Genomic DNA, 144,179 nt, shown 5'->3' with positions numbered 1-144,179 from the left:
TTTAAGTCTGTAATTTAGGGGCATTAAGTCCATTGTTGTGCAACCACCATCCATCTCCAGAACTCTTCATCTTGAGGAGCTAAAGTGTAAACTCATTAAATGATAACTTCCCACTCCCTTCTCCGCTAGCTCCTGGCAGCCACCATTCCACTTTCTGTGTCTTTGAATTTCACTACTTCTGAGACCCCACATAAGTGGAATAATACAGTATTTTTAATGTTGTATCTGGCTTATTTTACTTAGCACAATGTCCTCAAAGTTCATGTTGGAAGATGTGTCATAATTCCTTTAAATTTTTTTTAAATTTTTATTTATTTGAGAGAAAGAGAGAGCAGGAGCAGAGGCGAATAGCAGAGGGAGAAGCAGAGTCCCTGCTGAGCAGGAAGCAGGATGAGGGGCTTGATCCCAGGACCCTGAGATCATGACCCAAGCTGAAGGCTGATGCTTAACTGATTGAGCCACCCAGGCACCATAATTCCCTTTCTTTTTAAGGCTGATAATATTCCATTACATCTATGTACCACATTTTGCTTATCCATTCATCTTTCAATGGATAATTGGGTAACTTCCAAGTTTTAGTTATTGTGAATAGTGCTGCTATGAACATAGGTGTGTAAGTATCTGTTTGATTCCATGATTTCAATAATCTGGGGTATATACCTAGATGTGGAACTGTTAGATAATATGATAATTCAATGTTTAATTTTTTTGAAGAATCTCCATACTGTTTTCCACAGAGGATGCTTTATTTTACATTCCCACCAACAGTACACAAGGCTTCCAGTTTCTCCACACTCTCACCAAAACTTATTATTTTCTGATTTGCAAATAGTAGTCATTCTGATGGGTGTAAGCTGATAACTCATTGTGGTTTTGATCTCTCTATAGGTATAGAATGATCTTTGGATCAGAAATTACCTTTTTCATTTTTAAGAATATCATTTTGTTGAAAATTGTTATCAGAAGTTCTTTCTGTCTTGTGTTTTTTAATTTGTTCCTTTTTACGTATAGGAAGCCTGCAGATTTTTGTGCATACATTTTATCAATGGATCTCTAAAGTAAATAAATAAATCTTAAAAAAAAAGAATCAATGAGATACACGTGACATTAACATTAGTTGGACATAAGTGGGTCAAAGCCAGACTTAGCCATGCATTCTACAAAATAATTCTAAAGCCATTTTAACAATTTCCTATTGTTATATATTTGACTAAAGAACTTAGATAAATAATTAAGTTATTTAGTGACTTAATTTTTAAATTTTAGCAAAATATTTTAGTAATGTAAGAGAAATTAAATGCCACACTCCCCAGATTTAATTATCATCTATACGTACAATCCCAACAGTTTTTCTGGTGTACATGTTTGAATTTTGGATAAGCTATAACAGGAAGAAATTGAAGAAATGTTTGCAGTTATTAAACATGTACTTATGAAAGATTATCTTCAATCAAATAAATCACTATATGATGTAATGTTGAAAACTCATAGACATCAGTAAAGCACTAGTAACAGTCCGTTTTATATGTTAATTTAATTTTTAATATTTATTATATTTATACTATATGTGAATAAAATGTTTAGTGTTTGGGAATAATGTTGGTAATTATATCCTCTTCACATTTTTGTTTGGTTAATACAATCTCTAACATAATTTGAAATGGTTATTTTCCATTATAGGTAAAAGCTACTTGAGGGAACGAAATACCACTCCTTCAAAACACCGATTTCCACTCATTTTCTACATTTCTCTGCCTGTGCTCATCATTACTGCCATTGTTTTAATAAAGCAGAATACAATAAGAGATTTGTGCTACAGAGAGGAAACTTAAAGTGAGAGGTAGATATATGTTTACTCTTACTAAATTCAGTGAGTCAAGGGGTGCCCGGGTGACTCAATCATTAAGCGTCTGCCTTCAGCTCAGTTGTGATCCCAGGGTCCTGGGATCAAGTCCCATATCAGGCTCCCTGCTCAGCGGGGAGCCTTCTTCTCCCTCTCCCACTCCCCTTGCTTGTGTTCCCTCTCTCGCTGTCTCTCTCTGTCAAATAAAATCTTAAAAAAAATAAATTCAGGGGAAAAGTACTCATGTTTCATCAGGAATAATCTAAGATTGTAGGTAGAACAATATAAGGAGAGGTCTACTGATACATTTCAAGCCAGTTTGATGTCTTCCTTTTTTTTTTTCTTCTAGTTTTACTCATTACTAAAACCATTTGTTTTACCATTAGAATCACTAGGAGATATGACTGCCAAGAGTATAGTGGCAGCCTCTTAGTCTGCCAACACTGTCTAAATAGTCTTATTAATAGTCTATCGTCCAAAGGCTTCTGAGAGTATATAACACTGCATTTCAAGGGAACTTTCAAAAGATAAATTTTTTAGATACAGACTGTCAGACAACTTTATTAGAACAGCTATCACAACTGAAAATGATATTTATGAACCTGCTTCCAAAATATTTTCTAAGTATTGATGCTTCTAGTTTGTAAAGTCATTTCTTAACCAGAAATTACATGTCCAGTTCAAAACACAGTCTAGGAGAGAGGAGGCAGCATCAGGAAATGGGAAAGAGGGGCGCCTGGGTGGCTTAGTCATTAAGAGTCTGCCTTCGGCTCAGGGCGTGATCCCAGTGCTCTGGGATCGAGCCCCGCTTCAGGCTCCTCTGCTGGAAGCCGGCTTCTTCCTCTCCCACTACCCCTGCTTGTGTTCCCTCTCTCGCTGGCTGTCTCTATCTCTGTCAAATAAATAAAAACTCTTAAAAAAAAAGGAAATGGGAAAGAAATTATATTTAGCCTCAGAACACCTAGTTTTAACTCCTAAATCTTGCATGCAGAAACTTTGATACCTAGAGCAAGTTATTTAAGTTCTATTGTTCTTAAAATTATTCTCTATAACTCTATAAAATGGGAGATAATAATACCTTTGCAATGTATCATAAATTTTTGGGTATACCAAATCAGTAAGCAAAATCACCACATTATCTTTAATCAGTCACATACATATTTAGACATAGTTATTAAGCCCCTTATTAATAGTTTACGGTATTTTTCCACAGACGTATTTACCTCTAGTTTTAAGTTCCAGGAAATGACAGCAAGAGAAGACACAAATATGTGTTATGAGAGAAATAAAAAAAATAGAAATCTATAGAAAAATTAACTTAAATTTTTGACTGTTACTTTAAGGTTTTGGCTTAATTTGACCTGAGGAGTTAGGGGTATCATAGAATCAGAGGGCATGTCTATACAAATGTGGGCCTATAAGTAATTGTATAAATGTGAAATGAAGATGAGAGCAGTTAATCAACAAAGCAAGGTGGATGATGGCATTTCTTCTCATATTAAGCATCCACCTTTAGATGAATGGATAAAGAAGGTGTGGTATATATACACAATGGAATATTACTCAACCATAAAAAGAATGAGATCTTGCCATTTGCAACAACATGAATGAACCTAGAGGGTATAATACTAAGTGAAATAAATCAATCAGAGAAAGACAAATACCATATGATTTGACTCATATGTGGAATTTAAGAAATAAAACAAAGGAACAAACAATTTTAAAAAAGAAAAACAAAAAAGCAGACTCTTAAATACAGAAATGAAATTGGTTGCCAGAGGGGTGGTTGGTGAGGGGGACAGGTGAAAGAGATGAAGGGGATTAAGAGTACACGTACCTTGATGAGCATTGAGTAATGTATAGAATGGTTGAACCATTATATTGTACACCTGAAACTAATATAACACTGTATGTTAATCTACCTCAAGAAAGAAAAGAAAAAACAGTATCAAAATGTTGGAAAGAGATAATTTATTTAATGAATCACTGTTTATTTGAAAAATCCTCTTCCTTCAAACTGTCACTTAGTTGTTCAAGATTTTAAAATTTCTCCACTTAAGATAAATTTTGTCAATTTCACAGATCTGCATCAGAAGAAAGCAGCAGTAGCAGCAAGTTATCCCCCAGTGTAAGGTGAGTGTAGAACAATGTGTTCAGCCATTGTGCATTGTAATTTTTTTTTCTGGTGCATTGCATGTTTTGATCATTGTTTAGGAGCACTGCAAAATTGCTAATTTGAAACTAAAACATTTGTTCATAATATTCTTTATGGTTTTCACTGTTATTTAGTGTTATAATAATAAACAATGAAACTTGCTTTCATGATCTCTCAACCTCTCCTCCCCAACCTACACTAAAGGAGTGATGTAAGCACATATTTTGTGGGATTTTTCTTTTGACCATTGGTAAAGAGCACTTGTATTTTAATGAAATTTCACTGCCAAGTACAAAGAGGACCAATATTATAAGGGATATCTTTTATGCTTATAGTTGCACTATTATCTCAGAAAAAAATTACTGTTAGTAAGATAAAGCCTTGGAGTATTCACTCATTTTACTGTCTTAACTCATCTGGGAAAGTAAATTTAGATCAGACTATGGAGTAATCAAACAGAAAATTTAATAAAGCTATATATTCCTCCTTTATTATCAGTAATTAAAAGCTTCCCTTACCACATAATGGATAGAATATAAAAGCAGATAATATTTTATATAGCATCCCAGATTATTTTTCAAGTTATATCTTCATCCTTGCAGTACAAAGTTGCATGGTATGATATTCATGAAACAAATGTTGAAACAAATGTCTGAGCTGAGGACATTCCTAATTTTAAGAGAAGCACTATAAATAAAATAAGTTAAAAACATAGAGGGAGGCAAACCATAAGAGCCTCTTAACCATAGGGAAAAAAGTGAGGGTTAATGGATGGGAGGTGGGTATGGGATTGAGTAAATGGGTGATGGGTATTAAGGAGGGCCCTTGATATAATGAGCACTGGGTGTTATATGCAACTAATGAATCACTAAATTCTACCCCTGAAACTAATAATACACTGTATGTTAACTAAATTGAACTTAAGTAAAAAAAAATTTTTAAAAAATAAAAGAGGCCCTATTAAGTAGGGACAATCACCTTCCTAATCTTATTGTTAAGGCAGACTGTTTTAGGTTCCACAAAAATTAGTCATATTGCTACTCTCAAGGCAAGACAATACTTCAATCCCTTTAATGACAATGAAATGCATATTACAGGACAGAGAACAATCAAATGGGTTTTTTTCTTTTTAATCTCTATCAAAAAAGATAGAATAAGAAGAAATAATTGCACTTGAAGACAGTGGATGGGAAGAATAATTAAGGAATGAGCAGAAATAAATGAACAGGAAAATAAACAGAAAAATAACAGAAACAATGAGCAAAAAGAGATGCTGATTTTTGAAAAGATTAATGCATACAATTAACTAAAACTACACTGTATAAACCTTCTTTCAGGTACCATCATTTTCATTAAGATAAAAGCGTATGTAAACTTAGGTTTAGAAAGATATGAGAATAGCTCTGTGCTTAACTCATTGGTATGTGTATAATGTATCCTTCCATAACATCTTTCATTAAGACGAGCATTTGTAAACATTATCTGTTGAATATTTTGGGAACAGAATAAAAAAGTTATTCAGTAGTTCAAAATATTTAAAAGAGTAAAGTTATAAAACACCAATATCAGGTAATAAAATTACACATTTTTTAATCTTTTGGACATTAGAAGAGAATACTGGTAATAACTTAAAATCAATAAATTTAAATTTTTAGATTTAATATATGCATTCTCCCAAAAACACATCTTTCCATCTCTCCCAAAATAGAATAGAGAGAAACTGAAAATATGAATAAGTCTTCCATTAAAGATCTGGAAACTGTCATTTAAAACTTTCTCACCAATTTAATACTTGGACATTTTGTTTTCATGGCATACATAAGGAACAAAAGAGCCAAGACCAATTAAGCCAGCACTTGCTCAATCACATCATCTTATATTGCATCTTATATTGCAAGACCATAAGTAGGAGTGAAGAAAAGAGAAAGCTCAAAAGCAGTGAAAATATGTATATCTGTAAAAATCAGTCAAGGCACTCACAAAATAAAAGGAGGTAAAGTGTGACAACATATTCCTAAGATGTGGAGGAGAGGAGGAAAGAATCCGTTCAAACTTAAGTGACTATCAACATAATGTAGACTGCTATATGTAGACGATGCTATATACCAACCTCATGGTAATCACAAATCAAAGACCAGTAATGAATGTAATCCCTTACAATTAAGCTTTCTTTGGTTGGAAAATTCTTTGCATAAAAGTTTATTTTCTTCTATTTTTCTGATTTACTTCTGTTTGTACATTGCCATTGAATGATCCATTCAAACTTCAAATTGCCTGTCAAAAAGTATATGGCTCATTTATGGAACATAAGAAGTAGGAAGATCGGTAGAAGAAGAAAGGGAAGAAGAAAGGGGGGGTAAACAGAAGGGGGAATGAAACATGAGAGACTATGGACTCTGGGAAACAAACTGAGGGCTTCAGAGGGGAGGGATAGAGCCTATCCCTATTCCATGGGATAGGCTGGTGATGGGTATTAAGGAGGGCACATATTGCATGGTGCACTGGGTGTTATAGGCAAATAATGAATCATGGAACATTACAACAAAAACTAAGGATATACTGTATGGTGACTAACATAACAAAATAAAAATTATTATAAGAAAAAAAGAAAATGACAATTGAAAAATATCACTGTGTGTGTGTGAGAGAGAGAGAGACAGACAGACAGAGAAACATATTGGTTTCGGGAGTAGAATTAGGTGATTCATCACTTGCATATAACAACCGCTGCTCATCATAACAAGTGCTCTCCTTAATATCCATCGCCCATTTAGCCCATTCCCCATCCACCTGCCTCCATCAACCCTCAGTTTGTTCTCTATCTTTTAGAGTCTCTTATGGGGGTGTCTGGGTGTCTCAGTTGGTTAAGTGCCTGCCTTCATCTGGGATCATGACCTCAGGTTCCTGGACCAAGTCCCGCATCAGGCTCCCTGCGCAGTGGGGAGTCTGCTTCTCCCTCTCCTTCTGCCCCTCCTCCCGCTTGTGCTTTCTCTCTCTATCTCTCTCTCTCTTTCAAATAAATAAATAAAATATTTAAAACAAAAAAAGAACCTCTTAGGTTTTGTTTCCCTCTTTCCTTTTCCCCCTTCCCAAATATTCATCTGTTTTGCTTCTTGAATTCTGCATGTGAGTAAAATCATATGGTATTAGGCTTTTTCTGACTGACTTATTTTGCTTAGCATAATACACTCCAGCTCCATCAACCTCATTGCCAATGACAAGATTTCATTCCTTTTTTATGGCTGAGTAATATTCCATTGAATATATATACTACATCTTTATCCATTTATCAGTTGATGGACACTTGGGCTCTTTCTGTAGTTTGGCTATTGTTGATAATGCTGCTATGAACATCAAGGTGCATGTACCCCTTCAAATCTGTATTTTTGTATCCTTTGGGAAAATACCAAGTAGTGCAAAAGCTGGGTCATAGGGTAGTTCTATTTTTACTTTTTGAGGAACCTCTATACTGTTTTCCAGAGTGGCTGCACCAGTACATTACTTTTAACCCATGTCTTCATTTCAAGGAAAGGACAGTTCTTTACATTGAATACTTTTAGCTTTATTTTTAAAAAGATTTTATTTATTTGAGAGAGAGAGAGACAGAGACAGAGAGAAAGACAGAGAGAGAGAGAGAATGAGCCAGGGGGAGGAGCAAAGGGGGAGGGAGAAGCAGACTCCCCACTGAGCAGGGAGCCCAATGTGGGGCTCAATCCCAGGACTCCGAAATCATGACCTGAGCTGAAGGCAGACACTTAACCAACTGAGCCACCCAGGCACCTCTCTTTTGTGTTTTCTAAATGGAGTATCATGTCATCAGCAAATAATGAACGTTTGACTTCTTCCTTGCCAATTTGGATACCTTATATTTCTTTTCTCTTGTCTGATTGCTGAGGCTAAGACTTCCAGTACTATGTTAAATAGTAATGATGAGAGTGGACATCCCTGTCTTGTTCCTGATGGTAGAGGAAAAGCTGTCAGTTTTTCCTCATTGAGGATGATATTAGCTGCGGGTCTTTCATATATGGCCTTTATGATGTTGAGGTATGTTCCCTCTCTACCTACTTTGTTGAAGATTTTTATCAAGAATGGATGTTGTATTTTGTTAAATGATTTTTTTGCGTCTATTGAGAGGATCATATTGTTCTTATCCTTTCTTTTATTAATGCGGTGCAGTATATCATGTTGATTGATTTGCAAATATTAAATCAGCCCTGCAGCCCAAGAGTAAGTGCCACTTGATCGTGATGATTAATTCTTTTAATGTACTGTTGGAGTTGATTTGCTAGTATCTTGTTGAGAATTTTTGCATCCTTGTTCATCAGGGATATTGGCCAGGGATAGTCTCCTTTTTTTTTGGGGGGGGGTCTTTGTCTGGTTTTGGAAGCAAGGTAATCCTGACTTGTAGAATGAGTTTGGAAGTTTTCCTTCCATTTCTATTTTTTGGAACATTTTGAGAAATATATGTATTAACTCTGGTAGAATTCTCCGTGAAGCCTCTGGCCCTGGACTTCTATTTGCTGGGAGATATTTGAATACTGATTCAATTTCTTAAGCCAAGGTTTTTCAGAGTCAATGCACACATACAAATTAACCATATCAGAAAAGATTGATACATTGTCTTCACTAAAATTAAGAAGTTTTAGAGTGAGGTCAGTCAGATAGCAGAAGAGGGAACCCTGGGCTCTCTTTACTCCACAGGGACACCAATTCAACAATTCATGTACAAATTCCCTCTGTAAGAAATTCAGAAACTAGGTAAGGAGTTCTTGAATCCCAAATGAGTGCAAAAGTACTGATATCAGAGGCAGTATGGAAATTCAAGACACCTTTCCATAATCCCAGCCCCTCACATAGTGACATATGACCAGGAGGTAACCTCCCAGCTCCTAGCTTTCTGGGAAGGGAAAGAGGTAGATCAGTATATCCAATGCCCAAACTTTTCCAGGGGCTACCCACAGGACTGGCTTCCATCTGTCTTGTCTTGGAGTTCTCTTGGGACCTGACCTAATATAGGTGCTTGGAGCCAGTGAGAAAGAGATGATGGTTTGGGCTAGCAGTTTTCACAGCCCCATAGCTTCTCTTCCAGGCTCAGTACAGAATGAGTGGACAAAAAAATCCCAGCTTTTCCCTGGATAGGGTAAGCGATCTACCATGCCTCTAACACCCAAATTTTTCTGAAGGCTGCACAGAGGACTGACTTCAGTCTAACTTGTCCTGGAGTGCTGATAGGACCTGGTACTGATTGGCCATCGGAAGGCCAATGAGAATAGAGATGTCAGTTTGATCTACCATTCAACTAGTCACTATAGTTGGGTAGAGGTACACTGGAAAAATAGACATTAAGTCAAAACCCGTCATAAGAAACAAAATCATATACATTATTTACATTATATGATGACAAAAAGGATTAATTCACCAAAATTATATAATAATTATAAGCATATATGCACCCAACATCAGAGCACCTAAATATATAAAGCAAATATTGACAGAACTGAGTGGAGAAAGCAATAGACAGGAATACAATAAAAGTAGGAGACTGCAGTACCTCACTTTTTTTTTTAACTAACAGACAATATATTATTTGTTTCAGGGGTAGATGTCTGTGATTCATCAGTCTTTCACAATTCACAGTGCTCACCATAGCACATACCCTCCCCAATGTCCATCACCCAGCCACCCCATCCCTCCCACCCCCCTCCATTCCAGCACCCTTCAGTTTGTTTCCTGAGATTAAGTGTCTCTTATGGTTTGTCATCCTCTCTGGTTCATCTTGTTTCATTTTTTCCTCTCTTCCCCTATGATCCTCTGCCTTGTTTCTCAAATTCCACACATCAGTGAGATCATGTGATAAGTGTCTTTCTCTGATTGACTTACATCGTTTAGAATAATACCCTCTAGTTCCACCCATGTAATTGCAAATGGCAATATTTCATTTTCTGATGGCTGCATAATATTCCATTGTACATATATACCACATCTTCTTTACCCATTCATCTGTCGATGGACATCTAGGCTCTTTCCATAGTCTGGCTATTGTGGACATTGCTGCTATAAACATTGGGGTGCAGGTGCCCCTTCGGATGACTACATTTGTATCTTTGGGGAAAATATCTAGTAGTGCGATTGCTGAGTCTTAAGGCGGCTCTATTTTCAACTTTTTGAGGAATCTCTATACTGTTTTCCAGAGTGGCTGCACCAGCTTGCATTCCCACCAACAGTGTAAGAGAGTTTCCCTTTCTCTGCATCCTCACCAACATCTGTCATTTCCTGACTTGTTAATTTTAGCCATTCTGACTGGTGTGGGGTGGTATCTCTTTGTGGTTTGGATTTGTATTTCCCTGATGCCGAGTGATGTTGAGCACTTTTTCATGTGTCTGTTGGCCATTTGGATGTCTTCTTTGCAGAAATGTCTGTTCATGTCTTCTGCCCATTTCTTGATTGAATTATTTGTTCCTTGGATGTTGAGTTTGATAAGTTCTTTATAGATTTTGGATACTAGCCCTTTCTCTGATATGCCATTTGCAAATATCTTCTCCCATTCTGTCAGTTGTCTTTTGGTTTTGCTGACTGTTTCCTTTGCTGTGCAAAAGCTTTTTATCTTAATGAAGTCCCAAGAGTTCATTTTTGCCCTTTCTTCCCTTGCCTTTGGTGATGTGTCTAGGAAGAAGTTGCTACAGCTGGGGTCAAAGAGGTTGCTAACTGTGTTCTCCTCAAGGATTTTGATGGATTCGTGTCTCACATGTAGGTCTTTCATCCATTTTGAGTCTATTTTTGTGTATAAGACAATGGTCCGGTTTCATTCTTCTGCATGTGGTTGTCCAATTTTCCCAACACCACTTGTTGAAGAGACTGTCTTTTTTCCATTGGACATTCTTTTCTGCTTTGTCAAAGATTAGTTGACCATAGAGTTGAGGATCCATTTCTGGGCTCTCTATTCTGTTCCATTGATCTATGTGTCTGTTTTTGTGCCAGTACCATACTGTCTTGATGATTACAGCTTTGTAATAGAGATTGAAGCCCAGAAATGTGATGCCATTCTTTTTCTTGCTTTTCTTTTTCAACATTCCTCTGGCTATTTGGGGTCATTTGTAGTTCCATACAAATTTTAGGATTATTTGTTCCATTTCTATGAAAAAAGTTGGTGGTATTTTGATAGGGATCATATTCAATGTATAGATTGCTCTAGGTAACATAGACATTTTCACAATATTTGTTCTTCCAATCCATGAGCATGGAATGTTTTTCCATTTTCTTGTGTCTTCCTCAATTTCTTTCATGAGTATTCTATAGTTTTCTGTGTACATATCCTTTGCCTCTTTGGTTAGATTTATTCCTAGGTATCTCATGGTTTTGGGTGCAGTTGTAGATGGGTTCGACTCCTTAATTTCCCTTTCTTCTGTGTTGTTGGTTATAGAAATGCAACTGATTTTTGTGCATTAATTTTTATATCCTGCCACTTTACTGAATTCCTGTATGAGTTCTAGCAGTTTTGGGGTGGAGTCTTCTGGGTTTTCCACATCAAATTTCATATCATCTGCAAAAAGTGAGAGAATGACTTCTCCTTTGCTGATTAGATGCCTTTTATTTCTTTTTGTTGTCTGATTGCTGAGGCTAGGACTTCTAGTACTATGTTTAATAGCAGTGGAGATAGTGGACATCCCTGCTGTGTTCCTGACCTTAGGGGAAAAGTTCTTAGTTTTTCCCCATTGAGACTGATATTCTCTGTGGGTTTTTCATAGATGGATTTTATGATATTGAGGTATGTACTTTCTATCCCTCCACTGAAGGGTTTTAATCAAGAAAGAGTGCCATGCTTTGTCAAATGCTTTTTCTGCATCTATTGAGAGTATCATATGGTTCCTCTTCTTTCTTTCATTAATGTAATGTATCGCATAGATTAATTTGTGGATGTTGAACAAACCTTGCAGCAGGAATAAATCCCACTTGGTCATGGTGACTCATCCTTTTAATGTACTGTTTGATCCTATTGGCTAGTATTTTGTTGAGAATTTTTGCATCCATGTTCATCAGGGATATTGGTCTGCAATTCCCTTTTTTGATGGGGTCTTTGCCTGGTTTTGAGATCAAGGTAACGCTGGCCTCATAGAATGAGTTTGGAAGTTTTCCTTCCATTTCTGTTTTTTGGAACAGTTTCAGAAGAATGGCTATTAATTCTTTAGATCTTTGGTACAAATCCCCTGGGAAGCCATCTGGCTCTAGGCTCATGTTTCTTGGGAGATTTTTGATTACTCCTCCAATTTCCTTGATGGTTATGGGTCTGTTCAGGTTTTCCATTTCTTCATGGTTCAGTTTTGGTAGTTTATACATCTCTAGAAATGCATCCATTTCTTCCAGATTGCCTAATTTTTTGGCATATAGTTGCTCATAATATGTTCTTATAATTGTTTGTATTTCTTTGTTGCTGGTTGTGATCTCTCCCCTTTTACTTATGATTTTACTTGTTTGGGTCCTTTCTCTTTTCTTTTTGATAAGTCTGGCCAAGGGCTTATCAATTTTATTAATTCTTTAAAAAAACCAACTCCTAGCTTCTTCAATCTGTTCCGCTGTTCTTTTGGTTTCTATTTCATTGTATTCTGCTCTGATATTTATTATTTCTCTTCTCCTGCTGGGCTTAGGCTTTATTTGCTGTTCTTTCTCCAGCTCTTTTAGGTGTCGGGTTAGGTTGTGTATTTGAGACCTGTCTTGTTTATTGAGAAAGGCTTGTATTGCTAGAGACTTTCCTCTAAGGATTGCCTTTTCTGTGTCCCAAAGATTTTAAATGGTTGTGTTTTCATTTTCATTTGTTTTCATGAATTCTTAAATTCTTCTTTAACTTCCTGGTTGACCCATTAGATGCTCTTTAGCCTCCATGTATTGGAGTTCTTTCCAACTTTCTTCTTGTGATTGGGTTTGAACTTCAAGGCATTGTGGTCTGAAAATATGCAGGGAATGATCCCAATCTTTTGGTACTGGTTGAGACCTGATTTGTGACCCAGGATGTGATCTATTCTGGGGAATATTCCATGTATACTAGAGAAGAATGTGTATTCTGTTGCTCTGGGATGGAATGTTCTGAGTATATCTGTGAAGTTCATCTGGTCCAGTGCATCATTAAAGCCTTTATTTCCTTTTTGATCTTTTCCTTAGATGATCTGTCCATTTCAGTGAGGGGGGTGTTGAAGTCCCGTACTATTATTGTATCATTGTTGATCTTTTTATTTTGTTATTAATTGGCTTATATAATTAGCTGCTCCCATGCTAGGGGCATAAATATTTACAATTGTTAAATCATCTTGTTGTTAGACCCTTTAAGTGTGATATAGTGTCCTTCCTCATCTCTTATTATAGTGTTTGGTTTAAAATCTAATTTGTCTGATATAAGGATTGCCACTCAGCTTTCTTTTGATGTCCATTAGCATAGTAAATGGTTTTCCACCCCCTCACTTTTAATCTGGAGGTGTCTTTGGGTCTAAAATGAGTCTTTTGCAGATAGCATATCAATTCGTCTTGTTTTTTTACCCTGTGTCTTTCAGTTGGGGCATTTAGCCCATTTACATTCAGGGTAACTATTGAAAGATATGAATTTAGTGCCATTGTATTGCCTGTAAGGTGACTGTTACTGTATATTGTCTCTGTTCTTTTCTGGTCTATGTTAGTTTTAGGCTCTCTCTTTGCTTAGAGGACCCCTTTCAATAATTCTTGTAGGGCTGATTTGGTGATCACAAATTCTTTTAGTTTCTGTTTGTCCTGGAAGCTTTTTATCTCTCCTTCTATTTTCAATGACAGCCTAATTGCATATTTTTCTCATTTAGTGCCCTGAATATATCGTGCCAGTCCTTTCTGTCCTGCCAGGTCTCTGTGGATAGGTCTGCTGCCAATCTAATGTTTCTACCATTGTAGGTGACAGACCTCTTGTCCTGAGCCGCTTTCAGGATTTTCTCTTTGTCTCTGAGATTTGTAAATTTTGCTATTAGATGTCAAGGTATTGACCTATTTTATTGATTTTGAGGAGGGTTCTCTGTGCCTCCTGCATTTTGTTGCCTGTTTCCTTCCCCAATTAGGGTGTTCTCTGCTATAATTTGCTCCAATATACCTTCTGTCCCTCTTTCTCTTTCCTGGGCTCACTCTTTGAAGCCAGCTTCCACGTTCTGATACCTGGGAGCTTTGCCACACTCAGGCACCCTCAGTCTTTCTGTGACCCCAAAGGTCCTGAGATCACACTCTCCCATAGAGGGTTCCACCCCCACCCCCCCAGACTTAGCCACAACAGCAATGTCCCTAACTGGAGCAGACTTCTAAAAGTTCTGATTTGTGCTCTGCTGCTCTACCTCTTGCTGGTAGCCAGCTGACAGAGGCTCCCTCCCCATATATTTCCTATCTTCCCGTATATTGCCTATCTTCCCATATATTGCCCCAGATTCACTTATCCACACATCCCACCTCCCAGAAAGTGGTTGCTTTCCTGTTCATAGAGTTGCTGCTATTCTTTCTTCAATCTCCTGTTGAGTTCGTAGGTGTCCAGAATGGTTTGATAACTATCTAGCTGAGTTCCTGGGACCAGATGAATTTTAGGTCTCCTACTCCTCCTCCATCTTGCTCTAGTCAGTACCTCACTTTCAATGATAGAACATCCACACAGAAAATCAATTAAAAACAACAGACTTGAGCAACACTATAGACCAAAGGGACATAGCAGACATATACGGAACAGTCTACCCAACAGCAACAGAATATACATTCTTAAGTTCTCATGAAATATTCTTCAGGATAGATGATGTATTAGTTCAGAAGTTGTAACAAATTTAAAGAAGATTTATACTATACCAGGTATCTTTTCTGACCACAATGGAATGAAACTAGGAATCAGTAGCAGAAGGAAAACTGGGATATTTACAAAATGTAGAAATTAAAATCAGCAAAAGTAAGGACTGTTTTTTTTTTTTTTTGAAAATTAGTAAACCCTTAGCTAGAGTAATACAAAGAGAAAAAAGACTGATATGAATAAAATCAGAAATGAGAGGGAAGACATTACAACTGATGCTACAAGATAAAAAGGATCATGAAATATTATTATGAACAATTACATGCCAACAAACTGGAAACCCTAAAAGAAATGAATAGATTTCCAAAAGTATACAGCTTACCAAGGCTAACTTATGAAGAAATAGAAAGTGAACAGATTAAAAAGCAAAAGGAAGATTGAAACAGTAATAAAAAATCTCCCAACAAAAAAAGCCCAGGACATATCAGCTTTACTGGTGAATTCTACCAAACATTTAAGGAAAAATTAATACCAATCTTCCTCCAACTCTGTCAAGAAATTGAAGAAAAGGGAAAACACTGAATCTCATTTTATTAATCAGCATTACCCTGAAACCAAAACCATAATGGACAGAAGGAAAAAAAAAAACTACAGGCTAACATCTGTGACAGATATAGATGAAGAAGTCCTCAACAAAATACTGGGAAACAAAGTTCAGTAGCACATTAAAAGGATCATCCTCATGACAAAGTGATGGTTCAACATACAAAAAGTGATCAGTGTGTTACACTACATTAACAGAATGAAGAATAAAAATGGCAAGATCATCTTAGTATGTACAGAAATGGCATTTGACAAAATCAATATATGATATAAACTTTTGACAAATCAGGAGTGGAAGGAGACTACTTCAATATAATAAAGTCTGTATATGAAGTGCTCACAGCTAATATCATGATCAACAGTGAAAAACTTAAAGTGAAACACTCTAACATCGGGAACAAGGTAAGTATGCTCATTATCACCACATCTTCTAATACTGGAAGTTCTAGCCAGGGCAATTAAGCAACAAAAAGAAAAGCCATTTAAATCAGAAAGGAAGAAGTAAAATGGTTCCTGTTTGCAGATGACATGATCATATGTATCAAAATGCTAAAAATTCAATAGGATCCCCACAAATAAAATATTTAGGAGTAGACTTAAATAAGATAATGAAAAACTTGAGTACTGATAACTACAAGACATTGATGAAAGACATTAAACAACACAGAAACAAATGGGAAGACATTCTGCATTCTTGATTGAAAGTATTCACATTGTTAAAATGTCCATATTGCCCAAAGTTATCTACAAATTCAATGAAATTCCTATCAAAATTCCAATGGCATTTTTCACAGAAATAGAAAAAAAATTCATGTGGAACCACAAAGGACCTTGAATAGCTAAAACATCTTGAGAAAGAAGAACAAAAGCTGGGGGCATCACACTTCGTGATCTCAAAATATGCAATTAACCTCTGAACAACATAAGTTTGAATTGTGTGGGTTCACTTATACCCATTTTTTAAATAAATATGGTATAGTGCTGTAAACGTAGTTTCTCTTCTTTATAATTTTCTTAATGATAATCTTCTCTACTGTGTAAGAATACAGTACATAATATATATACAAAATATTTTTAATTGACTGTTTATATTATCAATAAGGCTTGCAGTCAACAGCATGCTATTAAGTTTTAGGGAAGTCAAAAGTTATACACAGATTTTCAACTGCTTGGGGGGGGTTGGTGCCCCTAACCCCTCTATTGTTCAAGGGTCAAGTGTATTGCAAAGCTACTCTAATGAAGACAGTATGATGCTGGTAGAGAGGCAGATACAGACAGATCAATGGAATGGAATAGAGGGTGAAGAAATCAACTCCTATGTATATGGTCAACTCATCTTTGAAAAAAATTCCAAGAATACACAGTGGGGTAAATAGTCTTTTTGAGAAATGGTGCTGGGAAAACTGGATATCCACATGCAAAAGAATGAAATTTGACCCTTACCTTACACCACACACAAAAACAATTCAAAATGGATTAAACTCACAAATGTAAGACAGAGAACTATAAAACTCCTAGAGAAACCATAGGGGAAAAGCTTCATGACATTAGCCTTGGCAGTGATTGCTGGGATTAACATCGAAGTTACAGGGAACAAAACCAAAAAATAGACAAGTGGAATGACATCAAACTAAAAAGCTTCAACACAACAAGGGAAATGCTCAACAGTGAAAGGACAACCTACAGAATAGGAAAAAAATATTTGTGAACCATGTATTAGGTAGAGGGTTAATTGATAGGAACTCCTACTATCAATACCAAAACCAAAACCAAAACCAAAATCAAAGCAAAACAAAACCCCCCCTAATAACCCGATTTAAAAGTGAGCTAAAAACTTCAATAGACTGTCCTCCTAAAATGCCATACTAATGGACCACATGTATATAAAAAGATGGTCAACATCACTCACCATGGGGTGCTTGGGTGACTTGGTTGGTTGGGTGTCTGCCTTTGGCTCAGGTCATGGTCCTGGGATCCTGGGATCCAGCCCCACATAGAGCTCCCTGCATAGTGGGGAGTCTGCTTCTCTCTCATCCTCTTCCTCTGTCCCTCACCTCCAGCTCATGCTCTCTCATGCGTGCTCGCTCGCTCTCAAATAAATAAAATCTTAAAGAAATATCACGAATCATCAGGAAAATGCAAATCAAAACCACAATGGGGTGTCACCTGTTAGAATGGCTAGTATAAAGAAAAATAAGTCAACAAGTGTTGGTAAGGTTGTAGAGAAATCGTACACTTGGTGAGAATGCAAAGTACTGCACCCACTGTACAAAACTGCTGATAATTGCTCAAAAAAATTAAAATAGAACTTCAATATGATCCAATAATCCTACTTCTGGGTATTTTCCCCCAAAGCATTGAGATCAGGATCTCAAAGTGATGTTAGCATTCTCATGTTCACTGCAATATTATTTACAATAGTTAAGATGTGGATACAAACCAAATGTCCATAAATGGATGAATGGATACAGAAAATGTGGTATAGACACAAAATAGAATGTTGTTAAGCCATAAAAACGAAGGAAATCCTGCATACGTGACAACATAGATGAACCTTGAGCACATTATACTAAGTGAAATAAGCTAGTCACAGAAGCACAAATAATTTCATGATTCCACTTATATGAAGTATCTAAAATAGTGAAACTCATAGGAACAGAGAGTAGAAGGGTGGTTGCCTCAGTCTGGGAGGAGGGCAAATTGGATGTGGCTAATTGGGAAGAATAAAGTCACAGTCATGCATGATGAATAAGTTCTAGAGATCTGCTGTATAACATTGTCCCTATTGTTAAGAGTACTTGAAAGTTTGTTAAGAGATCTTCTTTAAGCATTTTAACCACAATACAATAAAATTTCTATAAATTTAAGATGTTCTGCTACCCAAAAGACTTATGAAAGGGAAAAGGGAAGCTACAATGTAGGAGAAGATTTTTGTGATACATATTTCCAATGAAGGACTTATATTCAGAATATATACAAATTCCTTACAGATCAAAAACAGAATGTGGAAGAGCCTAACAGGCAAATAATTTCTTGCCTAATAGGTAAGAGGCTTCCCAAAAGAGGATAATGAAGGGGTCCAAAACATGAAGAATTCTCAACATCATTACCAGAAAAAGACAAATTAAAAGAAATGAGAGCCTCCTAAACCCTTATAAAAGGGCTAAAATTAAAAGAATTGACAGCATCAAAGGCTATTGAAATTATCAAGCAATTAGGACTCTGACACATTGTACGTAGGACTATATATTGGTACAGCACACTTTTTATCACTGTTGAGCCATCTAGCATCTATTAGATTTCAATTAAAAATTTTTTATTGAAATGTGCTTTTAAAGATTAATTTATTTACTTTGGGGGGGAGGGGCAAGGGAAAGGGAGAAAATTCAAAGCAGACTCCCCACTGAGCATGGAGCTGATTCAGGGCTCAATCTCACCACCCTGAGTTCATGACCTGAGTCAAAACCAAGAATCAGCCATTCAACTGAATGAGCCACCCAGGAACCCCAGTTTCAATTATATTTATAAATCTTATTTTCTTAAAACTGTGTTTATCATACTTAAGTTTTATATTTACTTTATATTATAATGAACTTGATATTTATTTCCAGAATTTTGACAAATATAATTCCACATGAATTTTCAGTCTAATTAGTAAAAATATTTTTCTTTCCTTATCCAATTACCTTGAAGCTGAATGTCCTTACTTCTCCCTTTGCTACACTGTTAACTTTATTTTTTTATTAATATTTTTTATTATATTATGTTAGTCACCATACAGTACACCCCTAGTTTTTTTTTTTAAGACACCCCTAGTTTTTGATGTAAAGTTCCATGATTCATTACTTGCATATAACAACCAGTGCACCAGGCAATATGTGCCCTCCTTAATTCCCATCACCAGCCTATTCCATTCCCCCACCCCCCTCGCCTCAGAGGCCCTCAGAGTGTTTCCCAGAGTCCATAGTCTCTCACAGTTCATTCCCCCTTCTGTTTACCCCCCCTTTCTTCATTCCTTTCTTCTTCTACCGATCTTCCTACTTTTTATGTTCCATAAATGAGTGAAACTATATGATAATTGTCTTTCTCTGCTTGACTTATTTCGCTTAGCATTATCTCCTCCAGTCCCATCCATGTTGTTGCAAATGTTGAGAAATCGTTCTTTTTGATGGATGAGTAATATTCCATTGTATATATGGACCACATCTTCTGAATCCAGTCATCTGTTGTAGGGCATCTCATCTCCTTCCACACTTTAGCTATTGTGGACAATGCTGCTATGAACATTGGGGTTCATATGGCCCTTTTCTTCAGTACGTCTGTATCTTTGAGGTAAATACCCAGTAGTGCAATTGCTGGATCATATGGTAGCTCTATTTTTAAATTTTGAGGGACATCCACACTGTTTTCCAAAGTGGCTGTACCAACTTGCATTCCTACCAGCAGTGTATGAGGGATCCCCTTTCTCCACATCCTCTCCAACATTTGTTGTTTCCTGCCTTGTCAATTTTCGCCTTTCTAACTGGTGTAAGGTGGTATCTCAAAGTGGTTTTGATTTGAATTTCCCTGATGGCTAATGATTTTGAACATTTTTTCATGTGTCTGTTAGCCATTTGTATGCCTTCATTGGAAAAGTGTCTGTTCATATCTTCTGCCCATTTTTGATTTATTTGTTTCTTGTGTATTGAGTTTGAGAAGTTCTTTGTAGATCTTGGATACCAGTCTTTTATCTGTAGTGTCATTTGCAAATATCTTCTCCCATTCTGTGGGCTGCCTCTTAGTTTTTTTGACTGTTTCCTTGGCTGTGCAGAAGCTTTGATCTTGATGAAGTCCCACAAGTTCATTTTTTCTTTTGTTTCTCTTGCCTTTGCAGATGTGTCATGAAAAAAGTTCTATGGCCGATGTCAAAGAGGTTGCTGCCTATCTTCTCCTCTAGGATTTTGATGGATTCCTGTCTCACATCAAGGTCTTTCATCCATTTGGAGCTTATCTTTGTGTATGGTGTGAGAGAGTGGTCAAGTTTCATTCTTTTGCATGTACCTGTCCAATTTTCCCAGTAGCATTTATTGAAGGCTGTTTTTTTTTTCCCCACTGGATGTTTTACCTTGCTTTGTCAAAGATAGTTGCCCAAAGAGCTGAGGATCCATTTCTGGGTTCTCTATTCTGTTCCGTTGGTGTATGTTGGCTGTTTTTGTGCCAGTACCATGCTGTCTTTGTGATCGCAGCTTTGTAGTATAGTTTGAAATACGGCAACGTGATGCCCCCAGCTTTGTTTTTCCTTTTCAACAATTCCTTGGTGATTCAGGGCCTTTTCTGGTTCCACACAAATTTAAGGGCTGTTTATTCCAGTTATTTGAAAAATGTCTGGTATTTGGATAGGGATGGCATTGAAAGTGTAGATTGCTCTTGGTAACATAGACATTTTAACTATATTAATTCTTCTGATCCATGAGCATGGAATATTTTTCCATCTTTTTGTGTCTTCTTCAATGTCTTTCAAGAGTGATTTGTAGTTTCTTTGGGGCGCCTGGGTGGCACAGCGGTTAAGCGCCTGCCTTCGGCTCAGGGCGTGATCCCGGTGTTATGGGATCGAGCCCCACATCAGGCTCTTCAGCTATGAGCCTGCTTCTTCCTCTCCCGCTCCCCCTGCTTGTGTTCCCTCTCTCGCTGGCTGTCTCTATCTTTGTCAAATAAATAAATAAAATCTTTAAAAAAAAAAGAGTGATTTGTAGTTTCTAGAAAATGGATCCTTTACGTCTCTGGTTAAGTTAATTTCAAGATAACGTATGATTTTTGGTGCTATTGTAAATGGAATGGGTTCCCTAATTTCTCTTTCTTCAGTCTCACTGTTTGTGTATAGAAATGCAACTGATTTCTGAGCATTGATTTTGTATCCCGCCACATTACTGAATTGTTCCATAACTTCTAGTAGTTTGGGAGTGGATTCTTTTGGGTTTCCCATATAGAGTATCATGTCATCTGCGAAGAGAGACCGTTTGAGTTCTTTCTTGCTGATTTGGATAGCTTTTATCCCTTTTTGTTGTCTGATTGCTGTTGCAAGGACTTCTAGTACTATGTTGAATAATCATGCGTGAGTGGGCATCCTTGTTGTGACAAAATACAGCATCCTTTCCTGATTAAAACCCTTCAGAGTGTAGGGATAGAGGATACATTCTTCAATATCATAAAAACCATCTATGAAAAGCCTACAGCAAATATCATTCTCAATGGGGAAAAGCTGGAAGCCTTTCCCTTATGATGAGGAACACAACAAGGATGTACACTTTTAACTTAAAATCAACCTTCTCTTCCACCTCAGTAATCTATGTGTATATAGGTTTCTGTATATTTAACATAAACTCAATCAAAATATTTTTTGAATACATGGATACGGAGAATTGAGAAAAAGATTCTGAAATTCATATGATAAGAGAATAACAGTATCCAGGTAAACTTTAGTACTAACGAACGATGAATGAAATATAGAGCTTTTTATTTTCAAAAAACATCTTTCCGATTTTTGATGTAGTACCAAATATTAATTAGAATATCTCAGATACTTTGGTAGATATACATATTTAGAAGTTTCTTGTAATCACAATACCCAAAGAAAATTTCCATTAACAATATAGATGCATATCTTCTTAAATGTTTTTCTAAGTGAAACATAAAAATACTTATACTTTTTTTTTTTACTAAGAGTATTAGCCACAACTTTGTGTATCTTAAAATGTAGGCGTATGTCATCATCACTTTGTGGCATATCAGATTCAATTTATTTATTTATTTATTTATTTATTTATTTTTAGTATTCGATTTAAAAATGAAAAATAATTCATTTTAAAAATCCATTATGAATATTTAGACTACTTCCAGTTTTTCATTGTTGCAAACAACCAGTAGTAGACATTATTATATACATACCCATTTTAGAGCAATTGTCCAACTATAGTCTCAGGTTAAATCCCAGAAGAGAAATTGCCCAAATCTGGCCTTGATTGTCCTTTCTTAATTCATTCAATAGATTGTATGTGCATGTGAATGTGTGAATCATTCTGCATCTTTTTACAATTATAACAAGAAATAAACATTCATTTTTAAAATATACGTATGCAAAAGAATGAAATAATCATTAATCTTAGCACCGAGGATGATCATTGTTAAAATATGTTAATATATAAATGTACACACATGAGTGTGTGCATGTATATTGGTGTTTTTATATTTTACTTAGAATTATCACATTTTTGAAAATTCTAAATTAAAATTAGTTCATATACTTAGAATGGAAATTGCCAGCACTTTTTACAATTAACCTAAATAGTTGCTAAATGCAGACAAATGAACGGGTTAGGGAATTTTAGGAAGCCACTTCTATTATAAAACTAAGAGTGTTTGCAGTTGAGGTAACAGATAATTGTTTTTTCTGGAATTCGAATTCATTTTTGTTTTCCTGATCCTTTCCCTCCAGTTAACCATGCCCTTTAAATCACTTATATTAGTGCTCAAAACAAAACAAAACAAAAAAAACAACACTGGCACTTTGTGTTGTGTTTTATTTTGTTTTCTCTTACAGCAACAGTCTCTAACAACCTTGGCCTAGAAGAAGGACAATACCAAATAAATCATCAGAAACGGACCTAAACCAAGAAGGGAAAAATAATTTCACCCTCATCTCTGTTGTCACTGCTGAGGGTTTAAAATATGAAATAATAAATCATCTGTACTTGAATCACCTAAATTATGTCTGATGTTTTCTCTGTATTTTCAGTCTCAACTTCTACCCTTTCTACTGCAACTTGAATCCAGAAGAGGCTTTGAATCAGGTGAAAGCAGCTTATCTCATGATGCCAAGAGGGGCTGCTAGTTCAGTCTCATGACCCAAGGATAGTGTGCCGCATTTTCCCTTATGCTCCTTAAGTTCACCTGAATCTTCTTCCCTCAGTCCAACCTTCCTCCTTCTCTTCAGAGCACCTAGCTTTCAGCTAGTCTGTGATTTGCCCCAGTGGTACTTACTCAATCTCCTCTTGTTACTGTTTCTCCTCTTTGAAAGCTGTATATCCACTGTAGCCTGTTGAGACACCTGTTTACCAAGAGTAGATTTATCATGGAGCTAAGGAAGCGAAAACATCAGGGCCACTTACTTGACTAGGGCTCTTTGTTCCAAGTCAGGACCTTACATTTTGTATTCTTCTTCTCAGGGAGAGTTCATCAAATTTTATATAGTTTGGAACCTACAGAACCTGGATCTTCCTCTTCATCAGCAAACTTGGCAGTGGTGTGCTGGAGCCAGTTCATACCAGCTGGCAAGAAATTTGCTCTCATAAAAAAAAATAGACAAGTTTTGTGATGGTGTGGAGAAATTAGAACTGTTGCACACTGTTGATGGGAATGTAAAATGGTAAAGCTGTTATAGAAAAAAATTATGATAGTTCCTCAAAAAATTAGAACTTGAACTACAATATGATCCAGCAAAGATAGAGTAGAAATGTCTTAGAGAAAATTATTTTGCTTTTGGATTTGGAAAGGAGATGGATGCTGCAGCTAGGAGGATGCTGCTGAAAAAAAATGTTTTGTCTCCTGGAGAAAACTTCTCTATTACTCATAATTCCATACAAATTGTGTGAAAGGCCAGTGAAAATCTGGAAATCATGCAATCGTGTAATACTTTGAGGATATTTATTCCTATTTAGGAAACACAGGGCTTAGTAATTCTCTCTCAGTCAAAATATGTGCTGTTATGCTGATATACTGTTGTGTGAACTCTTCACTTAGTAATAAATTCTCAGAAAGCAAAATGCAACACCATTTCCTTATTGTTTGAAGTCTAATGCATTTTCCTTTTGATATCCAACATTTTTCTGGAATTACTCTGGAAAAATGATCAGTTACCTCTACAGTGTTAAATTCTATGAATTCATTTCGGTCCTCTTTTTCTGTTTTTGTTTGTTTGTTTGTTAGTTTGTCTATATTTGATATTTAAACTTTGGACCTTCTTCCATTTCTGAAACATTTCCTTCTCTTCTAATACCTAGTTGTGTATCCATCTCTGACCATTTTTTCTCAATGTACTTTGTTACCATCCATTTATTTGTCCTTAAATATTGGTGTTATTTACACTTGACTTCCATTTCTTTTTGTTGTATACCAGTAGTTCATAACTAACTGTGTGCATCATTTTACTTGGGGAGATTTTGCAAAATACTTATTCTGAAACATCCACCCTTGAAATATGTATTCAGTAGGATATTTCTCTGATAACGTTGGTTATTCTTCTCATATAAAATACTCTTCATTGTTGCTAACTCAGACACACACACATACACACACACACACAAACACACACACACACAGATCAGTATTTTATCTGAGTTCATATGTTTACCTAAATTCCTACTAGCCTCATGATGAACTAGACACAGATTATCAAAATAATTCTTGGTGGTGGTTGTACCTCTCCCTAATTGTGTTATGCAAGGTCATTTTTTGAATTCCTGGGTAAAAGAAGAGCCCAGCTTAAACAGGTAGAGTTCAGGACACACAGAGTACTCACATGTGGATCACCAAAGGAAAATATACAGAGCTTGGCTGACTCTCCAAAATTACAGTTAGAGACCAGGACACGATCCCAAGGAGAATGATCTCATCTATGAAACCTGAGATGACATCAGAAACTAATGATGTGCTGAACATAATAAAAAAAATAAAGAAACCTGAGATGACCCTTACTAACAGTTTCCTCTTTGACTCATAGCTTTAGCTGAACACAACTTAGATGGATTCTAATGGATGATTTATGTCATCTTGTGCAGCTACAGTACTTTTTCTGGGCAGCAGAGTCTGTCCTCTATTTGATGACTAGCCCTCCAGGCTTCTTCAGTCTTGCAGCTCTGTATTCTCAACACATGACTCCATAATTTCCAACAAAACTGAAGAAAGTGTGAAAATATGTTCCCTGTCCACTAACCATTTTTAACTGGCAGTGACACAAATAATTTATTCTTATGGTGCCTTGGCTCAATCGAGTTGCATAACCTTAGCTTCGAAGGAGGCTGGAAAACATCAGGAGAACTTATGGAATATTTGGTGAGCTTTAATGTCCCTACCACGTGCGAAATGGAAAAAAACTAAGGTTGTGACGTCCGTGAATCCATTCAAGCCCGCCACGGTTCCCATGACGGAAGACCTGCTAAAGCACCCAATGACAAGGCCATGGTCATTGATTTGGCTAAGGCTTCCCTCTGCTCCCTTCACTCTCAAGTCCCTAGAGAATCAGTTTGCTAGTTTCTGAGTTGGATGCTAAACAAATTTCTGAGGTACAGGGACACTGGAAAAGTGCCATTGCTGCATTGACAAGGCCTATAGCCATTTTTAAAAGTTGGACATCCTGGGTGCACATAAGTATGTGCATAAACGGAGTGTCAGGAGTGATAGCCACAAGAATCTTCCTTGCAGTCCTCTTACTACAAGGAGCATGAGTGGTAAAGGGTCTGAGCTGCTGCACATTGTTGGCGAGGCCACCCTGCCCATGATTCCAACCAATGGTAGAATCTTGATAGAGATACGAAGACAGGCAGTCCTGGATGACTCAGGACTCCTCTGACAGCTGCCTCTGGCTTGAGAACTCCCCAACAGACCCACTGACACTTCCCTACTTTGAACAGACCCTCCATAGGTGGTGTGAATCCTAGGCTGCTGCTATTCAATTTTCTCTCCCTCTCTCCTTCCCTTGGGGTTGGACTTCACTGTCTGCTGGCTTTCTTAGGCTTTTCATCTTTCTCCCCATTTTTCACAGTGGTTTTCCTCCTAATAAAATCAATGCGCATTTAGTCCTGTCCTGGCATCTGCTTCTCAGAAGATCCAGATTAAAACAAGTAATACTGAAGGTGTTATCGGTAAATTGGTAGTAAGATGCGGATTTGGTTTGGAAGCAAGGACAGGTTCCTCTTGGGGAAAAAAGGACGCAGATAGTTCCGACCACAAGGTGGCAGTACGATTCGAAAATTTTCATGGGGAGGAGGGAAAATAGCCCACTAGAGGAGACTGGTGGTAGAGATGCAATAAAGCAGGCATTTCAAGTCAGTGGAGTTAGCTGATTACTGCTGTAGAAGGATGATAAGAGATCCAAGGCTGTTGCCAAGCAGTTACTGCCTGTGCCTGCGAGCCACAGAGTCTCAGCAGTACTTACAAAGAGGCCTTTATCAGCCATTGTTGCGTGTCAGATACAGGTGAAAGGCAGGCAAAAAATCTGTTTGTTACACTTGCAAGTTCCAGAGACATCTGAATAATCAGCCAAAGGAGTTCTGTTAGGCTGTCAGGGTGCTGTGGGAAAAACCTGAGATCCCAAAAACAGGAAGGAGGACTTCTGAATGTATGCCACTGAAGATGTTGATTCTCTTAAGCCCACCTCCTCTGCCCAGTGATTGGAAGCCACTGTGCTTGAAGATGCTGCAGGAATTTCTTCCCTGCAAGGGAATGGCCCGCAGGAGTTTCCCATCTCTTCTTCTGACTCCTAGGCCACTAATTAGGATTAAATCCTATTGTAACAGAGGTGGTGATGTGCTGGCCAGGGGGTAATGCTTAGCTGGCAGAATCCAAGAGGCCATAATTACCACTGTGATCAGTATGGGTGGAGGAGCAGCCAATGGAACTTGACTCACAGGTAGTTGTGCAGATAGTAAATAGAGGATTGAGGCTTTTTAGATGCAAAATAGACTGGCAGCCAACTAGGGAGTCCCTTACATCAATAATGAAGAGAAAGCAAGAATAGCAGGAGACCAAGGGTTGTCTCTCCAGGAAAAATCAGAATCCCCGAGTTTCAGTTCCCTGACCTCAACCAATTTTTAGATCTGAAACCCATCGACTGAGAATGTGGCTTGATTTCTTGTTGGAAAGACCCTCTAACTCCATGGAAAGTATAAACTATCATGATTCTCCCGTCTTTCCCTAAAGGAAGCTATAGCCAGTTCACTCAAGTGTCTGTACACTGGCAGAAGGGAACTGACAATATATTTTGAGGACAATTGACACAAATTCTGGGTTGATTTTGATACTCATCAGCACTCTTGTTGGATTTGAGCCTAGGAGAACCAGGTAATAAATTGGTTCTTGGCTAAAGTTTGGCTCACAGTTGCCTACTGAGTCTATAGATACCTCCAGTGATCATTTCCCCAGTCTCTACTGAATACCTGGAATTGATACACAGTTGGAGTAATCCCACATTGAGTCCTGACCTGTGGAGTAAAAGCTATCCTAGTAGAAAAAAACAAAAGTAAACCCCTGCCTGACACCATTTCACCCACTGGCCAAGACAGTAAATCAAAACCACCATGTACAGTGACAGATGGTAGCCACACTTGTGTGAGCATAGCACGACACATAGGGTTGTTGAATCGCGGTGTTGTACACCTGTAACTAATATAATATTCTCTTGTCAAATATACTCAAAAACAAAAAAACAAACATAGCTTGGGGAAAGGAGATAGTGGAAATTATTACCACTATTAAAATGCAGGGGTGGTGGTCTCTATCATATTTTTGTTTAATTTGTCAGTCTGGTCCCTGCAGAAACCAGATGGAACCTGATAAATGATCAGACTAATGCTGCCTTATCTAACAATACAGTTCACCCTTGAAGAGCATGGGGGTGAGGGATGCTGAACCCCCCTTCATGGTTAAAAATCCACGTATTTTGTATGTTATATGTGTTACATACTGTATTCTTCCAATAAAGTAAGCTAGAGAAAAAAAATTAAGAAAAATCACAAGAAAGAGAAGATACATTTACACTACTGTACATATATTGATTGAAAAAATCTGCATTATCGGTGGTCCTGAGAAGTTCAAACTTATGTTGTTCAAGGGTCAACTCTATACCTAATTCAAATCAATGTGTCAGATGTAGTATCATTGATGGAAGTGATTACTAAAATCTCAAGCACATGGTATGTGGCCACTGATTTGAGGAATATAATATTTTCCATTTACATCAGTAATAGTTTTTGTCCATGTTCACATTCCCTGACACTGCTAATTCCCTGTGCAGTAGGAATAGGCAAAAGTAAAACACAATACACTCCAGAGGAATCTCTTCTTTCCTCAAAGTGCCTCTTGCTGTCTTCTAATGGCAAAATTTAGCATCACTCTCACTTGTAATAGATAAAATATTTAGAATTCAATCCATTATTGCAGAACAGGTATTGAATAGTGAATTCAAATCTGAGAGGCAATAAATAACCTGGCCTTCTGGCCTTCTGGTTTTGGGCCTGAAAAGTACTGAAGCATTGGAGAAAAGGAGGTCTGGGGTAGAGGCATGTGGGTACTCCCACATATGGGAGTAGGTACGAAGTGTTAATATTTTTGTATCACATATTCATACCACTAGAAAACATTCATTACAAGAAAGGCACTAAAAACCAAGTTGTCCCAGGAGTGTCGTGATGGGCATATAAATGACATGGCCATGGTAGCTATGTATAGGCCTAATACGTACATTTCCACTTACTGAAGCAAATAGTTACTGCTGCCTCTAAATGTCAAACTTGTCAAAGGCAGAGACCAGTATTAAGCTCCAATTTAGCACTTTTTTTTTTTTTTTTTAGGAAATCAACTTGGTCACAAGTTGATCGTGTCAGAACTTCTTCCATCCTGGAAAGACCAGAGGTTTGTTCTGTTAATTTTGTTCAATTATTTGTTCACCTTTCCTACCAGCAGAGCCTTAGCTGGCATGACTGTATATGGGATTACTGATATAACCAGTAATATAATGGAATCCATAGGCACAGACTCCCACATTCATAGCATCTGACCAAGGCAACCACTTCATAGTGAAAAAGGTGTGCTTGATTTCCAATGATTGTTTCTCATAACGTGTCACTTAGCCTCATAGAACTCTTGAACAGCTTTCTAAACGTGAAACTGAATCACCAGATTGAAGGAGGTATTCTAAAGTAATGCGACAATTCTGTGATGATTAATTTTATGTCTCAACTGACTGACCTATAAGATACCCATAGGTTGTAAAACATTATTCCTAGGTATCTGAATAGAACAAAAATGCTGAGGAATGGTGAATTTGCTCTCTGCCTGAGCTGAACACACCCATCTTTTCCTGCCTTTGGATATCAGTAATCCTTGTTCTTAAGGACTCAGATAAAGGGCTTACAAAATCAGCACCTGATTCTCAGGTCTTTAGACTCATCAGACACTGATTGTACCACCAGCTTTCCTGGTTCTCCAGCTTGCAGATGGCTGACCATGGAACTTCTTGGCCCCCATAACCACATGGGGCAATTCTAAAATAGAGCTCATATGTATCTCAGGGCGCCTGGGTGGCTTAGTCGTGTAACCGTCTGCGTTCAGCTTAGGTCATGATCCCAGAGTCCTGGGTTTGAGCCCCATTTGGGCTCCCGGCTCAGCAGGAAGCCTCTTCTCCCTCTCTGCTGTTTCCCCTGCTTGTGCTCTCTGTCAAATAAATAAATAAAATCTTTAAAAAATTTCATATGTATGTATATGTATATATCTTATTGGTTTGGTTTCTGTGGAGAACCTTGACAAATACAACATCGTTAGAATGAAATATGCTTTTTAATCCAGAATTCCTAATGTGTCACTAATAGTAAGGACAATAGAATGGGAATATAGGGGTGGAAGTAGGAGTGGCCATGCTGACCTTTTCTCCCAATGCCCAACTGAGGGACTTCTTGGCTTCCAACTCACATTCTGGGATCTTTGGATAGGAGGTCATGCATGGTTCCCAAAGGAGGCAGCTCTTCTCAGAAGAAACAGCGAATTTCTAACTTTCTAACTAAAATACAAGGACAGCTGCTACCAGGACACTTTTAACTTTCTGTATCCGGTGACAAATCAACAACAACAACAACAACAACAAAAGGGTCACTATGTACTCTGATTAGCAGGAAGAATTGGGAGTGTTTTTACCCAAGGGAGGCAGGGGGGAATATGGTTGGAACACACGTCATATACACTTGAGTGTGTCCCATTGTAACTGTGAATGGACATGTCCAACAATGCTGGAATAAGAAAAGTTTGATTATTAAGGGTTCTGGCACTTCAGGATAAAGTTTTGGTCACACCATCACGAAGCCATGGAGACCGTCCAGGTAATAGCTGAATAGGAGGGGGATTTAGAATAAACAATAGGTATCAAGGGTTAGGACTTCAACATATTTTCCTCTTATTGTGGTAAAAACCACAAAAGCTAAAATCTGGCCTCTCAACAAATTCTTAGTAGACAGTATTGTTAACCAGAAGCACCATGTTATATATAGATCTCCAGAGCATTTTTATTTTGCATGACTGAAATTCTATATCCACTGAGCAGCCATTCATTTAACCCTGCCCCCAGCCCCTGGCAACCACCACCATTCTACTTTATGCTTCTGAGTTTGACTATTGTTGAAACCTGATATATAACTGGAGTCATGTAGTATACGTCCTCTGTGACTTGCTCATTTCAGTCAGCATAATGTGCTCAAGGTTGATCCATGTTTAGCATGAGACAGGATTTCTTCCTATTTTATGGCTGAATAATACTCCATTATATGTATATACCACATTTTTAATCCATTAATCTGTTGACAGACATGTAGGTTGTATCACTTTACTCTTACGAATGTTGCTGCAATGAAAATGAAATGCAAATATCTATTTGAGATCCTGATTTCAATTATTTTGAATAAATACTTGGAAAGGGGATGGCTGGACCATATAGTTGTTCAGTTTTTAATCTGAGGAAATCCCACAGTTTTCCACAGCAGCTGCACCACTTTACATTCCTACCAACAGTGTAATGGGGTTCAAATTTCTCCACATCCTCATCACCACTAGCTATTTTCCAGGGTTTTTTGTTTTGTTTTGTTTTGTTTTTTGTTTTTTTGCCATCCAAACACATGTAAAGTAATGTGGTTTTGATTTACGTTTCTCTGATGATTACTGATGTTGAACATCACCATTTTGCTACTGAGTTACAGGAGATTCTTATCTAAAATTGATAAGATATCAATCCTTTATCCGAATCATAGTTGACAAATATTTTCTCTCACTTTGTAGGTCACTTTTTCTCTCTCTCTTTCTTTCTTCTTTCTTTTCTTTCTTTCTTTCTTTCTTTCTTTCTTTCTTTCTTTCTTTCTTTCTTTCTTTTTTTCTTTCTTTCTTCTTTCTCTTTCTTTCTCTTTTCTTATTTCTTTCTTTCTGGGTTGTTTTTTTTTTTTTTTTTTTTTTTCTGTGCAGAAGCTTGTGAATTTAATATAGTCCCACTTGTTTCTTTTTGCTTTGGTTGACTGGGCTTTTGGTGTCATAGCCATGACTGCTATTATGAAGTTTTTCCTTATGTTAGGAGGCTGCAATTTCAAGTCTTGCAATTAAGTATTTGTGGATATCCAGTTTTCCAAACACTATTTGTTGATGACACTACCTTTACAACAATGGGTGTTCTTGGCTCCTTTTCCAAAGATTAGTTGACCGTATAAATGTGAGATGACTTCTGGGCTTTCTCTTCTGTATTGTTGTTTTATGTGTCTGTCTTTATGCCAGTACCATGCCATTCAAATACTGGAGCTTTTTAGTGTTTTCAAATCAGGAAGCATGAGGCCTCCTGCTTTGTTCCTATTTCTCAAGATTGTTTTGGATCCTAAAGGTCATTTTTGGTTCCATATGAATTTTAGGATTGTTTTTTCTATTGTAAAAAAAATAGCATTAGAATTTTGATAGGAATTGTGTTGACTCTAGATCACTTTGGGTAGTATGGATATTTTAACAATATTAAAATTTCAAAACCATGAGCATGAAATGTCTTTCCATTTATTTTTGCCTTCACTTCTTTCAGCAATGTTTTCTAGTTTAAGTGTGCAAGTCTGTCACCTTATTGCTTAAGCTTATTCCTAAGTATTTCATTCTTTTTGATGCCATTGTAAATGAGATTTTTTCTTATTTTCCTTTTTTGATTGTTGATTGTATGTAAAAAGACAGCTGGTTTTTGTATGTTGATTTTGTATCCTACAACTTGGATGCATATGCTTATTAGTTCTGCCAGGTTTTTTGTTTTTTTTTTTTTTTTTACCCTCAAAGAGGTTTTCTGTATATAAGATCATATTATCTGTAAACAGAAACAATTTTACTTCTTCCTTTCTGATTTTTATGCTTTCTATTTCTTTTCCTTGCCTAATTTCTCTGGTTAGGAATTCCAGTACCAGGTTGGATATAATTGGCAAGAATGGGCATCCTTATCTGATTTCTGATCTCAGAGGAAAAGTTTTCAACTTTTCACTTATAGGTATGATGTTAGGTGTGGGCTTGTCATATATGGCCTTTATTAGTTGAGGTATGTTCTCTCTATACCCACTTTGTTGAGTTTTTATATAAAATGGCTTTTGAATTTTGTCAAGTGTTTTTTCTGTCTCTATTGAGATCGTCATATGATTTTTATTATTCATTTTGTTAATGTGGTGTATGGCATTGATTGATTTGTGGATGTTGAACATCCTTACATCCCTGGAATAAATTCCACTTGATCATAGTGTATGATCCTTTTAATGTATTGTTGAATTTGGTTTGATAATATTTTGTTGAGGGTTTTTGCATCTATATCCGGGATATTGACCTGTAATTTTATTTTCTTGGGGTGTTCTCATCTGATTTTGTTATTAGGATAATGTGGGTCTCATAAAATGCATTTGGAAATGTTTTGTCCCCTTCTATTTTTTGGAAGAGTTTGAGAAATATAGTTTTTAATTGTTCTTTGAATGATTAGTAGAACTCATCAGAAAAGCCATCTGTCCTGGACCTTTGCTGGGAGGATTTTAATACTGATTCAATCTCCTTAGTAGTATTTGGTGCATTCAGGTTTTTTGTTTCTTCATGATTCAGTCTTGGAAGTTTGTAGCTTCTAGGAACTTATCCATTTCTTCTACGTTGTTCAATTTTTGGCATATAATTGTTTATTGTAGTCTCTTATGATCCTTTGTATTATTGTGATACCAGTTTGAACCTCTCCTCTTTCCTTTATGATCTTATTTATTTGAGTTCTATTTTTCTCGGAAAGTCTTGCAAAAGCTTTGTCTGTAAACTCTTTTCAAAGAACCAGCTCTTGCATTCATTGATCTTTTCTACTCCCTTTTTAGTCTCTACATCATTTTTTCCTACTCTGATCTTTATTACTTACTTCCTTCTACTAACTTTGGGCTTAATTTTTCCTTTATTTCCTTTATGTTATGTTAGGTTGCTTACTCGATATTTTTCTTGTTTCTTGAGGTAGGCATTTATTGCTATGAACTTCCCCCTTATAACTGCTTTTGCTGCATCCATAAGTTTTGAACTGTTGTAGTTCCCTCTTCATTTGTTTTGCAATATTTTTTTTATTTCACTTTTGATTTCTTTGGTGACTTATTTGAGGTTCTTTTATACTCTAGATAAGTGTCCTATGTCAGATATTCAGTCTGAAACTCTTTTCTCCCAGTCTGAATTTTAATTTTTTTAGTCCTCTCAACAGGGTTTCTCACAAAGTGTGTGTTTTAAAATTTAATAAAGTCAAATCTATTTTCCCTCTTATGTGTTGTGGTTTTGGTGTTAAAACTAAGAACTTTTTGACTAGTCCTAGATCACAAATATTTTCTCCTAAGTTTTTCTTCAGAAATTTTCTAGTTGTACATTTTACAGTTAACTCTTGGGTCAAATTTTATCTAATTTTGTATAATGTATGAGATATCAGTCCAGGTTCATTCTTTGCCTATGAATGTTTAACTGCAGTGGCACCATTTATTTAAAAGGTTACAATTTTTTCCGTTCAATTGCTTTAGAATCATTGTTAAAAACCAATCAGGCATATTCATGTAGATTTATTTCTAAGTTCTCTACTCCATTCAACTGTTCTAGTAGCTATCCCCCAGCCAGTATTATACTGTCTTGATAACTGTAGTTATGTAGGAAGACAATATCAAGTACAATGTTCACTTTACTCATCTTTTTCAAGATTGTTTTCACTATTCTCCATCCTTGGCATTTTCACATACATTTTATAATTAGCTTGTCTATGTCTACAAAAACAGTTGCTGCAATTTTAATAAGAATCGTGTCAAACCTGCAAAAAATTTGCCTCTTTACTATGTTAAATGTTCCAACTCACGAGCACATCTGTCCATTTATTTAGTTTTCTTTTATTTATTTAAATAGTATTTTTAAATTTTCTGGATATAGATGCCAAAGAGTATATTAATTTTCCTAGAAATTATAAACTGAAATTCATTTTAATACCTATTTTCATACATTTGTTGGTAGTAAAAATGCAATTAACTTTGTGTGTTGATCTCTTATTAATGCAACCTTTCTGAACTTGTTACTTTAAACAGATTTTGAGGGGGAAATGTCCAAACTTAAGGGAAATAAAAAGGAGAAAACCTTTGGGATAAAGAACTTTGTGAAGATCTCCTTATCTAACACCATAAACTCAACACATACAAAAATAATAAATTACATTTCATCCAAATTTAAAAGTCTTATTTTGTGGAAGATCGTAATAGGAAGATAAACACACACACACACACACACACACACACACACACGTACAGATCTTCTTCTACTTGCTATCAGAAAGAGAAACTAAGAAAACAATTCCATTACAATGGTATCACTAGAATACAATACCCAGGAACACATTTAACCAAGGAGTTTACCAGACCTATACTCTGAAAACCAGAAGACATTAATGAAAGAAATTAAGGAGAACACACACAAAAAAAAGGAAAAGACACAAAAGACACATCCTTTGTTTCCTTTTTATTCTCTTTCTTTCTTCCCCAGTAATTTGATGATTTCTTGTAGTGATCTGTTTCAACTACTTTCTCTAAACCAACCCTACAAGAAATATTATAGGTAAGTCTTTCAGTGGAAAGGAGAGACCAAAGTGACAAAGACAAGAAAATCTCCAGAAATAATGACAAAACAAGAATGAAATGGCAACAAATACCTATCTATTAATAGTTACTTTGAATGTAAATAGACTAAACTCTCCAATCAGAAGATATAGGGTGTCAGGATGGATTAAAAAACAAGACCCATCTATTTGCTATCTCAAAGAGATTCATTTTTGACTTAAGGACACCTAAAGATTGAAAGTAAGAGGGTGGAGAAACATTTATCACACAAATTAATGTCAAAACAAAAGTCTATACTTATATAGACTTTAAAACAAACACAGTAACAAGAGACAAAGAAGGGCACTATATAATCATAAAGCGGATAATCCAACATGAAGATAGAACAATTGTATGTATTTATGCCCCCAACATGGGAGCACACCCAAATATATAAAACAACTAAGAACAAACACAAAGGAACTCATTGAATAGAGTACAATAACAGTAGGGGACTTTAACACCCCACTTACATCAATGGACAGATCATCTAAGCAGAAAATAAACAATGGCTTTAAATTACACACTGGAAAAATGGACTTAACAGATATATTCAGAACATTCCACCCTAAAACAGAAGAATATACCTTCTTTTCAAGTGCACATGGAGCATTCTCCACAACACATCACATATTAAGTCATGGAACAGGTCTCAACAAATGCAAAAAGATTGGAGTCATACCATGCACCTTTTCTGACTACAATGGTATGAAACTAGTAGCCAACCAAAGAAAAAATTTGGAAAGACTACAAATACATGGAGGTTAAACAACATACTACGAAACAATGAACAACAACAACAAAAAATACATGGAAACAAATGAAAATGAAAACACCATTGTCCAAAACCTTGAGATGCAGCAAAATGGTCCTAAGAAGGATAGCAATACAGGCCTACCTCAAAAGGCAAGAAAAATCTCAAATTAACAACCTAGCCTTACACTTAAAGGAGCTAGCCTAAAGCCAGCAGAAGGAAGAAAATAGTAATTAGAACAGAAAAAAATGATATAGAAACTAAAGAAAACAATAGAACAGTTCAATGAAACATGAAGGTGGTCTTTGGAAAAAAATTAATACAATTGATATACCCCTTACCAGGCTTATCAAAAAGAAAAGATGGGTGCCTGGGTGACTCAGGCAGTTAAGCATCTGACTCTTGGTTTTAGCTCAGGTCATGATCTCAGGAGCAAGAGTAAGCCCTGCATTGGGCTCCACACTCAGTGTGGAGTCTGCTTGGGACTTTTTCTCTCTCCTCTGCCCCTCCTCACCCTGTGTTCTCTCTCTCTCTCTCTCTCCAACAAATAAAATCTTTTAAAAAAAGAAAGAAAAGAGAAAGACCCCAAATATATAAAATCACAAATGAGAGAAGAGAAATAACAACCAAACCACAGAAATACAAAGATAAGAGAATATTTTTTAAAAGAGTTTTAGTTCTTTATTTTGGAGAGAGAGAGTGTATGAACTGGGGAATGGGTAGAGAGAGAGGGAAAGAATCTCAAGCAGACTCCATCCTGAACACAGAACCTGACAAGGTGCTCAATCTCACTACCCTGAGATCATGACCTGAGCTAAAACCAAGAGTCAGACACTTAACAGACTGAGCCACCCAGGTGCCCCCAATTACAAGAGAATATTATAAAAAACTATATGTCAACAAATTGGACAACCTGGAGGAAATGGATGAATTCCTAGAAACATATAAACTAACAAAAATGAAAAAGGAAGAGATAGAAAACTTGAACAGACCAATAACTAGCAAAAAAATTGAATCGGTAATTGAAAAATCTCCCAACAAATAAAAGTCTAGGGCCAGACAGATTCACAGGGGAATTCCACCACAAATTTAAAGGAGAGTTGATGTCTATTCTTCTCAAACAATTCCAAAAAATAGAAGAGGAAAGAAAACTTCCCACTTCCTATTATGAGGCTAGCAGAATGCCCTGATTCCTAAACCAGACGAAGACTCCACTAAAAAAGAGAACTACATGCCAAGAACCCTGATGAAAATGGATGCAAAAACAATACATTAAAAAACCATTCACCATGATTGAGTAGGACTTATTCCTGGGCTGTAAGGGTGGTTTAATATTCACAAATCAATTAATGTGAAATACCACATTAATAAAAGAAAGACCAAAAACCATATGATCCTCTCAATACATACAGAAAAAGCATTTGACACAGTACAATATCCATGCATGAAAAAAATCCTCAACAAAGTAGGTTTAGAGGGAACATACCTCAACACAATAAAGGCCATCTATGAAAAACCCACAGCTAATATTATCCTTAATGAGATATTAAAAAACCGAGAGCTTTTCCTCTATAGTCAGGAACAAGACAAGAATGTCCTCTCTACCACTATTCTTTAACATAGAACTGGAAGTCCTGGCCTCAGCAATCAAAAATCAAAAAGAAATAAAGGCATCCAAGTCAGCAGGGAAGAAGTAAAACTCTCAGTATTCCCAGATGACATGATACTATATGTAGAGAATCCTAAAGAATGCATCAAAAATTGCTAGAACTGATAAACGAATTCCGTAAAGTTGTAAAATACAAAATCAACATACAGAAATTGGTTGCATTTCTATACATCAATAATGAAGAAGCAGAAAAAGAAAATAAAGAATTAGTTCCATTCACAATTGGACCAAGAACCATAAGATAACTAGGAATAAACCTAACCAAAGAGGTGAAAGACCTATACTCTTAAAACTATAAAACACTGATGAAAGAAATTGAAAATGTCACAAAGGAATGGGAAGACATTCCTTGTTCATGGACTGAAAGAACAAATATTATTAAAATGTCTATATTACCCAAAGCAACCTACACATTTATTGCAATACAAACAGCATTTTTCACAGAGCTAGAACAAACAATCCTGAAATTTATATGGAACTACAAAAGCCCCTGAATAGCCAAAGCAATACTGAAAAAGAAAAACAAAACTGGAGGTATCACAATTCTGGACTTCAAGTTATATCACAAATCTGTAGTCATCAAGAGGGTGTGGTACTTGCACAGAAATAGACACATAGATCAATGACAGAATAGAAAACCGAGAAATTAAACCACAACTATATGGTCAATTCATCTTCAACCAAGCAAGAAAGAACATCTAGTGGAAAAAGACAGCCTCTTCAACAAATGCTATTGGGAAAACAGGACAGCAACATGCAAAAGAATGAAACGGGACTACTTTCTTATACCACACACAAAAATAAATTCAAAATGGACTAAGGACCTAAATGAGAGACAGGAAACCATTAAAATCCTAGAGAAGAACACAGACAGTCACTTCTTTGACATTGGGCATAGCAACATCTTTCTAGATATGTTTCCTGAGGCAAGGGAAACAAAAACAAAAATAAACTAAAGGGACTACATCAAAATAAAAAGCTTCTGCACAGTGAAAGAAACAACCAACAAAACTAAAAGGCAACCTATGGAATGGGAGAAGATATTTGCTAATGACACAGCTGATAAAGGATTAGTATCCAAATATGTAAATTATACAACTCAAGACCCCAAAAATGAAGGATCCAATTAAAAAATGGGCAGAAGACATGAATAGACATTTTTCCAAAGAAGACATACAGATGGCCAACAGACACATGAGAAGATGCTCAACATCAGAGATCATTAGGGAAATGCAAAGCCAAACTACAATGAGAGAGTGCCTCACACCAGTCAGAACGGCAAAAATCAACAGTACAAGAAACAATAGGTGTTTCCTATGCAAGATTGTGAAGAAAGTGGAGCAAGGGTGCGGAGAAAGTAAACCTTCTTGCACTGCTGGTTGGATTGCAAACTGGTGCAGCCACTGTGGAAAACAGTATGGAGGTTCCTCAAAAAGTTAAAAATAGAAGTACCTCATGATCCAGCAATTACATACTAGGTATTTACCCAAAGAATACAAAAATACGAATTCAAAGGAATTCATGCACCTTAATGTTATAGCAGCATTATTTACAATAGCCAAACTATGGAAACAGCTCGTGTCCATTGACTGATGAATAATAAAGAAGAAATAGTCTATATATACAATGGAATATTACTCAGTCGTAAAAAAGAATGAAATCTTGTCATTTGCAATGACATGGATGGAGGTAGAGAGTATAATGCTAGGTGACATAAGTCAGTCTGAGGAAGAGAAATACCATATGATTTCACCCATATGTGGAATTTAAGAAACAAAACAAATGAGCAGGGGGTGGGGGAGGCAAACCAAGAAAGAGACAAGGATGTTGTCACACATATTTTGATATCTGTCTGGTTTCGGGCTTATACTATGCATGTAAAAAATAATTGTTGAATTAAATTCAAATGATGTGAATGCCTGTAAATTATCCCCAGAAAGAAAAAAAAAAAGCAGTCAACAGTGGAAATACAGTAATGAATTTAGATAATAAATATGTATTTTCCCTTTTGGTTACGTGACTGAACAACGGAGATTTTTAGTAGAACTAGGAACAATCTTTTAATCCTTATCATTCCCTTCAATAACATATATATAAGACTTCAAAAGTTTGATCAGGTTATAGACAACCAGGAAGAAAGTTTAAGAGTAACATAATTTTTATATGTTAATCCCATCAATTTTCATATAATTTGGCAAAAAAGATAAAAATAAAAAATACTAACTTTAAATTAGAAATCCAGCAGTAGATATGGTTAAAATAGGCAATTGTATGTTACTAAACACACGGCTCCATTTTCTGTTTTCCTTCCGGCCATTGTGCCAGAAAAATACAACCAGGACTATTAACACTGCCAAGCGCTTCACCAGCAAATGGAGCATTTCCAGAGGAGAAAATGCACTTTATGACCCTTACGTCATTCCTGGATTCGTTTCCAACGTCCGCGTTTTGGAAAGTTAAGCCCAAACCCACGAGGGCACCAGGACAGGCTGGCCTGTGCCTCTGGCCCGCAGTGGGCGGTGGGTGGGTCCGCGGGGACTGCGACTGCGGCTGCGCGCGTGGGTCCGCAGAGGGGGCGGGGTGGGAGGAGCAGCCACGCCGGGGTGGGAGGAGCAGCCACGCCCCCCTCCCCGCCTCCTGGCCCCCGGCGCAGACCCCCACCCCACTGGCCGGGATAGCAGGTCCAGCGCGAGCCGCCGCGGTTGGGCAGCCAACAGCCATCACCGTGGCAAGGCCGGCAGGCCCCGCAATGCTGTCTCTCCTGCTGATCCTCTCAGGCCTGGGCCGGCTGACCTCCGCGGGCCCTCGTGAGTGAAGGACCCTGCTCCATAGAGGGCCACTTGTCCCAGAGCCTCTGGGCGTGGCGGGCCCCAGAACCTCGCTCCAGAACCCTGGGTCTGGTTGGGGAGAGCCCAGCGTCTTGTCAGAGCCCGCCTAGAGTCAGATCCTCCTGGGCCTGCTGCTTGGAGGGCTCAGAGCGGGACTGGGACAGTTGCCTCTCACTTGCCTGACTCTGCACTTGGAGGAGAGGGCGCACATCTTCTGGGAGGTGGGGCCTCCAGAGCAGCACTTCTTCGCCTGCTGGGGCTGAGGTCAACATGTCTCAAAAGGCTCTGGATGGTGGAGGGTCACGCTCCAAAGTGTATGGTTGGTGGAGGGAGCCTCTTCCTGGAATGTGCAAAGTCTGATTTCGTGGCAGGTGTGTGTGTGGGGGGGGGGGCGGGGGCTTGGAAGTTGGAAGAGTGACCTGATGTGAGAGGACAAGTGAAGAATAAGGATGCTGCCAGGCACTGGGGAATGCTCACACATGTTTTCCTTGCTGTAGGTCCTGAAACATCACTTCTACAAATTACAGTGCCGCGGAAGATTGGGACAAACAGCAGCGACGGTGAAGTTTCAGAAACGCATGTAATTAAGAAATCCGTTTTTTAAGTTGTGCTTTTATACTTATTTTTGTGACAGAGTGTGCGAGTTAAGGGGGAGGGACAGAGGCAGAGGAAAAGAATCTTAAGCATGCTCCCCACTGAGGGCCTAGGTTGATGGGGGGCTACATGCAAAAGAATGAAACTTGACCACTCGCTCACAAAAAGATAAACTCCAAATGGATGAAAGACCTTGATGTGAGACAGGAATCCATCAGAATCCTAGAGGAGAACATAGGCTGTAACCTCTTTGACATAGGCCACCGCAACTTTTTTCATGAAACATCTCCAAAGGCAAGAGAAACAAAAGAAAAAACTTGTGGGACTTCATCAAGATAAAAAGCTTCTGCACAGCCAAGGAAACAGTCAAAAAAACTAAGAGGCAGCCCACGGAATGGGAGAAGATATTTGCAAATGACACTACAGATAAAAGACTGGTATCCAAGATCTACAAAGAATTTCTCAAACTCAATACACAAGAAACAAATAAATCAAAAAATGGGCAGAAGATATGAACAGACACTTTTCCAATGAAGACATACAAATGGCCAACAGACACATGAAAAAATGTTCAAAATCATTAGCCATCAGGGAAATTCAAATCAAAACCACATTGACATACCACCTTATGCCAGTTAGAATGGCAAAAATTGACAAGGCAGGAAACAACAAATGTTGGAGAGGATGTGGAGAAAGGGGATCCCTCTTACATTGTTGGTGGGAAGGCAAGTTGGTACAGCCACTTTGGAAAACAGTGTGGAGGTCCCTCAAAAAGTTGGAAATAGAGCTACCCTATGACCCAGCCATTGCACTACTGGGAATTTACCCCAAAGATACAGACGTAGTGAAGAGAAGGGCCATACGCACCCCAATGTCCATAGCAGCATTGTCCACAATAGCTAAATCGTGGAAGGGGCCGAGATACCCTTCAACAGATGAATGGATAAAGAAGATGTGGTCCATATATACAATGGAATATTACTCAGCTATCAGAAAGAACAATTACCCAACTTTTGCAGCACTTGGACGGGACTGGAGGAAACTATGCTAAGTGAAATAAGTCAAGTAGAGAAAGACAATTATCATATGGTTTCACTCATTTATGGAACATAAGGAATAGCAGGGAGATCAGTAGGAGAAGGAAGGGAAAAATGAAGGAGGGGGAAATAGAAGGGGGAATGAACCATGAGAGACTATGGACTCTGGGAAACAAACTGGGCTTCAGAGGGGAGGGGTTGGGGAATTGGGATAGGACAGTGATGGGTATTAAGGAGGGCACATATTGCATGAAGCACTGGGTGTTATACGCAAACAATGAATCATGGAACACCACATCAAAAACTAAGGATGTACTGTATGGTTACTAACATAACATAATAAAGTATTATTTTAAAATACAGATATATTTAAAATGAAAGAAATTATATGCGTTATCATGAATAAAATATGGATATATAACCAAAAAAATAAAAAAAAATTAAAATGACTTATGCAGAAAATTATACCCAATGACAGAATTTAAATTCTTTGCAAATGCAAAAATTGTACCCACATTGACCATGTGCTACACCATGAAGAACGTGTACGTTTTATGATGATGTCACAGATAAGGGTTCTTGGGGATGTAGTCTTTGAGAAGATTCCTGGGAAGGCAGTTTTTTTTAGGGTATGCTCTTGTGATGAGCCCCTGTGGAAGGGGAGGGGAGGAAGTGAGAAGGGGGAGACAGAAACTCAGTCAAGTCTCAACAAAGTGTGAAGCTAGCATGGCCCATCAGTATCTGGAGTTGAGGTGAGGGAACTTGTCATTAAATGTGGGCTGTCTCAGAAAGTTGTGACTTGGTGTGAGGTGACCGTCTGTAGCTGAGGCAATTCCTAAAGGGAACAGGGAGATGAAGAGTAGGGGACACTTCCTTTAATCTTAAAAGGGAACCTGTGTTGTATCTTTAATTTTTCAATATATTTGGGCTAGAAATTGCAAAGTAGAAAAAAGATAATACAATTCAAGTTTCTTCAAAGATTACTCAACATTTCTAAATGTAACCATTTTAAATTAAAATTTCATTGTGAAATTTTATGGTTAGTACTCTTAGTTTTGAAATAGATAGAGACTCTTTGATTTTATTTAAATTTAATTATGATTAATTCTCTCATACATTCCAAGATTGAAGGAAGATTACAATTATATGTCTATATTATATATGTCTATATTATTTTGAGACGTGTGTTATGATATATGTCTAATCGAAAGAGTAAATACATTTTAAGAAGTTATGACTTTTGTTTTTTAAGAATTCAGAATTTCTAATAATTATGTTCTTCTTGAATACTTTGCTGTAGGTCACTTATGCCATCAAAATTGACCAGAAAATATATACTCTCCATCTTGAAAAACAGTAAGTGGCCATTCTTCTTTTCATACAGTTGTTTTAGTTTCTGAAATTTTTATAGTCACTATCCTAAAGTTGAGCCTAAACAAGAGCATGACTATTATATTTAATATGTTACATCTTTGTAATTCGAGTCAGACTAGAATTCCAAGTCTTCACCTTGAGATTTTAAATCTAATGTTCGAGCCAAATATTAATTTCATGATGCAAAATTAATGTATGCCAGATAAATGAAAATTAGTCTATGTAACTCTTCAAAATATAGCCACAACTGTAACAATTAATTTTGTTCATCATGTCATTTTATACATTTATATGATTTTAAGCATTTTCCTTGATATTCCACCAATGTTTTTTAATATCTTCAACTTTTACTCTGTGAGGAAACCAATATTAATACCCTTGTATCTATCTTGCCATCATTTTCTATTCCACATTTCACCTTTCCTTTAAATGAAATATGTAGAAACCTACCAAAAAGGTTTGTTTTTAGAGAAATGGAAATACTGTTTTGCAATCGGCAGGTCTTATTTAATAATGGTGTTCATTTTCTTCCTCTATGTATATATCTTCCTCATTCTTTAACAGGTAACGGTCTGTAGTATGGCATGTTGGTAGGGAATGAGGTGATTTCCAAGGATTGTCACTATGGAGTCCTGCAATAAACATCCTTATATGTATATTCTGATGCAGTAGATATTTTGTTTTGTGGGCTTAATACCAAGAGATGGGTTTCTGGATCAAGAAGTGTGAATAATAGTAATAATAGTGATAATAGTGATAATAGTGACAAGAACAAAAACAACAAAAGTAACTGGCATTCATGGAGCACGTAGCAATTGCCAGGCATATTTCTAAGCAATCTGCGTGTAGTAACTGATGTAAATTTCACAGCAACCTTCCTTGTTACTCACATTTTGTATTAGAATTTTGAGAGATATTGTGTTTCTGAGAAGACAGTTGCAGTTTAGATTTTCAAAAGCATGCAGATGTGCTAAAATATTACAGTGCATCTTTGTGTCAATTTATATTTATTCAGTTGTTCTCACAATTGAATAAACCCCTAAATTTTTCATTTTGGTTTTAAATCACTACACATTCTTAGAAATTTTATGGAAATCTGTGGTTTCCTATTGGGTCTTATGGATCTGCCCTCTATAGTGTAGTTTTTCCTCCAACTACTTTTAAATCTTTCTTTTGGCTGTGTTTCTTATTAGCAAAATGTGTTCTCTTTATTAGCTAGGACTCTATTTCTGTTCTTAGCAAACAAATTCTCTGACACATTTATTGAATTATTATTTTCCATCTGTCATCATTTTAGTTTCAGAGTGTCTTCTTTCTACTTGAAATGATCTGCTCTGAAAGCTTATTAACTTTTTTAACTTTTCTTGAAATAATGATTATTTTCTTTAACCAAATTCTTCATTCAACTTCGTTAGGAACTTGCTTTTATGTTTTGCCTTCCACCCTTCTGTTGTTCATTTTCCTTACACTGGATGTTGTTTTCCAGTGAGTGGTCATGGGTATTTCTATTAATTCACTGATCAAGGCAGATCTTTTTGTTGTTTTTTGTAGAAGCAAAAGTATACTTTTGAGGATCCAGGTCGAATGAACTTGCAAACTAAAGTTTTATCCTTTTAATTATGCTTGTCAGAAATCTGTTGAATTTCCTTTTCCTGTGGATGCTTCTGGATCCCCATTTCCACCACCTCCATTGACATGCTTGTTACTAAAATGTGGCTCTGCCCTTGTGCTAGAATTCATGTTCCAGGTGCTTGCACCTAAAGCTACCCAGGCCATTTGGCATTTGCCCTTGAATGTAGGTGGAATATGAGCTGTTAAACACCAGTTTTGTTTTGTCTGGGAAGATCTCTAGTTTTGTTATTTGAATCGAGGAAAAGGAAGAGCTGTCAGGAATGAGAGAAGGTGAAGCAGGTCTGGAAAGAGAAGTAGTGGTGAATGTGCACCCTCCGTGAATGCTCTAGGTCCTCTGATTCTGGCCTTGGACTGTCCCTTAGTGTTTGGATTCCTTGAGAAAGCCTGGTCTCCTGGCACTAAATACTGGTGTCAGATTGTTCTGTAATAATCGCAATCTTCTCTGTGAGAAGATTACACTTCAGTACCATGTATATGAGTCTTATCTATAGAATTCATTTAGCTTATGAAATTTGAGCAAAGCACTAGCCTCCTGCTTCTAAACGAAGGCTTTAAGAACTATTGTATGCTTCTACAATTTCTTTTCTCCTTCTGCTACAAGAAAGGCATGTTCCAAATGGTAGGAGGTATGTCTTCTCCCAGGTTCCAGAAGGAAGGCAGTGTGGAGCAGAACGTGCAGTAAAGTTGGGAAGAACATTCATTGTTGTTTTGAGGCATTGAGAGTTTGGGGGTTGTTCTCACCACAGTATAATTTCATGAAAACTAATGGGAAAAGGACATATTTTTTGTTTATCAATCTTTGGCTACTTGTTAGCAAATGTTAACAAATTAACAAATATTTTCCTATGAGATTTATTGATTGTTGAACCTAATGAAAACTTTGCTATGGGAATCCAGAAGTCCTGGTTTCTAGCATATGTAAATTTATTTCATTTTGGTGTTCCTACTGCTATCGGTTATACTGCTTAGTATTTTTTCTTATACAAAATATGCTATCAGAAAGCAAATGAGATAATGGAGAGATGAGTCCATTTAATTTTTGAATATTTGAGTTTGTAAAATTGAAAGTGAATTTTAATGTCATGATTCTGTTTTTGTTAATGTTACTTTTGCAATGAAGTGTCATTACTTTGGTTGAATTAGGTCATTTTTAGACCCTCATTTCCTGGTGTATGCATACAACAAATCAGGAACATTGTATCCAGATTCTTCATTTATAAAGGTAAGTTTTCCTTTATGCTCTGTAGATTTACGTTTTCTGTATCATTAAGGTGCCATTGGCAGGAAGCAAAAGGATGCTTTCTACCACCCAGAATTATCGGGCAAACAGATCAGAAGCCCAAATATAATGCGGCAGTCACGATGAAGGTAGTTTGAACAGAACAACTACTTTTCAAATTGGAGCTCCAGAATCTCTTATCCAAAAAGGTTGTTTAAACTACCAGAAGCATTAGCAGGGGTCTGAGAGAGAAAGTAAGTGGGTTAAGGAGCCAAGAATAAGAGGCCCCTAAATACAGGGTCATTTTAATTGAGATGTCATAGGACAGAGGAAGTGGTGGAAATTACAATGATCATATGGTTTCCATCATAAGTGGAACATAAGGAATAGTGCAGAGGACAATAGTAGAAGGGAGGTAAAACTGCAGGGGAAGAAATCAGAGAGGGAGACAAACTATATGACACTCTTGACTCCGGGAAACAGAAGGTTGTGGAAAGGGAGGTGGGTAAGGGGATTGGGTAATTGGGTGAGGGGCATTATGGAGGGCCCGTGATATGGTGAGCAACTAATGAATGCTTGAAGATTATATCAAAGGTAATGATGTACTATATGTTGGTTAATTGAATTGAAATAAAAAAATATGCATAAAAAAGATTAAATTTCTAAACAATCACATTCCCACAAAGAAACATCAGGTCCACATGTTCTCACACTTTACCTTTTCCAATCCTTAACTATTTAAGGTAATATTTCTATGAACATTCATGTGCAATTTGTTGTGTGGACACATTTTTATTTCTCTGGGATACATGCCCAGGAATATGATTGCCAGGTCATATGGTAAGTATATGTTTATTTTTTAAAAGAAATTATTAGCTATTTTCCAGTGTCTGTACCATTTTACACTTCCACTGGCAATAGAGGAATGATAGAGTGTCTGCCTGTTTGCCACCATTTGATCAGTATTTAAAATCTTTTTAAATTTCTGTCATTTTGATAGATGTATAGTGATAGCTCATGTAATTTTTAATTTGCATTTCCCTAATAAATCCAGTGATGTTGAGTATATTTTCATGAAATGAAATGTCTATTAATGTCCTTTATCCATCCTTTCTAATTGGATTGGTTGGTTTTTTATTGTCGATTTTTAAGCAGTTTATGTATTCTAAATACAAGTCCTTTGCCAGATAATGTGTTTTGCCCATATTTATATTCCCAGTCTGTAATTTGTCTTTTCATCTTGTTCATAAGGACTTTCATTGAATAGAAATTTTTAATTTTGATGAGAGTTAATTTATCAACTTTTCCTTTTATGAATGGAGGTTTCAGTATCAAACTTAAGAACTCCATTTATCCCTAGCTCCTGAAGATTCTATGTTTTTTTCCCCTAAAAGTTTTACAGCCTTATTTACATTTAATTGTATGTCCACTTTGAGATAATTGTGTGTAAGGTGGGAGATTTGGATCAAGGTTTATTCTTCTGGCTGAGGATTTGCATTCATATGTTTCAGCATCACTGATAGAAAAGGCTGTCCTGCATTGACTTGCTCTTGCATCTTTGTCAAAAAGTCAGTGGGGCATATTTTTGTGGGTATATTTTTGGGTTCTTCATTCTGTTCAGTTTTTTTACGTGTCTATTCTTCTGCCACTACCATGCTGTCCTCTTTAGTTAACATGTAAATTAAGCATTTATATAGACCACAGTGATTCCTCCTACCTTATTCTTTCTCAAGATTTTTAGACCATCATAGGTATTTTGTTTTTTCATATAAATTTCAGATTAAATTACTTCATGGATACAGACAAACTTGCTGGGATTGTGATAGACATTGTGTTGGCCCTGTAGCTCAATTTGGGGAGAATTGAACTTTTCGCCGTGTTGAGTCTTCTAATCTGCGAATGCAGTGAGACTCTCCGTTTATTTGAATTTTTGTTTTTCCTTGTGTCTTTCAATAACAGTTTGTAATTTTAGCATGCATATCCTGTACATAGTTTTTTAGGTTTATACCGAAGCATTTCATTTTCTTTGGGTCAACTGTAAATGGTATTGTATTTTAATTTCAATTTCCATATATTGTTATCTAGAAATGCAATGGATTTGTATTAATCTGGTATCCTACAACCTTGCTGAAGTCACGTAATCTATGTTTTTTTATTTTTAGATAATTGCCTTGAGATTTTTTACATAGATGTGTCTTTTATAAATACAGACATTTTTCTTTCTTCCTTTTCGTCTCTATGCTTTTTATCTCTCTGCTTTGTCATGCTGTGCTTGTTATAACTTCCAGTACTGTGCTGAATTACAATAGTGATTTACCTTGTTCCCCATCTTAGGGATAAAATATTCATTCTTTCCACATTGAGGATAATGTTAGCTGTAGGTTTTTTTTATTCATATATTCCTTACAAATTTTAGGAAATTTTCTATTTCTAGATTGCTAAGCGTTCCCCCCGCCATCAAGGGGTATGTGTTTAATTGTATCAGATGACTTTTCTGTATCAATTGATATGATTGTATGACTTTTCTTTTTTAGCCTCTTGATATGATGGATTGCACTGATTGATTTTCAGACATTAAAACAGTAGTGCATATCTAGAAAAGCTACAACTTGGTCCTGGTGGGTAATACTTTTTATCCATGACTGGGTTTGATTTGCTAGTAATTTCTTGAGGATTTTTTTTTCTGTCAAAATTCATGAGAAATATTGGTCTGTGGTTTTCTTTTTTTGTACTGATTTTGTCTAATTTTTGTAGTAGAGTAATACTGGTCTCATAAAATAAATTTGGTAGTGTTAATTCTTATTTTATTTTCTGGAAGATGTATAAAGAACATGCTAATTTTTAAGCTGTTTGGTAAAATTCTTCAGTGTCTTCACTAGGCCTGTGGATTTGTGTGTGTGTGTGTGTGTGTGTGTGTGTGTGTGTGATTTTATTTACTGACTCGGGTTACTTAATAGTTATAGGAGTATCTCGTTTATCTGTGTCATATGTATTGTTTTGGTGGTTTGTGGTTTTTAAAGAATTGGTCCATTCCATCTCAGGTGTGGAATTTAGGGGTGTAATTTTGTCACAGTGATTTGTCACAAATGACTGCAGGAGTGTTTTGTTTCTGACATCAATGACTGCTGTCTTCTCTCCTCTTTGTCAGTCCAGCTGGAGATTTTTCAATTTACTGAATTTATCAAAGAGCCAGGTTTTTCTTGCTTTTTCCGTACTGTTGTCTTATTTTCAATGTCATGGCAAATAGCACTTATGTTTATTATTGTCTCCCTTATACCTTTCTTTGAGTTTCTTTTTTCTAGTTTGTTGAGGGAAAAACGTATTATCAATTTGTGACTTTTCCTCTTTTCTGTTGTAAGCATTTTGTTACTAAAATTTCCTGCTCAGCACTGTTCAAGGTGCAGCCTACATTTTAACACAGTTATATGTATTTTTAAAATTTCCTTTGAGGCTTCTTGTTTGACCTGTGGAGTTTTAAAAAGTGTGTCGTTTAATTTCCAAATGTGTGGAGATTTTTCCTGTTGTCTGCTGATTTCTAGTTTGATTTCATTATGGTTAGAAAATATATCCTGTATGATTTCAATTCTTTTAAATTGGTGAAGGTTTGGGTAAGATCCAGTATACTCTATGTGTTGGTGAGTGCTCTTGGATAGTTGAAAAGTGTGCGTACTCTGCTGTTGGGCTGGAGTCTTCCATAAACATCATGTAGATCATATTGACTGATGTTCACTTCTGTGTTTTTACTGATTTTCTGTCTAATACTATCAATAACTGTATGCTACATATTGAATTCATCATTTATTATTGGGTTTTTTGTTTTGTTTTGTTTTGTTTTTTGCTTTGTCTTTTTCAGTTGTATCAGTGTTTGCTTCACGTATTTTGAAGCTCTGTTTTTTGATGCCTAGTACATTTAGGATTGCCGTGTGTTCTGGATGGATTGATGCTGTTATGATTAGGTAATGACTCTTTGTCCGAAGTAGATTTTTTTACTAGTAAGTCCACTCTGTCTGATATTAATAAAGCCACTTTGTTTTATTTTTATGAATACTCACATGATATATATTTGTCCATTCTTTGAATTCCAGTCTCCCTATGTTATGTTTGAAATGAGTTTCTTTTTTTTCTTTTTTAAGATTTTATTTATTTATGTGACAGAGAGACAGCCAACGAGAGAAGAAGCACAGCAGGGGGTGTGGGAGAGGAAGAAGCAGGCTCCCAGCGGAGGAGCCCGATGTGGGACTCGATCCCGGAACACCGGGATCACGCCCTGAGCCGAAGGCAGACGCTTAACGACTGCGCTACCCAGGCGCCCCTGAAATGAGTTTCTTTAAGAGTATTTAGCTGAGCCATAGTGTGTTTTTTTTTCTCCCATTTACTCTGGCGCATAGTATTTTATTTGGTATTTTTAGACTATTGACATTTAAAGTAATTATCGATATATTAGGGTTTTTGTTTACCATAACCCTAATGGCTTGTTTCTTTTTTTCTATATTTCTCATTCTTTTGTTCTCCTCTTCTTGCCTTTTTCTGGGTATTTGGACATTTTTTTTAGGATTCCATTGTGATTTATTTATGGTGTTTTAAAATATTTTCCTTACTATAGTTTTCTTAGTGTTTGCTGTAGGTATTAAAATATAACATATATAACGTACAATATAGCCTACTATTATGTGGAATTTTTACTATTTCAGTAGAGTATTGAAACCGCACTCTCTTTGGGTTTCTTTATCCTCTGCACTTTTACAACACAATTGTTTAAAAATTCCTTTACATATATTGAGCATCGGATGATATTGTATGATTTTTGTTTCAACCACCAAATGTGATTTAAGAAACTCATGAGGGAAAAGATTGCCTGTTATATTTACCACTATTTCAATCCATTCTGTTTTTCCCAGTTCCTTAGGATGCTCCAGGCCTTCATGTGATGTTACTACCTTGTTTTTTGGAATTTCTTTTCGACATTTTTAGGGGTATGTGTGCTAATGATAAAATCTAGTTTTCCTTTTTTGAGAAAGTCTCTTTTTTCCCTCCATTCTTAAAGGGTGAATTTGCCAGATATAGAGTTTGTGTTTCCTTATACTTTTCTTTCAGCAGTTGAAAACTGCTGTGATGTTTCCTCTTAGCCTTCATGACTTCAGATGTGAGATCTGCTGTCATGCAGGTTGGTGTTCCCCTATAGCTTATGTGACATTGCCTTCTGGTTACTTTGAAGGTATTTTTATTGCTTTCATATTGCTTTCATTTTAATTATGATAACCCATTTCTTGTGAGTTACTTTGGGTCCATTCTCTTTGCAGTTTGCTTAGCTTCTGGAATCTAAACGTTTATATGTCATCCATCAGTGTTGTGAAGTTTTCAGTCTTATTTCTTTTTTCTTATCTTTAATTTATATTTTATTTTCTAGTGGTAAGACTTAAATGTGAATTTTACAATCAAGAAATTTTACGTATTCTTTTTTGTTGATTATGGTGTGATGTTTCACAGAAGATCCTAGAGCTTATTCACCTTGCTTGACTGAAATGTTGTGCCCATTAGTTAGTACTCCCCATTCCTCCCTCTCCCTGGCCCGTGGCAACCACCATTCCACTCTCTGATGGTATGAATCTATTCTAGATGTCTCATATAAATGGAATCGTGCAGTATTTGTCTTTCCGTGACTGACTTCTGTGCCTGGAATCACTTAGCATGATGTCCTCAGGGTTCATCCATGTTATCACATATTGCAGAATTTGCTTCTTTTTAAGACTGTATAGTATTCCATTGAATGTGCTCCACATTTTCTTTCTTTCTTTTTTTTTTGTGGACAACTTTTCTTTTCTTATCTTTTCTTTTCTTTTATTATTTTTTAATGATTTTTTATTATATTATGTTAGTCACCATACAGTACATCCCCGGTTTCTGATGTAAGGCTCGATGATTCATTAGTTGCGTATAACACCCAGTGTACCATGCAATACGTGCCCTCCTTACAACCCATCACTGGTCTATCCCATTCCCCCACCCCCCTCCCCTCTGAGGCCCTCAGTTTGTTTCTCATAGTCCATAGTCTCTCATGCTTCATTCCCCCTTCTGATTACCCCCCCTTTCTTTATCCCTTTCTTCCCCTACCGATCATCCTAGTTCCTATGTTCCATAGATGAGAGAAATCATATGATAGTTGTCTTTGTCTGCTTGACTTATTTCACTTAGCATTATCTCCTCCAGTGCCGTCCATGTTGCAGCAAATGTTGAGAATTCGTTCTTTCTGATAGCTGAGTAATATTCCATTGTATATATGGACCACAGCTTCTTAATCCAGTCATCTGTTGAAGGGCATCTCGGCTCCTTCCATGATTTAGCTATTGCTGACATTGCTGCTATGAACATTGGGGTGCATATGGCCCTTCTCTTCACTACGTCTGTATCTTTGGGGTAAACACTCAGTAGTGCAATGGCTGGTTCATAGGGTAGCTCAATTTTTAACTTTTTAAGAGACCTCCACACTGTTTTCCAGAGTGGCTGTACCAACTTGCATTCCCACCAACAATGTAGGAGGATTCCCTTTCTCCACATCCTCTCCAACAATTGTTGTCTCTTGCCTTGTCTATTTTTGCCATTCTAACTGGCGTAAGGTGGTATCTCAGTGTGGTTTTGATTTGAATTTCCCTGATGGCTAATGATTTTGAACATTTTTTCATGTGCTTTTAGCCATTTGTATGTCTTCATTGGAAAAGTGTCTGTTCTTATCTTCTGCCCATTTTTTGATTTGTTTATTTGTTTCTCGTGTATTGAGTTTGAGAAGTTCTTTGTAGATCTTGGATACCAGTCCTTTATCTGTAGTGTCATTTGCAAATATATTCTCCCATTCCGTGGGCTGCCTCTTAGTTTTTTTGACTGTTTCCTTGGCTGTGCAGAAGCTTTTTATCTTGATGAAGTCCCATAAGTTCATTTAATCTTTTGTTTCTCTTGCCTTTGGGGATGTGTCATGAAAAAGGTTGCTTTGGCTGATGTCGTAGAGGTTGCTGCCTATGTTCTCCTCTAGAATTTTGATGGATTCCTGTCTCACATCGAGGTCTTTCATCCATTTGGAGTTTATTTTTGTGTATGGTGTGAGAGAGTGGTCAAGTTTCATTCTTTTGCATGTAGCTGTCCAATTTTCCCAGCACCATTTATTGAAGAGACTGTCTTTTTTCCACTGGATGTTTTTTCCTGCTTTATCAAAGATTAGTTGCCCAAAGAGCCGAGGGTCCATTTCTGGGTTCTCTATTCTGTTCCATTGGTCTATGTGTCTGTTTTTGTGCCAGTACCATGCTGTCTTTGTGATCACAGCTTTGTAGTACAGCTCAAAATCCAGCATTGTGATGCCTCCAGCTTTGTTTTTCCTTTTCAACAGTTCCTTGGTGATTCGGGGCCTTTTCTGTCTCCATACAAATTTAAGGATTATTTGTTCCAGTTCTTTGAAAAATGTCCTTGGTATTTTGATCGAGATAGCATTGAAAGTGTAGATTGCTCTGGGTAGCATGGACATTTTAACTATGTTAATTCTTCCGATCCATGAGCATGGAATATTTTTCCATCTTTTTATGTCTTCCTCAATGTCTTTCAAGAGTGATTTATAGTTTCTAGAATATAGGTCCTTTACGTCTCTGGTTAAGTTAATTCCAAGGTAACGTCTGGTTTTTGGTGCTATTGTAAATGGGGTGGATTCCCTAATTTCTCTTTCTCGGTCTCGTTATTCGTGTATAGAAATGCAACTGATTTCTGAGCATTGATTTTGTATCCCGCCACATTACTGAATTGCTTATAACTTCTAATAGTTTGGGAGTGGATTCTTTTGGGTTTTCCATATAGAGTATCATGTCATCTGCGAAGAGAGACATTTTGACTTCTTCTTTGCCGATTTGAATACCTTTGATGCCTTTTTGTCGTCTGATTGCTGTTGCGAGGACTTCTAATACTATGTTGAATAATAGTGGCGAGAGTGGGCATCCTTGTCATGTTCCTGATCTTAAGGGAAAGGCTTCCAGCTTTTCCCCATTGAGAATAATATTTGCAGTAGGCTTTTCATAGATGGCTTTTATGAGATTGAGAAATGTACCCTCTATTCCTACATTCTGAAGGTTTTTAATCAGGAAAGGCTGCTGTATTTTGTCAAATGCTTTTTCTGCATCAATTGAGAGGATCATATGGTTCCTGAGTCTTTTCTTGTTGATATGATGTATCACGCTGTTTGATTTGCGAATATTGAACCACGCTTGCATCCCAGGTATGAATCCCACTTAGTCATGATGGATAATCCTTTTAATGTACTGTTGGATTCTATTAGCAAGTATCTTGTTGAGGATTTTGGCGTCCATATTCATTAGGGAAATCGGTCTGTAATTCTCCTTTTTGAGGGGGTCTTTGCCTGGTTTGGGGATCAAGGTCATATTGGCCTCATAGAATGAGTTTGGTAGCTTTCCTTCTGTTTTTTTTTTTTTTTTTTGAAATAGTTTTAGGAGAATAGGTATTATTTCTTCCTTGAAAATTTGGTAGAATTCCCCAGGAAAACCATCCGGGCCTGGAGTTTTGTTATTTGGAAGGTTGTTTATCACTGACTCAATTTCTTCATAATTAATTGGCCTGTTTAAGAAATCAATTTCTTCCGGTTTCAATCTTGGTAGTTTATAGGTTTCCAGGAAGGATTCCATCTCTTCCAGATTGCTTCATTTATTGGCATATAGCTGTTGATAAAAATTTCTAATAATCCTTCCAATTTCAATGGTGTTCATCGTGACCTCTCCTTTTTCATTCATAATTTTAATAATTTGGGTCCTTTCTCTTTTCTTTTGGATAAGTGTTGCCAGTGGTCTGTCTATTTTATTGATTCTCTCCAAGAACCAGCTTCTAGTCCTGTTGATCTGCTCTACTGTACTTCTGGTTTCTGATTGATTGATTTCTGCTCTAATTTTGGTCAACTGCTTCCTCGTGCGTGGATTAGGCCTGTCCCTCTGTTGCTGTTCCAGCTTCTTGAGGAGAGAATATAAAAACTGCATTTTAGATTTTTCTATTCTTTTGAGTGAGGCTTGGATGGCTGTGTATTTCCCCCTTAGGACTGCCTTTGCAGTATCCCATAGGTTTTGGACTGTTGTATTTTCATTCTCATTGGTCTCCATAAATTGTTTAATTTGATTTTTGATTTCCTGGTTTATCGAGTCATTCCTGAGCAGGATATTTCTTAGTCTCCAAGTGTTTGAGTTTCTTCCAAATTTTTCCTTGTGGTTGAGTTCCAATTTCAGAGCGTTATGGTCAGAGAATATGCAGGGGATAATTTCAATCTTTTGGTATCGGTTGAGACTTGTTTTGTGTCCCAGAACATGGTCTATTATTGAGAATGTTCCATGGGCATTAGAATAGAATGAGTATTCTTTGGTTCTGGGGTGTAGCGTTCTATATATATCTATGAGGTCCAACTCGTCAAGTATGGCATTCAAACCCTTGGATTCTTTGCTTAGTTTTTGCCGGGGTGTTCTGTCTATTTCTGATAGTGGAGTGTTGAGGTCCCCTACTATTAATGTATTTTTATCTATATGTCTCTTTATTCTGGTTAAGAGTTGGCTTGTGTATCTTGCTGCTCCCTGTTGGGGGCATATATATTTATAATTGTCATATCCACTTGTTGAATACTTCCTTTAAGAATAATATAGTGCCTTCTGCGTCTCTAACTATAGTCTCTAGTTTAAAATCCAAACTATCTGATATGAGAATTGCTACCCCAGCTCTCTTTTGAGGTCCATTTGCATGAAATATGGTATTCCATCCCTTTACTTTCAGTCTGGATGTATCTTTAGGTTCAAAATGAGTCTCTTGTAGACAGGAAATGGATGGGTCATGTCTTTTTATCCAATCTGCAACCCTGTGGTGTTTTATGGGAGCGTTCAAACCATTTACATTGGCACTAAGAACTGAGAGATAGAATTTTAATGATGCCATGTTGCCAGTAAAGTCTTTGTATTAGTTGTGACTTTATTTTCTGTATCACTCTTGGGGCATTTTTACCTTTATAGAACCCCCCTTAATATCTCCTGTAGGGCTGGTTTCGTGGTTACGAAATTGGTTAATTACTGGCAATTCTGAAAGGTCTTTATTTCTCCATCAATTCTGAATGACAGCCTTGCTGGATAAAGGATCCTTGGCTGCATGTTTTTCTCTGAAAAGGCTTTAAAAATGCTCCCCTAACCCTTTCTCTCATTCCAGGTCTGTGTAGACAGGTCTGATGTAATTCTGATGCCTTTGCCTTGGTATGTGAGAAATTTCTTTGCCCTGGCCGCTTTCAATACTCTATCCTTGGATCTAATATTTGCGAATTGCCGTGACGTGGCGTAGGTTTGTTGTGGTTGAGCCTGGGAGGGGTCCTCTCTGCCTCTTGGACACGGATGTTTGTTTCCCTTGCTAGATTAGGGAAGTTTTCAGCTACAATTTGTTCAAATATCTCTTCTAGACCTCTGTTTTTCTCCACCCCCTCGGGGATGCCGATGATTCTGACATTGGATCGTATCATTGAGTCACTAATCTCCCGTAACCTACATTCGTGGGCGTCGATTTTTTTAAGACCAGCTTCTCGCATGAAGATCGAGCTCTTTGCGGTTGTTTTGGTAAAAAAAAAAAAAAAAAAAAAAAAAAGACCAGCTTCTATTTTCATTTTTTCCTCTATTAACCCATCCTCCAATTCACTAATATGCTCCTCTGTTTCGGTGACCCTGGCCATCAGAGCCTCTAGTTTTGCCTGCATTTGGCTCATAGAATTTTTAATTTCTGTCAGATTCGCTCTCAATTCTGACCCTAGGGATTCTATATTCTCAGTAACCTTTTCGTTATAACTTTTTTCATTTCTACTCATCATTTTGACCATCGTTACTCTGAATTCCATCTCTGATAATTTGGTTACCTCGATATCCATTATTTCTGTGGCAGAGGCCACAGACTCACTGTCTTTTCTTTGCTGGGGGGGGCTTCTCCTTCTTGTCATTCTGATGAGGAGAGGTTGCGGGGTTGTCCAGAGCCCAAATTATTGACTGGGTCCCAGGCCGTGCCTCTTGTTTTATAGGGATCTTGGGGATGTGGGCTTCTTCTTTAAAGATTTTATTTATTTATATGGGGCAGAGAGCCAACCAGCGAAAGAGGGAACACAAGCAGGAGAGTGGGAGAGGAGGAAGCAGGCTCCCAGCGGAGGAGCCTGATGAGGGACTCCTTTCCGGAACACCGGGATCACGCCCTAAGCCGAAGACAGGCGCTCAATGACTGCGCCACCCAGGTGCCCCGGGTTGTGGGCTTCTTGATTTTTCAGCCTGCCTTCTGTGTTTTGGGGGAGGGGCCTGCCGCACCAATACTCAGGCAACCCTGTTTGGGTAGAGTCTCCGTGTCCCCTGCGAGGGGGGATGGGGATGGGTATGCTGTGAGCCGGTACTTCCAGGCTTTTGTTCTCTGGTGGCTTTCCCTGGTGGTTTGTTGTGCCTCTTCTGAGAGTCAGGGCAGCAGAGGCTGAATTTCAGCTTCTGTCACAGAACAGAGGGATCCCGGACCGTTCTCCACTGATGTTCTGGCCAGTTTAACTCTGTTACTGTTGGTGCTGCTCAACCCTGCAGCATCCCGGGATGTGCGCCCCACACCCGGCGTCCCAGCCCTCACTTCCAGGTCCAACGCGTCTCTGTCCTTTGTGTTTCTAAGGCCGACAGGCGCCCCCGTGCGCTCCCCAATCTCCAGGTCTCAGTCTATTTCTGGTGAGCACACCGGGATTCCAGAGTTCCGTGAGAAGCCTTGTGGCGCGTGCTCCAGAGTCAGGGTCTCAGTCTGCTGTTTCGCGGGTGCCGTCCACGAGTCTGCCTGCCCCCCCCCCCCCCCCCACCGTGCAGGTGGTCTGCCAGCAGCCAGCCGCCCCCGTGCGCGCTCCAGGAGCTCCCGGTCTCAGTCTGGATCCAGTGAGCACACCGGGATTCCGGAGTTCCGCGAGATGCCTGGTGGTGCGCGCTCCCGGGTCACTGGTCTTAGTCTGTTCTCTGGAGGGTGCCCTCCACGACCTGCCCACTCCCCTGTGCAGGTGGCCACCACTTCCCGGCGCCTGAATGCTGCGGTTCCCTCCCCCTTCCGTTTATCTTCCAATATCTGTGCACGGTTTCACGGCTCCCCACTTCGTACCTCAATACTCAGTGCTGGAGATGTTCATTTGTAGAGATCCAGATGTATCTTCCTGTGTCTCAGGCTGCTTCCGTGGTTGTTTAAGCTGGTCTGGTACCTATCCAGCTCGACTCAGGGGACCGGCTGAAAAAGGGGTCCCCTACTCCTCCGCCATCTTAACTCCGGGTCCTGCTCCACATTTTCTTTATCCACTCATCTGCTGATGTCTGGTTAGTTTATTCCCACATCTTGGCTATTATGGGTAATGTTGCAGTGAACATAGGAGATCCAGTATCTCCTTGCGGTCCTCACTCCCATCCTTTTGGCAACTACCCAGAAGTGACATTTCAAGATCATATGGTAGTTCTATTTTTAGTTTTTAGAGGAATCTCCATACTGCTTTCATTAGCAACTGCATCATGTTGTATTTCCAACAACAGTGTGCAATGTTTCTACTTTCTCCACATCCTCACTAACACTTGTTGTTATTTGTTGATATGATAATAGTCATCCTAAGTGGTGGGAGGTGATTTCTTATTGGCAAATTGACACTTTGATCATTATAAAATGTCCTTATTTGATTCTTGTGATGGTTTTGACATAATGCCTATTTTGTCTGATATAAGTATAGCTCCCTCTGCTCCATTTTGGTTGTCATTTGTTTGGGATGTCTTTTTTTATGCCTTCACTTTCAGCCTATCTATGCCCTTAAATCTGAAATGAGTTTCTTTCAGACAGTGTAATGTTGGATATTGCCTTTTTTCCCCATTCAACACTCTTATTATGTGTTTTGTTTTTGTAGTTTAACCCATTTACAAAGTTATTATTGATAGGGAGGTTATTTACTATTGTCCCTTGTTAATTGTTTTGTGTTCTTTTTCGTAGTTATTTTGTCTGCCTTTTCTTCTCTGACTCTCTTCTATTGTGTTTCTTTGATTTTTAAAAAAATGTTTGATATTTTGGTCTTTTTCTTTTGTGTAACTTGTATTGGTATTTTCATTTTCGTTACCATGTGGCTTACATGAAATGTATAGCTATAACATTGTATTTTAAGCTGATAAGAACTTCAACCACATAAAAAAATCTGCAATTTTCTTACTCCCTCTCGCATTCATTTTGTGTTATTGATGCCACAATTTACATAATTTCATATTGTGTATCTTTTAACATATTTTTATTTATAGTTATTTTTAATATTTTGCCTTTTAACTTTTACACTAGAATTAAGAGTGATTTACCCACTCTCATTATATTAATTTAGTATTCATCATTTTCTATATATTTAATTTTACCTAGTGATTTTCATTCTTTTTTTTTACTTATTTATAACTTTATTAAAATGTACTATGGTAAGCAATGTGTACGTATTATTGTGTCTAATTATAAAACAACCAGTGAAATAAGTAAAATGATTCTCATTGTACCATAAAGGAACTGAAACATACAGAGGCTTAAAAATTACTTCAAGGTCATATAGCTAACAAGTGTCAGGTAGGGTGACCAACTATCCCAGTTTGCTCAGAGCTGAGCGGTTTCATGAGGGATATGGGACTTCCAGTAATAACACTGGAAAAGCCCTGGGTTAATAGAGAGGAGTTGACCATCATGGTGGCAGAGTGTAGTTTTATTATTTTTTATTTTTTAAAAATAATATTTCTTTATTATATTATGTTAGTCACCATGCAGTACATCCCTGGATTTTGATGTAAAGTTCGATGATTCATTAGTTGTGTATAACACCCAGTGCACCATGCAATATGTGCCCTCCTTACTACCCATCACCAGCCTATCACATTCCCCCACCCCCCGTCCCTCTGAAGCCCTCAGTGTGTTTCTCAGAGACCATAGTCTCTCATGCTTCATTCCCCCTTCTGATTACCCCCCTTTCTTTATCCCTTTCTTCTCCTACCGATCTTCCTAGTTCTTATGTTCCATAGATGAGAGAAACCATATGATAATTGTCTTTCTCTGCCTGACTTATTTCACTTAGCATTATCTCCTCCAGTGCCATCAATGTTGCAGCAAATGTTGAGAAATCATTCTTTTTGATGGCTGAGTAATATTCCATTGTATATATAGACCATGTCTTCTTAATCCAGTCATCTGTTGAAGGGCATCTCGGTTCCTTCCACCATTTAGCTATTGTGGACAATGCTGCTATGAACATTGGGTGCATATGGCCCTTCTCTTCACTACGTCTGTATCTTTGGGGTAAATACCCAGTAGTGCAATTGCTGGATCATAGGGTAGCTCTATTTTAAACTTTTTAAGGGACCTCCACACTGTTTTCCAGAGCGGCGTACCAACTTGCATTCCCACCAATAATGTAGGAGGGATCCCCTTTCTCCACATCCTCTCCAGCAATTGTTGTTTCATGCCTTCTCAATTTTTGCCATTTTAACTGGTGTAAGGTGGTATCTCAGTGTGGTTTTGATTTGAATTTCCCTGATGGCTAATGATTTTGAACATTTTTTCATGTGTCTGTTAGCCATTTGTATGCCTTCATTGGAAAAGTGTCTGTTCATATCTTCTGCCCATTTTTTGATTTATTTGTTTCTTGTGTATTGAGTTTGAGAAGTTCTTTGTAGATCTTGGATACCAGTCTTTTATCTGTAGTGTCATTTGCAAATATCTTCTCCCATTCCGTGGGCTGCCTCTTAGTTTTTTTGACTGTTTCCTTGGCTGTGCAGAAGCTTTTGATCTTGATGAAGTCCCACAGTTCATTTTTTCTTTTGTTTCTCTTGCCTTTGGAGATGTTTCATGAAAAAATTTGCTGTGGCTGATGTCTTAGAGGTTCCTGCCTATGTTCTCCTCTAGGATTTTGATGGATTTGTGTCTCACATCGAGTTCTCTCGTCCATTTGGAGTTTATCTTTGTGTATGGTGTGAGAGAGTGGTCAAATTTCATTCTTTTGCATGTAGCTGTCCAATTTTCCCAGCACCATTTATTGAAGAGACTGTCTTTTTTCCACTGGATGTTTTTTCCTGCTTTATCAAAGATTATTTACCTGAAGAGCTGAGGGTCCATTTCTGGGTTCCCTCTTCTTTTTTTTTTTTTTTTAAAGATTTTATTTATTTATTCGACAGAGATAAAGACAGCCAGCGAGAGAGGGAGCACAAGCAGGGGGAGTGGGAGAGGAAGAAGCAGGCTCATAGCGGAAGAGCCTGATGTGGGGCTCCATCCCAGAACGCCGGGATCACGCCCTGAGCCGAAGGCAAATGCTTAACCGCTATGCCACCCAGGCGCCCCTGGGTTCTCTCTTCTGTTCCATTGGTCTATGTGTCTGTTTTTGTGCCAGTACCATGCTGTCTTTGTGATCACAGCTTTGTAGTACACCTTGAAATCCGGCATTGTAATGCCCCCAGCTCTGTTTTTCCTTTTGAACAATTCCTTGGCGATTCAGCGCCTTTTCTGGTTTCACACAAATTTAAGGGCTGTTTGTCCAGTTCTTTGAAAAATGTCGTTGGTATTTTGATCTGGATGGCACTAAAAGTATAGATTGCTCTGGATAGCATAGACATTTTAACTATGTTAATTCTTCTAATCCATGAGCATGGAATATTTTTCCATATTTTTGTGTCTTCTTCAATGTTTTTTAAGAGTGATTTGTAGTTTCTAGAATATAGATCCTTTACGACTCTGGTTAAGTTAATTCCAAGATAACATATGATTTTTGGCGCTATTGTAAATGGAATGGATTCCCTAATTTCTCTTTCTTCAGTGTCATTGTTCGTGTATAGAAATGCAGCTGGTTTCTGAGCATTGATTTTGTATCCCGCCACATTACTGAATTGCTCTATAACTTCTAGTAGTTTGGGAGTGGCTTCTTTTGGGTTTTCCATATAGAGTATCATGTCATCTGCAAAGAGAGCCAGTTTGACTTCTTCTTTGCCGATTTGGATAGCTTTTTCTCTTTTTGTTGTCTGATTGCTGTTGCAAGGACTTCCAGTACTATGTTGAATAATAATGGCGAGAGTGGGCATCCTTGTCATGTTCCTTATCTTAATGGAAAGGCTTCCAGCTTTTCCCCATCGAGAATGATATTTGCTGTAGGCTTTTCATAAATGGTTTTTATGAGATTGAGGAATGTACCCTCTATCCCTACACTCTGAAGGGTTTGAATCAGGAAAGGATGCTGTGAAATGCTTTTTCTGCATCTATTGAGAGGATCATATTTTTTTGGCTTTTTTCTTGTTGATATGATCTATCACACTGGTAGATTTGCAAATATTGAACTACCCCTTACATCCCAGGGATGAATCCTATTTGGTCATGATGGATAATCCTTTTAATGTACTGTTGGATTCTGTTAGCAAGGATCTTATTGAGAATTTTGGCATTCATATTCATCAGGGAAATTGGTTTGTAATTCTCCTTTTTGATGGGGTCTTTGCCTAGTTTGGGGATCAAGGTAATATTGGCCTCAGAGAATGTGTTTGGTAGCTTTCCTTCTGTTTCTATTTTTTGAAATAGCTTTGGGAGAATAGGTATTATTTTTTCTTTGAATGTTTGGTAGAATTCCTTGGGAAATCCATCAGGCTGTGGCGTTTTGTTTTTTGGAAGGTTTTTAATCACTGTTTCAATCTCTTCATAATTAATTGGTCTGTTTAAAAAATCAATTTCTTCCTTTTTCAGTCTTGGTGGTTTATAGGTTTCCAGGAAGGCCTCCATCTCTTCCAGATTGCTTAATTTATTGGCATAAAGCTGGTGATAAAAGTTTCTAATAATCCTTCCAATTTCATTGGTGTTGGTTGTGACCTCTCCCTTTTCATTCATAATTTTAATAATTTGGGTCCTTTCTCTATTTTTTTGGATAAGTCTTGCCAGTGGTTTGTCAATTTTATTTATTCTTTCAAAGAACCAGCTTCTAGTTCTGTTGATCTGCTCTACTGTGCTCCTGGTTTTTAATTCATTGATCTCTGCTCTAATCTTGATCAACTGCTTTCTCGTGCGTGGATTAGGCCTCTTTCTCTGTTGCTGTTGCAGCTCCTTGAGATGAGAATATAAAAAATGCATTTTAGATTATTCTATTCTTTTGAGTGAGGCTTGGATGGATATGTATTTCCCCCTTAGGACTGCCTTTGCAGTGTCCCATAGGTTTTGGATCATTGTGTTTTCATTCTCGTTGGTCTCCATAAATCGTTTAAATTGATTTTTGATTTCCTGATTTATCGAATCATTCTTGAGCAGGATAGTTCCTAGTCTCCAAGTGTTTCAGTTTCTTCCAAATTTTTCCTTGTAGTTGAGTTCCAATTTCAAAGAATTGTGGTCTGAGAATATGCAGGGAATAATTTCAGTCTTTTGGTATTGGTTGAAACCTGTTTTGTGACTGAGAACATGGTCTATTCTTGAGAATGTTCCATGTGCATTTGAATAGAATGAGTATTCTTTTGTTCTGGGGTGTAGTGTTCTATATATATCTATGAGGTTCAACTCGTCTAGTATGGCATTCAAAGCTTTTGTTTCTTTGTTGATTTTCTGCTTAGGTGAACTATATATTACTGATAGTGGAGTTTTGAGGTCCCCTATTAACGTATTTTTATCTATATGTTCCTTTATTCTGGATAAGAGTTGGCTTGTGTATCTTGCTGCTCCCCTGTTGGGGGCATAGATATTTATAATTATCATATTCACTTGTTGGATACATCCTTTAAGAATAATATAGTGCCCTTCTGTATCTCTAACTATAGCATTTAGTTTAAAATCCAAACTATCTGATATGAGAATTGCTACCCCAGCTCTCTTTTGAGGTCCATTGGCATGAAATATGGTATTCCATCCCTTTACTTTCAGTCTGGATGTATCTTTAGGTTCAAAATGAGTCTCTTGTAGACAGCAAATGGATGGGTCATGTTTTTTTATCCAATCTGCAGCCCTGTGGCTTTTTATGGGAGCATTTAGGCCTTTTACATTGAGACTGATTATTGAGAGATATGTTTTTAATGATGCCATGTTGCCTGTAAAGTCTTTGTTTCTATGGATTGTGATTTTCTGTTCTGTATCACTTTTGGGGCCTTTTTACTTTTATAGAACCCCCCTTAATATCTCCTGTAGGGCTGGTTTTGTGGTTATAAAATTGGTCAGTGACTGGTGATTCTGGAAGGTCTTTATCTCTCCATCAATTCTGAATGACAGCCTTGCTGGATAAAGGATCCTTGGCTGCATGTTTTTCTCTGAAGGAGCTTTAAAAATGCCCCCCCCCAACCCTTTCTCTCATTCCAGGTCTGTGTAGACAGGTCTGACATAATTCTGATACCTTTGCCTTGGTACGTGAGAAATTTCTTTGCCCTGGCCTCTTTCAATTCTGTATCCTTGGATCTAATATTTGCAAAATGCACTATGCTGTGACGTGGCGTAGGTTTGTCGTGGTTGAGCTTGGGAGAGGTCCTCTATGCCTCTTGGACATGAATGCTTGCTTACTTTGCTAGATTAAGGAATTTTTCAGCTACAATTTGTTCAAATATCTCTTCTAGACCTCTGTTTTTCTCTACCCCCTCGGGGATGCCAATGATTCTGACATTGAAACGTTTAATTGATTCAGTAATCTCCCGCAACCTACATTCTTGATATTGGATTTTTTTGAGCCAAGTTTCTATTTTAGCTTTCTCTTTTACTAACCCATCCTCCAATTCTCCGATACGTTCTTCTGCCTCATTCACCCTCGCCATCAGAGCATCTAGTTTTGACTGCATTTGATTCAAAGCATTTTTAATTTCTGCCTGATTTGCTCTCATTTCCACCCTTAGAGATTCTATATTCTCGTTGATATTTTCATTAATTTTTTTTCAAGTCTACACATCATCTTGACCATTGTTACTCTGAACTCCATTTCTGATAATTTGGTTATATCCATATCCATTAGTTCTGTGGCAGAGGCCACAGACTCATTGTCTTCTTTGCTGGGTGGGGGGGCGGTATTTCTCCTTCTCGTCATTCTGATGAGGAGAGGTTGCGGGGTTGTCCAGAACCCTCAGGACCCAGGCAGTGGGCACTTGTTTTATAGGGACCTTATGGATGTGAGCTTCTTGACTTTTCAGCCTGCCTTCTGGGGGAGGGGCCTGCTGCACTGATACTCAGGCAACCCTGTTTAGGTAGAGTCTCCCTGTCCCCTGCGAGGGGGGATGGGGATGGGTACACTGTGAGCCAGTACTTCCAGGCTTTTTTTCTCTGGCGGCTTTCCCTGGTGGTTTGCTGTGCCTCTTCTGAGAGTCAGAGCAGCAGTAGCTGAATCCAGGCCTCTGTCTCAGAACAGAGGGATCGCAGACCATTCTCCACTTGGCCCCTCTGGCCACTTTAACTCTGTTTCTGTTGGTGCTGCTCAACCCTGCAGCGTCCCGGGATGTGTTCCCCACACCCGGTGTCACAGCCCTCACTTCTAGGGCTGGCACGTCTCTGTCCTTTGTGTTTCTAACACCACCAGCCACCAGCTACCCCCACGCACTCCAGAGCTCCGTTTCAGTGTGGTTCGTGCACTCCGGAGCTCTGTTTTTCAGACTGGTTGCGCGCGTTCCCCGACTCACGGTCTCAGTCTGCTGTCTTGCGGGTGCTGCGAGTCAGTGCGCTCCCCAGTGCAGGTGGTTACCGCTTCCTGGTGCCCAAAGATGGTGGCTCCCTCCCCCTTCCGTTTATCTTCCGATATCTGTGCGTGGCTTCACGGCTCCCCGCTTCGTACCTCAATACTCAGCACTGGAGATGTTCATTTGTAGAGATCCAGATGTATCTTCCTGCATCTCAGGCTGATTCCGTGGGTGATCAGGATGGTCTGGTACCTATCAACTTTGACTCAGGGGACTGGCTGAAAAAGGGTTCCCCTACTCCTCTGCCATCTTAACTCCAGTCAATGTTCTAATTTTTTTAATTTAAAATTTTTTTTAGCTTTTTGAGGTATAATTTACAAATAAAATTGTGTGTATCTAAAATGTACAAATATGATTGATTCATGTACATATACCTTATAAAATGGTTACTACAATCAGGTTAATCAACACATCCATCACACCTCCAGTAGTTTTTTTTTTTTGTGTGTGTGTGTGTGTGTGTGTGTGCGTGTTTGTGTGTATGTGTCTTGAGAAAACTTAAGGTTTACTTTCAGCCAATTTCAAATATATAACACAGCACCATTAACTGTAGTTACCATGCTGTGCATTAGATCCCCAGAGCTTATTTATGTTATAACTGAAGGCTTATACCCTTGACTAACATTTCTCCATTTCTCGCAATCCCCACCACCTGGTAACCACCATTCTACTCTGTTTTGATGAGTTCAACTTTTTGTCTTTAGATTCCACACCTAAGTGAGATCGATCATATAGCATTTGTATTTCTCTGGCTAATTTCACTTCACATAATGTCCTCTAGGTCCATCCATGTTGTTGCAAATGGGAGGATTTCCTTCTCTCTCATGGATGAATAATATTGGTGTGTGTGTGTGTGTGTGTGTGTGTGTGTGTGTGTGTGTGTGTCACATTTTCTATACCCAGTCATCCATCTGTGGACACTTAAGTTGTTTGCATATATTGGGTATTGTGAATAATCCTGCAATGAATATATGAGTGCAGATATCTCTTTGAGAAACTGATTTCCTTTCTTCTAGATCCAGAAGTGGGATTGCTGAATCATATTTCAGTTTTATTTTTAATTTTTTGAGGGATCTCCATATCATTTTCCAAAAAAAAGAAAACTCAGTAAAATCCGTAATGTTTGAGGAAACAAAATCAACATGTAAAAATCGGTTGTGATTCTATACAATAACTATCAGAGAAATTAAGAAAGCAATCCCATTTACAACGGCAGCCAAAAGAATATAATAGGAATAAATTTAACGAAGGAGGTGAAAAACCTATACAATAAAAGCTATAATACACTGATGAAAGAAATTGATGAAGACTCAATGGTAAGATATCCTGCATTCGGAGATTGGAAAAATTAATATTACGTGTCCATGCTACCTAAAGCAATCTACAAATCCGGTGCAACCCCTAATTCACTGACATTTCTCACAGAACCAGAAAAAAATAATCTTAAAATTCTTATGGTGTCACAAAAGACCCCAAATAACCAAAGCAATCTGCAGAAAGCTGAGGTATCGCAATTCCTGATTTCAAACTCTAAGACAAATTTATAGTAATCAGAAAAGTATGATATCAGCTTAAAAACCATCAGAGAGACCAAGAGAACAGAATCAAGAGCCTAGATATATACTTACACATATAACATCATCTAATCTTTCACAAGGGTGCCAAAAATACATAATGGGGAAAGATAGTCTCTTTAATAAATGGTGCTGGAAAAACTAAATATCCACATGCAAAATAACACCACTTGAAAAAATTACCTTGAAATGGAGTAAAGACTTAAATATAAGATGTGAAACCATAAAACTATAAGAAACATAGGAAAACCCTCCTTGATGTTGGTCTTGGAAATCATTTTTTGGATTTGAGGATTTGACACCAAAAGCAAAAATTTAAAAATGGAACTGCATCAAGCTAAAAAGCTTCTGCACAGCAAAGGAAGCAATCAATGCAATGAAAAGGCAATCTATGTAACAGGAGAAAATATGTGCAAATCACTTTTTAAATAAGGGGTTAATTTCTCTGATAGTTATTTAATAAAATCACAACTGATTTTTACATGCTGATTTTGCTTCCTAAGACATTATGGATTTTATGGATTTTTCTTTTTTAACCTGTTGCTGTGACTGCTTACATTACTTCATTTTTGAAATGTTGAACCAGCTTTGCATACTTTAGATAAATCCAAGTTGTTTCCTAGAGTCCATAGTCTCTCATGGTTCATTCCCCCTTCTGTTTACCCCCCCCCCCTTCTCCTTCCCTTTCTTCCAAACTGAAGGCTTCAGAGGGGAGAGGGGTGGGAGAATGCAATAGGCTGGTGATGGGTAGTAAGGAGGGCACGTATTGCATGGCACACTGGGTGTTATATGCAAGTAATGAATCATGGAACTTTACATCAAAAATTAGGGATGTACTGTGTGGTGACTAACATAATATAATAAAAAAATTATTTTAAAAAATCCAAGTTGGTTGTGGTTTATAATTCTTTTTATTCATTGTTGGATTTGATGTGCTAATTTTGTTGGGCATTGTGCATATATATTCATGAGAGATATTGGTCTGAAGTTTTCTTTTAACATTTTTGTCGGTTTTAGTATTAGGGTAATACTGTTCCCAGACAATGGGTTAGAATGGGTTGAAATTATAGACTGCTTCTATATTCTGAAAGAGCGTGTAAAGAATTGGTATAATTTCTTCCTTAAATGCTTGGAAGAATTCAACAATGAACCCATCTGGTCCTTCTGTTGTCTGTTTTGGAAGATTGTTAATTTTTTATTTGATTTCTCTAATAAATATAGACCCATTCAGATTGCGTGTTTCCCTTTTTTTAGAAGATTTTATTTATTTATTTATTTATTTATTTATTTATTTATTTATTTGAGAGAAAGAGAGAGGGAGAAGCAGACTCCCCGCTGAGCAGAGAGCCCGATGTGGGACTTGATCCCAGGACCCTGGGATCATGACCTGAGCTGAAGGCAGATGTGTACCCGACTGACCCACCCGGGCACCCCCAGATTGTATATTTCATCTTGTGCGAGGGTTGACAAATTGTGTCCTTAAAAGAATTGGTCCATTTCATCTACATTTTCAAATTTGTGGGTGTGGAGTTGTTCATCATATTCCTTTATTATCTTTTTAATATTTATGGGATCTGTAGTTATGCCACCTTTTTAACTCTGATATTAGTAATTATTGTTCTTTCATTTTTACTTAGTTTGCCTGGCTAGAGGCATGTTGATTTTATGGATATTTTCGAAGAACTAGCTTTTGGTTTCATTCATTTTCTCTATTGATTTCGTGTTTTCAGTGTCATTGATTTCTACTCTAATTCTTAAAATTTCTTTTCTTCAGTTTACTTTGTATTTAATTTGCTCCTTTTTTTAAAAGTTATGTAACATGGAAACTTAGATTGTTGATTTTAGGTCTTTCTTCTTTTTTAATATATGCATTGAATGCACTATAAACCTCCTCCTAAGCACTATTTTTGCTGCATCTCACACAATTTGAAAAGCTGTGCTTTATTTCCATTTAGGTACAAAAATTTTAAAACTTCTTTTGAGATTTCTTTTTGATCTATGTGTCCTTTAGAAGCATGTCTTTAATCTCATGTGTTTGGGATTTTCCAGCTATCTTCTTATTGATTCATAGTTTAATTCCACTGTGGTCTGAGAGCAGACATTGTATGATTTCTAGTCTTTGAAATTCGTTAAGGTATTTTTTATGGCTCAGAATGTCTGTCATGGTGAATGTTCCATATGGGCTTGAGAAGAATGTGTATTCTGCTATTTTTGGATGAGTTAGTCTGTAGATGTCAATTATATCCAGTTGATTGATGATGTGGCTGAGTTCAACTATGTCCACTTTCAAGTAACACTACAGCATATCACAGGTAGTGTGAATCCTTTACAATAAAAAATAATCCTAGTTCTTTCCTCCCATCCCTTGTATCATTGCTGCCATTCATTTTGCTTATATATAAGCAGATATATATATCAATGAAATCTGTAATATAAAATGTGTATCTTTTGTATATGGTATCTGTATAAGCATATGTAGTTAAATACATTTTTGGTATTATTTGAGCAATTGTTATATCAGTTAAGCATAAGAAAAATAAAAGTTTTTATTTTACTGTCATATTCCTTCTTCAGTAGTCTGCCTTTATGGAGACTCCAGTTTCTGACCTATATCATTTAACTTTTCTATGTAGAATTTTTTCAAAATTTTTCTTGTAAACAAATCTACTAGCAATAAATTCCCTCAATTTTTATCTCATAAAATCTTTACTTCTTCCCTTTTGAAGGATAATTTTGCAGGGTATAGAATTTTAGGTTTGTGGGGTTCCCCCCCCCCACCCCACGCTTTAAATATTTCCCTCCAGTCCCTACTTGTATGCATGATTTATGAAGAGAAATCTTATGTGATTCTTACTGTTGTTCCTCCGTAGGCAAGGCTTTTTTCCCCTCTGGCTTCTTTTAGGATTTTTTTATCTCTGATTTCCTATAATTTGAAAATGATATGCCAAAGTGTGTGTGTGTGTGTGTGTGTGTGTGTGTGTGTGTGTGTGTGTGTTAAACATATTCTGTTCTGTGTTCTCTGAGCTTTCTGGATCTGTGATTTGGTGTCTGACATTAATTTGGGGAAGTTGTCAGTTACTATTGCTTCAGATATTTCTTATGTTCCTTTCCCTTTTTCTTTCTTCTCTTTCTGATATTCCCATCATGTGTATGTTACAACGTTTGAAGTTGTCCCATAGTCTGTGAATATATTCTTCCATTTTATTCTCTTTGTTTTCTTGCTTTTTAGATTTTGAAGTTTCTGTTGATGTATCCTCAAGTTCAGAGATTCTTTTCTCAGCCACTTCCATCTACCAGACCATCAAAGGCACTCTGCATTTCTGTTACAGTTTTTTTTTTTTTTAAACTCTAGTATTTATTTTGGATTCTTTCTCCGGATATCTATCCCTATGATTACATTGCTCATCCATTCTTGCATGGTGGCTAATTTATCCAGTAGCGCCCTTAGCATAACAATAATTAATGGTTGTTTTAAATTCTCAATCTGATAATTCCAACATTCCTGCCATGTCTCATTCTGGTGCTTGCTCTGTTTTTTAAAATTGTGTTTTTTGCTTTTGGCATTTTTTTGGATAGCTGGAAATGATGCACCAGGTAAAGGGAACTGCTATAATGTAGTGTGTTGAGGTATGGGGAGAGGGGAAGTGTTCTGCATTCATGTGATTAAGCCTCAGTTTTTTGCTTGGCCTATGCCTCTGGACTGTGCACAACAGAAGTCTTTCTCAGTTTTTTTCCCCTTCCCCTTTGGGTGGGACAGAATGGCCTGAGTCGGCTGGAGTTAGGTATTTCCCTTCCCCATGTCAGTTAGGCTTTGATAATTTCCCATCAAATTCATCTTTAGTTAAATGGTTCCACTGAAATCAGGCCTTGCTAAGAACAGAATGCTCTGATGTATTTCAAAATGGTCCCTTTTCTCATCCCCTTATTGAAAGCATAAGGGATTTTTCTCTGATATTTACTAAGGCATGTTGGTCAAGCTTCTGGATGTAAATGTCACTACACTGTGGGGACCTCATTAGAGTTCTCTGGAATTTTTACTTCTCAGAGTTGTCCACACTGATTGTCTAGCATTTCATCAATTACTGTGAGGATTAAATACCTGAGCACTATTCCAGCAGCCCTTTTTACTACTTCTGCTTCAGTAAGCTGTAGCTCCCTGTGTTCCCCTGTCTACCTCCCCACTCTTGGGGTCTATGGTTTGCTCTGTGTCCTCACCTCTCTCCCAGATGTAAGAAATGTTGATTTTTCAGTCTGTTAATCTTTTTACCTATAGTTAGCATGGAGTGGTAACTTCCATATACATATAAGTTCCTCACATGTATAACTAGAAACCAGTCTCTTCATTTATTTAGTTTTGCAGGACATAATACTTTTGGTTGACTTTTTTTTTCTCTCTGTCAGCACTTTGAGTATATCCTCTCACTTCCTTCTGCCTTGCCAGGTCTCTGCTGAAATATCCATGGAAACTCATAAGGCTGTTCCGTCATATGTCAGAAATCACTTTCTCCTGATGCTGTCAAAATTCTTTATTTACATTTATTTGACTTTTAGCAATTAGATTATGTTATATCTGAGCGTGGATTTCTTTAGGACCATTTTATTTGCTGTTTTGAGCTTTTTGGATGTAGATATCCATTTCTTGCTATAGGTTTGGGATGTTTTAGCCATTATTTATTTGAACAAGCTTTCTGTTTTTTAATTGAGTATATGCAACTATAATATTGTATAACGTTAAGGTGTGCAGTGTGTTGATTTGATGCATTCATATGTTGCAATATGATTACCACATTAGTGTTAGCTAACACCTCTATTATGTCATATAATTATTCCTTTCTTTCTCCCTCTTTTCCTTCTGAGACTTCCATAATGTGGATAGAGTTCTTCCTGGTAGTGTTCCAAGTCTTTTAACCTTTTTTTTCACTTTTTCAGTCTCTTTTCTTTTTGGTCCTCAGACTTGTCTTTGAGTTCAGTTATTTTTTCTTATGCTTGTTCTCATCTGCTGTTGAAATTTTCCAGTGAATTTTTCTATCTCTTTTTTAAATTCTCACTTAGTTTGTGCATTGTTTTCTTGACCTCAGTGAGTATCTTTATGAGAGTTCTTTTTTTACTGAGGTATAATTGACATTAACATTATATTCATTTCAGATGTTCAACACAATTCAATATCTGTATATATTGTGAAATGATCACCACCGTTAGTCTAGTTAACATCTCTCACCATACAGTTACTGAATTTTATAGTCCCTTAGCAACTTTCAAATATGCAATGCAGTATTATTAACTGTCGTCACTGTGCTGTGCATTACATCCCATTACTTACCATCTTATAGTAGCAAGTTTGTATATGAGAGTTATTTTTACTCCTCTGTACAGTAAATCATTTAAGTTCATTTCAATAGGTTCAATTTCTGGAGATTTATCTTGTTCCTTTGTTTAAAACATCTTTTCCTGATTCTTCATTTTACTTGACTCATTATTTTGTTGTTGGCTCATAGTCAAAGCAGTCAATTCTCCCAGTCTTCACCAACTGGCCTTGTGCAGAAGTAGATTCCCAGATCAGCCTTGCCATTGATTGTGGGGGCCTCTACTAACTTTATATCTGTTTAGGAAGAAGCAGGCACCTGTGTTTTTGTCCTGCTTTCTCTGTGCTAGACAGGAGGGAGGATCAATGGTATGTACTGTCCCAAGCTGATGCCTTGGTCTCTTGCAGGCAACTAGATTCTGCCAGATCTATCAGTGCTCCAGGATTCATGGGACAGATGCTAATTCCATGGGCAGTTTTGGTGAAGTGGAGGCACTACATGTGTGGATCAACTTTTTCCTTTTCCAGTGAGAAGCAGAAAGCTAGGGTTTTTCATTCAGTCTCTGTGCTGAGTTGTGGGGGTTACAAATCAAAGTTTTGTACTAACCTGAGTCACTACCTCTATTTTGCCTGGGTGGTTAAGACTGTGCTGAGCTTATCAGGACTGCTAAGACTGGCGATATGGATACTAGTTCTCTGGGTTGCCCCCTCAGAACAATTGGGGCACTTGACCTGTGAACAAACCCCTTTCCTTCTCTGGTCAAGCTGGGAGCCAGAGAGTCTCTTTGGGATCATATGGTAGTGCTCTGCGTGTGACCCTGGTGAAAGGTATACCAAATCTTTATATTGACTTTGGTGAGTTTGATTTTGCATTCTCCTAGAAATTAAAATAATTTCTGATCAATCGTAAAGGAAATTTGTCCATGAATTGTTGCTGAATTGGTGTATTTGTTCCATGATGGAAGGCCCGGGGCTTCTTACTCCACTCTTCCTGACCAGAAAATCAGCCTTTATTTCTTTTTCCTTTTTTAAGATTTTGTTTATTTATTTGAGAGAGAGGGACAACGCGCATGAGCTGGGGGTGGGGTGAGGGTGGGGGAGTGGCAGTGGGAGAGGGAGAAGCAGATGCCCCGCCTGCTGAGCCTGATCCCAGGACCCCGAGATCATGACCTGAGCAGAAGGCAGATGCTTAACTGATGAGGTACCCAGGCACCCCTCAGCCTTTGTTTCTTTGAGTGCTTTTCAACTCCACATTCTTGCTGTTTTCTTTCTTGGATTCTGATATGTATTTTAGATCTGGTATTGTTCCACAGGTTATTGAGGCTCTATGCACTTTCTTAGCTCATTTTTCTCTGTCTTACATACTCGATAAATTCTACTGATCTGTCCTCAAGTTAACTGATTCCATGCCTTGTCACCTCCAGTCTACTTTTGAGCCCATCCAGACGTTTATTTTATGTGTATGTCTTTTTTTGTTCTGGCTTTTATTTCTATTCTGTCATTTGTGTCAAGGTAATTTGTAATTGTTCACTGAAGCAATTTTCCATGGCTACTTTAAAATCCTTGATAGTTCCAACATGTGGCTTATCTCAATACTGGCATCAGTTGGTTGTCTTTTCTCATTTTTGTTGTGATTTTTTTTTTTTTGGTACTTGGTATACTGGGTGATTTTCTATTGTATCCTTGATGTTTAAATCTTCTGTTTTTGAAGCAGTCACCCAGTTTAAGTTTAGATTTAGTGTGGTGTGTTGTTCCAATGACGGTTTAGCTTTCTTATAGCTTTCAATGTTATTCTGTTGAGGTTTGTTCTTCTGGCTCTGTTGGACTTCTGCTATTGCAGCCTGTGGTGGTAAGAGGTACTTACCTGGGCCACCTTGTACTGCTTGGTGGGGTCTGATGATGAAGGATCAATGGGATGGACAGCATTTCTTCTGGCTGTACTCCAGCCACCGGATGTCAGTGTGTCTCTCACTCTATTTTTACTAGTCCCCCTTCAGTGAGGAAAGTTCATATCTGGAACTGATGGAAATAATATGTATCACAGCTAATAACATATAATAATAACATAGAAACAAATCTATATGAACAAATGTGATGATACTAAAGTTTTCATAACACAGCATTAGCAAAGGAACAGGACTGACTGCAGATATCACTAGACTTTGAAGGGAAGAGAAGGGAATATTCACTGAAAAAGATTATTAGGGGAGAACCTGGGAAGATTAATACTGTGAAAGTCCATGGAGAGGAGAGCTGGAACTATGGATGATCAACTTGGTGAGATATTAAGGAGAAAAAAAATGAAGAAATTCCAGTTAAGATACTTTGGGTAACTTAAAAAAAAAGTGAAAACTTCACATTTGAAATCAAATTAATGCTGTGAATTACATCAAGTTAGTAGTTATAAACTAAACATTTAAGAAATGTGGCTAAGAGAGAAAAGATGCAGATAAGAAAATTGTTCATCAAATATTTAGAATTAAAGCAAGAATTGTTTTGGGAAAGATAGGAGTCATGACTATTCTTAGGGGAAAGTGTTAAAAGGAAGAGATTGCAGATAATGAGATAGCTGGTAGGTAATATTATGGTAATGGCTAAGTCTAAATGTTTAATGATATCTAGGAAGCAAGGATAAACCCAAAACTTTATTTACAAATCATTCATGCACTTGACGTGATGAGTACCAGGTGTTGTACGGAAGTGTTGAATGATGTGTTGTTGTGCACCTGAAGCTAATATTTCACTGTGTGCTGTACTAACTGGAATTTAAATAAAAACATTAAAAAACCCAGATTATTCATGAATGTATCTTTGTATACTCCTGTTTAGCGCCATTGCCTTTATCAAGGATATGCCGCAGAGGTTCCAAAATCAGTTGTGACCCTTAGCACCTGTTCTGGACTCAGGTAATGGCATATTCCAGAGATGTACGTGATTGGAAATCTTATGTGACCCTTTAATTTTTAGAAACATCTTGAAGGATAGAGTGAAGAGAAAGGAAATAGAGATTTTGATTGTGTTTCTTCTCACATACTTTCCTTTCCTCCTCCTCATCTTATCATTTTTTCTCTTCTCTTTGTCTCTATCCCAGGCTGGCAGTCACAAAACTTATGCAGGAAAAGCTTCCATTGGTATGAAGAGTGTTCCATGTCTTAGCCACACTAGCACCACAATGACTTGTAAATGTCATAATAGAGAGAGGAAGCTGTAAAATTGTGTTAGAAAGTTTACCCAAGGAGGAAGAGATGATTCTTAGATATTAGGCCACAAAGACTACTGTTAAATTTCTATAAATTTTTTTTATTTAAGGTTGATTTACATTTCTCAGTGGGTAGTCTGTATTAATTATCTTTTTATTTCTTTTTTATGTGTTTAAATACCTAGGGGATTATTGCTGTTGCAGAACGTCAGTTATGGCATTGAGCCATTGGAATCTGCTGCTGCATATGAGCATATGCTTTATCAAACAAAGAATAATAAAATTGATTTTTCCCCTGTACAAGAAAATTATCCTACGCCCCAACAGGTAGATCAGTCCTACAGGATTCTTGTGAAATCGGAAGTAAGTAACCACTTCTATGTTATCTTCACTTATGCTACCTTTGATAAATTTATTCACATTGGAATTGTTACATTTGGAAAACAAATTTAAGTGATATTATATTAAACTCATATTAAAACCTGTTGCAAGATATTTATTTTAAATACATTTTTATGTTTAGTCATATGATATAAGAAAATGTAATAGATATAAACACACAATAAAAAAATAAAAATTCTCTCATTTTCCTAATTGCAAGTATGTTGATGCATATATACATATTTGCACTGTTTTTCAATTAACATTCTACTAATATAAAGTTACACAAGTTCTTGTGGCTAAAACTTCGGCGAGTAACATAACTTTTCTGTGTGAAAAATTTTTTACTTCTAAAAAATAATAAAAATAATACCTAACTCATACAGTTATTTCAAAGATTAAATACGTTCATAAATGGACATTACTTAACATAGTATGTAGACAAATAAAAAGTGATAAGTAAAAATCGCTGTTATTATTTGCTTACCATATTTTCTAATGTAGTGGATCAAAGGAATTGGAAGTCATTATGGAAGGTTGGGTACAAAACAAAATGAAGTAATGAAGTAAAATCGAAACAAAAGTTTCAGAACCAAAGAAGAAACCAGGGATATCATTGCAGTAATGGGGATAAGTCAGTATTGATATATATTTCTGAATTTTATTTTATGAAGTAATTTGAAAATTGCTTTTCATCCTGAATTTGATAGGCTTAGGTCTCTAGGTTTAGTTAAACATGTTGTCACATGACTAGTGCTTTTACGAACATGAATAAAGAGAATGAGTATCTTCAATATATCAGATTTTTAGAAAGAACAGAAAAAATAACATAAAGACTTATATTTTAGGCATATTCTTACATTCATGAAAGTAAACACAAAGAAACTTATAAACTAGGTGAACACCTTCATTATAATTCAGAGTTGAAAAGTAGAACAGAAACCAAACAAAATATTGTAAAGGGCTTATCTACTAAAAGCATATTAAACACATGCATTTTTATCCCTCTTGTCCCTTTTTAAAAACTCACTAAATGAAAAGGGATTCTTAAAATGGCATAAACACACAAACACGAACAGAACAGGAGAGGAGAAACAACAACGGACATTAAATATCAGATAGCTGATTTAGCCCCCAAAAAGCAGAATCCTGACCTGGTAATGTTAGGAGTTAGTTGGACAATTAGGCAGTCAGGGCCAGGGTCCCCAACAAGAAAACAGGGATCCAGGACAGCCAAGACAAAACTGGACTACCATCCCATTTTATACCTTAGACAAGACTGCAATAGCATCCCATTTTGCACTTCTGTAAAAGTGACTTTGGCAAAATATCCTGAGATGCAACAATTGACCATAAAACATTTGTCACTATCATGGGCTGAGGCAGTTAAGACGTGAGTCTTCAGATGTCAGCCCCAAAAGACCATCAGCATGTAAACATTAACCTGATATGTAGATAGGGGCATGATCGAAACCCTGATTGGCATGACTTAACAGTCAATCTGCGGAGGATCCACACTCTGGTTACCTAAAATAGTTCTGCAAAAGAGCTTATAAAAACCCCTCGATTTGAACACCAAAATGGCAACCCTCTCGGGTCCCCTTCCTGTTTGGGAGCATTGTACTGTTGCTCAGTAAACTTTGCTTTGCTGCCCATCACTCTTCATCTGGTCTACCTCTTCATTCTTTGAAGTGGCGTGGCCAAGAATCCCAGGCACTAAAGGAAAAGAAATCCTGGAACAGTAATTGGAATAGGCTCTGGGAAACTTGACATGTACTGCAGTACTATTCAGATGTTTCTTGAATTGCAATAGGAAGTGATTTTAAAGGTGGACTTAAGATAATTGGTTGAAAGAAGTTGTGTAAGTATTTAGCAATCCTGTTTTTCTGTCCTAATGAATTGTTTCTGTTGTAGACTGACAGATCATTGAAGGCTGTTTTCTTTGGGGAGTCTATGAAATGGGGACACCAGTCACAGATGTTCTATTGTATTTCCCAATAGAAGAGGAATACCATACTGAAACTAGTGTGTTTAATTTACAGTTGGCACATTGCATACTGGGAACCAGACTTACACATTCTAGGAAGTGTATTGAAAGACCCCTCTTCAGGAAGGAATTAAACCAGCCGAAAGAATAAAAACTATTCATGTTGACAGCGTTTTCCCAAACAACAACCCAGACACATTGCTTTCTCTGAAGACAATAGTCCATAAACATATGTGGCCATAGAGATGTTGGAATAAGTTGTTAAATGTTTGATTGTTAATATGAAGGCGCACTAGACATAGGATGAAACAATTTAATATGGAAGATAGAGACATGAAAAAATCCAATTTTTAAAGTGTGAGGTACCAAAGAATACAGAGGGCAAAGAAAACAAAATGGCAATATCCTCCAAGGAGTAAGAGAAAATATTTCATCCACAAGTTTAAGAATGGAGTGCTATTTAAAAAATAACACTCAGCAGGTAAGTAGTAGTTCTTAGACATTTAAAAGTATGATAATAAAAATGAAAAAAAAAAGAAATTCCAGAAATCACACAAAAAGTAAAGTACAATGACAAATGATAGGGAAATTTGAGAGATAAGAAAGTTAAATTAAAATAAGAATTTGGGTAATACAATAGGAGATCCCAGTATGAACAAACAGGAAATTGAATTGAATGAATCACAAAATAATCCAAGAAAAATTCTCAGAATTATTTAAGGTGAGTTTCTGAACTGATATTTTAAAAATCTGGTTTCTTATATATGGTCAAGATGCAGAATAGCATGAAATTTCCCAGCAGCAACAGTGGAAGTTGAAAGGCAATACCACAATTACTTAAAGTGAGGCAAAGTAATTCCAGTCTGTAATTCTGTACGAAGCCAGAGCTACATAACTGAGATTTTTTAATTAATTTTTAAAATTTCTTTTCCACCTAATGTGAAATGTTCTTGCTCCCAAATAAAACAAACAACAAACAGAAAAAAACAGACTCTACTCACATCCTGATTGAAGATAGTAGCCAGATGCAGTCACAACCAAATTCACAAACAATAGCTGCCAAATATCGTGAACTTTCAACCAAATGAAAAGATGGAAGAACTGTGCAAACAGCTGTCCTCAATCTGTATTTTTCATGACAATCACTATTAGGTCAACTTCCACCACATATTGAAGCAAACAATTCCAGCTGTCAGTGGCTTAACAGTTTTATGTCTTGCTCATGAAAATACCAAAGTGGATGAAACTCTCCTGGTTGATTCCCTTCTTAGCTCTGACTCAGGGACTGCAAGAGTCCCCTACTAGATTATTTGAATTTAGTCAGAGTAAGGGGAAAAGTGTGTGTGCATCCCCACCTCAATACAGCTGAGCCTAGATAGGTGTCTCACTGACATCTTTTCTCTTGGAGAAGGGAACAGACTTATTTTTAGATAATTGACCATTTCTTATAATAAAACAAAAGTGTAATAAAAGTCACTAATCCCCACCCATTGTTCAAGAACGGTTTGACTTGAAAGTCTACGTGTATTCTAAAATAATAATACTTGGAAATGAATAAACATGGATTATAAGAAATATAAATATAAAATGTAAGATAGAAAAACACAAAATCCAAAGGGAATAAAAAAACTTGTATATTCATGTAGTGTCTCACAGGAGCTACATATTGTTCTAAGAGGTTTACATGTCTCCTATCTTTACAATTTTTCAAGCAATTCTAAAAGTTAGTATAGTTGTCCCCTTTTCAGATCAGGAAAGAGATTTAAGGAGTTTGAATTATTATCTTGGGGTGCCTGGGTCGTTCAGTCGGTGAGGTGTCTGCCCTTGGCTCAGATCATGATCCCAAGGTCCTGGGATCAAGCACCACATTGGGCTCCCTGCTTGGCGGGAGGCTGCTGCTCATTCTCCCTCTGCCTGCTGCTCCTCCTGATTTGTGCTCCCTCTCTCTCTCTCTGTCAAATGAATGGATAAAAAATTTTAAATAAATAAATAAATAAATAAATAAATAAATAAATAAATAAAATATCCTGGGAAATTCTCTGTTAAGGTGTAGCATTAAAAGTCAAATCCAGGTAATCTGACCCCAGAGATATGTTCTGTAGCAGTCTAATGATCTGTTTAAAAGGTCCTTGGAAGAGCTCAGGAAATAAATGTAGGAGAAAAATAAAGCTATTTTAAAAATGAAAGCTATTGATAAAAAGACTAATGAATAACAGAATAGACACTGTGGTAAACCCCAATATGTGATATCATAGATTCAAGAATATAAAGCAATTATATAAAAATGATGGTAGAGAAAAACCTAAGAATGTGTGATAGTGAATTTTTTGTCACTTTGGCTGGGGCATATTACTCAGATAGTTGGTCAAATTTTGTGGGTGTTTGTACAAGGTGTCTTTAAATGAGATTAACATCTAAATCAGTGGACTTTGAATATAGCAGAAATGTCCTCCATAATGTGGATGGACTTCATCCAATGAGTTGATGTCCTAAATAGGACAAAAGGATGGAACTTCCCACAGAATTGTCCAGCCAACTACCTTCAGACTGGAAATGTAGCATAAGCTCTCTCTGGGTTTCCAGCCTACTGGCCCATTCTGTAGATTTTGGACTTGCCAGCCTCTATAATTATGCGAGCCAATTCCTTATAATAAATCTAGTTGTAACAAATTATAATAAATGTTCTATTTTTCTGGGGAATCCTGACTAATGGAGTGTGAGAGACTGATAAGAGAAATTCAAGATGATTGAAATTGCCATTCATGAGTAAAATAGCACCCCAAATATTCCAGGTTATTAAAGAATAAATCTTTGTTGAATAAAAGAGTCCTGAATTTGAAAATTTTTGCATGATATCCTGATAAAAACTAGGAACACCAAGATATAATGTGGTTAATATGCTGGACTTCATAAATAATGAATAATTCTATAGGAAATTTGGCATCAAAGAAAGTCAACCTCAAAGGTGGAAAAATTCAGACTGGCTTTAGCCTTTGCCAAAATGAAGTGCTTATAAGATAGTCAAGAATGTCTGTCTAGAGGATGTAGAGAATGGCTTCTTTGGGGAGTATACAATATCCTAACATTTTTTTTTTTTTACCCAGTCCAGTTGCCATTATGGTATAAAAATATTCTTTTTCAAGAATTCTGACTATGGGAATTTGAGGCATTATTACTTAAATCAGTACAAGAAAAGAGGAATTAAATAAAACAATTTAACATGTTTATGTAGAAAGCCATAAGATTTGATCAGTAATTCCAGGAATTTCATTTGGCAAAATTTGATACACATTTGTGATAAAACCTAGGGTTAGGAAACTTCTTTGATCTAATGAACATCTATAAGTATCTACAGCTAACATAATGAATGTAAGTGACTGAATGTTTTGGCCCTGTTATGGACCACATGCTGTGTTCCCCAAATTCGTATGTTAAAACTCTAACCCCCAGTAGGATGGCATAAGGAGGCCTTTGAAAAATAGAGTTAAATTAGGTCATTTGTGAGCATAGGGCCCTCCTGATGGGATTAATGCTTTTATTTAAAAAAGGAAGAGACAGGGATCTCTCTCTCTCTCTCTCTCTCTCTTTCTCTGCTTTGTCCTGTGAGCATACAAAAGGAAGATGGCCATTTGCAAACTAGGAAGATTGCACTCACCAAACACCACATCTGCTGATGCCTCGATTTTGAACTTCCCAGGGCCCAGAACTGTGAGAAATAAGTGTTTGTTGTTTAAGCCACCTAGTCTATGGTATATTTGTTATAGCCTGAACTGACTAAAACATACCCTAAATTAGGAATAATTCAAGGTGTCTGCCCTCACTATTTCCAGTCAGCGTTTTACTCGAGTTTCTGGATAGTACAATAGGAAAAAGAATAATAATAAATGGCATACATTTTGTAAAGGAAAAAAAAAAACAACATTATGTTTTTAGTGACCTAACTCTGTGTGTACATCACAAAGACTCTTCCAAAGGTATCAGGACTATAAGAGTGTCTCACAAAGTTGCAGGAAACAGAGATATTGACATGGTTAAGATGTTCATTTTCCCCAGTTGATCTGTAGGTTCCGTGTAATCCCAATTTTCATAATTCCAGGAAACATTTTCATAGATATTGTTTCTCAAATTCATAAGGAAATGTAAAGATCTTAGAATAGTCAAACAGTTTTTAAGAGAACAAATGGAGGACTTACATTACTTTTCTTTAAAGGGCCAGATAGTATATATTTTAGGCTTGTGAGGTATATGATCTGTTGCAACCACTACCTCTACCTTTGTAGCATGAAAGCAGCATCAACAATACATAAACAACTAGGCGTGGCTTTGTTCCAGTAAAAGATTTCTTACAAACAGGTGGCCATACCTTGGATCATTGTTTGCTGACCTCTGCTGTAGAGATATATACTGTGTTATTGGTGTAAGTATAGACATGTACATCGGTGGAACAGAATAGATCAGAAGGGGACCCACATGATATTGGCGGATTGATTTTCCACAAAGGTGCGAGGGACTTTAAAAGGCCAAAGAATAATATCTTTAAGAAATGTTGTTGGAAGACTGGATGTCTGTAGGGAATAAAATGAATCTTGACCCTTATTCACAAAATTGAATTAGAGCATAGACTTAAATGTCAAATCTAAACATAAAAGTTCTAGTAGGGAACTTAGGAGAAACCAAAACAATGAGCCATAAGCATGTGAAAACCTGTTCCACATTAATCATCAGGGAACTGATAATTAAAACCTCAGTAAGATATCAGCACCGACCAACAAGAATGGAAACGATGGAAAAGACAAACCAAATATAGGCAAAAATGCAGGACTGTTGGCACTCATTAATTCTTGGTGACAATGCAGAATAATCAAACTACTTTAGAAAGCCATCTGGTACTTTTGTATTACTTTACACACCCACAATTATCATACGACTCAGAGATTCTAAATATTTCTCAAGAACAATGAATGTAACTGCACAAAGTTCTGTACATGGGTATTCATAGCAGCTTTGTTTATGAGAGCTAAGATGTCCAAATAATGCAGAATATTGTTGTTGACAGAAAAAAGCTGAAATAAAACAAAAGCATTTATTGGTGTCTCAGAATTACAATTCATTGAGCACAGATTTCATAGCAACCCAATTGTGTCCCCCTAGGGAACAAAAGTGAGGGTTTTCTTTTAAAGACAAAAGGGGATGCTTGCATATGTTGTTAACAAAGATTTTGATTGTTGTTGGCAGACAAGTAAATTAAGTTAAACATAATTGATTCCTAAGGCTGTCACGAAACAAAAATTTGTTACTATACAAGTTGCAGGTAAGTTTGTGCAGAGTCCTAGGAATATTTAAGGTTGGGCCCAGTTCTGAAGTTCCTGGTTCTACCCAGTGAGGATTTCTAAATGGCCTACTTTACTTAATGGCCTCCCAGTTCCATTTTAAAACCCCTTGACGTAAGTGACCCCATTTTAGTCCACCTTTCACATCATTGACAGGTGAATGTAGGAACAAAATCTGGTATTTCTAGAATGGCACACTACTTAGCAATAAAAACTAATGAATTACTAATAACCACAACAACATGGGGGAATGTGAGTGAAGAAAGTCAGGTATAAAAGAGTACACACTATATGATTCCAGAAGAAGGTTTTGAGAGGAAGGAAACATGGGTTCTCCCTCCAGTAACTTTTTGAGGATTCTATATCAGGAATATAGGTAAAATCTTCTGATTTGTTCCTAAAATTTGTATTTGGAATCTGCTTATTTATTCAGTGGGCATTGATTCTCTTATTTTCTTATTATCTATATCTTGATGAACCTGTATTTTTTTTTATGTATACCTTTCTTTGGGTATGTATGTATATATGTGTATATATACATATATATATATATACACACACACGTACATAAAGTTCATGATAATTACAATTTAAGAATTTAAAAAATGTTTTATTTCACTCATGTCCTCTGTTTCACAGGAAAAGTCAGATGTTGCACTATTGAAAAGAGTTCTGAAAATACAAATTGTTATGGATAAAGCCTTGGTATGTATTATTGATATATGCCATCATATCTTTGTGTTAAAGTTCAAAGAGAATATGAAAAAACTTGCCTTGTTTGTAATATAGATATTTCCCTCTGTTCACAATATGTATTTCAGGATAGCAAGACATAAAAAAATGTTATCAGTTGCTTTTACATTGACATACAGGGACCAAGAGAATCCTTGCAATAATGTTTAACTCTGTATGTATGCAATTTCTACTACACTATAATCTTTGGATTACAAATAGCTATAGATATTTCTGAATCCACTCCATATCATGGTGAACTCTTTTCTTTAAATGGATTTCCATTTTATTTTTTTATTTTATTTATTAACTTTTTAATAATTTTTATTTTGTTATATTAGTCACCATACAGTACATCCCCAGTTTTTGATGCAATGTTCCATGATTCCTTACTTGCGTATAACACCCAGTGCTCCATGTAATATGTGCCCTCCTTAATATTCATCACCGGCTTATCCCAATCCCCCACCCCCCTCCCCTCTGAAGCTCTCAGTTTGTTTCCCAGAGTCCAGAGTCTCTCATGGTTCATTCCCCCTTCTGTTTACCACCCCCTTCCTTCTTCCCTTCCTTCTCCTACCGATCTTCCTATTTCTTATGTTCCATAAATGAGTGAAACCATATGATAATTGTCTTTCTCTGCTTGACTTATTTCACTTAGCATAATCTCCTCCAGTGCCATTCATGTTGCTGCAAATGTTGGGAAATTGTTCTTTCTGATGGCTGAGTAATATTCCATTGTATATATGGACCACATCTTCTTTTTTGTTGTTGTTGTTTTTTAATAATATTTATTTTGTTATATTAGTTGCCATACAGTACATCCCCAGTTCTTGATGCAATGTTCCATGATTCATTACTTGCATATAACACCCAGTGCACCATGCAATATGTGCCCTCCTTAATACACATCACCAGCCTATCCCAATCCCACCCCCCACCCCCGAAGCCCTTAGTTTCTTTCCCAGAGCCCACAGTCTCTCATGGTTCATTCCCCCTTCTGTTTACCCCCCACTTCATTCTTCCTTTCCTTCTCCTACCAATCTTCCTATTTCTTATGTTCCATAAATGAGTGAAACCATATGATAATTGTCTTTCTCTGCTTGACTTATTTCACTCAGCATAATCTCCTCCAGTCCTGTCCATGTTGCTGCAAATGTAGGGTAATTGTTCTTTCTGATGGCTGAGTAATATTCCATTGTATATATGGACCACATCTTCTTAATCTAGTCATCTGTTGAAGGGCATCTCGGCTCCTTCGATGATTTAGCTATTGTGGACAATGCTGCTATGAACATTGGGGTGCATATGGCCCTTCTCTTCACTACATCTGTATCTTTGGGGTAAATACCCAGTAGTGCAATTGCTGGATCATAGGGTAGCTCTATTTTAAACTTTTTGAGGGACCTCCACACTGTTTTCCAGAGGGGCTGTACCAACTTGCATTCCCACCAGCAGTGTAAGAGGGATCCCCTTTCTCCACATCCTCTCCAACATTTGTTGTTTCCTGCCTTGTCAATTTTTGCCATTCTAACTGGTGTAAGGTGGTATCTCAAAGTGGTTTTGATTTGAATTTCCCTGATGGCTAATGATTTTGAACATTTTTTCAAGTGTCTGTTAGCCATTTGTAGGCCTTCGTTGGAAAAGTGTTCATATCTTCTGCCCATTTTTTGATTTGTTTATTTGTTTCTTGTGTATTGAGTGTGAGAAATTCTTTGTAGATCTTGGATACCAGTCTTTTATCTGTAGTGTCATTTGCAAATATCTTCTCCCATTCTGTGGGCTGCCTCTTAGTTTTTTTGACTGTTTCCTTGGCTGTGCAGAAGCTTTTGATCTTGATGAAGTCCCACAAGTTCATTTTTTCTTTTGTTTCTCTTGCCTTTGGAGATGTGTCATGAAAAAAGATGCTGTGGCCGATGTCAAAGAGGTTACAGCCTCTGTTCTCCTCTAGGATTTTGATGGATTCCTGTCTCACATGGAGGTCTTTCATCCATTTGGAGTTTATCTTTATGTGTGGTGTGAGAGAGTGGTCAAGTTTCATTCTTTTGCATGTAGCTGTCCAATTTTCCCAGCACCATTTATTGAAGAGACTGTCTTTTTTCAACTTGGTGTTTTTTCCTGCTTTGTCAAAGATTAGTTGCCCAAAGAGCCGAGGGTACATTTCTGGGTTCTCTCTTCTGTTCCATTGGTCTATGTGTCTGTTTTTGTGCCAGTACCATGCTGTCTTTGTGATCACAGCTTTGTAGTATAGCTTGAAATCTGGCAACGTGATGCTCCCAGCTTTGTTTTTCCTTTTCCACAATTCCTTGGAGATTCGGGGACTTTTCTGGTTCCACAAAATTTAAGGGCTGTTTGTTCCAATCTTTGAAAAATGTCTTTGGTATTTTGATTGGGATGGATTTCCATTTTAAAACAAGCTATTTTGTTTATACTCAATTGGAGATCCTTGTTGTTAAATATTATCTTTTATGTGATGATTTTATGCTGTATAATTGCTTGAGTTCTCTAGTGGAAGTTCTGTATTTCAAAAATGAGAGTTATTCATTGGAAAGTCCATTTAATTATGGAAATTCTTGTTTGTACGGTCAGTTTGAGCAAAGTCATATGAGTAGCAAGTTAAACAATCAGATTTGTCCTTTATCACTGATATTTTGGCATAAACTGTGTCAATGATTAATAATAATGTCATGATTTTGTTCATAAAAGGAAATATTTTTAAAAATAAAAGGAAATATTTAGATCTTTAAGTAATTAAAAAAATCAGTAACAGTAAAGAATAGATAGATAAAAAAATAATAAAGAAAACACACATAGTTTTATAATCAGTGAAAAATTATATGCAGAACTGTCCTGTTTTTTAATGTATACATGTGTATATTCATATGACTTTGTTTTATATATGCTATTTTATAAGTTATTTTATAATGTTTTCCCACATATGAATGAAATATATTATTTCAATTTAATTTTGAAGTTCACATAGTGTCCAATTAATATATTTAAAATAATTTAATCTAATTTACTAGCTAATTTACTAGCTCTCTCTGTGTTCCTTTCTAGTCTTTGCTGCTTTTGGTCTTTTTTTCCCCACTCAAAAAGTCCCCCTTAGTATTTCTTGCCGGGCTAGTTAAGTGGTTATGAACTCCTTTAGTTTTTATGTGTCTCGGGAACTCTTTATCTCTCCTATTCTGAATGACAGCCTTGCTGAATAAAGTATTCTTGGCTGCATATTTTTCCCATTCAGCACATTGAATATATCCTGCCCTATGCATCTGGCCTGCCAGATTTCTGTGGACAAATGTGCTGTGAACCTGATCTGTCTTCCCATGTAGATTAAGGACTTTTTTACCCCTTGATCCTTTCAGGATACTTTCTCCATCCCCTCACTTTTGATCTGCAGGTTTCTTTAGGTTTAAAATGAGTCTCCTGTAGGCAACACAGAGATGTGTCTTGTTTTTTAATCCATTCTGACACTCTATGTCTTTTGATTGGAGCATTTATTCCATTTACATTCAGAGTGATTATTGATAGGAATTTAATGCCATTGTATTACCTTTTAAGTCATTGTTTCTGGAGATTTTCTCTGTTCCTTTCTAGTCTTTGTCACTTTTGGTCTTTTCCTCCCACTCTTAGAGTCTCCTTTAATATTTCTCGTAGGGCTGGTTTCATGGTCATGCACTCCTTTAGTTTTTGGTTGTCTGGGAAACTCTTTATCTCTTCTTCTATTCAGAATGATAACCTTACTGGATAGAGTAGTCTTTGCTGCATATTTTCCCCATTCATCACATTGAATATATCATGCCACTGTCTGCTGGCTTGCCAAGTTTCTGTGGCAAGATCTGCTGCTAGCCTTACTGGTCTTACCTTGCAAGTTAGGGATGTCTTTTTCCTTGCTGCTTTTAGGATTTTTTCCCTACCTCTATATTTTATAATTTTACTACAGTACATCTCGGTGTTGGCCTGCTTTTGTTGATTTTGATGGGAGTTCTTTGTGCCTCTTGGATTTGGATCTCTGTTTCCTTCCCCAGATTAGGGAAGTTTAGCTATTATTTCCTCAAATAAACTTTCTGTCCCTTTCCCCTCTCTTCTTCTTCTTGTACTTGTATGATATGAATGCTATTACACTTTATAGAGTCGCTGAGTTCCCTAAGTCCACATTCATGATCCAATATTTTTCTTTCCCTCTTCTTTTCAGTGTCATTATTTTCCATTATTCTAGCTTCTGTATCACTTCTTCATTCTTCTGCTTTCTCCATCCTTGTGGTCATTACATCCAGTTGATTTTGCATTTAGGTTATAGCAATTTTTTTTCAGCCTGACTTATTTTTAAGTCTTTTATCTTTGTGGAAAGGTACTCCCTGGTGTCTTCTATGCTTTCCTCAAGCCCAACTAATATCCTTATGATTGTTGCTTTAAGTTCTGGGCCAGGCATATTACTTATATCTGTTTTGATTAGATCCCATGGCCTTTTCTTGTTTTTTTCTTTTGGGATGAAAGAAATCTTGGTATTTTGTCTAGGTGTCTGTCTTTTTCTCTGGGTTAGGAAAGCCTGTTATATTTCCTGCTTTTGGGAGTAATGGTTTTGTTAAGAAGACGTCATATACTGTTCCTGGCCTGGTGCTTCAGGAAGTATCTCTAGTATATGCTGTGTGCACTCTGCTGCTATATTTTGGCTGTCTTTTCCTCATGTCAGTCCTCTGCAGTTTCTCCTTGCCTACAGTGGGGAGTGTTTGGACCTTGTCCAGAATATGACCAGTTTTAACTGGGTGTGCTTTGGTGTTCCTGTTAAAAGAGGCCTGACAATATTTCCACTAGAGTTGAATCTTTACAGCACTATGACCAGAAGAATTTGTGCATATTGAGGTTTTTGCTCATCTTCTGGGGTAGGGGACCTCTGCTGTCAGGCACACTTGCCCTAGTTAAGAAGCACCTGCAGAATGTAAGCAGGCATGCCTTGTTGTAATCGGCTCAGGCGTCCATTGTTGATGGGGCTATGCTGCTTACTGAAGTCAGTCTCCGCTGATGGGTATGGGAAAAAAAGTGGCGCTGACCCTCTCCCTTGTCTCCAGAGAGGTGAATTCTCACCCACTGCCATCCAGGAAGCCTTCACAGAGGAGCAAAGTCTTCTCTTGTGTATCGGAGGCATCCCTCAGATCCCTGCCTTCTCCCTGTCTGTATCTGGGTTATCTGCCTGCCAGGCAGTGCAGTGCACCTGTGTTTTATCTCAGACACACTGGGTGAGTTTCAAATTCCAAATCTCAGGAACCTGTTGTGGTACAGACCTGTGCTGGTCCTCTGGGAGAGAGCCTCACTAGGCTGGGGCTTGTGCCAGTTTGTCCCAAAGGGGCAGTCACACCAATGCATAGGAACTGGGAGTTTAGAGTAACACACAGCAAAAAGCCTGAGTCCAGGTTAGCCACCCCTGGCAGTGTCTGTGCGCCATGCTTAAGGGGCAGGGGGGAGCACAATGGCATCCATCAGCTCTTTTGACTCTGACAGGCAAAGCCACCTCTCCCAGATACACTCCAAAAAGGGGGAACGTCTCTCCCAGTGTATCCCTGGGGATCTTCTGATTGCAGCATCAGCTCTTGGCATCTAACCTCCTTCTCCACAGGAGCACTGCAGCAACCACTGGGCTCCACAGGACCCACAGCACAGAGCTATAAAACTCCAATCTTTGAACTCTGCTGGTTGTAAACACTTAGCATAATCAGCCTCTCTTCTTTTCCCAGTCCATGACTTTGGGGAAGAGTTTTCCTTCTGTAATCCCCTGTGGACCTCTCTCTCTCCCACTCTCTCTCTGCCTGTTTGTCTGTCCATCTTTCTCTCTCTTTCCTCTCTCCACAGTCAGGGCTCCCTTCCCTCTGCAGCACCCATGATTCTTTTCTCCCCAAAATCATGTCTCCACACCTCCGACTCTCCATGATGTGACCTCTTCTCTCCCTCCAGTCGTGTAGTTTGTTCTGTCAGTCCTCAGATCCATTTCTTGGATGTTCAGAATGATCCAATATTTATTCAGCTGTGTTCAGAAATGAGGCAAATATAGGGTCCTCCTACTACTCTGCCATCTTAACTGACCCCGGGAGCATTTAGATTTCGACTTTTGTTGTTACAGGAGGAATAATACTATTTGGCCTAAAACTGAGATCACAAGTAGTGGAATTATGCTTTGCCACAGCCACTCCCATGAGCTTGCTGACATTAAATCTAGACAGCTTATTTTCCTCTCCCCACTTAGCTGGATACCTTCTTAACCATTCCAATAACAACAGAAGGCATTTTCAATGCAAATGATATCATGTGAAACAAAAGAAAACAAAACAAAGAAACCCAAAACAATGACAAAAAACTCCAGGAGTTCCTTAAAATATGCCATGATTAGTATTTCTTCTCTTATGTTTAGTTTATCTGTCTTCAATTTTAAAGTGTGGTTCTGTAAACAAATATTAATGGGCCTTTTTTTCTCTGAAATTCAGTCAGATAATCTCTGTCTTTCCTTAGAACATTCAGTTGAATTGTGTACACCAAAATTACTGGTAACAATGGATGTAGGCTAAGTGCTGCTGTCCTATTAGTGTTCTATTTGTGCCACCTGTGATTTACTCCTCTGTTCCTCCTTTGTTACCCTTGGATTAGTGGGTTATTTTCAGCATTTGTTTTTATCTGCTATATTGTTTTTTTCTGCTATGCCCCTTTATCCCCTACCTCTTACCCCAGTGGCTTCTCTAGGGGTTCCAATGAACATTCCTAACTTGTTACAGTCTAGAATTAATGTTATACCACTTCACATACAATGCAAGAGCCTTACAACAGTAAAATTCCATAGAACTCCTTCGTGATGTTAGTGTGATATATTTTTACTTCTTCATATGTTATAAACCACAAGATGAATTATTTTAAGATATTCAATTGTTTAAAGAAATTAAGGAAAGGAAAAAAGCATTTCATTCGCCCCCCCCCCACATTTTAACATTTCCCAAATTCTTCATTCCTTCTTGTAAGTCTGTGTTTCTGATATTTTTGTTTAGCCTGTTGATGAAGTCTCTTCAGCTTTTGTTCATATGAGATTATCTTCATTTTATTTTCATTTTTTAAAAGATTTTGTTCATTTGAGAGAGAGAACGCACAACCAGGGGGACAGGCAGAGGGAGAGGGAGAAGCAGACTCTCCACTGATCAGGGAAGCCCAATGAGGAGCTTGATCCCAGGATCCTGAGATCATGACCTGAGCTGAAGGCAGAGTGCCTAACTGACTGAGCCATCCAGGCACCCTTTATCTTCATTTTTTAAACGTCTTATTTGGAAATATTTTCTTTCATGAAAGTTGTAAGAATAAGAATAAGGAAAGAACACCTATATTCTCTTTTCTTAGATTTACTGTTTAACATTAATCCTATTATCATGTGTGTTCTCTATTTGAAAGCAAGTTGTAAATTGTATCATGGAGCTTTTATAGAGTTATCCATGTAAGTAAAAATAACATCATTAAAATACTTTTTATCAAGTATTACTGTAAGTATTTTTATCAAATAACACTAAGTATTACTATATCTGAATTTCATTGTGGTTGGACAATGTGATCTAAGTGACACCTATGTTTTATAGTCAAAAAACTGTTTTATGGCCTAATATGTCAATTTATATAAAACCTCCATGGATATTTGAAAAAAGTTGTCTCGTTTTATATAAGCTTTTATATGTACATAGTATATCTAAAGTTTTCTTTAATTTGAATACTCTTGAATTTATTGTTAACCTGTCTGCTTGATCTATTAAAGATTAAGAGACCTATGTAAAAAGCCCTCACTATGACAGTCAATTTCTACTTACAATTTTGTTAAATTTTGTTTTATACATTTTGTTGCTCTGCTATTAGTTATAGTCAAGTTTAGAATACTTCCATCTTTCTTGATAATTCAATATTTTATTAATGTACTGTGATAATTATTATGTGCACTTTTTGATTTTAAGCCTTTTTCATATTAATGTAATGATCATATAACATATGCTTTTTGTCTATTATTTTCCTGGTATATATTTTCATGCTTTGACTCAATATCTCTATGTACTCATAATTTAGAAGTTTTTAATTTAATTTGCATATAGTGGATTTTTAAAAAAAGTTTCTGCCCTTTACCTAGTATTTGGTCTGTTGATAATTTGTGATTATTGACATATATGGGTTTATTTCCATAGTCGTATATTTATATTCTTTTGTCTTGCTTTTCATGTGTTCAGTTTTGCAAAGGATCACCTTCATTCATATCACCCATGCTGCATCGTGTAAATATATAATATAGTTTATTGGGAAGGGTTACCTACAGAGAAATAACAAAGTATAGGAAGTCTGTAAGGACCTAAGAGAATAGCATCTCTTTTGTCCAAATCAGAAAACCTTATCCATTACATTTTATTTTCTGTTAGTAGTTTTGGCAGACTTGCTGAAGATTACTGAAGATAAAATTTGCCACTTTTTATGTTTTTTGCTAACACTTAGAAATGTGTACATACACATAATTAGAAATTTTTAGAGAAAATATTATGACTTCTGTTCCTTTGAATGAAGACATATTCTTGAAATTACTCGCTGTAACGGTCCTCAGAGCTCTGTGTTTAGAAAGTACACTGCTTATCCAGGATATATAGTCATCTCTTAGTGGGATGAAGACAAATGATGGCAGCATACTATAGGAGAAAAAAAAAAGACATAATAGTTTAGTTTGTTGGGCCTTGAGTTCTGGTTTTTACTCTCAGTAGTTCTGCAATCTTGTAAACTTAAGTTTTGACTCTTAATTTCTGTATGTGTGAAGAGGAAGCTAATCACAACCTTCTTATTTTGAGATTATTGATTAATATATAAATTCTCTAGATTTATATCGGAAACTTGCTAATACTAGGTAAATCTTAACTTTTTTCTCCTTTGGGTTGAGCACTCCATTAACATTTTATATCCATTTAAAGTGTGATAGTTCAATAATTTTCACTAGCGATTAAGAAACAAAATTTGTCTTTCAGTTTGATTATATGGGCTCAGAAGTGGCAGTTGCAGCTGAGAAAGTTGTCCATATCTTTGGTCTAATCAACACGGTAAGTGTTTACGTTTCATTTAAAGAAACTTTTCCTATTAATGCAGTAATATTGTTTGTATAAATAGCATATCCAGTTTTTAAAAAATGTAATCCTACCAACTGGTTTCATCATCAATGAATGAATTTCATCTCCAAAAGAGAGTAAATTGAATGTATTAGCATTATGTATAGAGATGTAATGTTATATTTATGATTACCTAAAAACTATATATTACGTATCTTCTATTTGCAGATGTTTTCCCAGCTCAACATGACAATTATACTAACTTCTTTGGAGCTCTGGTCAGATCAAAATAAGATTTCACTTAGCGGGGATGCAAATGAAGTACTACAAAGATTTGTGTCATGGAAAGAACAATTTTTGTTTCAAAGGTCCCATGATATGGCATACTTATTAATGTAAGTACTGTATTTGTATTGACATAGGGTTTGTCAAATTATTTCATATGTTAGCTATCAAGATTATATACAAATTGTGTTATATGTAATGACAAGACACTTCAAAAAAGGATTACATGCATTCTGTGTTGACAAAATGCAAAATATAAAATTCTGAAAACAATGTAAGACACTAAGTCGCAGTAAGTCATAATTCTCCACTAGCCTTTTTATCTATGGAAATGTAAGAAACTTGAAAATTTGGAAAGCCTTGAGATAAACAGGGGAACCCAGTGGTTTTAAGGATTTTCTCAGAGGTAAATAATTGAAACTATCATTTGAACTTTATTTTTTTTTTATTTATTTATTCGACAGAGATAGAGACAGCTAGCGAGAGAGGTAACACAAGCAGGGGAAGTGGGAGAGGAAGAAGCAGGTTCATAGCGGAAGAGCCTGATGTGGGGCTCGATCCCAGAACGCCGGGATCACGCCCTGAGCCGAAGGCAGACGCTTAACCGCTGTGCCACCCAGGCGCCCCTCATTTGAACTTTAAATACAATGTACATTAGTTAACAGAGTGCAATAATTGCATATAATGCTGGTTAAAATACAATATATCAAATTAGTAATGTGGTTACGGTCGGTATAGGTATACTGACACGAGGTGTAGCTATTTAACTACTTGCACTATTTTTTTTCCCCGAGTCTTTATATAGGTTTCTGTTGATAGTTTGATTGTTGAGATGGAAATAATAAGAATTCTGAAGATCTGAAGAATATGCAATAGATTTATAAATCTATTGGTGTTTCCTGTGGAATTTAGGGTCAGTTCTGGGGACTCAGGGGCTGCAATAACTAAGGACTGAAATGTATGAGGACACTTGTTGCGTTCTAGCACTTTTTTTCTTGAGGAGTCTACTGAGTATTCTGTCTCTTTGTATTCCTGTCCTCCAATCCAGCATTTTTTACATGCATTAGGGATTCACTATGAGCAAATCATGGCAATAAGCTATCCTGACTTGTACATCTTCAAATTATATCTATCCAGTGGTGACAACAGTGGTGATTGTTTTGGAGTGATTAGGCACTGCCGGATTTTGGGCTGTGTATCATATAATGTTAAAGTAGACTTTAGAACTTAACTTTTCAGGAACTGTGGGAGATTACCCAAATACGAAATGATTGAAAGCATGAGATGTATATGTAATATTTGTATTTTAAAAAATGTAGCTTTATTGAGAAATCCAATTCTTACAATGTCATTAAGTTAGTAATAATTTAAAATGCATTTATTCAAAAGAAAAATTTTATTATTTAGTTACAGGGACCATCTTAATTATGTGGGAGCAACATATCATGGAATGGCATGCAATCCAAAGTTTGCTGCAGGAATTGCTCTGGTATGCATTTTATTCCCATCTATTCAGTAATTAATATCATGTTTTGAAACAGCCACTTCAAAGAAGAAAGTATGTAAAGTATATCTGCCATGATGTTTTGACAAATTTTTCTAAGAGTATCCTTTTTTTTAAGACTTTGAAACTCAAATGTTATAATTTTAAAGGTGTTTTGCTATCATGCTAAAATGCAAATAACATACAATTTACCATTTTTACCAGTTTTAAGTGTACAATTCAATAGTGCCAAGTATGTTCACATTGTTGTGAAACAGATCTCCAGAACTTTTCATCTTGCATAAATGAATATTTGTACTTTTTGACCAACTTGCCCCATTTTCCAGACAATCTAGCCCCTGGAATCCACCATTCTATTGTCTGTGTCTGTGAGTATGATATTTTTAAATTCCACAAATAAGAGAAATCATATAATAGTTGCCTTTTTCTGTCTGTCTTGTTTTACTTAGCATGATTTCATCCAGGTTCATCCAGGTTCATCTATGTTGTTGCAAATGGCAGGATTTCATTCTTTTTTATGACTGAATAATATTCATCTATATGTGAATTTAATATATATGTGAATATTCATATATGTGTGTGTATATATGTGCGTGTGTGTGTGTGTATATATATATATATATATATATATATATATATATATATATATGACATTTTTAATCCATTTATCAGTCAGTGAACATAGGTTATCTCCATACCTTGGCTTTTGTGAGTAATGTTGCAATGAACATGGGAGTGTGAATAGCTCTTCAAGATACTGATTTCAATTATTTTGGATATAGACCAGAAGTAGGTATTTGCAGGATCATGTGGTAGTTCTGTTTTTAATATTATGAGGAACCATCATACTTATTCTCAGGGTGTTTGGACCATTTTATAATCCCACCAGCAGTTTACATTTTATATTCATCACATCTTTACCAACACATTGTTTTCTGTTCTTGTTGTTGTTTTTAATAGCAGCCATCCTTAGTGGTATGAGGTGATAGTCGTTGTGGTTTTGATTTGCACTTCTATGATTACTAGTGATAGTGAACATCTTTTCATATGCTTTTTGCTTTTGTATATTATCTCTGGAAAAAATATCTATTCAAGTTCATAGTCTTTTTTTTTTTCCATATTATCCTGCAGTTGTCCTCCTTGGCATTTTCCAAATGAGTTGAATACTTATATCCACGCAAAAACCTACACATGAATGTTTATAGCAGTTTTATTCATAATTGCTAAAGATTGGGAGCAACCAAGATGTCCTTTAACAGAGGAATGGTTAAGCAAACTAGAGTAAATTGATATAAAGGAATACTATCCAATGATTTTTTTTTAAGTGAAGCGTCAAACCATGAAAAGACATGGAAAAAACTTGAGTGCATAGAGGTTAGTGAGAAAAGCCAATCTGAAAAGACTACATACTGTATGAGTCCAACTACATGACCTTCTGAAAAAAGAACAACTATGGAGATAGTAAAAAGATTATAGGTTGCCAGGGGTTAGTGTCTTGCTGCCAGCGTTACTTCCCAAGTTTTTTGTTTGTTGTTTGTTTGTTTGGTTTTTGAAGACAAAAATGCTACTTACAAAGTGTTATAGTATTCTGCCTTTAAAAAAAATAATTCGACTCTCTACCAAAACTATTTCTGAAGTAAAAACTGACTGCAAATTCAACCCTTAAGAATTTGTATATTTTTAAGTGTTCATTAAAAAATAATATAGTTACTGAAACATGCATATTCTCAAAAAACTTTTAAAGCTTATTGGAATTTAATACATAATAAAAGCATATGACAGCATTAATCTTATTTTGTTATGTCAGTGCCATTTGGATTAGAAATACAATAACTCAAAGAGATAAACAAAATTTACCTATTTTTTTCTTATTTTCCATATCCCTAAAAAAATAATGAGCTTTGGCATAGTAGTAGTTTCTTAAATTTGCATTTTCATTTAGGTATTATGGCCAAAAAGAAAAGATCAAGGAGGTGAAGAAATAACTTAGGCAATAATTCCGTTTTGCTTTGTTTTGTTTTTTGCATTTAGTATCCACAGATGATAACTTTAGATGCATTTTCAGTTGTTATGGTGCAGTTGATTGGAATTAATCTGGGATTCACATATGATAATATCTACAATTGTTACTGTCCAGGAATTACATGCATAATGAATTCTGAAGCAATGTAAGATTTTATTTTTATCAAATCTATATCTTCTTCTGGGAAAAGTTTGTAGCAGTCACTGTTATATAATATCTTGCAACGCAACTTGAGTAAGAATATTTTTATTAAATACATAATGTACTTGTTTAAACTTATTTATTTAATTTTTTATTTAAATTCAATTTAGTTAACATATACTGTATTATTAGTTTCAAGGGTAGAATTTAGTGATTCATCAGCTGCATATAATAGCCAGTGCTCATTATATCAAGTGCCCTCCTTAGTGCCCATCACCCAGTCACCTCATCCCCTGACCCACCTCCCCCTCAGCAATCCTCAGTTTGTTTCCTAGAGTTGAGTCTCTTGCGGTTTGCCTCCCTCTCTGTTTTTATCTTATTTAAAGAGGAGTATTTGATATTGTAGAAAATGTGCTTAGTATTTCTACATTCAATGTTACAGAGGAAGTGAATATTGCTGATGACTTTCTGAGGGTTTACTAGAGTCTTGAGATGAAATTCATTCAAAGAATATGTAATAGACATCTACTGTATTGCAGGATTGTGTTAGTCTTATATATGGCTAGCAAGATAGATATGTCATAAATATCTTAACCTCTCAGGGTCTGAAAATTTAAAAGTAGACCTAAGAATAAACAAAGTATGAACAGCTTACGATAGGTGTCAGGAAGGCAATAAATAGGGAATACATGGGGAGAAGAAACTTTCTGTTAAAGAAAAGTTTTCTGGGGAAATAGTTATGAGGGATATGAATATGGTCATGTAACGAGCTTGTTGAAAACTTTTCAGCCAACAATGAAGTGATACTTGAATAGCAAGAAACTTGAGAAGCTCAAAAACAAGAATAAGGATATTGAGAGAAGGATAAAAATGAAAAAAAATAGCTGGGACTGTAAGGAAGAATGTTTTGACATAGGGAAAAGAAAATAAAATACAAAGAGGCTAAAACATAAGGGGAAGAAGGCCAGGTGGTTCAGGAATGTGTATGAAAGAGTCTGATTGTGTAATCATGATGCAAGAGTTAGGGGTTTGTGATAAATGTATATCAAATACATTTTAAGTTGATTTATCCAGTATGGATAGTACAAATTATCTTCAAATGAATGTAAAATCTATCAGAAGGAACAATAATATAGTAATATTTTGGAAATGATTCTCATTATAATCTATACCAGTTTATTAAGATTAAGAGAGAAAAGGAGATGTGAAGAATTATTTGTAGAAGTTTTGATATCATAATTACTAACAGATATTGAGAAAGGCAAATATTTTAGGAAAGCAGAAAAATGAGAAGTCTTGAGGGCAGTTTATGTTAATTTGGAGATTCTGAATCATCCATTAGAATTAAATGCACAGTTACATAGGTCCTGATCTGAGGACAAAGAATTTAAAATGTGTGAACCATCACTTTATTGGTGGAAGTTAGAACCATGAATAGGTCATTTAGAAAGAAGTTGAAAGAGTGATAAAGGTACTTCTCATATTTATAGGCTGAGTAATTGAGGAGAAACTAGTGACATGCAGTGAGAAGAAACAGGGAGGAAGAAAATATTAGAAACAAGGACCAAAATAGGATGGAGTCTTACCTAGGGAAGAATATGTTTTAAGAATAAGGGAGAGGATGAAAATCAAATGGTGAAAGTATCAGCATGATATTCCAGCCTCCCCCAGTTCTCTCACAAAATACAGAGTGAAACTAGGAAAACAAACAAAAAAGCAAAAGCGTATCCCACAATTTTCCCAAACTGAAATGCACCAAAAATACCAGCAGGTGGGACCAATCCACTAATAAAGAGCTAAGTAGCATGAAGTAAGTAGCTTTGTAGCAGGAAATAAAATAGGAGGACAATAGAAACTCTAAAAATCTTACTGACCTGGGAACTTAGAAATCATTGGCTAAGCCATAGCATAAGAAGTTGCCCTTACTGAGACTGAAATATTACTAAGCTCATGCCATTGCAGGAGCCCCAACTGGTGAGGATATAGCAAATTGTAGGTAAGAGCAAAGGGACTGTGAACATTTCTTAAGATGCTAGCATGGCCTTGATGTCTGTTCTTAAAAAAAAAATCTAATAACAATAGCACATGTTTCACCCAGATCATGTTTTAAAAATACTAATCCTTGCTAAAAAGAACTGGCATTTTGAAGGAATGACTGATTCCAGATCTAAAGCAAAGAAAATAAAAATGAGTTTGGAACATGTTGCATGAGAAAATTAGGAGGTGTTCAAGGAATTATGGAGATTTATCAAAGGGACACAAATGTAGTTCCCAACAGTCAGATCTGTGGGAATCTGAATGTTATAAATGATAGTGACAGTAACGGATTATAACCCATTTAACATGATAGGAAAACATGATTTCATATTCATATAAATACATGAATGAATAAATTGAAAACATAATGAAGGAATGGGATATTAACATAAAACCAAAGTATTTCTCTCCAAATAATTTTTAACTAATAATAAGAAGAAAATAATTTTAGAGTGAAAATACCTTAATCAACTAATCAAAATGACTATCACCAGTAATAGAACAAATTGAAATCCTGAGCCATTTGTTAGGATGCAATGAAGCAGACTCAGCAACACTCCTATGGTACTGTTGCCAAGATGCGTACATAACCTCTGTTTAATTATAAGGCAACATTTTATAATCCTAAACGGAGGGACAGTCTACCAAATAATCAGTCTGCAATCAGAAAACTTTCCATGATCGTGTAATCCAACAACAACAACAACAAAATGTAGGTAACTAAACTTAGGAGATATGAGAATTAAATGCAATGTTTGAGGAGCTAAAATGGCAGTATACTAGGAGGACCGTAGGCTTGTCTAGTCCCTGGAACACAAGCAGGTACTATCAAATCATTCTGAACACCCAAGAAATCAACCTGACAACTGACAGAACAAATTGCCCAACTACAGGGAGAGAAGAGGCCACATGGAGGATGGTAGGAGGTATGGAGACATGGATTGGGGGAGAACAGGATTCCAGGGTGTGGAGAGGGGAGGGAGCCATGGTAGCAGGTAAAGGAGGGGGTGGGGAACATACAGGGAAACAAAGAGAGAGAACCCTTCCCCAAAACCATTGGCTGAGAAAACCAGAGGGGCTAATTTTTGTGAGGTTTTGCAATCAGCAGCGTTCAAAGACGAATTTTAGAGGATGGCCAGCATAGCTGGGATAGATCCCTGAGGGTGCTGCCCTACTCCTGGGGAAAAGGCAGGCAAGCACCCTGGAGACAGACAGCAAGTGATTGGAAGGATCACCCAAAGGTGCACAAGGGAGAGACTGTTCGCTCTTCTTGGAGCTCATCTGTGAGAGGTGGTGGTCACAGAGATGACCCTTTGGGGGCAAAAGAGCAGGCAGGCACCATTTCCCAGCTCAACCCCAACACCCCCATGCCCCCATCCCCCTACCAGTGCATAGGCACAGAGACACCTGCTGGGGGAGGCTAACCCAGATGGATACTGGCTGTTTAGCCTGCTTGCTCCAAATCCCATGTCCCTGCACTCTGGTGCGGCTGCCCTTCTCAGTCAAACGTACATCCATCCCAGCAGGGTCAGCACAGGCCACCACCATAGCACATCCCTAAAGTTTGGAGTTTTACAAGTCAGTAGGCTTCACTGTGATAGAGCCCAAAGTGCACTGTGCTGCTCCAGGCAGACAAGCAACCCAAAGACAGTGTGAAAAGAGCAGTCTGAAAAACACCCAGCACTTGAGAGGGGAGATTATTTGCTCTTCTGGGAGTGCTTCCCTAAGAGCAAGCATGGAGACTCTCTCTGGGGACAAAGGAGCTAGCTGGTGCCATTTCCCTCCGTAGCCCCACAGCATAAACCAGCTTCAGGAAACTGCACAGCACTGATACTGGCTGCCTAACCTGCTCACACCAAGTCCCACCCACCTGCGCTCTGCTTGTACTGCTTTTCTCAGGCAAGTGTGCCTAAGTCCCAGCCCAGTGGGCCCCTTCCCCAGAAAACCAGCAGCATCCCCTGCATGCACCACGTCTCCCGAACAGAGCTCTGAAAGGCTTTGGTCCTAGTGGAAGTAGCATCAGGTCATATTTAACAAGCAGACCAGAACACACCTAGTTAAAACTTGTCGCACTCTGGGCAAGGGCCAAAGACTGCCCACTCCCACCAAGGACAGCTTCTGCAGATGACTTCCTGGAAGGATAGAGCAGCCAAAACACAGCAGCAGAGTATATGCAGCACACACCAGGGACACTTTTTGAAGCACCACGCCCTGGACACTATATGACATCTTCTTCATAAGGCCATTACTCTCAGGAGCAGGAAACGTAACAGGCTTCTGTAATGCACAGAAGAAAAGAGACTTAGACAAAATGCCAAGACAGAAGAGGAATTCATCTCATAAGAAAGAATAAGAAAAGGTCACAGGCAGATATCTAAGTGAAACAGATATAAGTAATATCCCTAATGGAGAATTTAAAGAACAATCAATCATAAGGATACTTGCTGGTCTTGAGAAAAGAATGGAAGATTTTATGGAGGCCCTCACCACAGAGATAAAAGCATTTAAAAACAATCAGAAATGAAAAATGCAATAACCAAGATTCAAAACAAACTGGATGTAAGGACCACAAACATGGAAGAAGCAGAGGAATGAATAAGTGATACCAAAGAGAGAATAATGGGGAAAAAAATGAAGCTGAACAAGACAGAAAGGATAATTATGGATCATGAGATAGACTTAGGGAAATCAGTGACTCCACCAAATGTAATAACATTCATATCAGAGGAGTCCCAGAAAAAGAGCTTACAGAAAAGGGGGCAGAAGGCTTATTTGAGGAAATAATAGCTGAAAACTTCCCTAATCTGGGGAAGGAAACTTCCCTAATCTGGAATCCAAATCCAGGATGCACAGAGAACTCCCATAAAATCAACAAAAGCAGGCCAATGCTGGGACATACTGTAGTTAAATTTGCAAAATATAGTGATTAAAAAAAAAATCCTAAAGCAGCAGGACAAAAGAAGTCCCTAACCTACAAGGGAAGACCCGCAGCACTAGCTGCAAATCTCTCCACAGGAATGCGGCAAGCTAGACGGAAAAGGCATGATATCTTCAACATGCTGAATGGGAAAAATCTGTAGACACAAATCCTCTATTCAGCAAGGCTATCATTCAGAATAGAAATAGAGATAGAGTTTCCCAGAGAAACAAAAACTAAAGGAGTTCTTGACCACTAAAGTAGCCCTGCAAAAAATATTAAAGGGGACTCTTTGAGTAGGATGGAAAGACCAAAAGTGACAAAGACTAGAAAGGAAGAGAGAAAATCTCCAGAAGCAATGATAAAACTAAATGCATATCTATCAATAATACTTTGAATGTAAATGGATTAAACAGTGCAATCACAAGGCAGGGTGTTAGAATGGATAAAAAACAAGACCCATCTATATGCTCCCTACAAGAGACTCATTTTTAACCTAAAGACAACTGCAGATTGTGAGGGGATGGCAAACCATTTATCATGCCAATGGACATCAAAAGAAAGCCAGAGTAGAAATACTCGTATCAGGCAAAATAGATTTTAAACTGAACCTATAATAAGAGACGAAGAAGGGCATCCTAAGCAAGGGCACTCTCCAACAAGAAGATCTAACAAAGATAGATATATATTCCACCAACATGGGAGCACACAAATAAGTAAAACAATTAATATGAAACATAGAGGAACTCGTTAATAATAATACAATAATAATAGGGGACTTTAACACCCCACTTACACCAATGAATAGACATCTAAACAGAACATCAACAAGGAAACAACGACTTTGAATGACACACTCGACCAGATGGACTTCACAGATGTATTCAGCACATTTCATCCTAAAGCAGCAGAATACATTCTTTTTGAGTGCACCCGGGACAATCTCCAGAATAGATAACATACTGGGTCACAAATCAGCCCTCAGCAAGTACAAAACGATTGAGATCATACCATGCATATTTTCTGACCACAACTCTATGAAACTTGATGTCTACCACAAGAAAAAATTGGGAAAGACCACAAATACGTGGAGGTTAAACAATGTGCTACTGAAGAATGAATGGGTTAATGAGGAAATTAAAGAAGAAATAAGAAAATACATGGAAACAAATGAAAATGAAAACACGATGGTCCAGAACCTTTGGGATGTATCGAAAGTGGTCATAAGGGGAAATATAGAGCAATATAGGCCTACCTCAAGAAGAAAGAAAAATCTCAAGTAAGCAACTTAATCTTGGACGTACAGGAGCTAGAAAAAGAAGAACTAATGAAGCTTAAAGCCAATGGAAGAAGGGAAAATAGTAAAAATTAGAGCAGAAAAAATGATACAGAAACAAAAACATAGATAAGTGAAATCAGGAGCCAGTTCCTTGAAAAAATTAATAAAATTGATAAACCTCTAGCAAGACTTATCAAGAAAAAAAAAAGGACCCACATTAAAAAATCACAAATGAGAGAGAAGAAATAAGAACCGATACCACAAATACACAAACAATTATAAGAGAATATTATGAAAAAGTATATGCCAACAAATTGGACAACCTGGAAGAAATGGATAAATTCCTAGAAACATACAAACTACCAAAACTGAAACATGAAGAAATAGAAAACTAAAACAACTAAAAGGAAGCAAAGAAATTGAAACAGGAATCAAAAATCTCCCAACAAAAGTCAAGGGCCAGATGGCTTCAAAGGCAAATTCTACCAAACATTTAAGAAAGAGTTAAAACCAATTCTTCTCAAACTATTCCAAAAAATATAAATGAAAGGAAAACATTAACATTCATTATCTGAGGCAGTAACACCCTGATTCCAAAACCAGACAAGGACTCCAGAAAAAAAAGAGAACTATAGACCAATATCCCTGATGAACACGGATGCCAAAATTCTCAACAAGATACTAGTAATCAGATTCAATAGTACATTAAAATGATTATTCATCGCCACCAAGTGGGATTTATTCCTGGGCTGCAGGGGTGGTTTGACATCCACAAATTAATCAAAGTGATACACCACCCTAATAAAAGAAAGGAGATGAACAATATGATCCTCTCAATAGTTGCAGAAAAATTATTTGACAAAGTACAACATCGATTCTTGATAGAGGGAACATACCTCAACATCATAATGGCCATATACAAAATACCCACCACTAATATCATCCTCAGTAGGGAAAAACTGAGAGCTTTTCTTTTATGGTCAAGAACAAGACAGGGATGTCCACTCTCAACATTGTTATGTAACATATTACTGGAAGTCCTAGCTTCAGCAATCAGACAATAAAACCAGATAAAAGGCATCCAAATAATCAAGGAAAAAGTCCAACTTTCACTCTTTGCAAACAGCATGATATAGAAAACCCAAGATTAGTTGACCATACAGTTGTGGGTACATTTCTGGGTTTTCTATTCTGTTCCATATATAGAAAACCCAAGACTTCACCAAAAAATTGCCAGAACTGATACACATATTCAATAAAGTGGCCAGATACAAAATCAATATATGGAAATCTGTTGCATTTCTATACACCAATAACGAAGCAGCAGAAAGAGAAATCAAGGAATCAATACCATTTGCAATTGCACCAGAAACCATAAGATACCTAGGAATAAACCTAACCAAACAGGGAAAATATCTGTACTCTGAAAATTATAAAACACCAATGAAAGAAATTGAAGATGACACAAAGAAGTGGAAGAACAGTCCATGCTCATGGACTGGAATAACAAATATTTTTAAAACGTCTATACTATCCAAAGCAATCTACACATTTAATGCAATCCCTGTGAAAACACTAACAGCCTTTTCACAAAAGGGAACAAACAGTCCTGAAATTTGTATGGAACCACAAAAGACAATGAATTGCCATAGCAATCTTGAAAAAGAAAAGCAAACCTGGAGGTATCTCAATTCTGGACTTCAAACTATATTACAAAGCTGTAGTCATTAAGATAGTATGCTACTGGCACAAAAACATATACAGAGATGAATGGAACAGAATAGAAAACCCAGAAATGGACCCACAACTCTATGGTCAACTAAACTTTGACAGAGCAGGAAAGAACATCCAATGGAAAAAAAGTTTAACAAATGGTGCTGGGAAAATTGGACAGCAACATGCAGAAGAATGAAACTGGACCACTTTCTTATACCATACACAAAAATAAATTCAAAATGAATGAAAGACCTAAATGTGCAACCTGAAACCATCAAAATCCTAGAGGAGAACACAGGCAGCAACCTCTTTTACCTCGGCCATGGCAACTTTTTACTAGACACGTTGCCAGAGGCAAGGGAAACAAAAGCAAAAATGAACTATTGTGGGACTTCATCCAGATAAAACCTTCCGCACAGCGAAGGAAACAATCAACAAAACTAAAAGTCAGTCTTTGGAATGGGAGAAGATATTTGCAAAGGGCATATCTGAAAAAGGGTTAGTATTCAAAATCTATAAAGAACTTATCAATGAACTCAAGACCCTAAACAAACAATCCAATCCAGAAATGGGCAGAAGACACGAACAGACATTTTCCAAAGATGACATCCAGATGGCTAATGGACACATGAAAAGATGCTCAACATCACTGATCATCTGGGAAATATAAATCAAAACAACAATGAGATACCACTTCACACCTGTCAGAATAGCTAAAATTAACAACACAAGAATCAGGTATTGAAAAGGATGCAGAGAATTGGGAACCCTCTTGCACTGTTGGTGGGAACGCAGACTGCTGCAGCCATTCAGGAGAATAGTACAGAGTTTCTGCAAAAAGTTAAAAATTGAACTATGATCCAGCAGTTGCGTACTGGGTATTTCCCCAAAGGATACAGAAATACTGATTTTATGGGATACATGCACTACGAGGTTTATGGCAGCATTATCAGCAGCAGCCAAATTATGGAGAGAGAGCCCAAGTGGCCATTGACTGATGAATGGATAAAGACGATGTGGTATATATACACAATGGGATATTACACAGCCATAAAAAGAATGAAATCTTGCCATTTGCAATGGTGTGGATAGATCTAGAGACTAGTATTATGCTATACCAAATGAGTCAGTCAGAGAGAGACAAATGCCATATGATTTCCCTCACGTGTAGAATTTAAGAAATAAAACAGTGAACTGAGGGGGAAAAAAGAGAGGCAAACCATAAAAGACACTCTTAACTATAGAAAACAGCCTGAAGTTTGTTGGAGGGGAGGCTGGGTGGGGGGATGGGTTAAATGGGTGATGGATATTAAGGAAAGCATTGTTGTGATGAGCACTTGGTGTTTCATGTAAGTGATGAATCACTAAATTCTACAGCAGAAAGCAATGTTACAATGCGTGTTAACTAACTAGAATTTAAATAAAAATTTGGAGAGAAAAAAATGGAAAAAATAAATAATAGCAACGGTTGACTTTCAACTGGAGCTTTTTGCTATAAAGTGCCAATATTGTTGTGATGATGAAATTTGGATGACATCTGAAGATTAGATAATAGTAGTATATAATTATTTCCTGATTTTGAAGGGTCTTTTTGGAATTAATGTCTCTATAGGAATTATACATTAAAATATTTAGAGTTATTAGGATCATGTTAGTCAACTTAATCATCATTGTTTGGGGAAAAATTTATTTTTTGGTCTATTTTTATATCATTTCTCTAAGTTTTAGATTGTTACAAAATTACATAAAAATCCATTAAATGGTACACATAGAAGTACAGAAATATTTCAAAAGGTAATAAAATAAAAGAATGTAGGGCTTTCACATTTTATATAATTAACATTGAGATATTTTAATTGATTTTGTTACCAAAGTACAAATGATTCTGATTTTTCCTGTAACATTATCAACCATTGTTATTTCTTCAGTTTTCCACATATATTTTCTAGTATTTCATTTTCTTAAAATTAGTGCTTATAATAATGATTATAATTGTGATGTTGGCAATCATAATGAAAATAATAATAGGACATATTTAAAGAGAGTTTTTTTGTGTGTGGCGAATATTATTTGTGCTTTAATATATTTTAACTCATGTCACCTTAACTTCCTCTAGTTACTAGATGTCTATTACATTGAATTACAGCAGAAATAAACTTACTGCTTTTAGTTACAACTTGTATTAAAGATAAAAGTCCTCTCCCTTCCTTCTTGGCTCCTCTGTAAGTGCAGTAGTACAGAATTAACGGTACTTTTCAGTAATTCATAGAGTGTTACTTTGATAGTGATTTTATTCCATTTATCTGAGGAATATAATTTATTTTTAGACGTTCCCATGGTGTAAAGTTTTTTAGCAGTTGCAGCATGGATGAATTTAAACATATGGTTTCACAGCCTGAATTTGAATGCCTTCAGAATCGAACAGTTCCAGAAGTGGTTTACCAAGGAAGAACTGCAGCTTGTGGCAATGGAATTTTGGAACCGCCGGAACAATGTGATTGTGGCCTTGCAGAGGTTAGTGGCAAACATTTACAACTCATCTAAAGATTTGTTTTGTGTTTCTTACGTAATCTTATAACTATAGATGTGATATAGGAGGACTCTTTTTGAAATGCGGCACCATTTTATTAAATACCCAAGATACAGAGATATGGGGCTTGTGGTAATGGACTCATCCTGAATTCGAACCATTTGAAAAGTTTAAGTAAAGGGTAAGTGTAACATGGATTAAAGAGGTAAGATTTTCTTTACGGTTTAACCATTAATAGTAATACCCCCCTTTCTGCATCATAAACATCGGTGACGTCAATACTATAATATTCACCTCAAGCATCTGAATTCCTCAAAGTGCCTGCACTGGTTCACTAAGTTACTACGTGTATGTAGATGTATACCTTCTCATCTCCTAATCTCAATTCTTGCATCTGGGGAAACTTCATTTATTTTAATTTGACTTCACAGAATTGGATTAATAATAATCCTTGGTTTGTTATTGTTATATTTAGCTTTTGGCTGTTAGCCTTTTTTTAAGTTGTGTTTGGTAAAATGGCTAATCATTGCATTTTTGTTGTGCCTGTTTTCATACACTTATGCATGGTGATTTTTTTGGAATGTTCCATGTTTGCTTGAGAAATGTAAACTCTTGAATTGTTAGAAACCAAATTCTATACAACTTGATTATGTGATAATTTTTAAGTGAATGCCGTAAATCTTCTGTATTTTTATAAATGTCATATGCCTGAACTCTTGGTACCTGAGAGATGATATCGATACCTACAACTATGCAGTTGGATTTGCCTATTTCTCACCATACATTGTTCAATTTACGCTTTCTGTTTTTTGAAGCTGTTTTATATAGTGGAGACTTATGATTGTTATATCTTCCTAGAAATTTAACTTTTGTTTTCAAATGCTGAATCTCTTTATCTCTAATGTTGCTTTCTGTTTTAAAGTCTATTTGGTCTGACATATCTTATATCTATGCACATACTTGCTTCTCTCAATCAGTATTCCCCTGATATTTCTCTCTTCTCGTTTAGTTTTTCTCCACTAGTAGTTCAAGATCTACACTGGGTTTTAATTTACTATCCAATCGGCCTTGGATTTATCAGATTATCCTCTTAAACATTATTGTAATGTTTAATTAAGTGAAGTCCATAATTTATTCAGATTTCTTTTCTTTTTACCAAATAGCCTCTTTCAATGTACCAGGATTTCTCTAAGATATGTCATTACATTTAGCTGTTATGACTCCTTAACACTCCTCTAGATTGCATATTTTTCATAATTTTAGTTGTTTCAAAATGTTCTTATTTTCTATGTTCATTTTGACACATTTGTTTTTTAATTGAATTTTTGTTCATTTCTATTGAATCTGTATGCTTTGTTTTTCCTTCTTCCGCAATTTATTACAACAAAATAGTGGATCTGTACTTTTTATTTTCCTCTAGTGATTATTCCTCCATCCTTAGCATACATATTTAAGTTTGAACCATATCTAGGCTGCCTCCAAAATAATGGGATTTAACTTACATAAAATTTTGGTAAATATTGCATTTCTGTCACCTCAGTGCTTTACATTAGGAAATACCCTGAAGACTTTATTCTGAAAATACTTCCTTTACTTTACCTTTTGTTTCTTTTGGTTATTAGTATTTCTTTGCATATCACAGTTCCCTTCTGAAAGGATTTCATTTAAATTATATTCTCTTTCTTCATATACTGCAGTATATTTTAGTTCTCTTGAAAAGAAGTTCTCTGCCCACTTCAACAATAAATACTTATGTCATATTCATCTTCTCATTTTATACACATGAAATATATGCATGAAAGATGAGTAAAGTGTGTAATGGATAGATACTTAACAAGCACCTGAATAATTTGCACTCAGGCCTCATCCAGTAAGTTTGAAAATGATCCCTCTTCTTCAGTTTTCAGGAAGAGTTTAGGAAAGTAAGTATTTAACGTTTGGGGAATGTTTGGAAGAATTCACCAGTGAAGGCATCTGGTCTTGGTCTTAGGTTTTTGATTACTGACCCTATCTCCTTACTAGTAGTCAATCTATTCATATTTTCGATTTCTTCATGATTCAGTTTTGGTATATCTATTTCTAGGAATCTATCCATTTCTGCTAAGTTGTTCGATTTATGGGCATCTAATTGTTCATAGTATTCTCTTATGAACCTTTGTATTTCTTGGTATCAGTTGTAACCTCTCCTTTTCCATTTCTGATTTCATTTATGAAACCTCTCATTTTCTTGGTGAGTCTAGCTTAAAGTTTGTCATAATTTTAATCTTTTGAAAGAATCGGCTCTTAGTGTCATTGATCTTTTCTATTGGCTTTTCAGTCTCCATTTAATTTATTTCCATTTGATTTTTTAATTTTCTTCCTTCTACTAACTTGTTCTTCTTTTTCTACCTCCTGTAGGTATAAAGTTAGATTGTTTGAGATATTTCTTGTTTCCTGAGATAAGCCTATATTGCTGTGTATTTCTCACTTGGAACTTCTTTTGCTGCATCACATACAGTTTTCTGTGTTGCATATAAATTTTCATTTGTCTCAACATGTATTTCGATTTTTAAAAAATTTCTTCATTGACCTATTGGTTATTCACTAGCATAGTGTTTTACCGCCACATATTCGTAATTTTTCCAGTTTTCTTCTTGCAATAGATTTCTTCTTTCATAACTTTGTCAGAAAAGGTGTTTGACAAGATTTTAGTCTTCTTAAAACTACTGAGACTTCTTTTGTGGACAACACATGATCTAAAATGGAGACTGTTTCATATGCACTGGAGAAAAATATGTATTCTTGCTGCTTTTGGATGGAATGTTGATTTATTAGTCCATCTCATCAAATGTGTTTTTTTCTTTTCTTAGAAAATTATAATAATTCTGAAATTCAGAAATCTACATAATATATTGTTAAAACTGTGTGAAATTTTTTTTCTCCAAATTTTCATTTAAACTCCAGTTAGTTAACAGGCAATGTAATATTATTTTCAGTAGTAGAATTTAGTGATTGATCACTTACATACAACACCCAGTGCTCATCACAACAACTGCCCTCCTTAATACCCACCACCCATTTAGACCTACCCTGCCCACCTGTCTTCCATAAACCCTTAGTTCATTGTCTATACTTAAGAGTTTCTTTTACAGTTTGCCTCTCTGTTTTTCCCCCTAAGTTCACTGTTTTATTTCTTAAATTCTACATGTGAGGGAAACCATATGGCATTTATTTTTCCCTGATGGACTTATTTCTCATAGCATAATATTCTCTAGATCCATCCACATCATTGCAAATGGCAAGATTTCATTCTTTTCATGGCTGAGTAATATCCCATTATATATACCCACCCACACACACACACCCACACACACACCACATCTTCTTTATCCATTCATCAGTCAGTGGACATTTGGGCTCTCTCCATAATTTAGCTACTGTTGATAATGCTGCTATAAATCTTGGGGTGCATGTATCCCATCAAATCAGTATTTTTGTATCCTTGGGTAAATACCCAGTATGCTACTGCTGGATCGTAGGGTAGTTCTATTTTTAACCATTTTTCCCATTGTCGCTGAAGACATCAGTGCCCAATTCTGCTTCTGCCTGCCATACCTAGCCAGATGATCCATAGAACCCATCTGTCTTGTATCTACAAAGGCATTATGACCTTTTCTTGGTTTTCGACAAAAGGACTTATGATGTGTCTAGGCGGTCTTCAGTATATTTATATAATGGAGTGTTTATCCATGAAATTATTAATGAACATTTAGGTTGTTTTCGTTTGTGACTATTATGAAAAATGTTTCCAAAAAATATTCATGTTCAAATCTTTGTTGACTTATGTTTTCATTTCTGTTGGGTAAATATCTAGGAGTGAGATTGCTGAGTCATATGTTAATTTACTGCTAAATCTATAATAAAATGTCAAACTGCTTTCCCAAATATTGTATTATTTTACATTCCAAACATCTGTGTATGAGAGTGGTAGCTTATTCCTTATCCTCATCAACTTTTGTTATTGCCAGTCTTTTTCATTTTAGTCATTTGAATGTGTGCATTGTGGTTCTAATTTGTATTTCCCTGATGACTAATTATATTGGACAGTGTTTCATATGATGATGAGACATTCATATTGCTCCTTTTTAAAGTGTCTGTTCCAACATTTTGCACACATTTATAGGGTTGTATGCTTTTCTATTATGTGGTTATAGAAATTCTTAATATAAACTACATACAAGTCTTTTTAAAGATTTACTCCCAGTATGTGGCTTGGCTTCGTATTTTCTTAATGATATCTTTCAAAAAGTCAAGTTTTTTAATTGGATGAAGTTCAGTTTATCATTTATTATGCGTTATGCTACTTGTGCCCTCTCTATCCCAAGATTGTGAAGATTTCTCAAAAGTGCTCTTCAAGACATTTATAGATTTTAGCTTTTATGTGTATATTTATGATCCATTTTAAGTAATATTTGTAAGTTGAGTATCAGGGTATATTTTTTTTCTATATGTGTTTCTAACTGTTCTAGGTCCATCTGTTCTAAAATACGATATTTTTCTTGGTACCTATATTGAAAAACCGTATATCACATACTTTGTGTTCTGTTGTTCCATATACTATTCCTTATACCAATACCAGCTCTCCTTGTTCTAACTCATAAAGTCAGGAAAAATGCATCTTCATATTTTGTATTTCTTTATCAATATGGATTTGGTGATTTTAGGTTTTGGCATTTCTATGTAAAATTTAGAATCAACCTTTCTATTTCCACTCACACCCCCTAAAGAAAAAATAATAATTCTGCTGTAATTTTGATTGGGATTTTTAAAAATCTATAGTAGCATCTGTGGAGAATGGACATATTCATAATGTTATGATTTTCAAACTGTGAGCATGACATATTATTCCATTTATTTAGCTATCTTTAATTCTTAAAGTTAACCCTAAATATTTCATGTTTTCGAATGCTATTGTAAAGTGAGTACTTGTAAAAATATAATTCCCAGTATCTTTTGCAGGCATATAGAAATAGAATTAAATCATGAAAGTTGTTCACTCCTCCTATTAATGTTATTTTGAATGACTGATTTATGTTTTGAAAAATACTTACAAAATATCTGAATCAGAATTATCAACCGAAATGAGTATATGAAAAAGAATATGCTTCTGGAGTTTATTCCAGAAATAGAGAACATTTCAGTATTTTTCAACTTAGATTATTAAATTTACAAAGACAGAAAAAGTGTAAGATAGTACATATTGAAGAGAATTTGATAATGGTTTGGACAACTAGGAGAAAAGAAAATATCCGTTAGATTCTCCAATTTCTCAGTGATGAACCTTGGCTACCTATTTATAAAGTTCTGGCTTCCAGTCCCATGATAGAATTCTATTCCTAAAGTAAAAGTGTTCTTACAAGTCAATTTCTAAGCCAGGCATTTAGTCTAGATTTACACTATTCATTGAGTATTGCGAAAACTTGCTCTCCACTAATAGGCTCTCTCTTTGATACTAGCCTTGGAATTCCCTGTGATGTCATTGATTTTTGTCCCCCCCCCACATTAATATTTAGTGTGTATTTGATCTGCTATCTTCCCTAAATACTCTTGATAATTTTTCATTAAAATATTTATATTGTGAAGCATAACATACTTTTGTTAATATTGAAATACAAAAATGGAAAAAAGAATATCATCTGACTCCTGTAAATTTAAAACGTTATATAGTAATAAAGGTTTGCTATACTTTAATAATACACTTTGTAGTTAGTGTAATTGAAGACATTGTATCTAATTTTATATAAAATATTATGTGATAAACAAGGTATTACAAAAGATCAGTATAAATTGTTTTATGAAGGCACCTGATAAATTTATCTAGTATTTTGGAAGAAAGATCCCTCATTACAGCTTCTCTTACAATATACCACTTAAAATAATTCCATGTATTATAGTTTTCAGAGTACAGTTTATTCCTAGGTGAGTTTTTTTCTTTTTTTGGTGCAATTATAAGTGGTGTTTTCTAATTTTTCTTTCTGCTGTTTTGTTATTAGCATATAGAAACACTACTGATTTCTAGGTATTGGATCCTGCAATTTTCTTGAATTCATTTATTACTTCTAGTAGTTTTTTGGTAGAATTTTTGGGACTTTCTGAGTATAATATTATGTTATCTGCAAATGGAGACAGCTCAACTTATTTACCAATATAGATGCCTCTTATTTCTTGTCTGATTGCTGTGGCTAGGACTTCTAGTACTTCGTTGAATAAAAGTGGACATCTTTGTCCTTGGTTTGGTCTTAGAAGGAAAGCTGTCAGTTTTTCAACATTGAGTATGATATTAGATGTAGTGAAAGATCTGCACTCTGGAAACTGAACAAACATTGATGAAAGAAACTGAAGATAACACAAACAAATGGAAAGATATTCCATGAGCATGGATTAGAGAAATTCATATTGTTAAAGTGTCCATGTTATCTAAAGCAATCTACAGATTCAGTATAATTCCTATCAAAACACCAACAGCATTTTTCACAGAACTAACACAAATAGCACTAAAATTTATGTGGAATCACAGAAGACCCTGAATAGCCAAAATGAACTTGAGAGAGAAGAGCAAAGATGGAGGTATCACAATCCCAGATTCCAAGATATACTACAAAGAGGTAGTAATCAAAACAGTATGGTTCTGGCACAAAAGGGGACACATCAATCAACAGAACAGAATCAAGAACCCAGAAATAAATGCATATTTATAGGGTCAATTAGTCTTTGACAAAGGAGGCAAGACTATGCAATGGGGAAAAGACAGTCTCAACACAAATAGTGATGGAAAAACTGAATGGCTACAATGCAAATGAATGAAACTTGACCACTTTCTTAAACTATACACAAAAATAAACTAAAAATGAATTAGAAACCTAAAAGTGAGACCCGAAACCATAAAAAGACTAGAAGGGATGTTTACAGTAGTAATTGCTATGGCACCGGTCGTAACAACATTTTTCTGGATACATCTCCTCAGGCCAGGGGAAAAAAAATAAACACAAACTGTTGAGGCATCAAATGGAAAAGTTTATGTATAGTCAAGGAAGCCATTAAAAAAAAAAAAAAACAGGCAAGGAGGTTCCAGGAAGATGGCAGAGTAGGAGGACCCTAAGCTCACCTTGTCCCGTGTTCACAACTAGATGTCACTCATATCTGACTCAGTAAACCAGAGAGTGATCTGAAGACTGGCAGAACAAACTCCACAACTAAATGTAGGGAAGAAGCCGAACCTGAGAGGTTAGAAAGGGCAGAAACAGTGGCTGGGAGCTGCCTGCAGGAGGGAGTTGAAGTCATGGAGAGTGGAAAACACCAGCGAGCCCTCATGAGGAAAATGAATCCCCATAATGTCTGGCTTTGAAAACTGTGGGGACTGAATTCTGTGAGTTTGTATACCCAGGGGGGCTTGGAACCTAGAGCCTTCAAAGTCGGCTGACTCAGCCCTGGACTAGCCTGGAGGGCAAGTGATAGCTAAGTCCCCACCCTTAAAAAGACAAAAGTCTGCAGAGAGGCAATATAGAATAGACAGTTTGCACAACACCTGGGGCAAATGGGAGAGATATCTCTTTATAAGGATTTTAGAGCATGTTGGGGGTCTTCTCTGGGAACAAAGGAGCTGGCATCTACCATTTTCCTCCCCAACCCCCCAGCATAGACAGAGAGACAGCGGCAGAAGGTGGTGCTACATATGCACTTGCTACCTAACCTGCTAACACTGTGCCCCACCCACTGAGGACACGCCCACTCCAAGCCTTCTAGCTTCAGAACTGGGCTTAGCATGAATTGTTTTAATGCTGCACACCCTGCCCAAACGCTGCCTCCAGGCACTACATCCCCCCTGGCGTGACCATTGCCTAGGGGATTCAGTTTAGGACTAATGGGTCAGTGCAGAATTTGCTCACTGCTTTGTGTGCCCCACCCACCCACCACAGGTAGAGACACCACAAATCCTCAGCTTCCGCCACAATTCATGCCCAGCCACCAGGGACACAGACACCACATGCCCTAGGTTGTCACCACTGCAGCATGCCACCTGTAGAGGCTGCTTTTAGGCAAACGGTCTTGTACAATGGAAAGTAGAAAGGGCCCACAGTGACCACCTGGCTGAATACAGACAGGCCCATCAGGTGACCCACCTCAAAACATCCAGAGGCCCTAACTAACCAATAAGGTACCTAATTAGAACTAGGCACAGTTACCAAAAGACCTCCTCACCTTCCCACTTTAAATATGGTCCCCACCCACTGCCTTGTTGCAGACAGCCTCTCCTTTGCTGTGTATTCCCCCCACCCCTATTCCTTCCAGTGTATTCAATAAACTTCTACCGCCTTTGTTCTGCCTTGGGTGAATCCTTTCACTGCCCAATCATTGGTTTTCACCCAATCATTGTCCCACATTTGGGGGCCTCCATCCGATTGAGAGAGACACCACACTGCATCCCCATCTGCTGCTGCTAACCTAGTCACCGCTCTGCTTTGGGTTCAGCAGACTACTGGTTCAACACAAATTTTGTTAATGCTGTGAGTGCCTTATCCAGCCACCACCTTTCTCTGCACCCAGCCCCTGTGCTCACAGATGCCTCACATGGTGGCCAGCCACCACGTGATCCTGGCCACCTTGGCAGCCATACACACTGTGCCCTGGATGCTGCCACTAACATGCACCATGCCCCTGGCCACTGCTGTACTTTGGGGGAATCTAGGCCTAGGACTAGCAGCTCAGTGAAAATTTTGCTAAGACCACCACCCCACTGTGAGCCCTCCTGCTATTATGACCCTGAGAGCTAGACTACCTGGGTTTTCTTAACACCACAGAGAACAAGCACAACCCACAACAGGAAGAGAATCAGTACAGAAGTCTGGTCTGAAAGGAAAAGATACTGAGACACAATAGTGGGACAGAAGCAACACACATAGGAGACTCCTCTGAGTCTGTTCTAGTGAACAGAGGACACTGCACTGCAGGGCGCTGCAGGATCTCTTCTATTTCATAAAGCTACTACTTTCAAGAGCAAAGGATATAGATGACTTTCCTAACACACAGAAACAGAGAGGTAGACAAAATGAGATAGAGGAATTTGTCCCAAATGAAAGAACATGGCAAAATCACAGCAGGAGATCTAAATGACACAGAAATAAGTAATATGCCTGATAGAGAATTTAATGGTTATAAAGATACTCACTGGACTTCAGAAAAAAGTGGAGGACATCAATGAGACCCCGGACAAAAAGATAAAAAATAACATATCCGAGATGAAGAACTCAACAAATGAAATTTAAAATACATGAATGGATTAAATAGTAGGTTACAGGAAGCAGAGGAATGTATCAGTGACCTAGAGGATAGAACAGAAAGCAATCAAGCTGAACAAGGGAGAGACCAACAAATACTGGATAATGAGAATACACCTAGAGAACTTGATGACTCCATCAAGGATTATCACATCCACATTTTAGAGATCCCAGAAGGGGAAGAGAGAGAAAGGGGGGCTGACAATATACTTGAAGAAATAATAGCTGAAAACTTCCTAAATCTGGGGAGGGAGACAGACATCCAGCTTCAGGAGGGAGAGCGACCCCCTGACAAATTCAACCCAACGAAGTCCTTACCAAGACACATAGTAATTAAAATGGCAAAAAATAATGATAAAGAATTCGAAAGGTTACAAGAGAATTAAAGACAGTTACATACAAAGGAAACACCGTAAGGCAGAAGGTGATTTTTCAGCAGGAGTTTCATAGACCAGAAGGGAGTGGCATGGTGTATTCAAAGTGCTGAGGGAAAAATCTGTATCCAAGAATACTCTATACATCAAGGCAATCGTTCAGAATAGAGGAGAGGTACTTACTCAATCAAAAAGTAAAGGATTTTATGATCACTGAACCAGTTTTACAAGAAATATTAAAGAGGTCCCTTTGAATGGAAAGGAAAGACCATAAATAAGAACATGAAAAATAAAAAAACACAAAAGCAGTAAAAATAAGTGTTTCTGTAAAAGTCAATCAAGGTATTCATAAAATAAAAGGATATAAAATATGATACCAAATATCTGAAATGTGTAGGGGAGAGGAGTGAAGAATGAGTTCAAAATTCAGTGACCATCAGTTTAATATAGACTGCTAATTGCAGAAGATGTTATATATAAATTGAATAGTAACTACAAATCATAAAACAGTAATAGATATGCCAGAAAAAGAGTAAGGTATCAAGTATGTCACTAAAGAAAACCAACAAGCCATGGAAGAGATAAAGAGAAGGAAGAGATCAGAGAAAAGCTACCAAAACAACCATAAATCAAGTAACAAAATGGTAATAAATACCTACCTATCAATAATTACTTTGAATATAAGTGGACTAAACAATTAAGAGACAGAAGGTGTCAGAGTGGATAAAAAAAGAGTTCCCCTTTCTTCACATCCTTGAAAACCAAGGAACAGACTCTTAACTAAATAGAAGAAACAGATGTTTACCAGAGGGGAGGTGGTGAGAGGATGAGTTAAATAGGTGATGGGGCTTAAGGAGTGCCCTTGTCATGATAGGTACTGAGTGATGTATGGAATCTGAAACTAATATGACATGGTATGTTAACTATACTGGAATTAAAATAAAGAAAAAAACCAAAAAGGCAACCTATTCATGGGACAAGATATTTGCAAGTGATACATCTGATAGGCGTTAACATCCAATATATATATAGAATTTATATAACTCAGCTCCAAAAAAAAAATCTGATTCAAAGTTGAATACACATTTTTCCAAAGACATCCAGATGGCCAATGGACACATGAAAAGATGCTCAACATCACTAATCATCAGGGAAATGCAAATCAAAGTCACAATGATATATCACCTTACACCAGAAAGAATGAGTAAAAATCAAAAGGACAAGAAAAAACAAATAGTGGTGAGGATGTGGAGAAAAAGGAACACTTGTACACTGTTGGTGAGAATTTAACTTGGTGCAGGCACTGTGAAATACTGTATGGAGGTACCTTGAAAAATTGAAAATAGAAATTCATATGAGGGGCGCCTGGGTGGCACAGCGGTTAAGCGTCTGCCTTTGGCTCAGGGCATGATCCTGGCATTATGGGATCGAGCCCCACATCAGGCTCCTCCACTATGAGCTTGCTTCTTCCTCTCCCACTCCCCCTGCTTGTGTTCCCTCTCTCACTGGCTGTCTCTATCTCTGTCAAATAAATAAAATCTTTTTTAAAAAAAGGAATTCATATGATCCAATAATTCCACTATCATTTACCCAAAGAAAACAAAAACACTAATTCAAAAAGACGCATGCATCCCTACATTTATCACAACATTATCTACAAAAGCCAAGATATGGAAGCTATTTAAGTGTCCACCAGTGCATGAATGGATAAGAAAAAATGGTGTACACACACACACACACACACACACACACACACTGGGATATTATGCAGCTGTAGAACAGGTTGAGATTCTTCCATCTGAGACAACATGGCTATACCTAGATGTCATTTTTCTAAGGGAAATCAATCAGAATGAAAAATACAAATATCATATGACTGCACTCATAAGTGAATTCTAAAAAAAAAAAAAAAAGCCAAATACATAAGCAGAAAGCAAAATCAGACCTATAAATACAGAGAACAAACTGATGGTTCCCGGAGGGGTGGATGGTGAATGGTTTGGCAAAATCGGTGATGGGGAAAGAGAGATATAGGTTTCTAGCTATGGAATGAATAAGTTACAGGAATAAAAGGCATAGCATAAGGAATATAGTCAATGATACTGTTAGAATGATGTATGGGGACTTATGGTAGCTACACTTACTGACCTAGCATAATGTATAAACTTGTCAAAGCAAAAAGTTGTACACCTGAAATGAATGTAACATTCTGTGAACTAAACTCAAATAAAACAATTCAATGTAAAATGAAAATAAATGAATACGTATATATAACACTAACATTTTACACACATACTATAAACTCACATATTTAGTGGGGTCAGGGCGGAATAAAGTTTTATCCATAAACTTAAAGAACAAAACCAGGAAAAGGATTATGGTTTTTACAATATCACAATATCAAGCAGTTACCAGAGAAAAAAATCAAAACAAAAGCAAATTGTCCTGACAAATTTTAAAATGTAGTGATAATATGTTGGTGGCTAGGAGTTAATATCATTAATATAAAGCTTATAAATAAAGGAAATAGAGAAATTCATCAACAGAAATATAGACACAGAAATACAAAATAAACCGTAATGCGCAGATATGTAAAATTTTCAGCACACGAGTAATAAAAATAATAATATTGAAACAAATATAAACAGTTATTTTTGCCTATCCACTTTACTAATTTTTAAACATTACTATCAGTCTTGTGAAACATCACTCATTTACTATATGGAAAAAAGAAAATAGTATATTATGAAGAGTTATTAATATTTTTGTGCTCTTATTATCTAATAATTTCTAGAATTAATGTTTAATATAAGGTCTTAGAGGCAAAAAGATAATGACAAACTTTTTCTTTGAAACATTATTTATGATAATAAGATATTATAATTTAGAATCTCTGTATTTTTGTCACATGCATAAATTGTTATGTATTCCTGAGACGGTATCTTGAGGAGGTTTGGTAAAATAGAAAAGTATTCCACAAGTAATTAACTTGGTGAAATATGTTGTATATTTTGACAATAAATACAATTATTTATTTGATTGAAGATTCCTATTATGTAACTCTTATATTCGCTTGTAGGAATGCACTCATAAAAAATGTTGTAACCCTGTAGATTGTACTCTGATTGGATATGCAGAGTGTGGCAATGGACCATGCTGTGATAGAAAAACTTGTCTGGTAAGCTTTCAAAATACTACATGATTTCCTTCCATAATTTTTTGTGTTCTTATGTGTTCTTTTTTGTAGCATTTTAAAAACTGTTTTTTACACAACTTTTGAATATGTAACTTTATATATCTGATTCATACATAGTTGATTTCCACATTCTGAGGATATCTTTAAATCTCTTCAACCTCCTTAGCTGTGCTTTTCACTGCATTATTTTTAATCTACTCTGGCCCCATCCAGATATTATTCAATATTGATTCCAGATTATTTGGACACTATGAATTCCTCTTGGTCATACCTGAATTTAGCTCTTCATGATCAAGCAACTTATGACAAAATTACAAATAAGCCACCCAACACACAGTTGACATACAACGTTTGAATAAACAAACAATCATAATCTCATTTTGAGAACAGCATAAAAGGGGTCCAAGTAAAATAGCAACATGTAGCATGTCTGATACTGAGTTTAACTTTGCAAGAACTCCTGGTCCCAGAAGGAGATTGAAACCTTGACTTCCCTTGGGAAGTTTTCCATTCAATTTTCCTTTATAACCAGACCTGAAAGAGACTGAGTAAGATTTGTCTTTTGGGGATCACTTCATTGTAGCACCTTGCCTTTTCTGTGTCACGTTCAGGAGTCAATGACAATTATAGAAGCTGATTAATTAGAGATTTTGATTGCCAGATTTCAGATTTGCCAGGTTCTCTGTCAATGAAATATCTTCTAACGTCATTCTACTTCGTTCTATGTGTGCTCTTCTTCATTCTATGTGCTAGTAATTAAAGCCAGTGGTCACTTGTCTTCAAGCACGAATATAGAGGCAAGCCTAGAGTTTCTACTACTTAGCAATAAACCTTGTCTCTCTTCCCTTCACCAGGGCTCTCATCTTGGCCTTTGTCTCCAAATCAGCAAGATTGAGCACAAAAGCTTTTCTACACAGTCCCTTACCCTTCCCTTAGACACGGGATAATTCCTACATTTGGCAGAGCCTTTAAAAACATTAGGGTGAAAATCATGTACCATAACTTGCCATTTCAGGTGAACAACTTAGTGGCATTTAGTACATTCACAATGTCGTGCAACTGCCACCTCTATCTAGTTCCAAAACATGTTCCTCACTCAAACAGGAGACTCCCAGCCCTTTAAGCCCATGTTCTCCTTTCTCCCTTCCCCTCAGTCCCTGGCAATCATCAATTTTCTTCTGTGCGGAGTAACCTATTGTGGATATTTCATATAAGTAAATTACAGAATACGTGAGCTGTTGTGTCTGGCTTTCTTCACTTAACATAGCGTTGAAGGTTCATCCACCTTGGAGCATATGTATCAGTACTCCTTTAAATGGCTGAAAATATTCCATTGTGTGAATATACCACGATCTGTCAATCTGTTCATCCACAGATTTACATTTGGGTTTTTTCCAATCTATTTCTCTGGGGTTTTAAGTAAATTCATAATTTGACTTTAAGTAAAAATGTAATAATAATGGAAGTGACAGAAATACACTACTCTTGCTTAAGTTTTTTTACATTTTTGGTTTACGACTTTAAAAAAATACTGATTTTTCTTTGTCTCACAGATAGCGGAAAGAGGACGTTTATGTAGGAAAATGACAGATCCATGTGATTTTCCAGAATATTGCAATGGATCATCTACAGCTTGTGTACCTGATGTGAAATCTGCTGATTTAGAACCATGCAATAATAAGACTGCCTATTGCTTTGAAGGAGTATGCCAAGATCCAGATGTACAGTGTGCAAAATTATTTGGAAAATGTAATAGTTGTATCTTTTTTTTCTGGGGTTCATTTTCAAACTGTATTTTTCTAAAGTCAGTAATCCACCCAGTAGCCATCATAAAAGGTATTGTTTGTGTAAATTCTAATTTGAAATTAAAATTGTGAATCAATGTGACATTGAACTATGTAAAGAGGCAAAATAGACCTAATAAGTACAGGACAAAAAAAAAAAGGTATTAATCAAATTTCAGGTGATTGGTGCGAAGAAGAGTAAATATTAGAATTGTAGATAAGAGAGCAAATGACTGCTTTCTTAATCATTTCTGCCTATGATATAATTTTCCTTTTCTCAAGTGGGTAGTTTTTAGTGTTTCTCCTTTTATGGCCAGAGACGACACTAAAAATTTATAGTAGATGACCCTGACTGAGCACTGCTACTGTCTAGATGTCCCTATATAAATTTTTATTAAGATGAGTAATTGTAACTTTATATTTTCAGTTGCTAAAGTTTCTACTTATCTATGTACACAAGAAGTGAATTTTCAAGGAGATTCTTTTGGAAACTGTGGAAAACTGGGATGTAATTTTGGGTGTGTATTTAGATAACCTTACTTTTTCAAATGCATGTGTGTGTGTTCAAAAATAATACAAATGAGAGATGGACCTCATATATACAGATGAATTTGTTATACTTTATAAGATGATGTATGTTCTGAATAACTTTGATGTTATGATCTGAGTAATATTTGAATTCTCTTCATGTTTTGAACAGTTATTTACTTAACATATTGTGTCCGTAATTGACATATGAGCTTTTTTTCTGCCTTTTATTGCCAGGAGTATCCTCTGTGGAACGATAGTTTGTCACTGGACACATTCAAAAATAGTATCAATAGTAGATTATGATGTTCAATATACTTACCTTGGAGGCCATATCTGTTTGTCAGGGTATTTAAGACCTGAAACAAAAGGTTCACTCGTAGATGCTACCAGAATGAACAATGGCACTATGTGTGGAGTAAATAAGGTAAATAAAAATTTTACTTGATTCCATATATGTGTGTATCTGAGTGTCTGTGTATGTAAGTGCTTGTGCATGAGAGAGAGAAAAAAAGAGAGAAAGGATGAGGTCCAAGATGGCGGTCTGGGAAAACCCTGAACTCACTTCCTCCCATGGACATACTGAATCTACACTGGATAGAGTTCCTTCTGGGGAGAGAGAGAGAAGGAGAGAGACCTAAAGAGTTTTCATTTATAATTAGTGTTACAAATTTTGGTTAGTGTATCATGATCTTAAGATTCAAACATCAGAATTTCTATTGCTCCACTATCATTGTTTTATTATAAATTTTGCTATATTTAAACTTGTTTTCTCAGACTTGAGAATCTTAGTCCCTCTGTTAGGCCAGGATCTGATCTTCAAAAAATTTGTGCAAACGAAGAACAAAAAAGAACGGATAATACACCAGAACACTAGGTCAGAACAACCTGACTAAAGAACAACAAAGAAAAGCCAAAAAAGCCAAGAATTTCATCTTTCTGTAAGTGGCAAGGATAATTAATTTGATTATAATGAAACTAAAACATTTATTTGCTCGCTGGCCATCTTGCCTAATTCTTCCTCCAAAAGCATAATATATATTTGTTAAAAATTTGGCCTTTCCTCAAGACACAATAATAAAACAGAGTTTTAGCTTTGTTTATTTTTTTCTCAAAAATTTTCAGAAACAGAATAAAATATTTTTAAATTGGTACCATTAAAAAATTAATTGAGCAAAGGAAGAAAAGGACAATTATCTCACATTTTAATTAAAATATTTACATTGAGATATAATATTTTAAGAAATGGAAATAAAGAGGAAAATGGAAGTAACTAGTAAACTTGAGATAAGTTTATTCTGACATGAAAATGATGATGTAGTTGCAGAGGAACATACTAGTAACTGACTACACTATATAGTAATATGTCATCCTTTCAAAGATAATTTAAACTGAAAAAATATTTACTGTAACTATGATGGAGTAAATACATAAATTTATTAACTTATTTAATCATTCATTAATATACACTAAAATGGTGGTTGAGTGGGTGCATGTGTGTATGTGTGTGTGGGGAGGTATAACACAAAAATAATTTGGTCTGCTGGTTGAGGACCTCCCACTGCTGCTGGGACATCCAGCTGGTCCCCTAGGACAATTTGTTGTACATCATCAATACTCAAGAAATCCACATAGAAGGGAGGAAAAAAGATGATGGAGAAGCAGGGGACCCTGTTTCAACCTGTCCCCTGAAATGAGATGGAAATCTAACCAGACCATTCACAATACCTAAAGAAATCAGCCTGAGACGTAAGAAGCTACATCTGGATCTACAGATATATACAAATACAAACAGAATATCTCTGGAAGTTGGTCTTGAGGTATGAGGCTGGAAGCTGTGAATCTCTGGGCAGATATCAGAAGATAGACAGAAGGGGGATGGAGCCTCTGTGAACTTGCATGGGGAAGGCAAAGCCTGTGCTGGGGACCAGGCAAAGACTTGCAGACTGGTAGTGGCAGGAAAAGGACTTTAGGGCAGCCCCAAGACTGAAATCTGGAGCTATGGGGGGGCACACGTGCAAACCGGAGGTGGCTTGTGGTTTTAGAAGCACAAAGGGCAGAGACGCGCCCTGCCGTGGGAGTGACAGCTGGGAGTGCTGCTGTGGGGTGCACAAGTCAGGAGACTGCCATGTTTAGCAGCACAGACAGAAACGGAGACAGTGTGGCCTGGAGAGCTTGTGAAGAGCAGACTGTGATCTCTCTGTTCTGAGACAGAGGTTTGGATGTGGTCACTTCTGCTCTGACTCTCAGAAGAGACATGGAAAGCTGCCAGGGAAAGCCGCCAGAGAACAAAAGCCCTTCAAAACCAGTTTTCACAGAGCCCACCCCCTCCACAGGGGGTAGGGCAACTTTGCCCAAACAGGTATGCCTGGGTAACAGCACTGCAGGCCCCTCCGCCAGAAGACATGCTGGAAGAACAAGAGGCTGACAACCATAAGGTCCCTATAAAACAGGTGCATCTTGCTTGGGTTGGGCTTAATACTTTGGACTCTGTACATTCCCTCAACCACCCCTCAACAGAATGACTAAGAGAAGGAACCACCAACAAAGAAAAGAAGCAGCAACTGTGGCCTCTGCCACAGAACTAATGGACATGGATATAACCAAGATGTCAGAAATAGACTTCAGAGTAAAAATTATGAAGGCGATATCTAGGTTTGAGAAAAATATTAATGACCATATAGAATCTCTAAGGGCAGTAATGAAATTTAATCAAGATGAACTTAAAAATGCTACAAATGAAATTCAATCAAACTGGATAATCTGACTGCCAGGGTAAAAGAGGCAGAAGAACAAGTTAGTGAGCTAGAGGAAAAGATGATAGAAAAGAAGGAAACTGAGGCAGCATAGGAAAAACAGATTTAAACCCAATGGATCAAACTGAGAGAGATTAATGACTCAATTAAACATTCCAATATCAGAATTACTGGGATCTCTGAAGGGGTGGAGAGAGAGAGAGGTCTAGAAGATATATTTGAGCAAATTATAGCGGAAAACTCCCCTAATCTGGGGAAGGAAATAAGCATTCATGTCCAAGGGGCAGAGAGGACCCTTCCCAAAATCAATGAGAACAGACCGACACCACGACATATAATAGTACAATTTGCAAATCTTAGATCCAAGGAAACAATCTAGATAGCGGTGAGGTGGAAGAGATTTCTTAATGTACAGAGGAAGGAACATCAGAATAATGGCAGACCTGTCCACAGAGACCTGGCAAGCCAGAAAGGGCTGGCAAGACATATGCAGAGCACTAAGTGAGAAGAACATAAAGCCAAGGATACTATCTCCAGCAAGGCATCATTCAGAATGGATGGAGAGACAAGGAGCTTCCAAGAATGGCAGAAACTGAAAGAATATGTGACCACCAAGCCGGCCCTGCAAGAACTATTAAGGGGGTTTTCTATAAAAGGAGAAAGACCCCAAGAGTGATATAGAACAGAAATTTACAGAGACAATCTATAAAAACAAGGACTTTACAGAGAACACAATGACAATAAAATTCCATTGTTCAATAATCATTCTCAATGTGAACAGCTCCCATGAAATGGCACAGGGTTGCCAGATTGGATAAAAAGACATGACCCATCTGTATGCTGTCTACAAGAGACTCATTTTGAACCTAAAGATATCTCCAGACTGAAAGTGAGGGGATGGAGAACAATTTTTCATGCCAACAGACCTCAAGAGAAAGCTGGGGTAGCAATTCTCATCATAGATAAATTAGATTTTAAGCTAAAGACTGTAGTTAGAGATACAGAAGGACACTATACCATTCTTAAAGGGTGTATCCAACAAGAGTATCTAACAATTGTAAATATCTATGGGCCCAACAAGGGAGCAGCCAACTACATAAGCCATCTGTTAACCAGAATAAAGAAACATATTTATAATATGTTAATGGTGGGGTATCTCAACGCTCCACTCTCAGCAATAGACAGATCATCTAAGCATAAAATCAACAAAGAAACAAGTACTTTGAATTACACACTGGACCAGATGTATCGCACAGATATATACAGAATATTCCACCCTAGAACAAAAGAATACTCATTCTTCTTGAATACACATGGAACTTTCTCCAGAATAGACCATATACTGGGTCACAAATCAGGTCGCAACTGATACCAAAAGACTGAGATTATTCCCTGCATATTCTCAGACCACAGTGCTTCGAAACTGGAACTCAATCACAACTCAATCACAAGAAAAAATTTGGAAGAAATTCAAATGCTTGGAAGCTAAAGACCATCCTGCTTAAGAACGTTTGGGTCAACCAGGAACTTAAAGAGAACTTAAACAATTAATGGAAAACAATGAGAACGAAAACACATTGGTCCAAAACCTATGGGATACTGCATAGGCGGTCCTAAGGGGGAAATACATAGCCATCCAAGCCTCACTCAAAAAATAGAAAAATCCTGAATACACAAACTAAACTTATACCTAAAGGAGCTGGTGAAAGAATAGCAAATAAAGCCTAAACGAAGCAGGAGAAGAGAAATAATAAATATTAGAGCAGAAATCAACGAAATAGAGAACAGAAGAATAAGAGAACAGATCAATGAAACTAGAAGCTGGTTCTTTGAAAGAATTAATAAGAGCAATAAACCACTGGCCAGACTTATCCAATAAATAAATAAATAAATAAATAAAGACACAAATTAATAAAATTATGAATGAAATGGGAGAGATCACAACTAACACCAAGGAAATAGAAACAATTATCAGAAATTATTATCAACAGCTATATGCCAATAAATTAAGCAACCTGGAAGAGATGGAGGCCTTCCTGGAAACCTATAAACTATGAAGACTGAAACAGGAAGAAATGGACAATCTGAATAGACCAATAACCAGTAATGAAATTGAAGCAGTCATCAAAAACCTCCCCAAAAAACTATTCCAGGGCCTGATGAATTCCCTGGGGAATTCTACTAAACATTCAAAGAAATAATACCTATTCTCTGGATGCTATTCAAAAAATAGAAACAGAAGGAAAACTTCCAATGTCATTCTATGAGGCCAGCATTACCTTGATCCCAAAACCAGGGAAAGACTCCACCAAAAAGTAGAATTACAGACCAATTTCCCTGATGAATATGGACCCCAAAATACTCAAGATCCCAGCTAATAGGATTCAACATTTATTAAATGGATTATCCATCATAACCGGGTGGGATTTATCCCTGGGTTGCAAGCGTGGTTCAACATTCTCTATTCAATCGGAGTGAGAGAACATATTAATAAGAAAAGAGACAAGAACCATATGAATGTCTCAATGGATGCAGAAAAAGCCTTTGAAAAAATACAGCATCCTTTCCTGATTAAAACTCTTCAGAGTGTAGGCATAGAGGGAACATTCCTCAATTTCATAAAAACCATCTATGCAAAGACCACAGGGAATATCATTCTCAATGGGGAAAAGCTGAAAGCCTTTCCCTTAAGATCAGGAACATGACAAGGATGCCCACTCTCACCACTAATGTTCAGCATAGTACTAGGAGTCCTAGCCTCAGCAATCAGACAACAAAAAGAAATAAAATGTATTCAAAGTGGCAAACAAGAAGTCAGAAGCTCTCTCTTCACAGATGACATGGTACTTTATGTGGATAACCCCAAAGACTCCACCCCCAAATTACTAGAACTCATACAGCAATTCAGTAATGTGGCAGGATAGAAAATCAATGCACAGAAATCAGTTCCTTTCCTATACATTAACAATGTAACTACAGAAAAAGAAATTAGGGAGTTGATTCCATTAAAATAGCACCAAATACCATAAGATACCTTGGAATAAACCTAACCAAAGAGGTAAAGGACCTATTTTCTAGAAACTACAGAAAACTTATGAAAGAAATATAAGAAGACACAAAAAGATGGAAAAACATTCCTTGCTCATGGATCAGAAGAATAAACTTTGTTAAAATGTCTCTACTGCCTAGAGCGATCTATACTTTCAATGCCATCCTGATCAAAATACCAATGGCATTTTTCAACGTTCTGGAACAAACTATTCTAATATTTGTATGGAACCAGAGAAGACCCTGAATCACCAAGGAAATGTTGAAAAAGAAAAACAAAGCTGGGGCATCACATTGCCTGATTTCAAAGTATATTACAAAGCTGTGATCACCAAAAAAACATGGTACTGACAAAAAAAAAAAAAAAACATACACATGGATCAATAGAACAGAATAGAGAGCCCAGAAATGGACTCTCAAGTCTATGGTCAACTAATCTTTGACAAAGCAGGAAAAAAATATCCAATGGAAAAAGGACAGTCTCTTCAGTAAATTGTGCTGGGAAAATTGGAGAGGTATATACAGAAGAATGAAACTCAACCATTCTCTTAAACCATACACAAAGATAAACTCTAAATGGATGATAGAGTCAAGGTGAGAGAGGAATCCATCAAAATCCTAGAGCAGAACATATACACTAACCTCTTCGACATCGGCCACAGTAACTTCTTTCAAATGTCTCCAAAGGCAAGGGAAACAAAAGCAAAAATGAACTTATGGGACTTCATCAAGATAAAAAGCTTCTGCACAGTGAAGGTAACAGTCAACAAAACAAAGAGGCAACCCACAGAATGGGAGAAGATATTTGCAAATGACACAACATTTAAAGGGCTGCTATCCAAGATCTATAAAGAACTTCTCAAACTCAACACCCAAAAAACAATCCAGTCAAAAAATGGGCAGAAGACATGAACAGACACTTCTCCAAAGAGTCTAATGGCTAAAAGACACACACAAAAAATGTTCAACATCATTAGCTGTTAGGTAAATTTAAATCAAAACCACATTGAGATACCACCTTACACTGGTTAGAATGGCAAAAATTGACAAGGCAAGAAACAACAAATGTTGGTGAGGATGTGGAGAAATGGGAACCCTATGACACTGTCAGTGGGAACGCAAGTTGGTACAAAAACTTTGGAAAACAGTATGGAGGTTCCTCAGAAAGTTAAAAATAGAGCTACCCTATGACCCAGCAATTGCACTACTGGATATTAACCCCAAAGACACAGATGTAGTGAAAAGAAGGGGCACATGCACCCCAATGTTCATACCAGCATTGTCCACAATAGCCAAACTGTGGAAGGAGCCGAGATGCCCTTCAACAGACGAATGGATAAAGAAGATGTGGTCCATATTCAGTGGAATATTACTCAGCCATCAGAAAGGATGAATACCTACCATTTGCATCGACATGGATGGAACTGGAGGGTGTTATGCTGGGTGAAATAAATCAATCAGAGAAAGACAATTATCTCATGATTTCACTTATATGTGGAACATAAGGAATAGCATGGAGGATATTAGGAGAGGAAAGGAAAAATGAAGGGGGGAATCAAAGGGTGAGATGAACCATGAGATACTATGGACTCTGGGAAACCAATTGAGGTTTTCAGGGAGGAGGCAGGTGGGGGGATGGGTTAGTCCCATGATGGGTAGTAAGGAGGGCAGGTATTGCTGTATGATGACTAACATAACTAAACTAAACTAAACTAAACTAAACTAAACTAAACTAATAAAATAAAATAAAATAAATAAAATAAAATAAAATAATAAAAAATAATTTGGGTCTGTGTCCCTGGTTTCTGGCATAGAGCATCTAAATCTCCTTGGAACATGCTTTGTGATAGGAATGTTTTCTGTTATTTGTCTGCTCCCAACCAAACCTGAGTTTATGCTGATGAGGTGACTTAGGGTGGAACCTCTAGATTGCTTTAGGATGGGCTGGTTATCAAAAAGACCAAATGATTAGAGAATTGAAACTTTTATCTGCACTCACAGACCTCTAAGTAGGAAAAATGGTGTGGCTGGAGATTGAACTTGATAAAAAACTTTTGAACATTGAGATTCAGAGACTTTCTAAGTTGGTGAACAAATTGACTTGCTGCAATGATGAGATGTTTGCAGATGTCCTGGACGCTATGACATCTTCCTTGCCCTCTGGCACCCAATATATGTATTTCTTCCATTTAGCTGTTGCTGAGTTATATGCTTTATAATAAACTGGTAAATATAAGTAAAATGTTTTCCTGAGTCCTGTGAGCCAAATAAGCAAATTATCAAACCTGAGCAGGGGACCATGAGAACCTCCAATTTATAGCCAGATGGTCACAAGTACGTGTGTTTTGGGATTTGCATCTGGTATCTGAAATGGAGTGAGTCTCATGGCACCGAGTTTTTAAGTTGTGGAATATGATTTTAACTCCAAATAGTGTCATAATTGAGTCACTTGGAATTGTTGGACACCCAGCTGGTGTCAAAGAAAACACTACATAACATATATGTATATCATAATATTTATATATATATACATATATGTATATCTAACAGTAGATGTGTATATTATGTATATGTGCATTTGCACAAACACACACACCCCAATATATATCAGTGCAAAAAAATCTCATGAAATTGAACATATGACAAAGGAATATGAAAATGTTCCACCTAACTTGTTATTAAATAAATACAAAGCAAATGAATATCCAACCATTATTTTTGTGTTATTTGGGCATTGAAAATAATATTTCATGGTGAGAAGCATAACTCATTATCATCCTAAAACAAGTATAAATTAGCTTTCTGGAAAGTGATTTATAATTGTGTAGAGTGGGGTGTCTGGCTGGGTCACTCAATTAAGCATATGACTCATGATCTCAGCTTGGGTTTTGATCCCAGGGTCATCAGTTCTAGCTCTGTCCTTGGCATGGAGCCTACTTAAGAAAAAAAAAAGTGTAAAGAGTTAATATATTGACATACTTTTTAATGCATTTCTAATGTAATAATAAATTAATTTTTAGATATTAGGAAATATACATTTATATAGACCAATTATGAAGTGACTTAGAATAGAGAATAAAACAAAGACACATTAAATGCCAACTGTAGGTTGGTCAGATAAATAACAGAACACTACATTTCTTTGTACAGCGACATTTGTGAATAATTTTTAATGATGTGGCCATATATTTCCGATATAGTGAGTGAGAAATCAAACCTATGGTTTAGATTGCACATGGAAATTTTGTGGATTGTGATTTTTACTAAGATGTAGATTGTGTTTTTTGGCTTAAGTTGTCTTGCTGGTCCTTCCCAAGCCAAGATTGTAGCAGCACTGTGACTTTGTGTCTTTAAAATTCTAGCTTTGGAAGTAGGTAAAAAATGAAGTTTTTAGAAGGAGTCCTAGCATGATATTGTGGCATCGATAACATTTAAAAGCATTTATAACCTAGGAAGACTAAATAAAAGATATGCAAGACAACTTCTACACTGACAACTGCAAAGTAGTGCAAAGCATTACTAAACAGAGATCTATGTAAAGAGAGGGATAAACCATCCTCATTTCTTGGAAGACTTAATGTTGCTATGATGTCAGTGTTCTCAAAATCAATTGATGAATCTGATACCATAAGGAATCAAACTCCCAGCTGGTTTTTGTTTTATTTATTTATTTTTATTTTTGGTGGGGTGAGGATGTCTTGCTGGTAGAGACAGAAAAATTGACCTGAAGATTTACTTAAAAATTAAAAGGGCAGAAATAAAATATAGTCAATGTAATTTTTAACATTTTTAAAAGATTTTATTTATTTATTTGAGAGAGAGAGAGAGAGAGTGAGAGCCTGGTGGGGGGAGAGGTATGGAGGTAGAGGGAGAGGAAAAAGCAGACTCCCCATTAAGCATGGAACCAGATGCAGGGCTGGATCTCAGGACCCTGAGATCATGACCTGAGCCAAAGGCAGACACAACCAACTAGGGAACGCAGGCACCCCATAGTCAATGTAATTTTAAAGAAGAAAATGGAAACTGGAAATTCATACTACTATATATCAACCCTTATTGTAAAGTTGAAGTAGTTAAACCATTGCAGCATTGCCATCAGGATAGATAAATTGACCTCTAGACTAAAATAGAAAGTATTATTTCAGAAGAATTGCAGATCAAAATGTTTTAATGAAGAGCTCAAAGACAATTTAGTGTCTGGTACACTCAAAGATTTCTTAAAAGCTACAAAATGAGTTACATATAAAGGAGAATATTGATAAATGTATCATGTGATGATTAAAAATGACTAGATAGAGATTTGTGGTTCCAGAAAGATGCACCAGACATACTTTTCCACTATGTACAGTTAAAAAAATTTTTTTAATGTAAAGCAAACATAAGAAGACTCTGAAAGCTGAAGAGAGAAAGTCAGACTAGGCAGGGACTTCAGAACCCAGGAACAACATAGAAATGAGTTCCCTTTTCTTTTTGCTTCATATATCCCAAGCTGTGTGTCAGAAAAGCTAGCAACTCAGAAATGCCAAATGGAACAGACAAGAAGTCATCAAGGAAAGCCTGACTTCTTTAGCAAAAGGAGCAGTCTAGCAAACAGTACACTTTTAAATAAAAACTGTTCTACTTCAACCAAACAACATAGAAAAAATTGTGGGCATACCTTCCTCTCACAGGGTGGTATGAGCAGAGCCAAGTGGTGTCTGTCCTTCCTTGACCCTTGCAGTAATTTAGGAGGCCTTCTCATCTCAGGTATTAGTGAAATCTATACTTCCAACCTTACCTGGCAATAATGAGGCAATGTCCCTTGTCTTCCCTCTAGAGCTCTAACAGAAACTGTTAAAACAGATTTAAACTGGATTCAGAATCTCCTAACATAAAACTCAAAATATCTAGTTTCAATCAAAAATCACTCTTCATATCAAGAACCAGGAAAACCTCAACTTGAAATAGAACAAAACAAAACACTGACACCAAGATAACACCAAGATGATACCACTATACTTAAAAGAATGTAAAGCAGCCATCCTTAGCATATTTTAAGAACAATTACAAACATGCTTGAAACCACTAATGAAACAACAGAAAGTTCATCTGAAATGTACCATGTGTTGGCTAATTGAATTTAAATTAAAAAAGAGAAAGAAACAACATAAACTCTCAGCATACAGAGAGAAGACATAAAAAAGAACCAAGTAGAAATTTTAGAAATAAAAAATATAATAATATAGAAAACTAAGTGATAGGCTCAGGAGCAGAATGGAGGGGACAGGGTAAAGAATCAGTAAAGCTGAGGATAGAACCATAGAAAATACCCAATCTGAATAACAGAAAGTAGACCGAAAATCAATGAATAGAGCCTAAGAGACCTGTGAGATTATAACAATATAATATCCATGACATTGTCATTCTAGAAGGATAGGAGAAAGAGTTTAAGAATGGAAAAGTATTTGAGGAAATAATGCCTGGAAAGTTTTCAGATTTGCCAAAAGGCATAAGCCTAAAAATGCGAGAAGCTGAAAGAATATCATATAGGATGAACCCAGTAAAATTCACAATAGGATACAGCATAATTAAATTAACGAAAATTAAGACAAAGAATCTTAAAAAAACTAGTGAGAGTGAAATAGCATCTTACCTACAGGGAAAATACAATTATAAAGACAACAGTTGAAATAAAAGCATATGAGGACTCGCATAAAAATGCCACAGAAGATTGTCATGCTGGTTTGTCTCACTACCCTATATGACCACTACAAGCTTTAGAGATCATTTCTCCAGGGATTCTCTGCCTGGGAAAGTCTGATCATTAGCCTATGCCCAACTGGCCAATGTCCCCATGGAAGGAGAACAAAGAAAGGAGTGAGAGAGGAAGAAAAGGAAGGAAAGGGAAGGGAAGAGAAGTGGAGGGAAGTGGAGGGAAGGGAAGGGAAGGGAAGGGAAGGGAAGGGAAGGGAAGGGAAGGGAAGGGAAGGGAAGGGAAGGGAAGGGAAGGGAAGGGAACGAGGGAGACTGACTTTTCCTACTTGGTTCAGTAGGAGCTTTAAGTTGGCATGACTTTTTACTCCCACATTATTTTTAATTAAAAAAATAACAACAACAACCTGACAGCCTTTTCCAGGTGAAAAGGATTTGTCAAATGATAGTCTTCACTTGGGAACTAGCCATTTAGGCCGTGGTACTTTCAATAGTTTAATTGGATAGTGACTCTCCTAGAGGATAGACTGATCACTTGAAAATCCCAAATTCTACAGTCATCATTAATTCAATTGATTTAGGAAACAAAATACCTTTCTAAATTTTCTCCCTGGGGATAAAAGTGTTGTGTTGACTTCATTTTATAATTGAGAGAAAGGAGAGGTCAGTAGTGAATATGAGAGCTGACCTACTTCTGTGGTTTTGCGGACACTTCCATGGATAATTCCACATTTTAGCCCCCCTGCCCAACCTGCCCTTTTGGCTCTTCCTCCTCTGCTTTTCCTTATTACCCTGAGGCTGCAGATCCCCCAGAGCATTGTGAGGCTGATCAACCAGGCTGTCTCCTTTACCATTGTATTTGATGTGGTTGCTTCCTAGCTTCATTTTATCCCTCAGTGGCCTTCATTTTATTTTGAAATCCCAGGAAGTTCCTAAATCTCTCATCTTCTAATTGCCTTGTTCTGATTCTCCTTTACTCACATTAATGAGGAAAAGGGGAGCTATTGTGAGTGCCATGCGTGTGAATTTGAATTGGAATTCTTCTGTGGTTATTTAAAAAATTCATCAAAGATATACTATAAACTATTTGTTATTCTCATTGTTCAGTTGATTTCAGAGTGGTTGGAAAGGAAAGACTTCTTTACCTCATTGTCATTAAATGTGGGTCCTTTGTAAAAATTATCTTGATATATAAGAAGAGAAAGAGGGAGAAAGGGGAGACTTTATATCTTATTTATTAATATGGAAAGTATGTCTCTTACTAATCATAATAAAAGCTGATATTCTGTCCTTTATGATGATAATAGGTTAATGGTAATAGAAAATAATGATTTTTTGAGACTGTTTATCATATAGTGGATACTCTATCAGATAACCTGAGAAAAACCAGCAGATAATCTTAGAAAATACCCCAAAGATATTCAGATTAAACTAAAATTTGGATAGAGGAATAAGCACTTAAAGTCTACATGAAAATGAAGGAAATAAACAAATAGTTAATCAGTATCTTGTATTAGTGAGCATTTACTATGTGCCAAACATTGCTTTTATCCTTTTCTGTCTAACAAATTGCTGGGATTAAATAACTTGCACTGGGTCACACTGCTAATGTGAAAGATAGAGACACTGTCGTTAATGTTGGAAATAAATATAAAAATGACAGAAACACTGATATTTAGCATTGATCAATAAATATGTGGCTCTGAGACTAAAGTGGTTCTTGCACTGAATGTTGGGCCTGTCAGTAACTCATGCATGACCTTAAAAGAGTACATTTATTTTTATCAAATATAAAATGACGATAAAAGCATTCACGGGGCCAATCTAAGTATACATTATAAAAGTGCATAGAAAATGCAGAGACAGATCCTAGCTCATTACAAATGGTCAGTAAAAGTTGGCTATATTTGTTCTTATGCCGATTAGTATCAGTAAACTCACAGCTGTGCTCCCTCATGGGGAAAAAATAGTATCTCATTCTCAGAATTCTATATGTGGTAGTGTAATGACATGCCATTTGGACTCCCAGTGTCTTTTATTAGAAGGAGTAGGTGTCATGAAATCCAGATTCATCTGGTGTGTGTGTGTGTGTGTGTGTGTGTGTGTGTGTGTGTGTGTGTTGGGGGTGTGTGTTGTATCTTTATCTATCTTGTGCATCTGATTTTTGTACCAAGTACAATTGCTCAACTCTTCACTTTAAAATTTTTGTTGTTGCTTGTTTTAACATTTTAGTATTGTTATGGTGGACTCTGCCAAGAGGCCAGTAGCTACCCAAATAGACCCAACTGTCAATCAGAAAGAAATTGCAGTGGACATGGGGTATGTAATATTTCCTTTATTTTTACGTATAGCATTTAAAATCCATGTTGGAACTTTTTCCAGGATAGTAATAAAGTTCAGAATTATTTGATGTGGAAATTTCTTTTAGAAACTTACAGTTAAATAAGGAAAGTGGATTCCATTACATATACATATGCATATGATTTATGTGTTCAGATTATTATAGGTCTCATGAGTTAATAAACTTTGAACTTTGTACTAAAGGGCAGTATGCACATACTCCAGTATGAATTTTGGAAATGAGTTTATTGAAGATTACAAATGTATATTTATACATGCTTATATAAATTTTGCTTATAATTGATTATATGCATACTGATATGTTTAAACACACAGACAATATATTTATATTACACATATTACTTATAATCTAATATTTTGTGAGAGAAGACTTTCTTGTCCACTCAGATCTCTTTTGTCCTTTAATAGCTTCAATTTATTTCCATGTATGTCTCTTCCATACTATATTAGAAAACTCACTTACCAATGGACTTTTAGATAATGTCAAATTTTTACTTAATTAATGGAAATAATGGTGTAATGGACATTGTTGTACATTCACCCTTGCACAATTACCTGGTTTCTTAAATTATTAGCAATGAAATCTGATGGGTCAAATTTATGCACCATTTAAATTTTCAGAAATATTATTTTTTTTAAAAATGTTATACCAGTTTTTGCTCTCAACTGTCATGAATGAAAATGTGCATTTTCTCAACTTCTAGCCAGACTAGCTTCTCAGTTTTTAAAATCTCTTCTCACATGCTAAACCTATTGTTAATTTGCATTAGGTAAGAAATAAAGCTACAGGTCTTAAGCATGTATGGAGGATCCTCATATTTACCGTTGTGAAATTATCTACCAGGGTATAGAAATTTTGTAGATTTTCCCAAGTCTGCATTTGGCTTTAACTTTGTGACTGGTGTCTCCTGCCATATTGTTGCTTCACATTTTATATAATAATGTAGGAAAACATTGACCTCCCTGCATGATTTGTATCAAAATTTTCTCCCAAATCACTTACATGTCCTATCATTAACAGTTTCCTTTCTGTTTCTTTCCTTTCTTACTTAGTTTAAATTTAATTTCTGCATGAATCTATTTCTAGATTCTCTCTTCTGCTTCTGACCGTTTTGATTCATCCACCTGATCACATTTATAGATATTTTCTGGCCTTTCTATTTCTAGCAAAATACATTTTGTTATCTGTGTTGGTTAAGCAAGTTTTTTCCTTTATGTTTTTCCCCCCAATATTTTGTAAAAGTTGGCTCTTACCACAGGCATTTTTTAAAAATCTAGTACAATTCATAATATATGCCAACTCCCATTATTTTAGAATTTCTAGCTTCATAATTTCTATGCCTTTGTAGAATAAGGCATTTTCATCATATCAGAGTGTTATTTATTGTTATTTAAAAATAGAAGAGACAAAGAGGAAGTATCTATGACATTGAAAAGATATTGCAAAGACATTTATTATATTACATTTTATTGTAAAAATAAATTTCCACATTAAAACAAAAACTATAATGTATGAAGTGATCATTTTTAAATAACTTACATTGACTAACAGTCACAAATGATGCATTTAATTTTTGCATTGTACCTAAAATGTTTATAATTTTTTGTTTGTTTTTTTGTTTTAGGTTTGCAATAATTTGCTTAATTGTCACTGTGATGTTGGATATTCTCCTCCAATTTGTGAACCAGCACCATTATCACCAGGAGGAAGTTATGATGATGGGTTTTGGTATCCACAGGGTTAGTATCTAGATCACTGTGCTTCAGTAGAGCTTTCTCTACTTATAGAAATGGTGCCCACTGACCATGTGGCTGTTGAGCACCTGACATGTCAATAGTGCAACTAAAGAACTAAAATTTCTCACTTTATTTAATTTAAATTTAAGTAGCCATTTGTGGCCTGTGGCAACTACATTAAGCAGTACAGCTCCAGATCATACTGTCAATCACAATTTTGTATATGCTTTTAGTTCCAATCAAGAAGTGAACATGCTAAAAGCCTACCTTTAATTTTAACCATGGTTCCCAAACATTTCTGTTTATACGGCAGAGTTTTATAGATAAATACAGTTAAATTACAGAATAGCTGATAGTTTTATTATATACTCTGTATATTCCAAGGATGTTAACTACCATAATGTGCTAAATGTGTAATGTGTTAAATATTGTAATGTGTAGTTGCATCATTCAAATGACCATACTATTGAAAGGTAAAAGTAACAAAATCTATATCCATAGCATATGGATAGTAGATGGTATGAAACATTTTAAAATTTATTTCGTGAACATTCACAAACATTGTTCATGTTCTTCATAGCATATTCATGTTTTCTAAATTTTATAATATAAAAATCTCATTAGAATATAATTCCATTAATGTCTTTCCATCATTTGTGCTTTAAAATTATGTATATATACTTTGTAATTATGTATATATATTTATATAAATGTGACAGTACAGTATTACATTTGCCTTAAATAGCCAGTGGAAATTAAAGATTTTTTAATATAAATATTTCCATTTACCCATCTATTTACTGTTTTTCAAGGGCATTTCAACACTTCCAGCACGTTCAAATTTCCATGTGGGTCATTTTCTTTCTCACTGAAAAACTTCCTTTATATATATATGTATATAATACTTCAAATTTTATATAATATATATAAAATATTTATTACAGAATATATATATGTACCTTGTGGTGACCAATTATTCTCAGCTTTTGTCTTTAAAATGTTTTTATAAAAATGTCTCAAATTGTGAAGTATATTCTCACTGGAAGTAGAATTCTGCATTGAGAATTTTTACTTTCAGCAGCTCAGAGATGTAATTCAATTGTATCCTTAGTTTCATTTTAGGTCTTCATCTATTTTGAATTTATTTTTGGGTATGGTGTCATTCTTCTGCATGTTGCTGTGCAGTACTCCTGCCACCATTCGTTGAAGAGACTGTCTTTTTTCCATTGGATATTCTTTCTTGCTTGTCGAAGATTAGTTGACCACAGAGTTGTGGGTCCATTTCTGGATTCTCTATTCTTTTCCACTGATGTATGTATCTCTTTTTGTGCCAGTACCATACTGTCTTCACTACAGCTTTGTAATGTAACTTGAAGTCTGGAATTGTGATGCCTCCAGGTTTTCTTTTCTTTTTCAAGATTGCTTTGGCTATTTGGGGTCTTTTGGGGTTCCATACGAATTTTAGGATTGTTTGTTCTACCTCTGTGAAAAATCCTGTTGGTATTTTGATAGGGATTGCATTAAATGTGTAGATTGCCTTGGGCAGAATAGACATTTTAACAATAGTTGTTATTGCAACCCATGAGCATGGAATGCTTTTCCATTTGCGTCCTCTTCAATTTCTTTCATCAGTGTTCTATAGTTTTCAGAGTATAGGTCTCTCACCTCTTTGGTTAGGTTTATTCCTAGGTATGTTAATTGTTTTTGGTGTGATTGTAAATGGGTCAGTTCCTTGATCTCTATCTGATTCTTCACTATTGGTATATAGGAATGCAACGGATTTCTGTGTGTTGATTTTTTATCCTGCACTTTTGCTGAATTCCTGTATCAGTTTCAGCAATTTTTGGGTGGAGTCTTTTGAGTTTTCTACATAGAGTATCATGTTGTCTGCAAATAGTGAAAGTTGACTTCTTCCTCGGCGATCTGAATGCCTTTTATTTCTTTTTGTTCTCTGATTGCTGAGTCTAAGACTTCCAGTAGTATATTAAATAAGAATGAGGAGAGTGGACATACCTGTCTTGTCCCTGACCATAGAGGAAAGATCTCAGTTTTTCCCCATTGAGGATAATATTAGCCGTGTGTCTTTTGTCTTTGGCCTTTATGATGTTGAGATATGTTCCATCTATCCCCATTTTGTTGACGGTTTTTATCAAGAATGGATGCTGTACTTTGTCAAATGCTTTTTCTGAATATATTCAGAGGATCATATGGTTCTTTTCCTTTCTTTTATTAGTGTGGCATTTCATGTTCATTGATTTGCAAATACTGAACCACCCCTGCAGCTCAGAAATAAATCCCACATTATTGTGGTGAATAATTATTTTATTGTATTGTTGAATTCGATTTGCTAGTACCTTCTTGAGAATCTTTGCATCCATGTTCATCAGGGATATTGGCCTATACTTCTCCCTTTTAATGGAGTCTTTGGTTTTGGAGTCAAGGAAACACTGGCCTTGTAGAATGAGTTTGAAAATATTCCTGCCGTTTTTATTTTTTGGAACAGTTTGTGAATGACAGGTATTAATTCTTTAAATGTCTGGTAGAATTCCCCTGGAAGCCATCTGGCCCTGGACTTTTGTTTGTTGGAAGATTTTTGATTACTGATTCAATTTCTTTGCTGGCTAAGGATCTGTTCAAATTTTCTTTTTTTCTGTTTTAGTTTTAGCAGTCTGTATGTTTCTAGGAATTTATCCGTTATTTCTTCTAGATTGCCCAGTTTGTTGGCATAGAATTTTTCATAATATTCTCTTATAATTGTTTGCATTTCTGTGATGGTCATTGTGATCTCCCTTCTCTCATTCATGATTTTATTTATTTCAGCCCTTTCAAATTGCTACAGAGCTTCAGCTCTAGTAGAAATATGTACAATCAGACACAGGCTTTCCTAACACATGAAAGACAGAACCATAGACAAAAACACCAAAATGGAGGAATTCCATTTTATCCATATTCAATTTTATTCATATCCATATTTTATCCATATCCAATTTATCCATAATGGATAAATCCTAGAAACATACAAACTGCTAAAACTAAAACAGGAAAAAAGAAAATTTGAACAGACCCTTAGTCAGGAAAGAAACTGAAGACCCGGTGCCTCAGTAGACCCGGTGCATGTGTGTGTGGATGGTTGTGTTTGTCTTCTGCGGGAGGGGCCCGCTACTGCTCAGACTCTCAATCACGCTTTATCTAGCAAAAAAAGGCACCTGAAGAGCACAATGGGGCATGGCTTGGTGCATGCAACTCAAGCCTTCACTGTGTGTGCTGTGCTGCTAGCTGAAGTCCCTCTGTGCTGACGGGAAGGGTGAAAAATGTCATCTTTGCACTCTCTTTCTTGGAGAGGGGAGTTTGTGCCTGCTGTTGTTCAGGAAGCCCTCACAGAAGAGTGAACAATCTCCCCTCTTTGCCCCAAGCTTGCATCAGATCCCTGCCTTCACCCTGTCTATGTCCTAGCCATCTGCCCAGTGTTCCTGTGTTTTATCTCAGGCACACAGCTGGGTTTAAAAACTCCATATTTAAGGACATGGTGTGGCACGGACCCACACTGATCCTCTGGGGGAGGGTTTCATCACACTGCAGCTGATACTGGTTTGTCCCAGAAAAGCAGTCAAATGACCATGGAGGTGCTCAGATTTTCTGGTAAATTGTAGCAAAAAGTGGGAATCCAGGTTAGCTGCACTCAGCAGGCATCTCTGCCCCTATGCTAATGAACAGGGCAGATCAATGGTGCCTGCCATCTTTCTTGTCCCCTGAGAGGCTGTGCTGCCTCTCCCAAATGCACTCCAATGGTGTCTCCCAGTGTGACCTAGGAGATCCTCAGAGCAAGCCCTCTGCTGGCAGGCCTCTGCCCTCCTTCTCCACAGGAGCACTGCTACCCTGAACAGGCTCCACCCTGGTAATGAAACTTCAGACTTTTGGCTCCATTGACTTGTAAAAATTCGTGATAATCAACCCTTCTTGCTTTCCCAGTCAGTGGTTTCAGGGAAGTGTTTTTCTTGTGAGATTCCCTTTGTGCTGCTCTCTCTCTCTTTCCCTCTCTACCATCTCCACGATTAGGACTCCCTCTGCTCTGCAGCACCCATGAATCTTTTCTCCCCCAAAACACATCTCTGCACCTCCTAACTTCCATGATGGGACCTCTTTTCTCCCTCTAGTTGTGCAGTTAGTTCTCTCAGTCCTCAGATCAATTTCCTGGGTGTTTAGAATGATGTGATAATTATCTAGCTGAGTTCAAGGGAGGAGGCAAGCATAAAGTCCTCCAATTACTCTGCCATCTGAACTCCTCCCTTTATTTGATATTTTTCTTGCCTTTTTCTTGCCCTTATTGCTATAAACTTCTCTCTTAGAACAGTTTTTGCTATGTCTGAAAGTTTTGAACTGGCGTGTTTTCATATTCATTTGTTTCTATTTACTTTTTGATATCTTGTTTTATTTCTGGTTGACCCATTCATTGCTTAGTGACATGTTATTGAACCCCCATGTATTTGTCATCTTTCCAGATGTTTTCTTGTGGTTGATTTCTAGTTTCACAGTGTTGTGGTCAGAAAAGATGCACAGTATGATTTTGATCTTTTTGAATTTGTTGAGACTCGTCTTGTAGCCTAACACGTGATCTATTCTGGAGAATGTCCCAGGTGCACTTGAATGTGTATTCTGTTGTTTTAGGATGTAATATTCTGAACATATCCATTAAGTCCATTGGTCCCAGTGTTTCATTTAAAGTCGTCGTTTTCTTGTTGATTTTCTGTTTGGATGATCTGTCCATTGCTGTATGTGGGATGCTAAATTCCCCTACTATTATTGTATCATTATCAATGAGTTCCTCTATGTTTGTTATTAAATTGTATATGTATTTGGGTGCTCCCATGTTGGGCTCATAAATATTTATGATTGTTATATCTTCTTGTTGGAGTGTTCCCTTTATGGGAACATAGTGTCCTTCTTTGTCTCTTGACATAGTCTTTGTTTTAAAGTTTATTTTGTCCTATATATTGTATTGCTACCATAGCTTTCTTTTCACATCCATTTGCATGTTCAATGTTTGTCTATCCTCTCACTTTCAATTTGCAGGTGTCTTTAGGTCTGAAATGAATCTCTTGTAGGCAGCACACAGATGGGTCTTTTTTTCTTTATTCATTCTGTCACCTATATCTTTTGATTAGAGCATTTAGTCCATTTAAATTAAAAGTAATTATTGATAGATATTGGCATTTTATTACTTCTTTTGTCTTTGTTTTTGAGGATTTTG

General features: G+C 36.7%; 1 protein-coding gene across 1 annotated transcript; it reads left to right on the top strand.

Annotated features, from left to right (window-relative positions):
• Positions 1–40,331: 40,331 nt before the first annotated feature.
• Positions 40,332–123,793, top strand: LOC113249170 (A disintegrin and metallopeptidase domain 3-like). The gene is made up of 14 exons (XM_048215306.2): positions 40,332–40,527; positions 41,046–41,128; positions 43,480–43,535; positions 46,329–46,407; positions 75,822–75,898; positions 76,377–76,554; positions 84,529–84,594; positions 93,633–93,704; positions 93,939–94,105; positions 95,403–95,484; positions 97,531–97,667; positions 107,940–108,126; positions 120,910–121,008; positions 122,580–123,793. The coding sequence occupies exons 1-14, from the start codon at positions 40,470–40,472 to the stop codon at positions 122,901–122,903; spliced, it is 1,665 nt and encodes a 554-aa protein (XP_048071263.2). The 5' UTR covers positions 40,332–40,469; the 3' UTR covers positions 122,904–123,793.
• Positions 123,794–144,179: the final 20,386 nt, after the last annotated feature.

Source organism: Ursus arctos, unplaced genomic scaffold, assembly GCF_023065955.2.
Source record: "Ursus arctos isolate Adak ecotype North America unplaced genomic scaffold, UrsArc2.0 scaffold_27, whole genome shotgun sequence".
In the NCBI taxonomy this organism is placed as follows: Eukaryota; Metazoa; Chordata; class Mammalia; order Carnivora; family Ursidae; genus Ursus; species Ursus arctos.
Note: the sequence above shows the minus strand (reverse complement) of the source record. Positions and strands in the feature narration are given on the sequence as shown.

Excerpts from the sequence above, each read along its gene's own strand:
- LOC113249170 (XM_048215306.2), top strand. The coding sequence starts at position 40,470 with ATGCTGTCTCTCCTGCTGATCCTCTCAGGCCTGGGCCGGCTGACCTCC. Across the intron at positions 97,668-107,939 it reads ATAATGAATTCTGAAGCAAT|ACGTTCCCATGGTGTAAAGT; the intron begins GTAAGATTTTAT and ends ATTTATTTTTAG. Across the intron at positions 108,127-120,909 it reads GTGATTGTGGCCTTGCAGAG|GAATGCACTCATAAAAAATG; the intron begins GTTAGTGGCAAA and ends ATTCGCTTGTAG.